At 37.9% G+C, this 144,179-nt stretch overlaps 8 protein-coding genes and 1 non-coding gene across 10 annotated transcripts; 6 read left to right on the top strand and 3 right to left on the bottom strand.

The window, feature by feature from the left end:
- The first annotated feature begins 31,695 nt into the window (after window positions 1-31,695).
- On the top strand, window positions 31,696-45,782 carry LOC121990858 (protein MLP1-like). Its single transcript, XM_042544919.1, has 9 exons — window positions 31,696-31,699; window positions 31,900-32,994; window positions 33,109-33,268; window positions 33,396-33,513; window positions 35,201-35,398; window positions 35,848-36,064; window positions 36,208-36,735; window positions 37,795-37,881; window positions 45,724-45,782. Exons 1-9 carry the CDS (start codon window positions 31,696-31,698, stop codon window positions 45,780-45,782), a joined length of 2,466 nt encoding a protein of 821 aa, XP_042400853.1.
- A 711-nt stretch (window positions 45,783-46,493) lies between these two features.
- Window positions 46,494-46,600, top strand: LOC121993354. Its single transcript, XR_006115215.1, has one exon. It is a non-coding gene; the product is annotated as a small nucleolar RNA R71 (small nucleolar RNA).
- Window positions 46,601-51,496: 4,896 nt separating this feature from the next.
- On the top strand, window positions 51,497-94,937 carry LOC121992268. 2 transcript variants are annotated; one of them, XM_042546509.1, is made up of 10 exons: window positions 51,497-51,862; window positions 70,512-70,703; window positions 70,858-70,960; window positions 71,041-71,120; window positions 71,194-71,271; window positions 71,934-72,025; window positions 73,642-73,701; window positions 74,078-74,189; window positions 74,345-74,470; window positions 94,519-94,937. In XM_042546509.1, the coding sequence occupies exons 1-10, from the start codon at window positions 51,611-51,613 to the stop codon at window positions 94,636-94,638; spliced, it is 1,215 nt and encodes a 404-aa protein (XP_042402443.1). In that variant the 5' UTR covers window positions 51,497-51,610; the 3' UTR covers window positions 94,639-94,937. The 2 variants fall into 2 exon arrangements, with proteins under 2 accessions (XP_042402443.1, XP_042402444.1); XM_042546510.1 differs by lacking the exon at window positions 73,642-73,701.
- Window positions 94,938-95,795: 858 nt separating this feature from the next.
- Window positions 95,796-99,859, bottom strand: LOC121990857. The gene is made up of 7 exons (XM_042544918.1): window positions 99,815-99,859; window positions 98,817-99,011; window positions 98,511-98,564; window positions 98,098-98,282; window positions 97,353-97,587; window positions 96,449-97,120; window positions 95,796-96,356 (listed from the first exon to the last, which is right to left on the bottom strand). Exons 1-7 carry the CDS (start codon window positions 99,857-99,859, stop codon window positions 95,796-95,798), a joined length of 1,947 nt encoding a protein of 648 aa, XP_042400852.1.
- A 460-nt stretch (window positions 99,860-100,319) lies between these two features.
- LOC121992267 (serrate RNA effector molecule-like) lies at window positions 100,320-111,537 on the top strand. Its single transcript, XM_042546508.1, has 12 exons — window positions 100,320-100,827; window positions 100,980-101,062; window positions 103,147-103,201; window positions 107,904-107,978; window positions 108,149-108,223; window positions 108,316-108,363; window positions 108,594-108,662; window positions 108,735-109,532; window positions 109,618-109,666; window positions 110,513-110,757; window positions 110,842-111,039; window positions 111,209-111,537. The coding sequence occupies exons 1-12, from the start codon at window positions 100,397-100,399 to the stop codon at window positions 111,267-111,269; spliced, it is 2,187 nt and encodes a 728-aa protein (XP_042402442.1). The 5' UTR covers window positions 100,320-100,396; the 3' UTR covers window positions 111,270-111,537.
- Window positions 111,538-124,547: 13,010 nt separating this feature from the next.
- Window positions 124,548-125,837, top strand: LOC121992266 (probable xyloglucan endotransglucosylase/hydrolase protein 23). The gene is made up of 3 exons (XM_042546507.1): window positions 124,548-124,857; window positions 124,931-125,124; window positions 125,226-125,837. Exons 1-3 carry the CDS (start codon window positions 124,585-124,587, stop codon window positions 125,635-125,637), a joined length of 879 nt encoding a protein of 292 aa, XP_042402441.1. The 5' UTR covers window positions 124,548-124,584; the 3' UTR covers window positions 125,638-125,837.
- A 65-nt stretch (window positions 125,838-125,902) lies between these two features.
- LOC121990856 (plasma membrane ATPase-like) lies at window positions 125,903-128,172 on the bottom strand. The gene is made up of 2 exons (XM_042544917.1): window positions 127,937-128,172; window positions 125,903-125,999 (listed from the first exon to the last, which is right to left on the bottom strand). Exons 1-2 carry the CDS (start codon window positions 128,170-128,172, stop codon window positions 125,903-125,905), a joined length of 333 nt encoding a protein of 110 aa, XP_042400851.1.
- Window positions 128,173-130,637: 2,465 nt separating this feature from the next.
- On the top strand, window positions 130,638-131,805 carry LOC121992265 (probable xyloglucan endotransglucosylase/hydrolase protein 23; the record flags this gene model as incomplete). The annotated part of the gene is made up of 3 exons (XM_042546506.1): window positions 130,638-130,958; window positions 131,039-131,232; window positions 131,334-131,805. Coding segments are annotated over 3 exons (927 nt in total), but the record flags the coding sequence as incomplete, so codon positions are not given.
- LOC121992264 (plasma membrane ATPase-like) lies at window positions 131,756-137,311 on the bottom strand. The gene is made up of 16 exons (XM_042546505.1): window positions 137,116-137,311; window positions 136,492-136,611; window positions 136,194-136,430; window positions 135,316-136,077; window positions 135,102-135,224; window positions 134,916-135,020; window positions 134,689-134,833; window positions 134,446-134,610; window positions 133,972-134,210; window positions 133,859-133,891; window positions 133,672-133,753; window positions 133,433-133,593; window positions 133,151-133,324; window positions 132,838-133,020; window positions 132,540-132,721; window positions 131,756-132,107 (listed from the first exon to the last, which is right to left on the bottom strand). Exons 1-16 carry the CDS (start codon window positions 137,170-137,172, stop codon window positions 132,011-132,013), a joined length of 2,865 nt encoding a protein of 954 aa, XP_042402439.1. The 5' UTR covers window positions 137,173-137,311; the 3' UTR covers window positions 131,756-132,010.
- Between the last annotated feature and the right edge of the window lie 6,868 nt (window positions 137,312-144,179).

The following is a 144,179-nucleotide window of genomic DNA, read 5'->3' as shown; positions in this document are numbered from 1 at the left end:
TGAGGTTTTCGGTGGAAGAAAAAAGAACTCTCTATATGACATTGGCTCTAAGGCAAAAGTCATATATGATCTGTGATGGCTCCTATGCTCAACGGTCGTCCCAGTTCTTCACTACTCGAGTGGAATTGTTAATACAAGAAAATCAAGAATTGAGAGATCGGGTCATGGCATTAGAATAGTCGGTGGTTAATAAGCAGTTGATTGCAAATAGAGTCAAAATGGTAGTAGATTGACAAATGCAAAAATTCTTCTCTCGCTTTCCATTAATGAGTCCTGCTGCTTTTCCAACGCCGCATGCTTTTGACTCCCAAGAGTCTCAAGACCTAAACACTACTGATAAGTAATTTATAATAACAATAGTTCTTCTGAGGTATGTTGAACCTTCAACTTAATTTTTTTTATCATTCATAAAATATGTAAAATGGTTATGTTAATTTTGATACTATATACAGCTCTAATTGTATTACATATTTTTAAAAAATACTCTAGATAAAGATATATTTTATCACCATCAGCAGATAATATTTTATCACCAGCAGATATCTAAACTGTTATTAAGGTTTATTTTTTTAAAACATCTAAAATATATGTTTATCAATTTGTGCATTTTTCTAATAAGTAGTTTTGCCTTGGGTAAATCTATTTAAACTTTAGATTCATTTATGAATAGGATTTTTTTCATATATGAGTAGTTTTTCCTTTGTTTTTTAATAACCTATTGTATCATAATTGTTGCTAGATTATATGATGATGAATGTACTAGCTTTTGAGTAGGATGGGATGTGTTGGATTTGGATGTGTAAGTTTTGAGTAGGATGAGATGTATTTGTTTTTGTGATGGAATTATTTTAGAATAATGCATGATGCTTTAAATGAATGATGAATGTGTATGTACAATGTTTTTGAACCATGTGTAATTGAATTATTTTTGAATATATCATAGATGATTTGAATGTATGGTGGTTTGTGAATGATGATGGTTTGTGATTGTTGAATGTTGAATAATTTATAATATTGTATCATAATGTTAAATTGAAATTTAGACGTTAACTGAATTTAAATCACAAAATTAAGGGGTTACTATCAAAATTTTACCTTAATCTAGCTATGAAATTTTTTTTCCATCCCTAATCTGTCGTTGAATTAGTAATGGATTTTTTATTTCCTTTGCTAAATTAGCCTTGGATATTTTATATTTGTCACTAATTTAGCGACAGAAATAAAATTCTTGTCGTTATATTTAGTGATGAAATAAAATTTTTATTTTCTCATCGCTAGCATTAGTGATGGAAATAAAATTTCATCTCTAAATAGCGATGAAAACAAAATTCCGTCGTTAAATACAGTTAAATATGGTTAACAACCAAAAAAACTATGACTAAAATTTTTAGTCCCTAAGTCCAATTAGTGACCTTCTGTAATGTCATTTATGTTTTCTTGTGTAAATCTATTTAAACTTTAGATTCATATATGAGTAGGATTTTTCCATATATGAGTAGTTTTGCCCATGTTTTTTTAATAACCTATTGTATTGTACTTGCTATAGGATTGGATGATAATAAATGTACTAGGTTTTGAGTAGGATGAGATGTGTTGGATTTGGATGTGTTAGTTTTTAGTTGGATTTGGATGTGTTAGTTTTTGTGATGGATTTTTTTTAGAAAAATGCATGATGTTTATATAATGATGAATGTGTAATGTACAATATTTTTGAACTGTGATTGAATTATTTTTGAATGTATTGTGATTTGTGAATGATGATGGTTTGTGATTATTGAATATTGAATATGTAATGAATGGTTTGTAATGTTGTATCATAATATTAAATTGAAATTTGGATGTTAACCGGATTTAAATCATGAAATTAAGGTGTTGTTGTCAAAATTTTACCCTAATCTAACTACTGAATTTTATTTTCGTTGTCGGTGAATTAGTCATGATTTTTTTATGTCCATTGGTAAATTAGCATTGGAGATTTTATATTTGCTGCTAATTTAGCGATGGATTTTTAATTTTATCATAATTTAGCGATCGAAATAAAATTCTGTTGTTAGAGTTAGCGATGAAGCTAAAATTTCCGTTACTAAAATTGGCGATGACAATAATTTTTCCGTCAATAGCATTAACGATGGAAATAAAATTCCGTCTCTAATTAAGGACGAAAATAAAATTTCATCACTAAATGTGATCAGTGACCATAAAAAATTACGATCGAAATTTTAAGTCGATAAGTCTGATTAGCCATCGAAATTTTGATCGCTAATTGCTAGTTATCATCTGTATTTTTTTGTGTGTAAATCTATTTAAACTTTAGATTCATATATAACTAGGATTTTTTCATATATGAGCACTTTTGCCTTTGTTTTTTTTTTATTACCTATTGTATTGTACTTGTTGTAGGATTAGATGATGATGAATGTGCTATATTTAGAGTAGGATGGGATGGGTTGGATTTGGATGTATTGGTTTTGAGTAGGATGGGATGTATTTGTTTTTGTGATGGATAGTTTATAATGTATTTTGGTTTGTGAATGATGATGGTTTATGATTGTTGAATGTTGAATGTGTAATGAATGGTTTATAATGTTGTATCATAATATTAAACTGAAATTTGGATGTTAACATGATTTAAATCACGAAATTAAGGGGTTGCTATCAATATTTTACACTAATCTAGCTACTGAATTTTATTTCTGTCGCTAATCCGTATACAAACGACAAGCAAAAGATCAAGACGAGAAGTGGTTGGAGTTATTCATTTTCCTTTAGCTCGCACAGGTCCTAACATATATAATATCTTTAATTTTTTTTAAAAAATATTATTTTAATTTGAACAAAATCATCATGCATTGAGTAATGTTATATATTTAATTTTATTAAAATTTATTTAAACTTGATAAAAAAAAATCATTCTAACTTGGATAAATTGGCTTCAACATTATTGTTGCAGCTTTGATCATAATTTTCACGATATAGAGTAATTTAATCAAAATTATTTATAACTATTTTGGTTAAAATTGTAGTTTGGTCATACTTATTATTATGGTATTGGAATAAGAATATTTTTGAGTAAAATAATAAAGATGAGGTGTTTTTTTAATATTTATTTTCTAAAATGAGGTATCTTCTTAACTATAACTAAAATAATCTGAGGAGGAAGAGGAGAGGACCAATCATATGATAATCTAGATAATTTTAAATTCTTTAGTTAACTTTCAATGTATGGATATGATACATTTAACAACGTTTATAATCTAATTAGGCTGTTTGATCATTCTAATAAACAAATAATTTTGACTACAAAATCACATTCTCCTACCTCAACCTGACAAAGCACACCCAGTAATTTTCAACTCCATGACCAATGGAATCCATTGAACAATCAAAATGTGATACTGCAAACCGAATAAATGGCCATGTGGCCTCCTTCAGACAAAAAGAAAAGCAAATGAGATTTGGGTGTGAGAAATGAGGTTAGTTTTAGATGCCTTTTCCAGAAGTGCTATTAAGTTTGGATGTCACGTTTTTCTGAAGCGACATCCAATCCAACAGCAATCACAAGCTAGTATGATTCCATATAAATTTTTTATCATCCAAATAAATCAAGAAGCGCATGTGACGATTTAAAAATTTAATATCTTTTAATTATATTTTTTATTTAAAGAAAAAATTTCTATAAATATATCGTAATTGGAATTCGAACTACAGATATTTAAATATTTTTATCATAATATCATGGTCCGAGGACAATAAGATGCTCAAACAATTTTTTAATATCCTTGGTTTGAATTTTAATTATTATGTATTATTAAATATATATTTTTTTTTGTTGTGAAATAAAAATATCGTGACTGAGTGAGGAGTTACTTGTGGTTTCAGATTTACCTAATAAATTAGACCGTTGACGTTTAAGATTAATTGGACGGAAGGCTAAATATTTAAATTATTTAAAAACAAACAAACAGAAGATGGTGAGCAAGTGAAAGTATAATTATTATAGGGTAAAAATTAAAGATCGCAGCATTTTATCTAAATCATCACGAGACAGTTTTTTTTTTTTTCTAATCAAAAGGATCTACCTCACCAATCCCCTAGTAAAATAACATAATTGCCCCTCTAGTATATTATTTGATATTATTATCTTCCACCACATGTATTATTATAAATGGATTCTCGGGGTTATGACATCATGGTAAGACATCCAGATTGTTATCCAGATATTTACGATTCGAACCCCAACTACGGTGTATTTATAAGAATTTTTCCTCCAAATGGGATGCATAACCAAAGGATGTTGAGCTTCTGAGTTGGTCGTCACGTGCGCTTCCCGATTTACCCCTAATGACCGGTGGGAAACTTCCGTGGGGCCGGGCCGGTTACTCCAGAGATAGTCAATGAGGCTAACTAGAATTATCATAAACGGATCCCTTCAATCAGTTGTATGAAGAGGATAAATTCATATTGTAACAGCTATAATTCGTAGCTGTTACAATATAAATATTGTTGAACAAGACAAATATATGTTGTAACAGTTATTTATAAAATTGTAATTGCTATAACATTATAACAATTATGATTTCATAATTACTACTGATCCTACCAGAGAACGTCAATGGTCAACTAGCCAGCGAGGTGTCACTAATGTTGATTGTCTGGGTGATTACCAACCCACATAATCTTGCGAAGATTTTTCCAAGGAGCCAGAGATGAAAAACACGCTAGGAAGAATATGTTAGAATGACGACAAGGGGATTCTCCGGCGCAACTACTCCGACACTCAAATAAGTATTTGAAGAAAAAGGAGAAGTTGTAAGAGAAATTAGGGTTTGATGTGTTATATACGTGTACCTCTTCTCATACGGGTCGGTTACCTCTTATAGGGTTAGGATTGTTTGCCACGTTCTCCTTGTTTCCTGTGAACGTTACCACATTCTTGGAAATAAATGGCCATTATAACCCATTTATTTTGGAGTAATAGTTGCATTTTTCGTCATTCTCACGTGTGTTGTCCATATTCCCCATGAATAACGGTTCGTTGCTCTAACTCTTGATAGTTGAGGTTGTTTCAGTTTAGCTAGGAGTCTGAAACCTGAGTCGAGAGTCGAGAGGCAAGTGTCAAGAGTTGGGAGCCAGGAGGCAGGAGTCAAGAGCTGAGAGCCGAGGGAAAGAGTCGGGAGTTGGGAGCCGGGAGGTGAGAATCAGGAGACAAGATGTGGGAGGCGAGAGCTGAGAGTCGGGAGGTGGGAGTTAAGAACCGGGAGACAGGAGCTAGAAGCATAACTTTCTTGACTTTTGTCTACCCCCTTGGTTAGATTGTTGACCTTTTTAGCCATATAGTCATCATTGATTATCCCTGTATCACTAATCTTCCCCTTAAATATAGTTGAAAGAGGTGAAAGTCCAACTGACTGGATTGGTATGATGTGGGTATAACATCTTCTTGATTCTTCTGACATGTGGTAAAAAGCAAATCCAAGGCATATCCTTTAATAAAATATATGCTTTAATTGCCACCATGCCCATTAAATGTGGGACATGCTTTATCAGCTTCGACTTCCGAGTCTAAGGGGATGTCATTGTCTTCGAGGTTATATCACATTAATGTGAGGTGACCTTTAGCAGGGAAGACTGATTGCCTATCTCAATGTAATGATTATTAGGAATCGTTGTAATTTGTGTTTGATCGAGGGGTTGATGATCTTCTCTTGCTTTCTAGATGGTTTAGATCTAAGGGTCTTGATCAGACACCCCACTATATAAATAAGATTACGAGGGTTGTTATCACTTTGTGCAATCCTTGTTTGTGTCACGCCCCGGGGGAGTCCCTGTCCGAAGAAAATTTCGACAGCACCTCCCATGTACGGCTGACAATCTAAAACATTTCTACAGACACAATATACATCAGTCACATGCGACTGGAATATATATACAACCACGCAGTTAATAATCTCAGCCTACACGGCTAGACAAATATAACAACAACCACGCAGTTATATATATTTTTATCAGCCCACTCAGCTGAAATCAAAACCAACACAGCAGAAAAACATAAATACAAGCCCATACAAAATAAAACAAAACACTGCTAGCCGGCTAGGCTTACACCACACAACAACATAACACTCCGGAAACAAAACTGGAACACAAAGCCAAATACACACATTCATCTACCAAAATACAAATAAACAAAAACGAAGACAGGTCTTCTGATGTGACGTGGGGACCGGCAGGTAGGATACTCCAAGTGACTCCTTAAATAACCTGGTACTTGAAAAAAATAGTGTCCACGGGGGGTGAGTTCAACAACTCAGCGAATACCAATAGACATGCCTAGTAAGATATATCTAACAGCAATAAACATGGACTACAACTTCCTAATCATATATAGGAAAAATGCAAAACTGAAAGGTAACTGAGGAAGCTGTACTCACCAGGAACTCCTATCCAGAACAAGAGGTCATCAAACCGAGGGTGTCATAAATCCTGTATGCATGTCAAACAAATGCATCCAACCAAATGCAGCAAATAAATGCAGCAAGCACAAGCAATAAATGCATCAATGCGTATGATGCCAATGACATGTTCTGGTCACCCCTACTCTCCAGTCAGCCGTCTCACACATGATGGTGAGACCGAGTGGGTAGGGCTGTGACAACCGTGCACTCTTCCATCACTACTCCTGATGAGTGACTGAGTGGACGGAATACTGTCGGAGTACACCTTGTTGGTTAAACCTAGGAAAACGTATCGATTCCACTATACAAAAATTTTTGTACAAGTGTCGAACATTTCCTTAAATAACATATTATGTTCTTTAGAAGTTAAATAAGGAATCGCAGACAGAACTTAACATCATTGATTCCAAATTTGACTTATCTGTTCTTAATGGTTTAGATTTGAATCGCAAGCGGAACTTAACACTATTGATTCAAATCAACCTAGGTTATTAATTCCATAAATATTAATTTCCAAAATTGGCTTCCAGGACTACATGGCGAGGCACGTGGCCTTCTTGGATATGGGAGCAACCACCACTGCCTAGGCAAAGCCTTTTAAGGAAAGCTAATATTTATTTCCTTAAATAACTCTAGGATAACCAAAAGGAACAATCAAATCACAAGTTCGAAAAAGAAGAAAACACAAACTCGAAAAACTATTTCGAAAAACTAGATCTAATTGCCTCTTGTATTTAGAATTCTTACAAAGAGTAAAACTAGCATGATGCGGAAAACAATTGCTAATTATACCTTCTCTTTGTATGCTAATGACCTCGAGATCTTTTGTCGTATTCCTCGCCTCGCCTTGGACGTCGTGTGGGCAACGATCCTCCAAGATGAACACCACCCAAAAGCTTCCTCCTTCTTCTTCTAAAATCCGGCCACCACCACCACCAAGGAGAAGAGAGCAAAGGGAGAGGAAGAAGGGAGAGGGTCGGCCACACCAAGAGATCACCCAAGCAAAAGAATAAGAGTTGTGTCTCATGAAGCCCCCTCACCCCTTCTTTTATATTACTTGCCCAAGGCAAATAAGGAAAAACCTTTTACAAAAAATAAAATCATCCAAGAGTTTTTCCTTTTTCCTTTTTATTTTTCCTTTTCTTTCCTCTTGATTGAATCAATCACCAATCAATGGTTATGATCAATCCTATTTGGTTTAGGATTGAATTTGGTTTAATCCTATTGGCCGGCCCTTGCTTGGCCACCAAGCAAGGTGGCCGGCCACAATTAAAAGGAAAGGAAAAATAATTTTTTAAAAATTTTACAAGAAAAAATCCTCTTATAAAATTTACAAGCTCTCTTTCCTAAAGTATGAGTTAAAAAAGAAAAGTTTCTAAAAATTAAAACCATGTTTTAAAATTTAAAAACTCTCTTATAAAATTTATTTTTTTAACATGGTGATAGAAAATTTAAATTTTAAAACTTCTTTTCTTTTTTTTTCCTTAAACCATAAGGATGGTTAAAAAAGAAAAGTTTTAAAATCTTTTAAACTCTCTATTTAAACATGTGGCTTAATTCAAATAAGAAAAGTTTTAAAAAATTAAAATCTCTCTTTTAAAACTTATAGTTTTCTACAAAGAGAAGATTTTTAAAATTCAAAGCAACCCTCCCTTTTTGAATTATTATGCCGGCCCCTACAAGCTTAGTCACCAAGCTATAGGGCCGGCCCCTTTCAAGAGGATGTGGCCGACCATTGCTTGGTCACCAAGCAATGGTCCGACCCCCTTCTTGGACACCAAGAAAAGCCTTACATTTGGATGGACTTGAGGCTATAATGAGGCTACGACAGGGACCTAGAGGAGAAATTGGTTTTGGCCTTCCGATGAGCTTGAGTATCCCGTGCTCGCCCCGAACACACAACTCAAGATCATCGATAACAACTCATTCCACTAAAGAGTTATTACCGCACTACCGCACCAATCCCAAATTACATTATGGGCTCCTTCTTATCATGAGTGTGTTAGTCTCCCTGTGTTTAAGATTACGAATATCCACTAATTAAGTAAGTTACTGACAACTCAATTAATATCTAGCACAAAGAGTAGTACCACTCAACTTCATTGTCATATCGGACTAGGTCCACCTGCAGGGTTTAACATGACAATCCTTATGAGCTCCTCTTGGGGACATTCTCAACCTAGATAAGTAGGACACAGATTCCTTCTATAATAACAACACACACTATAAGTAATATCATTTCCAAACTTATCGGGCATATTGATTTATCGAGATAAACCTCACCCTTTGATAAATCAAAGAAATAAATATTAAATATATGTGCTTGTTATTATATTAGAATTAAGAGCACACACTTCCATAATAACTAAGGTTTAATTCTTTTACTAAGTCAGTACAAAAAGAACATACCTAAATGATCCTACTCAATACACTTAAAGTATATCAGTGTAATTTATTAGTCAAGATAAACTAATACTTAATTACATTATGACTATACTGATAGTTTGTTCCTTTCTATCTTAGTCGCGAGCAACTGTTTATAATTTATAGAGAACCGACAACATGATCTTCTGAGTGTGACACCACACTCCATGTTGTCTACTATATAAATTAATTGAACAATTGCATTTAACAAATAAATGCAGATATTGACCAATGTGATTCTTTTATTTTAACAAATAAATGTTTACAAAAGCTAGGTTTTTAGTATACACTCTAACAATCTCCCACTTATACTAAAAGACTAAGCTGTCATATATGTTGCCTTACATCTGATTCTCATCCCCTCCACATGCCGATCAAAAGCTTTCGCCGGAAGGGCCTTTGTGAAAGGATCTGCTAGGTTATCTTCTGATGCAATCTTGGTGACGACAACTTCTCCTCGCTTGATGATGTCTCGTATCAGGTGGTACTTGCACTCTATATGTTTATTTGTCTTATGAGCTCGTGGTTCCTTCGAGTTTGCAACTGCACCGCTATTATCACAATAAATTGTGATGATCTTTGGGCAAACCAAGAATCACATCTAAGTCCATTAGAAAGTTACTGAGTCATACAGCTTCTTTTGCTGCCTCAGAGGCTGCAACATACTCAGCTTCCATGGTTGAGTCCGAGACGCATTTCTGCTTAACACTCCTCCATGCAATGGCTCCACCTCCTAGAGTAAACACATAGCCTGATGTTGACTTACTATTGTCCCTATCTGATTGAAAGTTTGAATCCGTGTAACCCACAGGGAGTAACTCGTCTGCTTGGTACACTAGCATATAATCTCTAGTCCTTCTCAGATACTTCAATATATGCTTTACCGCAGTCCAATGTCCTTGTCCAGGGTTACTCTGATATCTGCTGACCATGCCCACGACAAAACAGATATCAGGTCTCGTACACAGCATTGCATACATAAGACTTCCTACAGCTGAAGCATAAGGAACTGTCTTCATGTCCTCAATCTCCTTTGATGTCTTCGGAGACATCTCTTTAGATAAGGCTACTCCATGCCTAAAAGGTAAGAAACCTTTCTTGGAGTTCTGCATGCTAAAATGAGCAAGGACTGTATCTATATATGAAGCTTGGGATAGACATAACATTCTTTTCTTGCGATCCCTTATAACTTTGATCCCAAGAATGTGTGCACATTCTCCTAAGTCCTTCATATCAAATTGTTTGGACAACTATACCCTTACGTCCGATAATACCTTGACATTGTTGCCAATTAACAAAATATCATCTACGTATAGTACAAGAAATACCACCACGTTTCTGTTACACTTTTTGTATACACAAGACTCATCCGGACACTGAATAAATCCATATGACTGGATTACTTCGTTAAACCGGATGTTCCAAGATCTTGAAGCTTGCTTCAATCCGTAAATGGACCGATTAAGCTTGCACACTAGATGCTCTTTGCCTTTTTCAATGAACCCTTCTGATTGCTTCATATGGATGTTTTTTTCAAGACTTCCGTTAAGGAAAGCTGTCTTGATATCCATTTACCAAATCTCATAATCCATATGAGCAGCAATGGATAAGAGTATCCGGATAGACTTAAGCATGGCTAACGGTGAAAAAGTCTCCTCATAGTCGATTCCCTCTTTCTGAGTATACCCTTTCGCAACAAGCCTTTCTTTGAAGGTTTTTACCTTCCCATCTGTCCCTCTTTTCCTTTTGTAGATCCACTTGCATCCAACGGTTTTTACACCATCAGGTGGTTCTACAAGCTCCCAGACCTTATTAGAGTACATAGACTCTATTTCAGAATTCATTGCCTTTTGCCAAGATACTGCATCTATATCTTGGAGTGCTTCATCATATGTCCGGGGATCAGGTTCATGTTCACCCAGGATCAAGTCCGAAGACTCTCCCAAAAACATGAATCTCTCAGGCTGCCTTACAACCCTCCCACTACGACGAGGCACTGTCTGTGGTTGTGTATCATGTGCAACACGTGTTGCAGTCTCTTGTGGTACTTCATCTTGTACTGTTGGTACTGAAGTAGACGTGTCCTCTCTAATTTCTTCTAGAACTATTTCACTCATGGGCTTATGGTTCATTACATAATCCTCTTCTAAAAATCGAGCATTGCTGCTAACAATGATCTTCTGATTTTTAGGATTATAAAACAAACCACCTTTCGTTCCCTTAGGATATCCAACAAACAGACAAACTTCTGTACGTGATTCCAACTTGTCAGTATCTCCCTTTAGCACATGTGCTGGACTACCCCATATCCGGATATGATTTAAACTAGGCTTACGCCTATTCCATAATTCCATGGGAGTAGAAGGAACTGTTTTAGAAGGTACCATATTCAGAATGTACACTACTGTTTCTAAGGCATATCCCCAAAACGAATTTGGTAATTCTGAATAATTCATCATCGATCTAACCATTTCCATAAGAGTCATATTCCTTCGTTCTATCACACCATTCTGCTGGGGTGTACCAGGTGCAGTCAATTGGGATTGAATCCCGACTTCTGATAAGTAATTCCTAAACTCTCCAAAGAGGTATTCGCCACCACGGTCAGACCGTAGTGTCTTGATACTTTTATCAAGACGTTTCTCCACATCAGCCCTATATTCTTTGAACTTGTCAAAGCATTCAGACTTGCGGCGCATCAGGTAAATGTATCCGTATCTTGAATAATCATCTATAAAGGAGACGAAGTATTCATAACCACCTCTTGCCTGGATAGACATAGGACCACATAAATCAAAATGGACCAATTCTAACGCATCTTTGGCTCTATACCCCTTGGCCTTGAAAGGTCTCTTGATCATTTTACCTTCCAAGCAGGATTCACATGTTGGAAAATTTTCCAACTCTAATGAACCTAATAGTCCATCGGCTACAAGCCTTTGAATCCTACTTAAGTTAATATGTCCAAGCCTTAAATGCCAAAGATATGTTTGGTTCATTTCCGAAGGTTCTTTTCTCTTATTAGAGTTAGAAGATGTGTTATTAATTTTCATATTTTGCTTTGTGGGAGAAATTGAATTTAAAGTGTATAAATTGCCAACCAATGCACCAGAACAGATAATCACCTTATTTCTCTTTATAATGACATTGTTACTAAAGGAAACTGAATATCCATCCATATACAGTTTAGAAAGTGAAATTAAATTCTTTCTAAAACTAGGTACATAAAGACAATTTCTTAAAATCAAATTTCTATTCCTATCAAAAGATAAGTAGACGTCTCCTACTACGACAACCGCCACCTTAGTAGCATTGCCCATGTAGACGGTTATTTCTCCATCAAATAGTCGCCGGGTTTCCTGGAACCCCTGCAAAGAATTGCAGACATGATCAGTGGCTCCCGTATCTACACACCAGATGTTGGTAGATAACACCGCTAAACATGTTTCAACTACTAGAGTATGAGATATACCTCTATTGTTCTGGTTCCTACGAAGACAGCCCGTTTTCCAATGTCCAGACTGCTTGCAGATGAAGCACTTGCCCTTCGGCTTCTTCATTCCATCTTTCTGTCCTATACTCTGAGGTTTATTCACCTTCTTTGCTGAAAAGACTTGTTTCCTCTTCTTCTTGCCTTTCGACTTAGAAGTAGAACCATTTTCAGCATAGTGAATCTGAGAACTGTGACGAAATATTCCTTCTGCTGCCTGTAGTTCTGTCAGAAGTTCCGCCAACGTATACTTTCTTTTGTTCATGTTATAGTTCAGGCGGAACTGCTCAAAACTTCTGGGTAGCGTTTGGAGAATTATATCGACCTGGGTTTCCTCATCGATTTCTCCTCCAAGGACTTGTATTTCATTCAGATAAGCCATCATTTTGAGGATATGATCCCTTACGAGTGTCCCCTCAGACATGGTGGCTGTCATTAACTTCCTCATTGCCTCTTGCCTAGCAGTCCGACTCTGGTGCCCAAAGAGTTCTTTGAGATTGTTCATTATATCATAAGTTGTTGGTAAATCTTGATGCTGATGTTGCAATACATTTGACATTGATGCCAAAATGTAACACCGCACCATTTCATCACCTTTTACCCATTTCTTATGATACTCAATCTCCTCTGGGGTAGAGTCATCGTCAGGTGCATCAGGGCAAGCATCAGTCAGTACAAACTTATAGCTTTCAGCAGTAAGAACTATGTCCAGGTTTCTTTTCCAATCAATATAGTTGGGACTAGTAAGTTTGTTCTCTTTCAGTATAATGGCTAGTGGGTTGAAAGTCATCCTAAGAATCACAAAAGTAAACTTTGGTCAAGACTCTAAATTTAGAATAATATTGATTCCTCAAACAATACTATTTTAAATTAACCAACACCTCAAATCACCGTGAATATTGCATGTCACGTTAGTGTGGACGTATACAAATTCATCATTTGTAAGAGGAGGGTGTGACCCATTAATTTTATTATCTTGTCATCCTAACTTTATGACAAATAAAATTAATAGTTGGTTTCACTTTGGTCACACAAGACAATAGCAGTGACTCCGTTGGGGAGGATACTATTGAATGCGTCTAAGTGTATACCATTACTTGATACTAAGTCCATTAAATAGGATTGTGCTCCTTCAGTTAGAGAAGATCACACGCTCCTAAATAATTTTCTTTAACCATCCATAAAAGGAAGTTTGATCTAATGATCCGCAACAAACCTATCCATTGTGGAGGGAGGCACTCAGAGCCAACACGCAAGCTTGTTGCATCACTTACAAACCAGTAATGGAGACCATGGGATTTATTAAAATCCCTCTCCCACTTAGTTATTTAGAAATGAGGATTTTAACCTATGCTAGCATACATCACATGCATATAAACATCACAGTAAATGAAAGCAATAAATTTGGAAATTAATTTTCCAACTATTATGGTCTTTTCCATCACTGTCTTCAGTATGCTCCAACCCTAGCTACTGCCATCTTTAGCCACCGCCATCGGGTCGAGTTGTCGCATCCTTCTTGCTTCTTATTCCGCTGCGCCTCTGGTGCTCCGAAAGTACCTCGCCTCGTAAGAATCCGATCCGCGACAAAAATAGAATTTTACATAAGTCGATCCTATATTCCACGAGGGAATGTACATGTATTCTAGATCGAATAAAAATAAAATTCTAAAAATAATACAGCTCCTGCTGTATTTTATACATACAATCATGCACACAAATAATGCCCTTAACATATCCAAGGGTCCAATCACACACAATATCAATAAGCCATAATAGTTGGAGCATGCAACCAAAGAGTTAGCACATCCTACTATTTTCCTGCCTAAATTATGCATGATATGTGCATAACCTATTTGAATTCTAAAAATACACGGAGGCAAATCCTAGCTCTGATACCAATTGTTGGTTAAACCTAGGAAAACGTACCGGTTCCACTGTACAAAAAATTTTGTACAAGTGTCAAACCTTTCCTTAAATAACCTATTGTGTTCTTTAGAAGTTAAATAAGGAATCGCAGACGGAACTTAACATCATTGATTCTAAATTTAACTTATTTGTTCTTAATAGTTTAGATTTGAATCGCAAGCGGAACTTAACACTATTGATTCAAATCTACCTAGGTTATTAATTTCATAAATATTAATTTCTAAAATTAGTTTCCAGGACTGCATAGCGAGGCACATGGCCTTCTTGGATATGGGAGCAACCACCACCGCCTAGGCAAAGCCTTTTAAGGAAAGCTAATATTTATTTCCTTAAATAACACTAGGTTAACCAAAAGGAACAATCGAATCACAAGTTCGAAAAAGAAGAAAACACAAACTCGAAAAACTATTTCTAAAAACTAGATCTAATTACCTCTTGTATTTAGAATTCTTACAAAGAGTAAAACTAGCATGATGCGGAAAACAATTGCTAATTATACCTTCTCTTTGTATGCTAATGACCTCGAGATCTTCTGCCGTATTCCTCGCCTCGCCTTGGACGTCGTGTGAGCGATGATCCTCCAAGATGAACACCACCCAAAAGCTTCCTCCTTCTTCTTCTAAAATCCGGCCACCACCACCACCAAGGAGAAGAGAGCAAAGGGAGAGGAAGAAGGGAGAGGGCCGACCACACCAAGAGATCACCCAAGCAAAAGAATAAGAGTTGTGTCTCATGAAGCCCCCTCACCCCTTCTTTTATATTACTTGCCCAAGGCAAATAAGGAAAAACCTTTTACAAAAAATAAAATCATCCAAGAGTTTTTCTTTTTCCCTTTTTATTTTTCCTTTTCTTTCCTCTTGATTGAATCAATCACCAATCAATGGTTATGATCAATCATATTTGGTTTAGGATTGAATTTGGTTTAATCCTATTGGCCGGCCCTTGCTTGGCCACCAAGCAAGGTGGCCGGCCACAATTAAAATGAAAGGAAAAATAATTTTTTAAAAATTTTACAAGAAAAAATCCTCTTATAAAATTTACAAGCTCTCTTTCCTAAAGTATGAGTTAAAAAAGAAAAGTTTCTAAAAATTAAAACCATGTTTTAAAATTTAAAAACTCTCTTATAAAATTTCCTTTTTTAACATGGTGATAGAAAATTTAAATTTTAAAACTTCTTTTCCTTTTTTTTCTTAAACCATAAGGATGGTTAAAAAAGGAAAGTTTTAAAATCTTTTAAACTCTCTATTTAAACATATGGCTTAATTCAAATAAGGAAAGTTTTAAAAAATTAAAATCTCTCTTTTAAAACTTATAGTTTTCTACAAAGAGAAGATTTTAAAAATTCAAAACAACCCGCCCTTTTTGAATTATTATGGCCGACCCCTACAAGCTTGGTCACCAAGCTATAGGGCCGGCCCCTTTCAAGAGGATGTGGCCGGCCATTGCTTGGTCACCAAGTAATGGTCCGTCCCCCTTCTTAGACACTAAGAAGAGCCTTACATTTGGATAGACTTGAGCCTATAATGAGGCTACGACAGGGACCTAGAGGAGAAATTGGTTTTGGCCTTCCGATGAGCTTGAGTATCCCGTGCTTGCCCCGAACACACAACTCAAGATCATCGATAACAACTCATTCCACTAGAGAGTTATTACCGCACTACCGCACCAATCCCAAATTACATTATGGGCTCCTTCTTATCATGAATGTGTTAGTCTCCCTGTGTTTAAGATTACGAATGTCCACTAATTAAGTAAATTACTTACAACTCACTTAATTAATATCTAGCACCAAGAGTAGTACCACTCAACTTCATTGTCATGTCGGACTAGGTCCACCTGCAGGGTTTAACATGGCAATCCTTATGAGCTCCTCTTGGGGACATTCTCAACCTAACTAACTAGGACACAGATTCCTTCTATAATCAACAACACACACTATAAGTAATATCATTTCCAAACTTATCGGGCATATTGATTTATCGAGCTAAACCTCACCCTTTGATAAATCAAAGAAATAAATATTAAATATATGTGATTGTTATTATATTAGGATTAAGAGCACACACTTCCATAATAACTAAGGTTTAGTTCTTTTACTAAGTCAGTACAAAAAGAACATACCTAAATGATCCTACTCAATACACTTAAAGTATATCAGTGTAATTTATTAGTCAAGATAAACTAATACTTAATTACACTACGACTATACTGATAGTTTGTTCCTTTCTATCTTAGTCGCGAGCAACTGTTTGTAATTTATAGAGAACCGACAACATGATCTTCTGAGTGTGACACCACACTCCATGTTGTCTACTATATAAATTAATTGAACAATTGTATTTAACAAATAAATGCAGATATTGACCAATGTGATTCTTTTATTTTAACAAATAAATGTTTACAAAAGCTAGGCTTTTAGTATACACTCTAACACACATATCCTCCTTACCCCAAATCATAAATAGGGGAGCTCAATGCTCTCATCTCCCGGTACACGATGACGAGGAGGGATCCCTGTCCTGCTACAACGCTGCGTCACACTAACCCATGAGTGGACCAACGGAGCCCTTGACAGAGCACCTGCTGCAACACACCCTGCCTGAATATACCACTAACCCATGAGTGGTCGTGTGTGCAGATACATGTAACTGGCGAAGTGCTTAACAATAATGGAGCCGACAATCGCACAGCATGCAATCATGCGAATGGTGCATGACACTAAGCATGGCAATATCCTGTAGCAATCCATATATATAAAATGTGTACCCTAGAATAAATTGACCTAATCAATGGTCTAGGTACACAGGTCAGATAAGGAATCAAAAACCCTAGGTCCTGAACATATCCACCTCCATAAAATATGTACCAATGGATCAAAGCAAAAGGGTCTAGGTACATAGATCAGATATGATATAAGAATATAGGTACACATGCCAGATAATAAAAATCAAGAATCTAGTCCTAAACTCAGTAAAGCATGGTATGTCACTTACTCTAGGAACTAAGGTACTCATGGCAATAATCACGAGGTATAAACATGGATACATAACAAGCGACAAAATAGAACATGCTATGGTTATCAAACCGTGACATACCAAAGGCAAACATGATCATTGCTTGTAGCTATAAAATACTATGCATATCCAATTGACAATATCATAAAAGATAAGTCAAGAGGTACCCGCCTCAAAAATGGGGATCGTATCCGAAAGATCCCACGTCGAGACACTCGTCTCGAATCCAAGTCCTGCAAATCATATATTATACAATTTAGCTAACAGATAAGCAACAAGTGGCTAGTGTTAGGACCGATGATCGCGGCTAGAGAGGGGGGGTGTGAATAGCCGCCCCAAATCTTCGCGTTTCTTCCTACGATTAGGGTTAGTGCAGCGGAAATAAACAAAAGAAACGACAACGGAGAATAGCAAACCTCAAACTCGTCGATGTAACGAGGTTCGGAGATGATACTCCTACTCCTCGGCGTGTCCGTAAGGTGGACGAAGCCTATCAATCCGTCGGTGGATGAGACCCCGGAAAACCGGCTAATAACAACTCCTTCTGGGTGGAGAAACCTCGCCACAATAACTTGCAACAACAAGATAGAAATACAGCAAGAAATACAAACAATATGAATGTAAAACACCTTGCTTGCCTTCGACTGGTTTCCGTTGTCGAAGCAACAACTTCACGGAAGAACAGCAGCAACTGACCAGCCGGGGAAGCTCACACGAAGCTTCACGAATCAGAGAGCTCAGCAAAGCTCAAGTGCAGCAAGAAGCAGGGGCAAGAAGGAAGAAGTAACCTCTGGAACAGTAGCTCCTCAACCCTTTTTATAACCTGCGAAGAAGACACAGAAGAAACGGCTAGGACGTGGACCGATCAGGCTTCATCCTGATCGGTCCACAAGGGTCCTGATCGGTCACAAGACCGATCAGGCCCTTCCCTGATCGGTCATGAGGACCGATCAGGTCCTTCCCTGATCGGTCCCATGACCGATCAGGACCTTTCCCTCCCGAAGGTGATCTCCTTCTGATCAATCACTGATCGGTCTGCTGATCGTTCAGACAAGCAACAGAATGCTTCTGTTTGGTTACTGATCGGTCACCAGACCGATCAGATAACCCAGCGTATCACTGGATCGGTCAGCAGACCGATCCAAGTTTAGAGCTCCCAGCCCTAAACCCTACTTGGTCCTGAGAACGAGCTACCGAGCCCTCTCCGACTTCGTCCGGTCCAGAGAACGAGCTACCGAGCCCTCTCTGACCTAGTCCGGAGAACGAGCTGCCGAGCCCTCTCCGACTTCGTCCGGTCCAGAGAACGAGCTACCGAGCCCTCTCTGACCTAGTCCGGAGAACGAGCTACCGAGCTCTCTCCGACTCCATCCGGTCCAGAGAACGAGCTACCGAGCCCTCTCTGACCTAGTCCGGAGAACGAGCTACCGAGCCCTCTCCGACTTCACATGCCAAGCTTCCATACTTGGACTTTTCCCGTGCCAAGCTCCCTGCTTGGACTTTTCCCGTGCCAAGCTCCCTGCTTGGACTTTTCCGTGCCAAGTCTCCATACTTGGACTTTACCCGTGCCAAGTCTCCATACTTGGACTTTTCACCAGATGTCTAGTCAACCTTGACCCATCTGGATTCCCCTTGCCTGGCTTCACTTACCAGGACTTCCGAACTGCCTAGCTTCACTCACTAGGTCTTTCCCCTGCCTGGCTTCACTCACCAGGACTTTCTCCAACTGTCTGGCTTCACTCACCAGGACTTCCCGACTGCCTGGCTTCACTCACCAGGACTTTCCGAACTGCCTAACATCCCAGTTAGGACTTCCCAGTCAAGTATTCGGTCAACCTTGACCTACTTGACTCTTCTTCATCCAACCTGATCAGACCCTGATCAGTATCTCTCCGCATGGACAACTGCACCTGCATTGTCCATGTCTACATATCTTTATGTATTGTCAAACATCGAAACCATGACCAAGGTTTACGCTTGGTCAACTAGGTCAACCTTGACCTACTGAAAATTGCACCAACAATCTCCCCCTTTTTGATGTTTGACAATACCTTTAAGTTAGGCTAATCCAATAGCCTCAACTTTCCTCATGCCACTTGTTAATGAAACATAAGTTACAACCTTACATTCTCCTTCTAAGAAGGCAACCTCCTTCTTAGATAAAGAAGACCTAACTTAAACCCTTCATTCTCCCCCTATTGGCACACATCAACAAACTCTCCCCCTGAAGAGTAAGTTATCGTTGTTCACAACTTCACTCGTCGTGATCAACAAACTCTCCCACTAACTCCAATGTTCTTCCTTGAACATTTTCTAGACATTCTTCCCCTTTTTGACACACATCAAAAAGAGTGAATATCAAGGTCAAGAGTTTCTTCCTAATGAAAGTCTCATACCTTTCATTGAAACCCTTAATTTCCCCCTTGATACTAATGTCAATAGTCAATTTAGTGATAATCCCATATCACTCATGACAACTCCCCCTAAAGGTCAACTCCCCTTGACCAATAGGTAAAACTCCCCCTAAAGATCAACTCCCCCTTGACCATTGCGACAACAATATCTTGGAGAGTTCCAAACCTTTAGAAACCTAAAACACCACTTCCCGAGCTGAAATTTCAGACAACCAGTCGAATTTCAGCAAGTTGGCACGCCCTGATCGGTCACCGGACCGATCAGGCTTCCTCTGGATCGGTCCAATGACCGATCCACACAGACCTGGACCGATCAGAATCCTCTCTGATCGGTCCACAAGTCTGATATCAGAATTTCTGATTTTCCTCCCGAAATTTAGAAACTCCTAGAAAATTTCAGAAAATTCCAAAAATTGTAAAACTTTGATGATACATTCCTCATAACATATATTATCAAGGAAAAATAGTTTTCTATGAAAATAGCTTCCATTTTTCAATCTTGATACAAAGTTCACAAGTCTTTGAAATAGCTCAACGTTAACTCATCTTTGTATCACTTTGCTCAATGATGAATGCTATTACTAGAAAAGCTTCATCAAGGTTTTTCAAACCAATTTTGAAATGATTTTAAACCATTTAATTTAGGACCACAATCTTAGGGCTAAATGTACATGACTTGTACATAAGCTTTCCCTATGATCCCCAATTTCGAATTAGGCTCATCTAGGTACAAGAACTATGCACCTTGATCCTAACTCATAATCCTAATATCTCACACACATCTAAGGTGTATCAAACACATTCAAGTCAATTTTGATGTGAGATATGGGTTTAGGTTATCTTAGGCTAAGGTCTCATGCATTTTTCTAAACAACAATTTGATCTCCATATCAAATTGTGTTTCTTATCCTTAAATCAAGTTAATTGATCATTAATGCACAAGATGATGACATGACATAAAGTAAGAAACTTAAATAAATCATGAAATTTAACTAACCTAAGCATTATCATGACATTTCAAATGATCATAAATTAAATATGATGTCATGACATGGCATATGGCAAACAATACATGGCAAATAGCATATAGAGGTATAGAAAATACCTAATTCTAGCCTTAGTTGCCATTTTTGATAATTTTGATCATTTTGCCATAAATTTTATATTCCTAAGTGCAATAGACCTAACATCATATCCTCAAGACTTGTAGATCACTATGTGCCAACTAGATTGACTCTAGAAAACTCCTCAAATGAGATTGGCACATCCTAATCACCTTAGGAATAATTTTCCATTTCATTTTCAAGGCTTGATTACACCTTGAAAATTCCTAAAGTGCCACCTTTTGCCATGATTAGGTTAACTACCTATTCAAGTAAGGTTGGCACACCCTAACTCATCTAGCGTGATGAAATCACGCTTCTAGGAACCCAATACCTATTTGAGCTCATTGGGTTCACTAAGTATTCACTAGGGATGACTTCCCTAGCAACCCTTCTAATGACCCTCCTAGGCTTTGAAGCCTTGGTCATTTGGGACTCATCAAGATCAACTCTAGGGGTAACTCCCCTTGTGACCTTGGTGATGGTCTTCCTAGCCCTAGATTTTGTTCCATAATCGAATGGAACATTGTGATAAGTGGGCTTGACCATTTGGGACTTAGGTTTGTGACCCAAACCTTTCTTGTCCTTGGACATTGGTTTTTGACCCTTAAACCCTAGAGATAACTTCTCCAAGTTCTTAAGAGTCTTTTCCAAAGTATCAAGTCTTGACCTCAAGACTTGATTCTCCTTCTCTAATACCTCAATTTTTAATTTTTCATTTTTCTTTGAGGTATTCCTAGGCATATGTCTAGTAGTTTTGGGATTTCTACCTAGGTTCTCCCTAACCTTAGATGAACTAATCCTAGAGTTGGTATTTCTAGTGTTATCCTTATCTAGGCTCACATATTTGGCACCTAAGCATGTGTATCGATTTCTATAATTATCATGCTTACCATTGTTATCAATTGCAATCAAACTACTAGCATGCATCTTATTAGAATTGCGATAATGAGCCTTAAAGGTACCTTAGGGTTTGCCTTATCTCCCCCTATCGATGTGCTTGGTTTCTTGTCCTTGTGAGGTTGCGTCCCCCTCGGACATTGGCTCCGATAATGTCCCCTTCGCTTGCATTGGAAGCACACCACGTGCTCCTTGCTCTTGCGTATTGGGACTCCGGCTTCCTTGATCTTTGGCGCCGGTGGAGTCTTCCTAACCCTCTTTGGACATTTACTCTTGTAGTGTCCAAATTCCCTACACTCAAAGCACATTATGTGTAATTTATTTGAAATTGAAATGCTTGAGTTACCTAGGTTTGAGAGTGGATGAGAGCTCTCTTCTTCATCCCTTCCGGAGGTAGACGCTTCTTCTTCTTGCTCCGAACTTGAAGAAGAACTCTCCTCCTCTTCTTCTTTAAATGTTGGGTGACCCTCAACTTCTAAATCCATTCCTCCATGAAATGAGCTCCTTGGCTCACTTGACTCCTCTTCATGACTTGAAGTGGAGTTCTCCTCATGGAGCTTTGCCAAGTTATTCCACAACTCCTTGGCATCGTTATATCCACCTATCCTACACAAAACATCATTAGGTAAAGAAAATTCAATGATTTTCATTACCTCATCGTTGATGGTTGATTGGTGGATTTGCTCCTTCGTCCACCCCTTCTTCTTGAGAGGTTTTCCTTCTTCATCCTTCGGAGGAGTGAAACCTACTTGCACACACCTCCAATTCTCAAGATTAGTCATAAGAAAATATTTCATTCTTACCTTCCAAAACGCGAAGTCGTCGCGATCGTAGAAGGGTGGAATCGTGATGTCCTCTCCGAGTTGATCCATCTCTAGCTTGTGCTCCCTCGGGTGTTAATCCGGCGAAGAGCGACCTTGCTCTGATACCACTTGTTAGGACCGATGATCGCGGCTAGAGAGGGGGGGTGTGAATAGCCGCCCCAAATCTTCGCGTTTCTTCCTACGATTAGGGTTAGCGCAGCGGAAATAAACAAAAGAAACGACAACGGAGAATAGCAAACCTCAAACTCGTCGATGTAACGAGGTTTGGAGATGATACTCCTACTCCTCGGCGTGTCCGTAAGGTGGACGAAGCCTATCAATCCGTCGATGGATGAGACCCCGGAAAACCGGCTAATAACAACTCCTTCTGGGTGGAGAAACCTTGCCACAATAACTTGTAACAACAAGATAGAAATACAGCAAGAAATACAAACAATATGAATGTAAAACACCTTGCTTGCCTTCGACTGGTTTCCGTTGTCGAAGCAGCAACTTCACGGAAGAACAGCAGCAGCTGACCAGCCGGGGAAGCTCACACGAAGCTTCACGAATCAGAGAGCTCAGCAAAGCTCAAGTGCAGCAAGAAGCAGGGGCAAAAAGGAAGAAGTAACACTTGGAACAGTAGCTCCTCAACCCCTTTTATAACCTGCGAAAAAGACACAGAAGAGACTAGCCGTTGCTACGCAACGGCTAGGACGTGGACCGATCAGGCTTCATCCTGATCGGTCCACAAGGGTCCTGATCGGTCACAGGACCGATCAGGCCCTTCCCTGATCGGTCATGAGGACCGATCAGGTCCTTCCCTGATCGGTCCCATGACCGATCATGACCTTTCCCTCCCGAAGGTGATCTCCTTCTGATCAATCACTGATCGGTCTGCTGACCGTTCAGACAAGCAACAGAATGCTTCTGTTTGGTTACTGATCAGTCACCAGACCGATCAGATAACTCAGCGTATCACTGGATCGGTCACCAGACCGATCCAGGTTTAGAGCTCCCACTATACTTTCCAACACGAGCCCTCTCCGACTTCGTCCGGTCCAGAGAACGAGCTACCGAGCCCTCTCTGACCTAGTCCGGAGAACGAGCTGCCGAGCCCTCTCCGACTTCGTCCGATCCAGAGAACGAGCTACCGAGCCCTCTCTGACCTAGTCCGGAGAACGAGCTACCGAGCTCTCTCCGACTCCATCCGGTCCAGAGAACGAGCTACCGAGCCCTCTCCGACTTCGCATGCCAAGCTTCCATACTTGGACTTTTCCCGTGCCAAGCTCCCTGCTTAGACTTTTCCCGTGCCAAGCTCCCTGCTTGGACTTTTCCGTGCCAAGTCTCCATACTTGGACTTTACCCGTGCCAAGTCTCCATACTTGGACTTTTCACCAGATGTCTGGTCAACCTTGACCCATCTGGATTCCCCTTGCCTGGCTTCACTTACCAGGACTTCCGAACTGCCTAGCTTCACTCACTAGGTCTTTCCCCTGCATGGCTTCACTCACCAGGACTTTCTCCAACTGTCTGGCTTCACTCACCAGGACTTCCCGACTGCCTGGCTTCACTCACCAGGACTTTCCGAACTGCCTAACATCCCAGTTAGGACTTCCCAGTCAAGTATCCGGTCAACCTTGACCTACTTGACTCTTCTTCATCCAACCTGATCAGACCCTGATCAGTATCTCTCCGCATGGACAACTGCACCTGTATTGTCCATGTCTACATATCTTTCTGTATTGTCAAACATCGAAACCATGACCAAGGTTTACGCTTGGTCAACTAGGTCAACCTTGACCTACTGAAAATTGCACCAACAGCTAGACCTAAAGATCCAAACCCTCAAGAAAAATAATCCTACTCAAACCGATCATTATTATCCTCAATAAATGATTAGTTTCCACAACTCTTACCTATGAATCCTTAATTACAATCTTTTCAATTCTGCCAACAAGGAACTGTATGAATCCAACCCATGACTATTAATCACAATTATTAATCTAATGTTTTCGATACAACCATGTATTCCTCTAAATCAACCAATCACTAGTGAACCAAACCTCAACAGGAAATAAAATCAAATCTCATTTCATATCAACTAATTAATCAAATTCCAAATTGACACCAATCCAAATCAAAATAAGTATGACTTAATCAACTCAAATTCTCATTCCAGACCCATATCTTCTCATCAACTAGTTAATCAATCCAACACAAAAATGAATCAAATTCAAAACTTACCCAAATTGGGATAAACCACCACTGATCCAAGGTCGGAGTTACCTTGATCAAACAACCTCCAATAATCAGTCCTAATCCATATATTCCCTCGTATGAACTCCAACAGCTGCTGTCCACCAAATCAATATCCCTAAATTAGCAACAATCTTAGACGAATCACAGCTAGAGCACGGTAACAACAAGGATAGAACCACAGTGAAGAACCAACTAGAGCACTGACCTTTGCCCCTAGTTGAAACCCAACTCGTGTAGAGGTGGCACCTCGGATCGAGATGACCAGCACTCGTCGGCAGTGGACCGAGAGCTAGGGTAGAGGGAAATTCTGGCCAAGACAAAGGAGAGAAATCCAAGGAAAAAGGGGAAAGCTCCGGCGTCCAATGGCTAGTGATCGGCGGCCGGCTGGCTAGCTAGGGAATGAGCACAGAGGAGGCGGCTAGTGGCAAACATCTAGGGCATGGTTCCGGATTGGAAGAGGAGCAGTGGATCCACGCTAGGGCACGACTTGGAGGAGGCCGACGACACTACGGGTGGCGACGCCATCGGGTGGAGAAGGTGCGGCCGAGAAGAGAACTGAACTGCCGGCGCTAGGGCACGAGCACAAAGAGTGGAGAATCGACAGAGGCTCGGACTCCTTAGCCGATCACCTTGTACACGAGGGAGAAGGCGGTGTTGCGGCGCCGGTTGGGAAGGGCGGTTAGGGCACGGCGTCGGGGGAAATCGGGAGAGGAGGCGCGGGTTTGGGGAAGAAACAGCGATGGAGAAGAAATAAGAATAAAAGAAAAAAGAAAATAAAAAGGAAAAAAATAACTTTTCCTCGCTTAAATGGGGTAGCCTAAACAGGCTTTCCCGGACTTTGTTTTTACCTCCGTTAACTCGTCCATACGAGCTCTGAAAAATTCCCAAAAAATTTCTAAAAATTCTGAAAAATTTCCTTATTATTATTCGCCATTTTTCGGTATTTTACAGTTTGTGTGTACGCCAATCCTCTTTATCTTCGCTTCAAGTTTTTTACATTTTCGTCCTTGAGTAAGTCCCTCATCTCCCCACTATTGAATGTTCACCAGCCTATCTTTGGCCTCCCCCCTCCTTACCAGCCCCTATACCTTCTTACTATTGGTCTTGTGATGGTTGTGGGGTCTTCGTCTACTCCTTGGTACCAATCTGTAGAATCTAGTTTAAGTAATGTCTCATTAGTTTGAATAAGGGCCATGTAGGGATCTAATGCGCTAAACACGTGAAAAGCGCAACAAAAAATTTACTAGATCTTCTCCAGAAGATCCATGTGAAGGTAAAAACTATCAATACTGAGTTTTACATGAGAGGAATACCTTTGTTGTGTGCCCTTCGTAATCCGACAGTAACTTTTCTTTGGATGTAGATCTCAGCGCGATCAAGCGGTCGCGCCTCTATGGTACCTACATGAACACATCCTTCATTCGTCACACGAACTAAGCCTTCGGAGAAGAACCACACAAGGTGATTCGGCCAAAAATGGGATTTGACCAAGAAGGAAGAAGAGGAGAAAGAAGGAGAGGAAGATCAAGAGTCTCATATTTCATTTCATACGAAAAATCTACTCAAAACCAATTTATATTCATCCAATGAATATCAACGATTTTTGTCTCTTTGTATTCCTCTTATTGGATTGGATTATTAAATTTGATTAACTATTAATCCAATAACTCAATGAGTCTAACTCATTAATCCAATAATCTAATGAGTCTAACCCATTAATCCAATGTGTCTAATTCAGATTGAACTCAATCCAATGAGTGGATTCATTTGAGTCTAACTCATGAGTAACCCAAAAAGCATAATCATCTCATAATTGGCTCTTAGGCCTAATACCAACAATCTCCCACTAGCACTAGTGTCAATCACCATAAAGATGACACCAATACTTTGGATTAACCTATTATTCTTAAGATCCTTAGTATTTTAGTCATATTAAAATATCCATCTCGAAACCAACATGTTCTTTGTATGTGACCCAATAGGCTCTCATAATGTTGGCAATGTATTCAAATCAACATTTTAGATACATAAGCAATGAGTGACATCTAGCAATGCATCATTGCTACCCAAGTGGCGAGAATGTCGAGATCCGACTTAACCTTTCCATGGCTATTATCTTGTATGACTCAGTCCTTTTATTCTTGATATCTAGATTGATCAATGAGGCATAGACCGTGTCATCCTCTTATCAATCTTTGTGTTTCTTGATCTTTAAGTGGATACACTCAAAACAAATAAGCTCAATATCTTATATTGACTCATTTGAGCATGGTTATACATTTTTGTATCCTACTAATCAAGAGGTCCACAGATATCACTTCTGTCATATGAAAGAGATAAATCTCATCTACATCACTCACATCCCTCCGCATAATTCATTGCATACCCAGTGATCGATTTTATAGTCCACCTTGTTACAGGTGACGTTTAACGATACCAAAGTACCCAACTCCTTATGTAGGGAACAATAGTGACTTCAGGTCTACGGACTATTCATACTAATAGTCACATGAGAATGTTTATAACACTCATATAATGATCCATGAAGCATTCTCATGGCAGGTCAATTCGGTACATATTCTTTAATAAATACTCATGTGCCAACTTGATATCTCATATCTATGACTTGTAAGATTAAGTCATCCGTTGACCTACATGTTAGTCTCAGCGCATTAATATTGTCCTTGTATATTAATACTTGACTAGGAATAATTAAAAGTAGAGTTCTATATAAATCTACAATTCCCATAATTAATTCAACTAATTGATATGTTGTACATAAGAACCTACTACCCTAGGACATCATTATACATATTCATTCGACACTGAAGTGAAATAAATATAATAACCAATTTTACCTTTTATTAATAAAAATAAAATATGATACAATATGTCCTAAGTCAATCAACTCTTGATTGGCTCTTAGGGCTTACACTAACAATCTTCTTATGTCACTAGTGTCAATCATTGAAATATCTAATATCCATTGACCTAGTGTAACCATCATGCTTTCTCTATGCCAAAGCATTAGTTGAAGGACCCACAATGTTAGCATCAGTCGATATTCTGCATAGTCTCACATCTCCTCTATCGATGATCACTCGAATGAGATGGAAGCGTCGGAATATCTAATACCCAGCATCACCATTTAAGTAAAATACATACCCTGACTACGATTTGGAATCATTCTTATCAATTTGGAAGCTAGCATCGATGTAATCCTTTACAGTAAGCTCTTCATTGCCTCCAAAGATCAAGAAATAATTTTGAGTTCTTCTCAAGTACTTAAGAATATTCTTGACTACTATCCACTGACCTTCACTTGGATCTAACTAGTATCTGCTCATCATGCTTAACGCATACGAGACATCTAGACGACTACAAAGCATGGCGTACATGATAGACCCTATAGCAGATGCATAAGGAATATGATCCATGTGATCTATTTCTTCCTTATAAGAGGGGAATTGAGTCTTCGAAAGACTCACACCATGTGACATCGGCAACAATCCCTTCTCGGAATTTTGTATGGCAAAATGTTTAAGCACCTTGTCGATATATGTACTTTGACTTAGACTAAGCGATCTCTGAGATCTATCTCTATTGATCTTGATGCCTAAAATGTAGGCTGCTTCACTTAAGTCCTTCATTGAGAAATAATTCCTAAGCCAATTCTTCACTAACTGAAGAGTAGAGATATCATTTTCAATGAGAAGTATGTCATCTACATACAATATGAGAAAGATGGCTATGCTCCCACTAACCCTCTTATAGACACAAAATTCATCTTCATTCTTGATGAAACCAAACACTTTGATTGCATCACCAAATCAAATATTCCAGCTTCTAGAAGTTTGTTTCAATCCATAAATGGATTGTTATAACTTACACACCTTTCCAACATGTTTTGGATTGATAAATCTCTCAGGTTGTGTCATATACACATCCTCTAGTAGATTTCCAGTAAGAAATGAAGTTTTGACATCTATCTGCTAGATCTCATAATCATAGTAAGATACAATAGCAAGCATGATTCGAATAGACTTTAGCATCGCAACTGATGAAAAGGTTTCATCATAGTCTATACTATGAATCTACTTGAATCATTTAGCCACCAATCTACCTGTATAGGTATGCATATAATCATCTATGTCAGTCTTCACTTTGAAGACCCACTTACACCTAATGGGTTTGATCCCTTCAGATGGATCAACCAAAGTCTATACTTGGTTAGTGTACATGGGTTCCATTTTCGATCTCATGGCTTCTAGTCATTTCTCAGAATCTAGGCCCTGTACAACTTCTTGATAAGATATAGGCTCATTGAGACCAACAAATACTACATCACCATTGTCAAACAAGAGAAAAGAATATCTCTCAAGTTGACGATGGGTCCTATCAGATCTGTGTAGAGCTTGTGCTACTTAAACAGGTTGTTGCTCCATAAAGTGTGTGATGGAAGTCAAAAGTTGGCTTTCATCGCAATTTGACATAATAGATATAGGAGAAACAGAGTACATCTTAGGAGTGAAGATCATTAGAGACCGATCAAAAAAGCTTTTAGGTTTGTCTCAAGAAGCTTATATCACTAAGATGCTACAACACTTCAATATGTTAGATTGCAACATTGAAAAGACACCTATAACGAGAGGTACTGTCTTGAGCAAAAGCATGTATCCCAAGACTCCTGAGGAAATAGTCGAAATGAAGAAAAAATCATATGTCAGTGCTATTGGTAGTTTGATGTACACTATATTGTGTACTCGTCCTGATATAAGCTATGTTGTTGGCTTAGTTAGTCGTTTTCGGTTAATCCCAGGATCGAGACACTGGAAAATGGTGAAGAAGATATTTAAATTTCTCAAAGGAACAACTAATTATTGCCTCTGTTTCCAAGGATCAGAAATGAGCTTAAGTGGCTACACAGATGCAGATTGGGCAAGGGACCTTGATGATAGAAAATCCACATCTGGTTATGTCTTCTTGCTGAATGGTGGCGCCATCTCATGGAACAGCAAGAAACATGCTTGTGCAGCCTTATCGACAATGGAAACTGAGTATGTGGCTTGTGCAACGGCTGTGTAAGAGGTTGTCTGGCTAAGAAGGTTCCTGAAGCATCTGAAGATTGCTGAGGATAGTGGGAGTCCTGTTACAGTGTACTGTGACAGTCAAGCTGCAATAGCAAATATCACGGCAAAGGCAAGCATATAGAAATTAAGTATAATTTTGTAAGGGATATTGTTGACAAGAAAAAGCTAATTCTTGAGTACATCCCTACACGAAATATGTTTGCTGATCCTTTTACTAAGCCATTGACTGAAAAGTCATTTCATGGACATGTGAAGTCTTTGGGACTTCGAAGAATATAACTTATTATAAAGACATTTTGATAAATGAAAAATGTCATGATCTATTCAGTGTATATGTCTTTGTTACATTCGAATAAAAGTCTCGATAAGCATGTTGGCAGGTTGAGATTGGTCCACTCACATGGACAATCATCTCTATTTGTTGAGTATAAATAGAGGTAAGACCGTTACTTATAGGATAGCTTATGTAGCTGTGAATAGAGGCATGCCTATAAGTTAAGGTTGCCTTGATAATTGTGTCAAGATGAGATTATTTATGTAATGATCGAAGTAAATTAACCTACCATTTACTAAACCTGTTGAAAGCCAGATTGGAATTCATATGTTGTATTCAGGATTAGACATTAGGTATGTCTAGATCGAAATATGTATGATGTTAAAATTTGGAAAAAACATGCGCTCTTTTTAGTAAAGAGAATAGCATCGTAGCATGTAATTCATACCACATGTGCTATGGCGACAAGAAGGGTAGTAGGAGAATGGATCTCTGCTTCTCTACTATGTGAGATCCTTGAGATTATAAGTTAATCTCAATCTTACCCTAAGTGACTATTTAGCTCTTTACTTGAAGTTCTGATCAGTGTCTGCTACTTTAGTGTGTTTCCTATTGGCCACGGATGATTCGGTCTATGGAGCATAACTAGAAAAGCGACTGATTAGAATGAATAGATTCTAGCTAAAAGGGAAGATTAAGATTGATTTACATCTATGACATTTATTCATTGGTACCAGTTATATTTTTAGTTTAGTACATAAAATGTAATTGTAAATAATTTGTTTGATTGGAGATGTTGAATATGCTCTTGACATATAGTCAATATGAGGGATTAGAGATGTTCATATTGATGTAAATAATTTAATCTGGGGTAAAGGCAAGTCATTGATGTCTCTGATTCGTTCAATAGAGCAGCTAAGTAAGGTGTGACAATCTTCTTAGTAATTGAATGCTCACTGTGCTTGTTGTCGCACGAATCATTTTCCCTAATGTATGGAATGGATGTTTTTATATTGGTCTTTGTGACTAATTAATTTTGCTTTGGTCTTCGTGACATGATCACCTGAAGTCTATGTGACTGACATGGTCTATGTGACCATATGGATTGACTTGGACGAGTGGAGGATGCTAGACATTGAGAAAATGAAGGGGTGTCGTTTCCCCTTCATCTCCCTCCTTGCTGCATAACGCTAAGGAGACGAAGGGGTGTCTTTTTCTCTGTCTTCCTTAACCTTCTTATAAAAAGTGTGTCCAAGCCATGAGAAGGGAATGAATCAGAGAGAACGCAGCAGAAGGTTTGGTGGTGATCAGAGAAGCAAAACAGAACATCTGGGATTTGGCTCGTGAATTTTGAAGGACTTTCCGGTTACCCGTGATTGTCCTTCCGATAACGGCAGCATCTTCGTCGACTGGCGTCTCCTTCTACGATTTCTTCCGGAGATCACTGTGAGTGATTATAGTTTATTTCGTTTCTGTTTCATGCTCTCAAATATGCAATACTATTATCATCTATGGGTTGATAATAGACGTGCACTATATAATGGGTTGGTCCCCAAAAAATTAGGGTAATCTTGAGACGTCTCTTTATTCCCTATTGACGAAGAGAATTCGGCGCCGTCAACCATAACTCCTCCGGAAGGTCAACCTTCTTCTCCTTCTTCTTCTTCCACAGGATTATTGGATCGACAAGCTCTACACGAAGAACAATGACAATTCCGCTGTATTTAGAATTCATGCGGCTTAGATTTTACAAGAATCATTGAAAACATAATTGCTGAGTTACAGCAGGAAAGCAATGCATTGAGATCGAAGATCAAGGATCTTGAAGCTTCTTCAAACACTCTCACTATCAATCTAGAAGAGTCATACAAAAAGTTATCAGAAGTCACTGCAGAGATTGTAATTATTAAATCTGAAAAAGATATTCTTTCTGGAAAACTGAACAGGCTAAACTTTGAATATCATGAGCTTTCAGAGAAAATTGCTCAACAAGATGTTAACAGAGATAATTTTCAAAGAGAAATAAATAACCTTCAGGAAAAGTTGACTGAGAATGTGCAAGAGAACCTGCAATTCCAAGATATGGAAAATGAAATTGGGAGACTGCTTGATTTGGTAAATAATGCGATCCAGGAATCTGATCATCCTGCAGTTCCTTCTGATGGTAGTGCAATCAAGAGCTTGGAACTACTACTGAAAATACTTGTTGATAGATACATAAACCTTGTTGCAGAGAAGTCTATGCCTGAAGATTCTACGGGATCTGTGCCTAAAGATGCTATGGAGCTTGTTTGTGCTGCAAACCAAATTTCCACGAGTAACAGTGAATTAGGAGATGTTCCACATAACATAGCACAGGAGTTAAGCAGCATGAGAGTAGAACTTGACAATGCCATCTCTAATCTGAATTTGTTGACAGATGAAAAAAATGAATTTATGGAGAGGTGCCTATTTTTGAGTGGGGAAATAGAGGCGATAAGTAGACAGCAGGAATCATTGAAGGAAGAGATGGCCACTGAAATTGAAAAGAACAAGTTGTTGTCATCACAGTTAGATGTGATTTGCAACGAAAAGAATGCGATGAGGGAGCACCTTACTCAGGAGGAGGAAAAGTCTGCTTCTATCAGAGAGAAACTAAATATTGCTGTCAGGAAAGGAAAAGGACTTGTGCAGCAAAGAGATGGCCTGAAGGAAGAAATTGAGAAAATGAATATTATGATAACACATTTGAATTCTGAGAGAAACCGGCAAGTAGAAGCATTAGAATCAGAAAAAGAAATATTAGAAAATCAGTTTAAAGAGACTGTACAGCATTTGGCTAACACTAACCAGACATTAAGTAAATTATCGAAGGCTTTGGATGGCATTGATATTGGGAAAGAAAATGCTAGCATTGATGCTGCTCAGGAGTTGGAAGAAATTGGAAAACTGAATCTTTAATTGAATTCTGCAGTAGTTTCTGCAGAACAGGAAGCAAAGAAATCCAAACGAACAGCTGAGCTGCTACTAGCTGAGTTGAATGAAGTTCAAGAAAGGACTGATATCCTGCAGGAGGAAATTGGGAAAGCAGAAGCTGCACTTTTTGAAGCATATAAACGGAAAGATGCTACTGAGTTTGCTAGAGCATATGCTTTTCGCCATCTTGAGGAAATTAATTTAGATTGAAAATCTTGCTGAATTAAGGTCTGGCATTGGCCAGGTGATGAATAACTGTTCTGAATTTTCTGGTCTTCTTACTAGTTGGTTTATGAGGGATTTTGACCTCCTAAGTCATGTTGAGGCTTTTATGGAATTTATTGAAACAGGGAAAGATTTCAAATCCCCTGTTAATTTTCCAGCTGATAATCCACTTCATGAGGTAATTAAAATAAAATATTTTTGACGCAACTTTGTGATATCTTACTTTGTTTTATGTTTCTTCGTGATTCCCAGGTTTGTTTGTTGCCACATGAAACTTGTCATTTTCTGAAAAGTAGGTTGAGCCTATTTTTTCTCTGTTGTTACCGCAAGTAGGCTTGGTGAAAACGTGGATGATTTTAATATATATATAATGCTACACATGAACCCACTTCTCTTAAGATTGATGGTGAACTAAGGTTCGGGTTTTTGAGTTTCTTGAGTTCATTTCCATTTTTTCCTTGTTATTTGTTTATTAGAATAAACATTGCTTTATTCATATCTTTGTTTGTAAAACTGTTAACAAGATGCCTAATATGAATAAACATGACATGTAAGGAAGCTCTTCAATATAGGAAATGGTCATCTTTGGAAATGTTCATCTTTCTTTGAGCTTACAATACTTGCAAATCTAAGGCATCATTATACCAACAGTGATTTTGGAACTTAATTATTTTCTTATTTTGTTTCCTTTCTTAGGAAAAGTATTTTCCAGAAGAATAAAATTATAGTTTAAAATTTTGTTGCGTGCCACGCGAAATGGACGAAATTTACCGTTCTGTCAACCTCCCGGCACCACTGGCGTCGTGGGTTACAGTGAGGCTGTTGCGACCTCTGCGAGTCACGGCGGGGAACGCGCATGGGCCTAGGGTGAAAAACTTAGGTTAATAATTTTAATCAACTCTTAGCTATAATAGGATAATCTAAACTTAATCCAAGCCTAATAAAATTATGTTATTAATTTGATATATATTTTTTATTTATTTTAATTTCAAAAATATATAATAAAATATTTATTTATTTATTACCATATAGAGGAATTGTATTCCGCATTTTTTTCCTTTTTTTTAACAAAAAAATATTTTTTTGTATTTTAAATATTTAGATTAAAGTTTTATTTTTAATTAATATATTTTATATTTAAAACATACTGAAATTATATCAGTATGACACGATACGGTATCAAAATCGTATTGTTCTGGTTATAAATTGAAACTCCAATATGACTCAAACATTTTAAACCATGAATAAAATATTGACGTTGAGTCTAAACATTACAGTAATATGCCATCTAGCTTGTCATGAATTTGTTGTGTTTTTCTGTTTATGATGATTACAGATTCCCTGGGAAGTTATCCATTCTTTTCCTATACCATGTATGCCAATTAGTTGGGATGGGATACATGGATATTATTCTGTTATGTAGTTTCATGTCAGGGATATATTTTCTAATACACAAGGTTATTTAGTACTTTTGTTTGATCTTGCTATACCTCCCAAATTGAACTCTAATTGATTTGACTTATCTACCTGTAGACTATGTTGATTGTCTTGGAACCTACTTGGTTCCCTTTGAATATCTTACAAATATATAATCAGCACAAAGTATGATGTTGATTAAGTTTTTAGATTAATATAAGAATGATACTACAAAAAACCTCAAGGAAGATGTCTCAATTATGCTTGTTTTGCACTAAGTGTTTGAGTTGATTCTTGTTGGTTTGAGTCTTTGAGCAGGAAATTCCTTTCATTATTTTCCTTTCTATGGCTCACATCAGTTGCCTATTGAAATATTGCCTTTTATTGTTTTTCTTTCTAATTTTATTTATCATCTTTCATGGGTACTAATAAGTGAAGATCTATTTCAGGTGAATTTTGTTTATGATCTTTCAAATTTCAAGTCACATGGACCTACTGAGGGATGCAATTTAACTTATAATCTTGCTTTTGGTGTTGAATGCGTGCTTGACTGTTTGAGTGAGTTCAATGACCTAAAGATAAAACTGCAGAAACAATCCTTCTCATTGGCTGAACAAACCAGCCACCTTGTGAAAAACATAGATTCTGTGGGTAGGAAGTTTTTGTCTTAAAGGGAAGAATTAGAGTTTCTAAAAGGAGTAGTAGCTAAACTTGAGTCAACCATTATGGTCAAAGAGACTGAAGTTGGTGCAGTAAATAGAAATTTGTCCTTTATATACCAAGTATGCAATGAATTAATCAATGATATAGAGCATGGACACTCTGGAGCAGCTGAAAATGAACTGATCTTTAGAGGAAAATCTGTGTGTAAATCTGGGAAATTACCAAGCGAATACTACTGGCAAGTGTCAACTGAAGGAAATACTCCACTCACTGATGAAGCTATCAGATCCTTGGCTGACAGATTATTCTTCATCATTAAAAGCTTTAGAAGCAATGGAGCTTCAGAATTGAAAGCTACAATCGTCGACTTGCAAAGAGAACTGCAAGAAAAGATGTCCATGCAAATAGAATTACTGTGGAACTTGTTTCTCAGATAAGAGATGCTGAAGCTGTTGTCAGGAGCTCCACTACAGAGTTAGAGTCTGCCAAGGCCGCTATTTGTAGTTTAGAAAAGCAGGTCGAGGCAATGATTAATGACAAGAAATCATTAGAGTTAAGAGTATCTGAGTTAAGCAGTTTGGAGGTGTCATTGGATGAACTAAACAGAAGGGTTAAACCTTTGAATGATGCATTAACTGCCAAAGACCAAGGTGAGCATTGAACTGCAATTTATGTGTCTTTACTGCATCTAATTTCTTTCGCTATTAATTATTTATTTGTGCTCAATTGATGTATACTGAATTACATTTGTGCTTTTAACTTAAGATTTATCTTTTTCCTTTTGTTTTCTCAGAGATAGAAACACTCAAGGAAGCACTTGATGAAGAAGAGATGTTGGTGGAAAGACTAGAGAACAGGAACAAGGAGCTACGAAGTACAATAGAAGAAAAGACTAATACCTTGGAGAATCTCGAAGCTTCACATGAAAAGACCCTAGCAAAGCTTTCAACAACGGTCAACAAGTTTGATCAATTGTATAACTTGTCAGAAAGCCTTGTTGCTGAGGTGGAAAACCTTCAGTCACAATTACAAAGTCGAGAATCAGACATCTCTTTCTTGCGTCAGGAGGTAACTAGGTGCACCAATGAACTTCTGGCATCACAAGGGAGCAACAAGAGGCATTTATCTGGAGCAAAGGAGTTTCTGAAGTGGTTAAACATGACTATTTCTCGTTTGGGATTGATTGATATTCACATGAATGGTGATGAAAATCAGATTCATGCATTCACCAACATTCTGGACAAGTCAATAACATCCATTATGGCTGAATTAGAAGATCTGCGTGCTAAAGTTAGTCAACAAATGAAAATGGCCTTGCCAGGTCCTTCAGAAGTTGAACCAATGGTATGCCTCTAAACATGAAAATTCACGTTGTATGCCGACACTTGCTATGTTATTAATTTGGCTTCAATAGAACATCTTGATAATTCACCTACCATCTATGTTGATTGTACTAAAGAAGATTTCATCACGTATTCATTTTTTCTCATTAATCATGATTTTGTTGAATTCATTATTTCTTGATCTTCTTCTGTCATCTTACCTTTCAGCATCTTTGAAACTTATCTATAAGCTTAAGCAATATGAAACATTTGATGTTTCTTCTATCTTCGTATATTACATGTAAAAATAGTATTTTGCTGGCTTATGGATATCTGAAATAAAAAGATGATTTTATGATTCAAAATAATAACTCTAGATTAAAATATTAGAAAGTGTTGCAATGAAAACCCAATTATTTTCCTAGAATAGGGTGTCTCAATGGGCTTGAATTCGCTAGGAAAAGTCTTTACCTTTATTTAGATAGGTTTGATATTTTGTAAGTTGTAACAAAGGATGTCAACTTTGAAGTTTGAACCCTTTTCAATGAGTTCCGTGTCCATCTCTCGCAAGGATTCCCATTAAGTTTTGAAGGGGATGTAGTTTCATGCTTGATGGCAATATTTCCCATAGCTTGACCTTCCTAAAGATAGTTCCTTTTACACTATTATACAAAGTTAGTGAAATCTTTGGTTTCTTTTTATTAGTAGTCACTATCAAATTTATATTGCGGTTCTGAACTTTTTAGGAAAGCTCTTGTCAATCTATGGAAGTTATTTAATTTTAGAACACTGTTGTCTACACCATAGTTGTAAACTTGTCATAAGGAAGAGTTGGTGTTGGAAATTACTCTTCCTTCTATGCTAGACTAGGCTTTTACTTCAGCAGAAAAATTAGGAGAGGAAAGGGGAGGGGTACTTTTTTCTCTCCCCCTTCTATCTTTCACTTAGAGCATTGAAGCTTTGTATGTAGTTTTTTAGTTATTTAATCTTCTCCTATTTCCTAAAGCTAAATGTTTTTTATAATGAGATTCTGCTTATTGTCTCAAGTTATTTTACAGGGCGGAAATTCAACAATGATCAAATTGCTATTTCCATAGATGTAGAGAAAGGCAAAAATATTATAGATGATGATGATGATGACAAAGGTGAGTTTTTCTTTGGCCTTCTCATTAAATGCTTTGATATCCAGTTATTTGTTTTTTTGTAAATTTCTCAAATACTAAATTTCATTTTATTTTTCTTCAAGCACATGGCTTCAAATCACTAACAATGTCAAGTTTAGTACCAAGAGTTTCTAGGCCTATAGCAGATAAGATTGAAGGGATGTGGTGAGGCATAATTTTGATATGTGTAATATCTCAACTCCTTTCGGCAATAACCATCATTCTTTCAAATTCACCAGGGTGTCAGGAGACAGGCTACTAATGCGGCAACCTACATTACGAATCGGAGTTCTATTATATTGGGTTGTGCTTCATGCATTGCTTGCTAGTCTCATTTAAAGAAAGAACCGAATGTAAGTATTGAATTTCTTTTTATCATTCGTGTGGTGGCTATTTTATTTATTATTAGTTGTCTCTATAATTAAAGTTCTGGTAGGATGAATTGTTTTGCTTTTATGCACATTTGGGTCTTGGGTTTTAGCAGAAGATGTTAACATAGTGATCAAATGTGTGTCTTATCGTAGGGATCGACACACTGAGAGAAGCCTTGACTTTTCCCTGGGACAATCATAGGTAGCTATTCCTGATTGTTAATTGATTGACAATCCTAGTTTTTATTTGATGTTTATATTTACTCAACCTAACAACCTCCTTCCCAAAGCCAATACGAGTCTACTTGTTGCAACACTGCTAAACAATTTTTAGCGATTGTTCCTTTTGGTTCTATAAGCCCTGAAGCTTACTCGCTAAAACCTGTCCCTCTGCCATGCTTTTCCCTTTTGCATTTCTTTTTCTCTGCATATACTTTATATCCTGAAGCTGGAGGTGCTTCTTATTGGGTTCGGAGCGCAGCGGAAGATATATATTAAATCATGATTTTTCATGATACATATAGTTTTACACAAAATAATATAAAAATATGCCTCGAGTTCTCGATAGATGTGAATAATATCACAGACAGATAAGACAGATAAGAGTCCCACGTATGACTCCTCTAGCGGCATCCACGTGCACTAGATCACGAACTTGACACGATCCATTAGGTGCTAGCCTTTTGGATCGACAAAACCTTGGAAGCACTATTGATCTCTTCCGGTGGAAGAAAACGAAGAAGAAGTTGACGAGAGAGAAATCGAGTAAAGGAATTTCACATTTGAATCTTTCCGAGGATGGCTACTTATAGTCTCCAAGGAATACGAAGAGTTAAGTTCTCAATAAATTCATCATGTACGATCTTCATTAATTAGAAAGATGAAGAGTTATAGACTCCATTAATTCTTCATTTATGACCTTCATTATGATAACTCTTCAACTTCTCCATTAATTATCATTATGATAACTATTCGAATTCTCCATTAATCATCATGATTATGACTATTCGAATTCTCTTTTCTTTGTATCAAATAAATCTATATTTGATCTTGATCTCGACTAGCTTCTGATACCACTGTTCATGTCTAAGTGTTATGCGTGTAACCCTCTAACAACAGTTTTTAGTCACCCAACGTGATAAAATTAATATCAGTCCTAAGCTGTAAACCACCATGAACCGATTAATGTGTAATTCAATCTCTTCATCTAAGCCTACATCTCAATTAATTCGGTACATTATTCATCATTATCAAATTAATTGTTTTACTTGATTTCCAAGATATAATAGACTCCTCTTGAATGATAAATCATTCCTCCCATGGTCATGGATTTTGAGTCACTAATATCTCTATCAAGCGGCTAGGATGTTAACTCCTAATTCAAGAGAGCAATGTTAACTCCTAATCCTTTAGATTGGATCTCCCCAAAGGGAGAGCCTCACCCTTTCAAAGAGGAGGAAACCCTTTAAATAGAGCAAGGGGTTTGAGCGCCACACGACCCGTGTCACGACCATATGAACCTCACACGGCCTCGCCTGCTTTGTCCTCGACCAGAGTCACACGACCGTGTGAGATTCACACGGTCGTGCCATGCTCCACCTCTGGACGGCTCACACGGCCGCGTGGTACACACGTCCGTGCCAATCTTGGTCTCTAGAAAAGTTGCACAGTCATGTGGCACACACGGCCTGACAATGCTTGCCTTCTGGAAGAGTTGTATAGTCGTGTAGATCTACACAGCCATGTTCTCATTTTGCTTCAAAAGTGACACGGTCATGTGATACCACACGACTATGTCAGCCCCCTCTTCTGCTGATGCTGCACACCCAGTATGCTCCACACAACCAAAATCATTTTCCTTCCTGTTCTTTTGACATGGTCGTGTGGCACACATGGTTGACGCTGACTCCCTTCGTTTATTGATCAAATTCGCCACGAACATCATTTCCTCTTCAAATTTGACTCCTGTAGACAGAAAATGTACAAGAACATATCTCCGAATAAAGAAGAGTAAATATACTAAAAGTAAAACAAGGAGTATGAAAATGCATAGATAAAGCATGCATAAAATATAGGAATGTGTGTCAAAACATGTTAAACAAGTGTATAAAATCTACACACATCACACCTCCAGACTTAAACTTTTGCTTATCCGTAAGCAAAATGCCACAATCAAAACTCACATACTCAATAATGTGTCATAATCCCTGATGCACTTTCCTTACTCTATCTACAAGTTTCATTGATAAGCATGATCATAAAAATAACTCAAGTATGGCTTAAGCATAAGTCTCTTTGTGCACAGTGCAAATAAGTGACCTAAACTCTTCAAGTTTCAATCTTCGTCCTAGTCAAGTCGTCATCCAATTGATTTCCTAATGTTGCCGGTGATAGACACTTACATGTCACACACTTGGTTCATATTTCTCAATCAACCCAGGGTCTCAAAGGCATGCTCGATATCAAGACAAGCATAGCAGTCATTTCCCCAGTAATATAACTCGGTCTCAAAGGGGTAACTTGCTAGTTTTGACTCACGACAACTGTTTTTTATATCCCTTTTTCATCATCATCATTTTTTTTCATTCATTCTTTTTTTCCATTTCATTTTTTTTCTAAGTGATTGCAAGGTGCAACACTTAAACACAAATATACATAAATACAAATGTTGGGATGTTTTGATTTTTCCAAATGAGTTTACATGATTTGAACCTCATCTAGTAACCAAAATGAAGTTTGAGAAATCACCATGAAAATCAAGTACTAAACAAATAGGATGAATCATGACTATTTCAATTATATCAACTATTCAAGCTCAAGTAAAGTGTAAGTAAAATCCTTAAGGTTAAGCCAAAACTCAAACTTATTTCCATAGAATGCTTAGCTCACATCATGCAACTTAAGATAGATATAAATGTGATAACCATTTTACTTTTAGCCAAACAAGCATATAAGTGAGGATTGATGTTCTCAATATGAATGTCATAAAACACTTCAAAAGACAGTCAAAAAATACAAACCAAACAAGTATAACAAAAGCAAGACAAAATCAAACAAAATGCATAAAACTGAAAATGCAAAAATTTCAGGTTGTAAACTGCCCCTCTAGACTTAAACTTTTCATCATCCCGATGAAATCAATATGGTGGTGGAGGAGGAGGTGGAGGTCTACGTGGACGACCGATAGGAAAACTTGGAGTCTCACTTAGGAACTTATGATATTCATAGAGGGCATTAACTTGTTGACTAGTAATACTCATACCCTGCATGAATTCTCTCATCCTAGCTTGATCAATATCATAGTCTTAAACAAACTCGACCACTTGACCTTGAAAATTTCTCGTAACTGGAAATGATCTTGCACCTCTCTAAATTGATCATCTGATAAAGAAAAATGATCCTCCAACATCACACATTGGGCCTCTTGCTTCTCATAAAGCGAGTCTAGAGATGCACGAAAATCGGAAAAATTAAATCTGGAATGACCTGTACCATAGGCGAAAGAATACCTAGCAGGTTCCGGATGTCCGGAGGACTGCGGGTGTCTAGATGACGAGGGCTCAAGGTGAAACTCAGTGTCTTCGAATAAAGAAGGGACATTCTCAGAATCTACATCAGTGATCACCCAATTAGCAGGGTTGCGAACAGAAGTCCGCTCGGGATAAGGAAGGGGTAGTGGAAAACCATTCCTCATAGAAAAAGAAAAACTATTCTCATCCCGGCAAATCATTTTCATAGCAAAACATACATCAATATCGATCATATTATTGCCATGAAGGATCTCTAGCTCATCTATATCACAACCCAAATTTATAGTTACTTGAGTAATCAAACCACCAAAAATAATCGATCCTGAGGATGCCTTCCCAGCTCTCACCAAGGTTTGCAAAAAATGGAAACCAGAATCAAAATCAACCTTATGTAACATAGCCCACAAAGCATAAAGTTCCATTTTCCTAACAACTCCATCGCTTTCCCCTTTACCAAAAATAGTTTTACTCATAACTCGATGTAAATACCTAAAAATGAGGTTTTGCATATGGGAAGCTTTAGCTTTAGAGGGCTCATAAGATTGATCAAAACTAGTAATCAAATTCTAAAAATTATTCCAATAGAATCTAGAGTCAAACCTGCGAAAGCTACCGGTAGAAAATCCAAAACAATTATTGAAATCCCTAAACGCCCACTGAAATTCTTGATTCATTAATCTAAAAGTTATTTTACCAATGTAATTATCTTCGTTTGCAAAGTGAACATCTAATGAACTCAAAAACTCAAGTATAATGCGAGGATATGTAGGTAAATGTATGTACATGATATCATTCCAATCTAGGAAACCAATCATTCAATTAACATCATCTCTAATCCCTAAAATATTTAGAACGGTTGGATCTATGTACCGTCTGCACATAATCTTTCTATTGATAAGAATATCAAATCTAGATTTATGATCTTCATTTCTAAAAATGATATTGAATTCATTGTCATTACCTTCGTCGCGTGAAATCCTCTTTCTCTTGCCCTTTGTGGCCTTTTCCTTTCCCTTTTCCTTTGTTGGCTCCCTTCCTCCGCTTAATCCACCGCTTCCCTTGCAAAGTTTCTTCAAAAGATTAGACATATTATCAAATTCAAATAGGGAAATGTGTTGTTTTGTTGGAAAAGCGTGATCTTGCAAAAATAGATCTTGAAAAGTAAGATATTTGGGAAAAGAAGTTATAGATCTTGAAAATAGGAGAGGAGAATTATTGTTAAGATCTAGATCTTGATGAAGTTTATGGAGAAAAATGAGTTTAAGATTCAGATATGAGAGGTTGAGAAGAAGGGTTGAAGATGAGAAGAGTTTGGGAGAAAGAAGCAGCTAGGGATGTAGCCGACACGGCCTAGGCACGGTCGTGTCTTATAAGCACGACCAAGGTTGAGTTGCTCCGCACGACCGCATAGATCTACACGACCCAAGGTTTCTCCCTCTCGGGTATGCCCACACGGTCGTGTTAATTAACACAGCCTTTGCTTTCTCCTTCTCGGCTTGATTCACACAGTTGTGCATGGTACATGGCCAGATCCTTCTCCTTCTCGGGAATTTCTACGCGGCTGTGTCAATTGGCACGGGTAGTGCAATTTTCCTCTCTAGTAAACTCACACGGCCGTGTGTGGTACACGACCAAGATATTTTTCTTCTCTGGAATCTTCACACGACCGTGTCTGGTACACGGTCGAGCACATCTCCTCCTCGGGTAAGTTCACACGGCCAGTGTGTGTCACACGATCGAATATTCCTCCTCTTCTATAGACTTAACACGGTCGTGTCTAGTACACGACCGAGCTCTGTTCATCTCGTCATTGATGATCTTCCTCCTTTCCGACTTCTCCAACGCTTCCATGCCCATGAAGAAATCATGGCTAGCTCATGGAAGCAAAACACAACCTGAAAACAAAAATTAACAACAAATTTAAAAGCACTAATTAATGAAAAGACAATTACAAATTGAATCCAATCTAAAAGAACCCTTGGGTTGCCTCCCAAGAAATGCTTGTTTAAGGTCATTAGTGTTGGAACCCCAAAGTGTTTTAATGTGATCAAACAAGTTAAGTTAGATCCTGTTTGTTTTAACCCTTGTGTCTAAGTGTGCAGGAGCTTAGGAACACAGGAAGTCGAGCGGAAGACGCGGCTAACGAGAAGGACGGCACAGGAGAGAGCCGACGGGCTCGGTGCGTCTGAGGGACGAGGTGACTATGGAAGTGTACACCAGTGGACGAGAAGAACGTACGCGACGTTCGAGGGATGAGAAATCAGGGAGGAAGGCTGCTCGAGGAGAAGGCCGGAACTTGGGTTCGGGTAAGCCCTATTCCGGATGGTCGAGATCACCCAAACTAGTGGAGCCGGAGCGAAAGACCCAAACCGAGACGAGCTGAACTAGAGCAGAGGTCCCGGACCCAGAAAAGTAAACCGTGTTGACTTTCTTGGTCCAGGCGCCCATACCCGACTTTTTGACCAAATCGAGTTTTGACTCGATCTGAACGTTAGGGGATAAAATTTATCCCCCCAGGGCGCTCGGACCCTTCAGGGCGCCCCAAATAGTGCTATAAATATAGCACTGATCTGCACAGTTTATTCAATTCACTTGTAATCCATTTCTCTGTGCTTTACTTTTCTGTCTGTGCTGTTAACGCTGTAAGAGGCTACTCCGCCCGAAGGAGACATCAGATAGTGCGCCATATTTTCCTTAAATTAGCAATCTCCTTATTGCAAACCAAGTAACTTCCTTGTGTCTGTTTGCTTTTTATTAGTCTCTTTATTTTAATTACAAGTGCTTTTATTTAGTTGAAAATATGAGAAAGTGTTGTTTTATTTTGTAGGACAATTCACCCCTCCCCTCTTGCCGGCCTTCAGAGGGACCAACAATTAGCTTGACCGGTCTTCTTAATTTTCTTCTCATTTTCTTGTCCTCGGAGGGCAGATATACTTTTCATTTTTGATGGGAGGCCTTCTCCCAATGCTTGCCGGATCGTGTTCCTCATCCGGTGACCTCCCATGAGGATGGAAATTCCAATCCTCTAATTTGTAAGTGTCCACCCCACTGTAGACACTCACTAAAAGAGAAGAGACATGGTTAGAAGAATTTAATAAATCATATTCCAACATTTCCTTACCAATTACCAATGCAAGTTTATAATTTTTAACATCAATTATAGCTCCAGCTGTAGCAAGGAAGGGTTTTCCTAATATGATCAAAATTTTTAAGTCTTCTTCCATGTCAAGTACCACAAAATCTGTGGGAATAATGATCCCGCCAACTTCTACCGGCACATCCTCTATAATACCCATAGGGTACCTGCAAGAATGATCAGCTAATTGCAGTGTCATGGTAGTAAGTTTAAAGGTTTTGAGACCTAACTTATTACAAATTGAATATGGAATGAAACTAACACTCGTCCTTAAATCACAAAAACTTTTTCTATGAATTCAGCTCCTATAGTGCAAGGTATGTAAAAACTTCCTGGATCTTTGAACTTCGGAGAAGTGTTCTTTTCGAATAAAACGCTACATTCCTCGGTAAGTGCTATGGTCTAGATGTCTCCTTTCCTCCTCTTGTTGGACATGATGTCCTTCAGGAATTTGACAAACTTTGGCATTTGCTGAATAGCATCAATTAGAGGAACTTCCACACAAATATCTTAACTTTGTCTAGAAATCTGTCAAACTCTTCATCCTTTTTTAGCATAACTAATCTTTGAAGAAAAGAGGCTACTTGACTTTGTGGGTTAAGTGGAAGAGTCTCTTCAACCTTATTGATACTCTCCTCTTCATCTTGAATCTGAATTGGTTCAAGTGTTGGAGGAGAGATCTCTTCTTTAATTTTCATCCCTTTTAGAGCAGTCACTTGAGGATCATTTAAGATCCGTCCGCTCCTAGATTTTATTCAGTTACAGTGTTCCATGGTGTTAACATCAGGTTTTCTTGGAAATTGTCCTGAAGCTCTTGAAGATGATGAAGCTACTTGGGCAATTTGACTATCTTGAATTTTCTGGTGCTTTTCTGAATTATCAATTTTTTAAGTTAGCACCTTTAATTCTTACTTCATTTCGTTTTGACTCAAGATAAGCTCTTCAATCATTTTCTCCAATCTTGAAATTTGATTGTTCTAAGAAGGTTGTTGAAAATTTTGTTGCCCAGGTTGGAAACTTGGTCTAGCCCCCATAGATGATCCTTGTTCTTGATTATTTTTATAAGAGAAATTTGGATGATTCTTCCACCCAGGGTTGTATGTGTTTGAATATGAATTGTTCTGTCTTTGATTGTAACTAACAATGGCATCACACTGCTCAAGTTGATTAATTTGTACAGAAATAGCTTCTAAAGGACATGAGTCTTGAGCATGATCAGAACCTCCACATGTTTCACAACAACATACTATGACATTGACCGTGCTAGTATTTGCTCTCATATTTTCCAACTTCTTTCTAAGAGCATCCAATTTTACAGACATCATAGTAATTGCATCCACATCAAATTTTCCTGATGCTTTAGTTGGATTTGAAAATTAATAACCTCCATTTTTTTCTATGACCCATTGATGATGGTTTTGTGCTACACTTTCAATGATATCTTCGACTTTATCCAAACTTTTATTCATAAGTGCCCCTCCAACAGTGGAATCTAAGGACACCTTAGTATGATAATTGATGTCATTATAAAATGTATGCAACACTAACCATTTCTCCAATCCATGATGTGGGCATTGTTTGAGCATATTATTGTATCTATCCCATACTTCAAATAAAGATTCTGAGTCTGATTGTCCGAAGCTTGTAATAAGATTTCTTATATGAGCAGTCTTGCTTGGAGGATAGAATTTATCAAGGAATTGTTGCTCACATTGTTCCCAAGTGGTAATATTATTTGCTGGTAGTGAATTTAGTCATTGCTTGACTCTATCTCTTAAAGAAAACCCAAACAATAATAATCTCACGGTTTCAGATGGAACACCATTCATCTTCATAGTTCCGCAGATTTCATAAAAAACTTCCAAGTGTTTATTAGAATCTTTATGTGGTCCACTCCCAAATTGATTCTGTTGGACCATACTGATTATCGCAGGCTTGATCTCAAAATTATTAGTTTCAGCAGATGGTCTTGTGATGCTAGAATGAAATCCTATGGCATAAGGTGTTGCGTAATCTTTAAGCGGTTTGTTTGTCATATTTGAATGTACTTGTTCTTCTGAATGTCTTTGTGAGGTTCTCCTTTTATGAAAGGTTCTATCAATTTCAGGATCAAAAGGTAATAGATCACCTACAAAGTTAGATCTTCGTATACAAGAACAAGATTATAGAATTTGATTCACAGACAAAAAGAATAAAAGAATGAAATAAAAAAATGAAAAGAAAATTAAAGAACAGAATTGCAAAACTAGTTACAAGTTAGATGTGAGAAAGCAAAGAAAAGTTTAGTCTAACTCAGATGATAATCTCTAATATTATAGACGCAGTTCTCCGGCAACGACGCTAAAAACTTGTTACGTCACCGTAAGTGCACGGTTACGTCGTCAGTAATATAAAAGATATCATATCCATAGGGACTGGTTATAACCACTAAAGATATCTCAAAGCGAATTAGCTAAACAGTCAACTAAGAATTACATGTACTAAAAGCAACTAGAAAATGGAAATAGAAAAGTAATGCAGGAACTAGGTTTTATGAAAGTTCTAGGATATTCGGTTTTTTTGTGATACTTATCAATGTAATACGATTGTATCAATTATATCCTCAATTGTCATGCATTTGTATGAAGTCGTTGGTTATCTCCTGCAGAAAACATCTGCAAAAGACTTATATCTACACCTTAAGCAACTAAATAGTCATGATCCCTATGAAGTCCGTTAGCGGGGCGGTCTTGTCACGACGCCCCTCAACCATACAACATAGAAACACATCACTAATCAATTCACATCAAGATATAGGGATCAGTTCATCTATCTATCTCACTTTTTTGTAGATTCTTGCTTCACCCTTCAAGGTGATCCCCAAGATGTCCGTTAACGAGGCAACCCTATCACGACGTCCCTCGGTCATACAATCTAGGGAATTCCTCTACAAGATCCACAAGAATTACAAACATCCAATCAAGAATGGTAATTAGATTCAAACACAACAATCCACACAAGATTGAATTGATATAAAACATAATAACACCATTGAAACAAGAAGTTGGCAAATCCTTGAATTCATACATCAATTCACATCACAAATACTCCCTCTATCCTAGAATAAGAAGATCTACTCCATGAAACAAGGGGAAAGATCCAAAGACAAGAAGATCATAAATATTTCGATCCAAATCAAGAAGATAGAAAAGAAATGCTTATCTAGAGATGATGTGTAATCTTCGGAACCAATCCTTGCTACTAGAGTCGAATTGGCAATGAAGACGTCCTTAGATCACTGGATCAACACCTAAAAGATGAAGGAAAACCTTTAGATTGGATCTCCCCAAAGGGAGAGCCTCCCCCTTTCAAAGAGGAAGAAATCTTTAAATAGAGCATGGGGTTTGGGCGCCACACGGCCCGTGTCAAGGCCATGTGGACCTCACACGACCTTGCCTGTTTTGTTCTCGGCCAGAGTCACACGGTCGTATGAGATTCACATAGCCATGCCATGCTCCACCTCTGGACGCCTCACACGGCCATGTGGCACACACGGCCGTGCCAATCTTGGTCTCTAGAAAAGTTGCACGCCCGTGTGGCACACACAGCCTGGCAATGCTTGGCCTTTGGAAGAGTTGCACGACCGTGTAGATCTACACGACCATGTTCTCATTCTACTTTAAAAGTGGCACGACTGTGTGATACAACATGGCTATGTCAGCCCCCTCTTCTGCTGTGCTGCACACCCGGTCTACTCCACACGACCAAAACCATTTTCCTTTCTGTTCTTTTGACATGACCACGTGGCACACATGGCTGGCACTGACTTCCTTCATTCATTGATTAAATTCGCCACAAACATCATTTCCTCTCCAAATTTGACTCCTGTAGATAGAAAATGCACAAGAACAGATCTCTGAACAAAGAAGAGTAAATATGCTAAAAGTAAAACAAGGAGTATGAAAATGCATAGATAAAGCATGCATAAAATATAGGAATGTGCGTCAAAACATGCTAAACAAATATATAAAACCTACGCATATCAGTGATACTGTGTTAACACAAACGCCGATAGATACGAGTTAACATCCATCGAAAAATCGAGGTGAAAGTATATTTCAGATTGAGTACTTTCGAGTGATTGAAAGTCTGATGTACTTGATGAGTTATGCACGACCAGACTTGGCCTACGCAGTAAGTAAACTGAGTAGATACACGAGTAATCCTAGTGTTAAGCACTGAAAAGGGATAACAAGAGTACTGAGTTACTTAAGGTATACTCGTGAATATGGATTGTACTATACAAGATATCCTGCTATCATCGAAGGATACAACGATGTAAGTTGGATATCTGATATAAAAGACTATAATTATATGAGTGGATATGTCTTCACTCTAGTAGGTGCAGTCATTTCCTGGAAATCTTCTAAAAAAATCATAATAACCAGATCCATAATGGCACCTGAGTTTGCAGTTCTTGACAAATGTGGTGAAGAGACTGAATGACTACGACAATTCTTAGATGGCCGAAACCTGTGCCGACAATTTGTATACATTGCGATTGTCAATCAACAATTGGTCGGGCATGGAGCCATCTGTATAATGGTAAGTCTAGACATATACGTCGTGGACATAATACCATTAGACAACTACTCTCAATGTGAGTTATCACTGTTGACTATGTGAAGTCAAAGGATAACCTAGCGGATCCACTAACCAAAGGGTTAAATCAAGAGTTAGTTGCAAGCTCATCACAAGGAATGAGTTTGATGTCGTTGTCAGTGATCAGTGCAGAGGACACCCAACCTATGCTGACTGGAGATTCCAAGAACTAGGTTCAAAGGGACAACTAATCTGCATTGACTAGACACACTGTGGGGGATAGCCTAATGAAACAGTGACTATACCAAGATAAGTCGATGACATTTTAATGATCAAGAAGAGTATATGACAACTCTTGAGGGATCACTTATGTGAGAAAGAAGTGAGGCCGCTTCGAAGAGAATTGGAGATACAATTCTTAGAGCTTCTCACAGAACTAGGTGTGTTCATGGCCAAGAACGAACACACTAATGAGAACTGAGTTGTATCATGGAGAGTCTTGGGTGAGATTTGCCACTGCTTACATAGACGACAGTATAATTCAAGGACATCGTGTCTACTATCAGCCAGTAAGCAACCAGATCTTCACAAGGGAAGGTTTAAAGGGTCAAACCTACATATCTTATACTTGACTCAACTGCTGAATGCTATCACATATCCTATCTCCATTCATGTGGGGGATTGTTGAATAGGTGTGAATGGAGAAGAGGTGGAAGATGATAGAAGCTCCATTGTGAACGAGATTTTAGTCTCACATTGGGAGTTTCATGACATATTGGTTTATATGGATTCACATGCATTGAGGATGTGAATAAATGTATGGGAAGAGGCTCTCTCTCACGTGTGAGTGCGCAGGGGGGGTGCAAATCCAAGGCTCGGATTGTACTGAACCATGTTCACTCATGCGCGGGTACGACCTGCACGCGTTGAATGCCGGACCGGTCGGGGTAAGTGCGCCGGTACGACCTGCACGCGTCGAATGCTGGACCGGTCGGGGCAAAATTTGCCCAAGTGGAACAACCAACATTTTGCCACGTAAACCTTTTGCTGCTGTGTAACTGATGCATTAAAGTCGATATTAATGCAGAATCAAAACGGTCGAGCTATAATGAATGAAACAGTGGGTGTTTCACTGCTCAACAATTAATGGTCATTAATCAACCATTAACACTGTCGTTGATCTGAGCTCCTATATAAGGAGGCTGTGATCATAGGCAGAAGACACACAGTAACATAAGCTGAAGCCCTCCACCTTCGTTCCCTCATCCTCTGTCGTGCAACTCCTGCTCGGCAGAGTGCCCATGATAGCATTCGAGTGTCACTCAGTTCATTGTGACCACTAGTGCTTGGTGGAATCACGGTTAACCGTTGTATACTGGGAAACATACGCCTTGAGTAAGCCTCGAAGCGCAACCGGAGGTGGGGTGAATCTGTTTCAAGGAAACTGTGTTAGTCGCAAGCCTCGATCAATTCTCCCGGTTGGTCTCTTCATCCGCCCGATATGCCTCTCGTTAGACCTGTCTGTCCGCCCAATCTGCGTCTCGCTCGGCCTGTCTGCTTCACCCGACTTGCCTGTCTGTCCACCCGACCGGCCTGTTGCTAGGACGACTACTTTGGCCGGTCGGTCTCTTTCTGCCTCTCGATCGTGCTGCTCGATTGACCTTTTTGATCCGCTGCGCCCCGCTCGGAATCTTCGCCCGACCAGTCTCTCCTATCTGCCCGATCTGTCTGCCCAATCAGCCTATTTGCTTCGCTCGACCTGTCTCTCAATCCGGTCGACCTCTCGCTCAGCCTGCTCGATCGTAAATTAGTTCATAAAAATAACGTTACAGGTTAGTTTTTTTTTTCTAACCGTAAATTATTTCATTTTCTTTCCTACTTCCTCTCAAGTAAACAACACAAAAAAGAGAGAGGATAAGGACAAAAAAAATAGAAAAAGGTTAAATAAGGAATATATAATCTGAATTAGGAATATATATAACCTTCTTCTCGCACTCCTGCCCTTTTCCGCTCTCCACCTCCTGCCGCCGATCATCTTCATAACTTTTCTCCCGCCGGCGCATCTTGTCACCTCCTCCTCCTCTTCCTCTTCCATGGAATCCATCTTTCCCTCAGGAATCGTTGATATCCTCCCCCCGCGACACTCCCCTCCCCCTTGCTCGTGCACTTTTCTGGCCTTCCGCTCTGCGTGCTCCGTGAGGCTCTCTTCTCGTCAACATGACGCCCGTTTCTTCTCCCTGAGGCTTCGATCCGTGTCCCGTGATGTTTCCGGGAGTGATGCGGGAGGAGATGAGGCGAACGGCTCTGTGATCCTCCCTGCTGCTGGAAGCTTGTCATCAAGCGAGGTACTGCATACATCATGCTCTGATTTATGACGTTGTATTATGGTTTTATTTTGTAGCTTTGACTCAGTTGTGAAATAAAAATCAATTCTTGGCTGCAACACAGATGTCGATGCCTTTTCTTTCTTTCTCAAAATATATTAACTTTGTCTTATGTTTGTCGTGCCACACGCTGACCATTCCTCTTGCCTGAGCTTAATATGATCTTTTAAGCATTCAAAATATTTAATTTCATTCACTGTATACGACTTGTGGCTGGAAATGGTGCTTCTCAAGTCAAGTTCGACTCCAATCTAACTAGGCCCAACCTCTTTTCTAAATCCATTTTACGGCAGTGGACAGATTTATTTCCCCCTTCTTTGTAAAAGCTTCCCATATTCCTATTATGGCAGAAACTTGGGTTGAGTCAAGGCTTGATTTTTATTTCTAAACTATCTCCAAGAAAGATTACGATGGTTATCTTTGGCAAATTCTTGTTGGTATAGTCTATCAAAAAGCTTTTTAATTGAGATTTGTTAATTCTATATGAGATAATTCCTGACTTCATATCATTATTTATGAAAATCTGAATTACATTGATAGTCCAAGGGCAAGGCCAGATTCTTCAACACTCCTTCTGTTATAAAATAAAGGAGTTAAATGAGCATGACAAACTACTTAAGCAAATGGTACTGAGGGTCCATATATTGGAAGTTCGTCAACAAATAATTGAAAGATCAATACCTTTAGAATTTCAATTATATATCTTAAACATATAGTATAGTTGCAAACTCTTGCTACATGTAGCTTGTTGTTTTCACATAAGGCATTCATTTTCCTGGGTGTAAACGCTTATGGTTGGTTTATTTCAAGATCAATTAGTTATTTTCTGTCAGTAATCTCATCTACTATCTTGCTTGGTACAACAACTTTTTATATCACTTGGTAAATTTTAAGACAATTTCACTGTTGATTGATGTATTTGCAAAAAAGATCAAAGCTATGAGTACATTAACAGCCCCATAAGATCAATCATGCATCTTCTGACTTGTAGAAGTGAAATTAAACCAACTAGGAACTGAGTAATGGAATTAAAGATAATGGAGAATGGATGACAGTTACTAGTTGCCACTTATTTCTGTAATGGTTATGTCTTGGTAAGCAACATATGGGTTAGTACTGCTATCTGTCCATGCCAAATGCTTTGAATTTAAGACCCCACCCTTCGACCGCCTTAACCACCAGTAGAAGAGACCCTGTCTCAAGTTTGACAGGCATGTGTTCACTGCAAATATAGTAGGAGCAAGACAAAAATTAGTAAGAACTAGTTAACATGAAAGCGCACATTTTTAATGTCAGTCGAATTACTCATTAGGAATTCCTAACTACTAGTACTTGTAGGATCGAGGCACGTAGGGAGGTGGTAAATCACGTGTATTTAAAAACTTATCTTTTTTGAACTTTAAAAAGAAGTGTGAGTGCGCAGCGGAAGAAAACAGAATAAGAAAAAAAACAACACATGTTCGATTTTACTTGGTTCGGAGCCTTTGGCGACTCCTATTCTAAGACCCATGTTTTTTGGACCTTTCCAATGGGTAATTCACTATCAAATCACTTCTTTACGAAAAATAGGTTGGTAACAAGACTACCAACCTTAGAATATAATATGCAGAAAGAAAGCTAGAGTAATATAAAACAATAACTACACGTTACCCAAGTCTACGCTTGTTTGAGCACGTAGCAGCATCATGTCGTTCTTGCGTCGTTGAGGCTTGAATGTAGCAGAGTATCTTCGTTTCGGAGCTTGAAGCGTAGTAGAAAATGTTGTTCTGTGAAGGCTAGTCATACCCTTCTTTTAAGCCGTGTTGGAGGCACCTCCAAGGGTCTAGGGCGCCTCCAGTAATGCTTATCCGATCTGTAACCTTTGATCTTTATCCGTGCAAGGGTGTCTCCATCAGCTCCGAGGCACCTCTAATGCGCTCTAGGGCGCCTCCAATACGCTTCGAGGTGCCTCCTCACAGCGAAACTCTATCTTCAAACTTTATCCGCGCCAGGGCGCCTCCATTCAACTCCAAGGCGCCTCCCTGTAGCTCTAAGGCGCCTCAAGCACTATTCATTTAAGGCTAACTTTTGCACTTTAGCTCTTGCAAAATATGTTAGATCAAATAACAAAGATACCATGTAAAACAGAGTTAGTGTTGTTGGTTGTTACTCGGAAAACCCAATGGCTCTACTGTACAAAAATTTTGTACGTGATCTGACCCTTTCCTAGCTACCATGTGTTCTTTTAAGTTAAACTTGTATTTCCTGCGGAACTTAACACGTTTGATCCAAATCACCTAGGTTATAAATTCAATTAAATATTAGTTTCCAAAATTGGCTTCCAGTACTGCATGGCGAGGCACTTGGCCTTCTTGGATATGGGAGCAACCACCACCGACTAGACAAAGTCTTTTAAGGAAAGTTAATATTTAATTTCCTTATATAACTCTAGGCTAACCAAAAGGAACAATCAAATCATAAGGAAAAAAGAAAAAAGAACACAACATCGAAATTAAATTCGAAAAACAAGAATCGAATGCCTCTTGTATTTGGTATTTATACAAAGAGAAATTAACTAGTATGATGCGGAAATTAAATACTAGTTATACCTCTTCCTTGTATGCTAAAAACCTCGAGATCTTCTGCCGTATCCCTCGCCTCCTCTTGGACGTCGTGTGGGCGACGATCCTCCAAGACGAACACCACCCGGAGAGCTTCTCCTCCTTCTCTAGAATTCGGCCACCACCACCACAAAGGAGCAAAAGAGAGCAAAGGGAAGAGGAGGGAGAGGGGTCGACCACTTGACGATCTCCAACAACACAATATCAATTGTTATGTTTTTCAAGGCCTCCTCTTCCCCCCTTTTTATATTAGTTTCCCAACGGAAAATTATGGAAAGAGTTTTATAAAAAATTAGACTCATTCCTATTTCCCTTTTTTTTCTTTTTTCTTTCCTTTTAATTAATCAATCCTAGATTGATTTATTAATTAAACAACTATTTGTTGATGTTTAATTATTTGACCGGCCCCTTGCTTGGGCACCAAACAAGGTGGCCGACCACTTATTAAAAGGGAAAGAAAGAAAGAAATTTTTTTTATAAAATTTTAAAAGAAGAAAACTTCTAATAAAATTTTACAAACTCTTTTTTTTTTTTTCTAATGTGGATATTAAAAGGAAAGTTTTAAAATTTAAAACCAAGTTTTAAAATTTAAAACCAAGTTTTAAAATTTAAAACATCTCTAATAATATTTCTTTTTAAAAGAAAGTTTTATAAATTTTACAACTCTCTTTTAAAACCTTGTGGCCTAATTTAAATTAGGAAAATTTTATAAATTTTTAAAATCTCTCTTTTTACAAATTGTAAATATCTGAGGAAATTTAAAAATTCAAAAACAACCTTCCTAATTTAAATATTGCGGCCGGCCCCCTTGCCCAAGGCAAGGGCCGACCATTTCTAGAGAATATGTGGCCGGCCAATGAACCGGCCCCTTCTTGGACACCAAGATAGACTTTTCTTTGGATGGACTTGAGGCTTTATTGAGGCTACAACAAGGACCTAGAGGAGAAATTGGTTTTGGCCTTCCGATGAGCTTGAGTATCCCGTGCTCGCCCCGAACACACAACTCAAGTTCATCGATAATAACTCATTCCACTAGAGAGTAATTACCGTACTACCGCACCAATCCCAAATTACATTATGGGCTCCTTCTTATCATGAGTGTGTTAGTCTCCCAACTCATTTAATTAATATCTAGCTCCAAGAGTAGTACCACTCAACTTTATTGTCATGTTGGACTAGGTCCACCTGTAGGGTTTAACATGACAATCCTTATGAGCTCCTCTTGGGGACATTCTCAACCTAGATAACTAGGACATAGATTCCTTCTATAATCAACAACACATACAATAAGTAATATCATTTCCCAACTTATCGGGCATATTGATTTATCGAGCTAAACCTCACCCTTTGATAAGTCAAAGAGATAAATATTAAATATACATGCTTGTTATTATATTAGGATTAAGAGCACACACTTCCACAATAACTAAGGTCTAGTTCTTTTACTAAGTCAGTACAAAAAGAACTTACCTAAATGATCCTACTCAATACACTTAAAGTGTATCAGTGTAATTTATTAGTCAAGATAAATTAATACTTAATTACACTACGTCTATTCTGATGGTTTGTTCCTTTCCATCTTAATCGTGAGCAACTGTTTATAATTTATAGAGAATCGACAACATGATCTTCTAAGTGTGACTCCACACTCCATGTTATCTACTATATAAATTAATCGAACAATTACATTTAACAAATAAATGTAAACATTTGACCAATGTGATTCTTTATTTCAAAATAAATGTGTACAAAAGCTAAACTTTTAAGTATACACTCCAACAATCTCCCACTTATACTAAAAGTCTAAGCTGCCATATCTGTTGCCATACATCTGATTCCCATCCCTCCATATGAGTCAAGCTTTAAGGGCCTTAGTGAAAGGATCCGCCAGGTTATCTGATAGCTATCTTGGCGACGACAACTTCTCCTCGATTGACGATGTCTCGTATTAGGTGGTATTTATACTTGCCTTACGGGCTCGTGGTTCCTTCGAGTCTGCAACTGCACCGCTTATTATCACAATAAATTGTGATGATTGGGCAAACCAGAATCACATCTAAGTCCATTAGAAAGTTCCCGAGCCATATCGCTTCTTTAGCCGCCTCGAGGTCGCTACATACTCCCCACGGTCGAGTCCAAACGATTGCTTAACACCTCCACGAACGGCTCCACCTCCTAAAGTAAACACATAGATGTAGACTTCTGTCATTCCTATCTCGATTGAAATCAATCTGTAACCCATGTGGAGCAAATCGTCGCTGTAAACTAGCGTATAATCTCTAGTCTTTCACGTTTTTAATATACGCCATCATGTCCCTCGTCAGGTTACTCGATATCCGCTAACCACGCCCACAACAAAATGATATCGTGTCTCGTACATAAGATCGATACATTGACTTCCTACACCAAGCATAAGGAACTGCTTCACGTCCTCTATCTCCTTTGATGCTTTGAGACATCTCTTTAGACAGAGCTACCCACGCCTAAAAGGTAAGAAACCTTTCTTGAATCCTGCATGCTAAAACGAGCAAGGATTATATATAAATTGGACAGACACAACATTCTTTTCTCGCGATCTCTTATAACTTTGATCCCAAGGATGTCGACATTCTCCTAAGTCCTTCATATCAAATTGTTTAGACAACCATACCTTTACGTCCGATAATACCTTGACATTGTTGCCAATTAACAAAATATCATCTACGATAGTACAAGAAATACCACCACGCTTCCGTTACACTTTTTATATACAAGACTCATCCGGACACCGAATAAATCCATACGATCGATTACTTCATTAAACCGGATGTTCCAAGACTGAAGTTGCTTCACCATAAACGACCGATTGAGCTTGCAGATACTAGACGCCTTTTTCAACGAACCTTCCGTCGCTTTCATATGGATGTTCTCTTCAAGACTTCCATTAAGGAAAGTCTTGACATCCATTCGCCAAATCTCATAATCCATATGAGCGAAAGAATGGATAAGAGTATCCTGATAGACTTAAGCACGGCTACCGTGAAAAGGTCTCCTCATAATCGATTCCCTCTTCTCGAGGTACTTTCGAACAAGCCTAGCTTTGAAGGTTTCTACCTTCCCATCCGTCTCTTTTCCTTTTGTAGATCCACTGCATCCAACGACTTTTACACCATCGGGTGGTTCTAAGCTCCTAGACCTTATTAGAGTGCATATACTCTATTTCGTTCATTACCTTTCGCCAAGACGTCAGATCTATATCTGGAGTGCTTCATTATATGTTCGGGGAAGGTTCATGTTTACCCGGATCAAGTCCAAGACTCTCCCAAAACACGAATCTATCAGTCGCTTTACAACCCTCCACTACGACGAGGCATCGTCTGGTCAGATCATGCCTCGTGGTACTTCATCTCAGATCGCATCAAGTAGACGTGTCTCTCTAAGTTCTTCCGCAATTTTACTCGGGCTTGTGATTCATTATATAGTCTTCTTCAAAAAACTGGGCAATGACCTTCCGGTCTTTAGACTATAAAATAAACCACCTTTCGCTCTTCGGGATACCCCATAAACACGCGAACTTCCGAGATTCTAACTTATCAAGATCTGGTTTCAAAGACGGACTACCCCAACCGAAAATGTCTTAGACTGGCTACCATTCCACAATTCCGGGAGTAAGAAACCGATTTAAGGTACTAAGTTCAGAATGTCCACTGTCGTATCCCCAAAACGAATTCAATAACTCATCATCGATCTAACCATCTCCATAAGAGTTCTATTCCTTCGTTCTGCCACACCATTCTGTTGTACAATTGGGATTGAATCCCGCCTTCGATAAGTAATTCCTAAACTCTCCTAAGAGGTATTCGCCACCACGATCGCATAGTGTCTCGATATTTCGACCTGACGCTTCTCCACATCGTTCAGACTATTCAACTTATCAAAGCACTCGGACTTGCAGCGCATTAGGTAAATGTATCCATATAATCGTCTATAAAAGAGACAATATATTCAAAACCACCTCTTGCATATACATAGAATCACACAAATCAGAACGAACCAATTCTAACACTTCTTCGGCTCTATACCCCTCTTAAAAGGCCTCTTGGTCATTTTACCTTCCAAGCAAGATTCACAAGTTGGAAAATTTTCTAACTCTAACGAACCCAGAGTCCATCGCTATAAGCCTCTAAATCCTACTTAGTTAATATGACCAAGCCTTAGATGCCAAAGATACGCTTGGTTCAAGGTTCTTTTCTCTTATTCGAGTTAGAAGACGTGTTATTAATTTCCATATTACGCTTTGTGGAGAAATCGATTTAAAGTATACAATGCCAACTAATGCACTGCAAGTATAATCACTTTATTTCTCTTAATAACTACATCGTTACTAAAGGAAATCAATATCCATCCAAAACTTAAACCTAAATTAAATTCTTTCTAGGTACATAAAGACAATTTCTTAAACCAAATTTCTATTCCTATTAAAAGATAAGTAGACATCTCCCATCGCAACAGCCGCCACCTATGTAGACTGTAATCTCTCCTTCGGATAGTGTCGGGTTTCCTGAACCCTGCAGGAATCAGAGACGATCGATGGCTCAGATTCACACACAGTCTTGTAGATAACACCGCTAAACATGTTTCAACAACTAGAGCATGAGATATACCTTTATCATTTCCTACGAGGATGCCTTCCAACGTCTTGAATAAAGCACTCCCTTCTGCTTTATTCTAGCTTTTGTCTCGCCTCGAGATTTATTCACCTTCTTCAGTCGTTTTTTCTTCTTCTTCTTGCCTTCGACTGTAAGTAGAACCATTTTCAAGATAATTTGAGAATGTTGAAAACAACCCTTCTGAAGTTACAAGTTCATGATGAATACATCCTTTTATTCATATTATAGTTCGGCGAAAATGCTACTTCTAAGCAGCGTTTGGAGGATGATATCGACCTAGTTTCCTATCAATTTCCCCTCCAAGAATTTGATTTTGTTTAAGTAAGTCATCGTCTTGAGAATATGATCCTCACGGAGTCCCTCACCACGGTGTGGCCATCGCTTTTCATCGCTTCGCCTCTTGCTCGATTCTGATGTCCGAAGAGTTCCTTGAGATTGTTCATTATATCATAGGCTGTTGGTAAGTCCTGATGCTGATGTTACAATCTATTTGACATCGAAGCCAAGGTGTAACACCTCGCCATTTCATCAGCTTTTACCCATTTACTATGATACTGAATCTCCTCTGGGGTAGAATCATTGCTAGGTGTTTCTGGGCATTCCTCTGACAGTACAAACTTATAACCCTCAATAAGAACAATGTCCAGGTTCCTTTTCCAATCTATGTAGTTAGGACCAGTAAGTCTGTTCTCTTTTAGTATGATGGCCAGTGGGTTGAAAGTCATCCTAAGAATCACAAATAACTTTTGGTCAGAACTCTAAATTTAGAATAATATTGATTCCTTAAACAATACTATTTTAAATTAACCAACACCTCAAAACACCGTGAATTTTGTATGCCACGATAGTGTGGACGTATATAAATTCAACATTTGTAAAAGGAGGATTTTACCCATTAATTTTATTATCTTGTCAACCTAACTTTTCGACAAATAAAATTAATAGTTGGTTTACTTTGGTCACACGAATAATAGCAGTGACTCCGATGGGGAGGATACTATTAGACGTGCCTAAGTGTGTACCATTACTTGACACTAAGTCCATTAATAAGATTGTGCCCTATCCGATGGGGAAGATCACACGCTCTTAATTAACTTCCTATAGTCATCCTAAGAATGGAAGTTTAATCTAGTGATCCGCAAACAAGCTCATCCGATATGGAGGAAGGCACTCAGAGCCAACGCGCAAGCTTGTTACATCACTTATAAACTAGTAATGGAGACCATGGAATTTATTTAAAAATAAATCCCTCTCCCACTTAGTTATTTAAAGTGAGGAATTTTGACTATGCTAGCCTACTAAACATACATACTAACAAGCACACACAGTCACAGCATAAAAAGCAATAAATAGAAAAACTAATTTTCAACTATTATGGCTTTTATCTATTGTTGTCCTCCGTGTGTCGCCAACCCTAGCTGCTGCCATCTTTGGCACCGGGTCTAGTTGTCGCATCCATCTTGCTCCTCGATCCGCTGCGTCTCGGTCCTCAAAAGGTTCCACGCCTTGCAAGATTTGATCCGCGACATAAATAGAATTTTACATTTTTCGATCCTATATTCCTCGAAGGAATGTACATGTAAACTAGATCGAACATAAAATAAAATTTACATCCATCGATCCTATATTCCATAAACGGAATGTACATGTAACTAGATCAAAAATAAAATAAAATCCTAATAAAACTAAATACAGCTCCTGCTGTATTTTATAATACAATCATGCACACATAATAAATGCCCTTGACATGTCCAAGGGTCCAATCACACACATAATAACTATAAGCCATAATAGTTGGATCCTGCATCCACAAAGTTAGCACATCCTACTATTAATCTGCCTAAATTATGTATGCATGCGTAATTAAACTAATACCAAATACATGAGACAAAACCTCGCCTCGATACCACTCATTGGTTCATACTTGGAAAACCCAACGGCTCCAATCGCACAAAAATTTTGTACGTGATCTGACCCTTTCCTAGCTACCATGTGTTCTTTTAAGTTAAACTTGTATTTCCTGCGGAACTTAACACGTTTGATTCCAAGTTTAACTTATATGTTCTTTTAGGTTTAGATTTGGATCTCCTGCGGAACTTAACACGTTTGATCCAAATCACCTAGGTTATAAATTCAATTAAATATTAGTTTCCAAAATTGGCTTCCAGTACTGCATGGCGAGGCACTTGACCTTCTTGGATATGGGAGCAACCACCACCGACTAGACAAAGCCTTTTAAGGAAAGTTAATATTTAATTTCCTTATATAACTCTAGGCTAACTAAAAGGAACAATCAATTCATAAGGAAAAAAGGAAAAAGAACACAACATCGAAATTAAATTCGAAAAACAAGAATCGAATGCCTCTTGTATTTGGTATTTATACAAAGAGAAATTAACTAGTATGATGCGGAAATTAAATACTAGTTATACCTTTTCCTTGTATGCTAAAAACCTCGAGATCTTCTGCCGTATCCCTCGCCTCCTCTTGGACGTCGTGTGGGCGACGATCCTCCAAGACGAACACCACCCGGAGAGCTTCTCCTCCTTCTCTAGAATTCGGCCACCACCACCACAAAGGAGCAAAAGAGAGCAAAGGGAAGAGGAGGGAGAGGGGCCGGCCACTTGACGATCTCCAACAACACACTATCAATTGTTATGTTTTTCAAGGCCTCCTCTTCCTCCCTTTTTATATTAGTTTCCCAACGGAAAATTATGGAAAGAGTTTTATAAAAAATTAGACTCATTCCTATTTCCCTTTTTTTTCTTTTTTCTTTCCTTTTAATTAATCAATCCTAGATTGATTTATTAATTAAACAACTATTTGTTGATGTTTAATTATTTGACCGGCCCCTTGCTTGGCACCAAGCAAGGTGGTCACGAAAGAAAGAAATTTATAAAATTTTAAAGAAGAAAACTTCTAATAAAATTTTACAAACTCTTTTTTTTTTCTAATGTGGGTATTAAAAGGAAAGTTTTAAAATTTAAAACATCTCTAATAATATTTCATTTTAAAAAGTTTTATAAATTTTACAACTCTTTTAAAACCTGGTTTAATTTAAATTAGGAAAATTTTATATATTTTAAAATCTCTCTTTACAAATTGTAAATATACGAGGAAATTTAAAAATTCAAAACAACCTTCCTAATTTAAATATCATGGCCGACCCCTTGGCAAGGGCGGGCCATTTCTAGAGAATATGTGGTCGACCATCGTCACCAAGCAATGAACCGCCCTCTTCGACACCAAGATAGGCTTTTCTTTGGATGGACTTGAGGCTTTATCGAGGCTACAACAGCCTAGAGGAGAAATTGGTTTTGGCCTTCGATGAGCTTGAGTATCCGTGCTCGCCCCGAACACACAACTCAAGTTCATCGATAATAACTCATTCCACTGAGAGTAATACCGCACTACCGCACCAATCCCAAATTACATTACGGGCTCCTTCTTATCATGTGTTAGTCTCCTGTGTTTAAGATTACGAATGTCCACAATTAAGTGAGTTATCGACAACTCATTTAATTAATATCTAGCTCCAAGAGTAAGACCACTCAACTTTATCATTGCGACTAGGTTCACTGTAGGGTTTAACGTACAATCCTATGAGCTCCTCTTGGGGACATTCTCAACCTAGATAACTAGGACACAGATTCCTTCTATAATCAACAACACATACTATAAGTAATATCATTTCCCAACTTATCGGGCATATTGATTTATCGAGTTAAACCTCACCCTTTGATAAGTCAAAGAAATAAATATTAAATATACATGCTTGTTATTATATTAGGATTAAAAGCACACACTTCCACAATAACTAAGGTCTAGTTCTTTTACTAAGTCAGTACAAAAAGAACTTACCTAAATGATCCTACTCAATACACTTAAAGTGTATCAGTGTAATTTATTAGTCAAGATAAACTAATATTTAATTACACTACGTCTATTCTGATGGTTTGTTCCTTTCCATCTTAGTCGTGAGCAACTGTTTGTAATTTATAGAGAACCAACAACATGATCTTCTAAGTGTGACTCCACACTCCATGTTATCTACTATATAAATTAATTGAACAATTACATTTAACAAATAAATGTAAACATTTGACCAATGTGATTCTTTATTTCAAAATAAATGTGTACAAAAGCTAAACTTTTAAGTATACACTCCAACAAGTGTATGGATCTTATGCGAAAAATAACACATAAACGCAGCGGAAAGATAGATCCCTCCAGAGATCCATGTGAATACAGTATATATGTTTTTCTACTATACCAAATATAATAGCTACTTTTGTTGCGTGAACGGTACAATCCGGACAGCAACTTTGATTCGATAGATCTTAGCGCGATCAGAACGTCTGCGCTTATATAGTATCCACACGAACACGTCCTTTGTTCGTCTCACAAACTTAGCCTTCAAAGAAGAACCACCTTCGTGATACTATCCACTTAGATGATTCAGCCAAGAGAAGAAGAAGATCAAGAGTCTAATGAAAATTTCACTCAAAAGGGGTCTTTTATATTCATCTAATGAATACCAAGGGTTGTCTTTTGATCTTCTTCCATTAATGATGAATTAATATCCATTAATCTTCATTAATCTTCTTAATAGGTTGGATTTAGTATATTGGATTAACCATTAATCTAATAACCCAATAAGTCAATGAGTCTAATCCATTAATCTAATGAGTCTAATTCGAATTTATTTGAATCTAACACAATGAGTCAAATTCGGATTAGACTTAACTGTGTAATCTTAGGGCTCATCATATTTTAGTCAAACTAAAATATATCTTTCTCTAAATTAACATATTTTTTGTGTGTGTGGCCCAATAGGTTCTCATAATGTTGACAATGTATCTAAAATAACATTTTAGATACATAAACAATGAGTGACATCTAATAATGCATCATTGCTACCCAAGTGATGAGAATGTCGAGATTCAACCTAACCTTTCTGTGTCTATTATCTTGTATAACTTGGTCCTTCTATAGATCTTTGATATCTAGATTGATCCATGAGGCATAGATCTCATTCTCTTATCAATCTTTGTGTTTCTTGATCTCCAAGTAGACTCACTTAACCAAATGAGCTCAATATCTTATATTGACTTATTTGAACATAACTATACATTTTAGTAGTCCTACTTAATCAAGGGGCGCACAGATATCACTTCTGTCATATGGAAGAGATAGATCCCATTTACATCACTCACATCCTTCACATAACTTATTCCATACCCAATGATTAACTTTATAGCCCACCTTATTATAGGTGATGTTTGCCGTTACCAAAGTATATAACTTCTTACGTAGGAAACTATAGTGATTTCAGGCTTAAGGACTATTCATACCAATAGTCACTATAAGAATGTTTATACACTCATATAACGATCCATGAAACATTTTCATGGCGGATAAATTCTACATATTCTTTAATATATACTCATATGTCAACTTGATATCTTATATCCATGATTTGTGAGATTAAGTCATCAATTGACTTACATACTAGTCTCAATGCATTAATAATGCCTTTGTAATGCTTGATAATTATAGTTAAAAGTAGTATTTTATATATATCTATAGTCTTCCACTATTAATTCAACCAATTGATATGCTGTAGACTAGAATCTACTACCCTAGGACCAGTGTTATTAGAGGCGCGAGGCGCACCGAGATGCAAAGGGCTCCTAGAGCTTGGACATGAGGTTGATTACTACTAAACTACTAACACACTATGTCAAATATGATAACTATTAATATTTCACACACAAATATCAAATATGGCAAGCAAAACAACACCATGATAAATTTAATAAAAGTTTCAAACTTTCAAGTTTCAAGTTTCTAATCTAAATTAACAAAGTTCATCAAAACACGCGTAATAAGTCAAATTAATCATCAAGCTCAAGATCATCATCATTGTATTCTTCTTCTTCTTTATCTTCATCTTCTTCAAATTCAATTTCTTTTTCTTCTTCTTCTCTAAGTCTTAGAGATGAGTGTCTCATAGAGGAAGATGCATTTCCCTTATTGACCTGTTTAGGCCTAGCATATGAACTAGAGGCAATGGATGCAATGTTTTTACCTCTAGTACAATATTCAGGCTCTTCAACTGCACTAGCCCTAGAAACGACATCCCATGTTAAGTCATCACCTTCAAAAATTAACTCATCTTCTTCATTATCACTTTCTCCATCCATTCTACCCATCAACCATTTATTACTGTCATCAATATCTGTCAAAGAGATGGGGTCAATTTTATCACGTGCATCATACCGAAGTTTTAAGGCACGATTGTATTTCACAAATACCAAATCATTTAAGCGCTGCTAAGCTAGCTTATTCCTTTTTTTGCTGTGAATTTATAAAATGTCAAAAATCACAGTAAGTATAATAAAATAGCAAAGAATATTTTTTACTTATAAAAGTAACATACTAATAGTATTATACATTTATATTTATTACATACCTGTTCAAATACACTCCAATTGCGCTCACAGTCAGAAGCACCACAAGTGAGGCTAAGCACTTTAATTGCAAACTTTTGTAATTCTAGGGTATTTGCTCCATAGCATTCCCACCATTCTGCTGGAGATAATGCTCTTCTCTAATTGCCATATTCCTCCCAAATAACCCTTCTGCCTTTCGATATATAGAGAGCTGGGTAGTGATTTTATCTTGCTCAGTAGTGTTTAGAACCAATCTCTCTATAGTTTCAAACAAACCATTCACCACTTCTCCACAGATATTTGAACTTGTGTATGAATAAAAATATTTTGAATTCAAATAATGTCTTGCAGCATGCAGGGGTCGATGAAGTTGGCATTCCCATCTCGTATCAATGATCTCAAACACTTCTTTGTATTTCTCTTCTTTCTCCTTAAAGGCCTTCATAATTGTTTCTTTTGCCCTATCCATAGCCTCGTAAATATAGCCCATTGCAATTTTCTTTCGCCATCAACCAATCTCAGAACATGGACTAAAGGGTCATATATCTTTAAAATATACACAATACTACTCCAAAATCTAAGTGTCATGATGATTTTAGCTACCTTTTTCCTTGTCACTTCTTTTGCCCATTGACTCTCTGTCCAATCCTTTGAAATGAACATTTTTCTTAAATTTTGCTTCTGTAGGTGCATCCTTTCAAGAGTGTGAAAAGCAGTAGCAAATCTTGTGACACCCGCTCGACAAAGCTCTTTTTGTCTTGTGAATTGCCTCAACATATTTACCATGTCGGGGCGAACATAAATGTAAGCATTCACAATGTTGCTTTAAAATCAGGCAATTTCCCAATATCTTCTAAGATTAAGTCGACACAGTGAGCAACACATGGAGTCCAATACAAGTGTGGTCTTTTTGCTTCTAATAATTTTTCTACAAAAGAAGTTAGAAAACTAGATAAGTTTAACATATATAAGAAAAAATATATTGATAAGAAAGAATTAAATAGATTCTAACCAGCAAGCACATTGTTACTTGCATTATCCGTAACAACTTGAATAACATTTGCTTCTTCTACACGCTCCACAAATTAATCAAGCAACTGAAATATTTTCTCTCCAGTCTTTGCATAATCAGAAGCATCAACTGATTTGATGAAAATTGAACCTTTAGGAGAATTCACTAAAAAAATTAATCAATGTCCTCTGCCTTTTGTCTGTCCACCCATTTGCCATCAAACTACAACTATATTTGGCCCATTCTGTTTGACACGACTTAATGTAATCATTTGTCACACTATCAATAACCTTTTTTTAGAAAAGGAACTCGCACCTCATAATAACTAGGTCCATTTAGACCTATACCATATTGGGCAACCAAGTCCAACATCTTTTTGAAGTTTGAATAGTTAACGACATTAAAAGGAATTGCTGCATCATATATCTACTCAGTTATAACCGTACAAGTTTTTTCTCTCAATTCTTTCTTATATGTTTCATTTATCGTAGTTTGCCTCTCTTTACCCTTTCTACTTTCAACATTTTTTTTTTTGCACATTAGGAGCAAAATACGTATCCATTGGACCTATTTATCTTGACCTTTTTTGCATAGTCACTTATGTAGAACTTGCACTTGTACTTATAGGCGGTACAACTTTAGCTTCAATATCATCAATATCAATATCATCACCAAGAGGGTCTACATCCTCAAAGTCCAATGTCGCAAGTTTAGAAAGATTACTTTTCTCCGCCTTTTTCTCCATGAAAATTTTAATTTGTTCACATACATGAGGCGGACATTTTTTGCAAATCGTAGTATTTCGAAACTCCCTTGTATTTCGAAATTCCTCAACAAGATGTTTCACATGATAGATACTCCCTTTTGTAACTTTTTGACAAAAGTTACAAATCAAATCATTTTTATTATTCGGATTAACTCTTTGAAAATAATTCCATGCCGGATCTTTTGATATGTATATTGGAATATCACTACTCCCATGATAATTGAACAAGAAAATAATCTGAAAAATTAAAAACAAAATAAAATAATACTATACCAGTAATAGAAAAGTACTGTATCAGTAATAGAAAAATAGGAAAAAAGAAAAAGAAAAATAGAATTTTAAAAATGAAAAAACAGGAAAAAAACAAAGCAGCACGAACGGACAACACAGCATGAGGTAGCACAGCAAAAAAATAAAAAAAAAGAAAAAAAAGCAAAGCAGCATGAACGAACATCACACAACATGAGGCAGTACAAACGGACAACACAGCAAAAAAAAAAACAGGAGAAAAAAATAAAGCAGCACGAACGGATAGCACAGCACGTAACACAACCAAAAAAATGAAAAAATAGGATAAAAAATACAGTAAAAACGGACAGCACATCAAGAACAAAATCTGCGAAAATGAAAAATAGGGGAAAAAAATCGGACAACGTGTTCTACACGAACCAACAACTCAACGTTGAGAAGAAAAAAAGAAAAACGAAGAAGAAAAGAAGATACCAGAAAAGAAAAGAACAAGAAACGACAAAGAAAAATTGAAAAGTTAAAACGAAGAAGAGAAAAAAAAAAGAAAATAAATAATCGAAGAAGAAGAAGAAGAAGATAATAGAAGAAAAAAGAAGAAGAGAAGAAGAAGAAGTGAAGAACATTAAAACAAAAAAAAAAGGAAACAAACACACACTTGGGCGATGGCGCGACTCAGCAACGGCGGCGGCGGACGGAATTGGCTTGGGTTCAGGTTTCTTCTTGTTCTTGCGTTCTTTTCTTTCTTCCCTTTTATCCTTTTCTTCGTCTTCTTCTTGCGTTCTCTTCTTCCCTTCTTGTGTTCTTTTCTTCTCCGTGCCCTAATTCCAAACCAATTTGGTTTGAAATGGTTTTTTTGGGTTAAAAATCCAGAAATTATTCACGATCATGTTCGCGATCGTGCCTCAGTTGAGGTGCAAAAGCGCCCTAGGTGCGCCTGACGAACAGCGCTCGCCTCGCGTAGGAAAAGGCGTTTTTTCCAGCGCCTTGTGTGCCTAACGCCTCAGGCGCACCTCATGCGCGCCTTTAATAGCACTGCCTAGGACATTATTATACTTATTCATTTGACATAAATCTAAAGTAAATATAATAACCATTGTCTTTTTTATTAATGAAATATGATACAAAAGTTCCATTGTCAATCATCTCATAATTGGCTCTAAGGGTTAATACTAATAGTTAGCTCATGAATAAAATAAATAAATTTATAACTTAGCTCCTGTCTTTCCACGATCAAGATCTAGTCAAGGTCTCAATTTAGACTTCCAAAATAGATTTAAGTTGGACTAGTATCTGCAGCCCCATTAGGCTCGTCGTTATTGGATTTCTCTCCTCTGGTGCTTATCTCCACTTACCCGTAAACATCGGGCTCTCTAGACTTGTTTGGGCTTTCTTTGGTCATGCTTAATGTCTAATCAATCTGATATTCTGCTGCAACACTGAGTTAACACAATAGATATAAAATAGCAGCAGTAACTATATTAAGAATTCGCTGGTCTGGTCGATCGGAAACTAGTCGGTCAGACATGTTCAAAGTTTACTCTTCCAAGACTTCTCATTACCTAGGGTTACCTTCTCATTACCTAGGGTTACCTCCCCCTAGGGCTACTTAGCTTCACTCAGACTTCCATTGCTTGGCTTCACTCATCAAGACTTCCACCATCAAGCTTCACTTATTAAGGCCTGACTTCACTCACTAGGATTTTCACTTGTCTAACCTCTAGTTAGAACTAATCACTCAGTAGACTTCTCACCTGCCTAACCTCTAGTTAGTAGACTTTTCACCCACCTAACTTTTGGTTAGGACTTATCCTTGCTAGTTATCTAGTCTTGACTAGACTTCTTTATTCTAAACATCAAGTCCTTTGGATTAACCCTTAGTCAACTTGATCCGACATTGGTATATTGTCAAACATCGAAACCTTATAGGTCAATTGCACCAAGAGTACTTACATCATGTCCTATATCATATGCAAGATGGTCTTCTTGCTGGAAATAATGAAGAGCAATGCCATTCTTAATTTGTCTTAAAATTCTCCCATGACATTTGATGTTGATAGATCATGGGCTAAAATTTGGCACACCCCTCGTAAAGTGGAACTACTTTAGATTGGCTATACTATGGTCAGCGCTGAGGCATTTTGTGATTGGATTTGTACATGAAACTGTATCCAGTCAACATGGTGTTGTTATCTCAGGATGATTACAATGTTCATCAATCTTTTTGTGTCAAGATTAAGTTTCTAACATCTTTTATCTATATTCCATCATTTGTAATTGAATGTCTGACTTGCCTGTATCATCCAAGCCACTCAGTTAAAAGATTGTGTACCACAGGTAAGAAACTCCCAGCTAGCCAACCACACAGCTTTGAGTTGGATGCCATAGTGAGAGGACAGCAATATTTTCTTAACTCCACTGCTGGATTGTAGTCACTCATCCCTGTTTGGTGTCTTTTCTGTTGAATAGTGGTATAAGAAATATATGATGTCATAACATATCAATCTTTTTTCTTCTTCCTTGCACGAGTGCAAATGTTGTGTAAATTTTACTGTTTGAGAAACCAACCTTTATTGGCTAATGATGGATCCTTTTTTTCTTGCCTAGTCATACAAAATCATAAACATGAGGAACATGAGATCCTCATCCTATAATTAGGAAACAGTAGATCTAATTCCAGGTGGATGTGCCCCATACTGTATATTAAAGTATGCTTTATAAAATGGAATATTTCAGATAAAAAAAATTAAAAGAACTAACATATTTTGAAGATCTTTTGATATATTGGCAATCTCAAAATTTTGACTTATTTTCTTAATGAACATCCAAGTTTTTTTTTTCAAAAAAAAAATCATTCTGATCTTTATTATTAACAATTGAAGATTGATTCACATCTTGGTGGTGGTCTGGAGATGGATGTTTCAAAAAACCCAGAGCCAGTAAGACCTGTCACTGGAGGAAGTGGATCCAGAGCTGGATTATTCAGAACACCAATATCAGGTGGTGTACAAAGTGCAACATCTGCTCATGATCTACCTTCCCCAGCCTTAGCCGTCCGCAATCTTATGGAACAGGTGAGTCTTTCGGCAAATGCATGGAAAAGTAATGATGATCTTTTACAACCTATCTTCATAGCTGATAGTCTGACATGAATTTTTGCATTTAGTAGGTGGACCATCTATAGGATATATATATATTTTTTCATTTCTGAATTTCCTTAAATGTCAGGCCAGATTTGCTCATTTGTGCACTGTCATGTCACGAATGCATCATCGTCGAGCAGGATATCCTTTTGGTTCATTAGTTGACTTTGCAGCAGACTCAATGGGCCGTAAGTTATTGACTTCTCTTAAACAATATGATTTGGCCTCAAATGGATTCAGATGTACCATTGATTATTAATTCCTGCAGATCCAATCTTTTCACTTTCACCGCTCGCTATTCATACAAGGAATCTTTTGGCAGATCCAAGATGTACTCTTGTAGTCCAAGTATGATAATATTGTTTAAAAAAGTTTGGCAGAGAAAGTCTTTAATTGGTGATATTCCTTGCCTAAATTACAGATTCCTGGTTGGAGTAGCTTATCAAATGCACGAGTGACAATTTTTGGTGATGTCACACCCCTTCCATCCAATCAGCAGGTTCTTTTCATCCCTCTTCCCTTGATCTTCACGCTGTTACATACTTGACCAAGTCTTATTGTAACAAAATATGTTTGTTCTTGTAGAGGACTATCTTCTTTCTGTTTTATGTTTGTTAATGAGCTGTCCAGAATATTTTTAGTTTAACTGCAAAAAATAACTGCTAATATTATACAAGTTTGATAGCTCAAGTATTTATTCTGTGTTTCTTCAACCAACATAAGGTAGATATATTTTAGATACATTTGCCAACTTTAGTGATAAATATGTTTGATGCTAAACCATTGAGATTTATGTGGGTTTTTGACTATCTTGGTTTTTTTTTTAACTTGTTAAATCCACGTTCCAGTCTTTACTTTTAATTTTGAAAGGGTTTTGTCCCTGTAGTAGTCATATAATGTTTTGTATCAAAACCGAGTTCAATTTTCATACTTTGTAGCCGACTGGATATCCAATTCTCTACTCTGTGATATCATTATTATATCTGCAGTATTTACTGAATTATACCTTAATGCAGCTTGTTGCTAACTTTGTGATCTTTTGCTTTTTTTTTGGAATATCAAATAACTGCTCAGTTTACTTAGGTATCTTGTTTGTGTTAACTGTATATATACTTTAGCATGAATTTGATGTTACCATTACAGAAATTTCTTCTTCTGTAGGAATGGGCTCGTAAGCAATACATGGCAAAGCACCAGCAATGGGCATCCCATCAGTGGGGAAATTTCTACTACTATAGAATGCAGAATATAAGGTTTGAGTTTGATGACCTTGTTACTTGTACATCAGCTTACGTCAGCTTCTGTTTCACGAGTTTGGTTTTGCATCATGTCATTCATGTATGCTATGTTATGCTAAAATGATAGAAATTAGATATTTTGGCATTTTAAGCTAGACTGTTGGTGAAAAATCATTGAGAAACAAATTTCAACTCTTATTTGTTGTTTCAAATTTCTTTCACTATAGTTGAAAGCAAGGTATAATATTTTATTATAATTTGATTCTTAAGTTATTTTAGTTGCAGCCAATACTTTTCTGTGATCAACAAGAATTGTAGGAAAAAGACAGGTAGAAGCATAAACTGATTAGACAGATTATTTATTGCATTGTTTTAAATACCATTGTGTGCATACACAAAACATCTTGTTTTGCCCATTGCCCTTCGTGATTCTTTCGCCTTCATCATTGAGCTTTGTCTAAGCTTCCTTCTTTCTCATGAGCTACACTTTTTTTTTTGTACTGAGCTTTGCCTGAGCTTTCTCCTTCACATGAGCTCCACTCGAGCTTCCTTCTTTGTCACGAGCTCCGCTCGAGCATCTTTTGTCTTTGTCGTGAGATTGGATGAGCCGTGAGCTAGCTTTTGAGGCTCTTTACTCTAGCCCAAGCATCTTGGTGATCCATTTCTGAGCTGAGGTTACTGCAAAGGTGAGAGCTGTGAGTTCGCTGCAAAGCCAAGAGCTTCGCTCAAGCGTCTTTTTCCTTCCTTGTAAGAACCAATGAATTGTGAGTTATTTCTGCGACTCGCCATCTGAGTCCAAGCATTTCAGTGTACCCGCTTTTGAGTCATGAGTTCACCTTGAAGGAGCAAACTGCTTTTGCGATCTGAAACCTTGAGTTAGTTTCCTCCTGTTCTTTTATCTCTTTCCTCTTCTTCTTTCCCTCATCTTCCTCATGAGAGCAACCAACACCCAAACGAAATTGAATATAATACCAAAACCTTTTATTGTTCCAGTTTATATCCGATACTTCAGAACATATGGTGCCTTTATAGTTTATACCATGATTTAGGTTGCCAAGTAGACGTTTGAGATTGAATGGACCAATGATTCCTGTAGACTTTGTATATAACAAAAGGTTGGTAGAAGTTTATACTGTGTTGATGGAATCCTACTGTTGCATGTGTTGATAGAACAAAATATCATAATGGTATTGTCATTCAATTGCTTCTTTGATGTAATACATTGATGAATTGCAAATGGAAACCTGCAAAATTAATTAACGAAAAATGATATGCACAAGGAAAAAAACTCAATGAAAACCTCAAGGATAGACACATAAAATGATGGGGCCCACAAAAAGTGAAATGGTGGGCCATGACTTTATGTGTCTATCCTTGAGGTTTTCATTGAGTTTTTTTCCTTGTGCATATCATTGCTCTTAATTAACAGAACATACATTTTCATTGTTACAAATAGGATGCATCAATAGGCTGTCAAATCTTAATTACAATAGAAAAACTTAGTTCCATCTAGAAATGCTTCAAAATAGTCATCCTACAAGACAAAATGCAGAAATTTTATGAAGTTGACCATTTTAGGTTGATGACTTCTGATCCAAGATGGATAACTTTGGATGAATATGTTTTTGTAGGTTCAAAACCAAGAAAATGATTGTTCACTATAGCTGTAAAGCACCAGCTCTAGATAAAAGGTAAAAAAAAAATTCCGAATCCTCTCTGGAAGATCTTTTAATGTTTCCTTTACACTAAAGAATAGTTTTGATAGAGAGGTAATTCAGAGCACACCAAGCATAAACCTGATATTTGGTTCACACAAATTCCCAAGTTACCAATCCTACTACTCCCTTGGCAAGAGTTTTGGTTATTACATTTTTTTTGGTTAACTAATGCTCTATAAAGTGAACGAATGAGATAGAGCTGCTTATATATATATATGTGTGTGTGTGTGTGTGTGTGTGTTCTTTTTTTGCTTCAGCATATTTTTATGTATTGATTTCCTATAAAATTTGTTTTCTCAAATCATATATTCCTGCTCATGATTCTAATTACCACAATCCGGATTTCCAGTGATATTTATTTTATCGGAGGATTTGGGACGGTGGCATGGATTGATGTGAACGAATATGAGGCCACCCAACCAGACAAGATTGCAGCTGATGGTGGAGAACAAAGTCTGAAGGTAGTCAACTGTACGATGTAAACTTCAATGGAACTGCTAGTAACTTGTCTATGCTGTGTAAATTTCCTTTCAATGGTTTCATGCAAGCATTGACATATTTTTATCATGCTGCTGTGCTGTCTTTGTTTCCTTATTTTGTTTGCCCTTTACCACAGGAACTAAATGGTATCTTCTCAAAGCCACTTAAAGAACTCTTGTCTACAGAAACAGAGATAGATGATGCGGCTCTCATATCCATAGACAGCAAAGGCACTGATATAAGAGTTCGACAGGGTGCCCAGGTACATCACATGAAACCAGAGCTGGTCCTTATTGTTTAAAGGCCTTGGGTGAAATTATAAATTATGCCCCAATTTTATCTTTTGAGCATTGCTTCTTTCGAGTTTGCATTCACCGAATTTGTGATAGATTTCATATTATTCTTTATCAATAATTAAAAGAAAGTATATATAAAAATTTAAATGCATGTTTGGTTTGCAGGTATAATTGGATTCCTAATGAATTTTCATAATAGTATTATTAACTTCACTTCAAATAATTGACTAGAATACAAATTTTGACAAAATAGTGGTTCCCTTTTACTTCAGCTTAGTTATTCCTTCCATCAACTTAAGTAATACTTATTTTAATCAATAAAATTTCGTTTCCAGAAATGAGATAAGGAAACTTGTTAGTTGTAAGAAGATTTTTTATTTTATGATGGTTGTTCCTTTTTTATTTATATATAAATTTCTGCAGTTCTAACATAAAAAATACGAATGAAGCATCAATTCTAAAACTATGGATATAAATTCTTTTTCCATTTCTGCACTATTAAATTATTCATGAATAACAATTCTATTTGTAATTAATTTCATTCAGAATGCAAGAGGTGTTTACAAAGAACAATCAATTGAATTCTTAGTAAAAGAACACTGACTACGAAGAAAAATTTAACTTACGAATGCAAAGAGATAAGCAAAGTAATGTAACACAAAATATTGACACTAAACTGGGAAATAATAAAAAAAGGTACAGCCTAGCAGCTTACCTTCATAATCCTTATTTTCAAGGTCAACATAGGAATTTGAAAGAACAAGAAGACCTGTCACAAATATATTCACTTTGAGTCTGAACAATTTAAACAATGTATTTAACAGAGTGTTTAAGGATTAAAATTTTTTTATCCAAAAAAAAATTATACTTCACTTGATAAGAAAAATGAAAACTTAGTATAAATGAATTATAACTTAAAGTAAACAGTTCGTAATCATGGGATCTCAACTGAGCACCACTATCAATCTGCCTCTTTAAAACAACAATAACAACAAGGTGGATGGATTAGTTCAAGTAGAAACAATAGCCATGGCCGTTAAAGTGCAGAAATAATTACCATGCACTTCTGTTACCATGAGCTTCTGTTTTGGGTCAAAGTCATTATATGTATATGAAAAATACAGTGTGCAGAAAAAAAAAGAAGCATGATTAGCAAGAAAATGAAAAGCATGAGCGTTTACCGACAAGGGAGTTTTGTCGCGGCGAGGGAGGACACAGCGGGGAAAATCAACGGCCCCATTTGGAATCTCGCTAGAAAGTGAGGGAGGCAGGATTTCACCAAAGAAATCGTTCACCAACGGGTCCGACGTTCTAAGGACTGGGAAGATCAGCGGCCCCACTTGGAATCTCGCCTGAAAGGTGGTTATTGCTGAGGTCGAGCCTTACTGCCTGACCAACCTTTTCAACTCCACAATAGAGCTCGTGACAGAGGCACAGAGCCGGAGAGTCGATTCTCGGCTTGTAGTCGCTGCGGTGAGGGAGGTCTTGGTGAGGAGAACCGCGGGGTGAGTCGGTGAGAAAGCTAGGGCTTCGGTGTCTTGGCAAAGGATTCGGCGAGGAAGGAAATTTTTTTTAATTTTAAAAAGAACATATATATATATATATATATATATATATATATATATATATATATATATATATATATATATATATATATAAAAGAATGGGCATTTTATTTTTGGGCCCTGGGCAGGGGCTGACTCTGCATGAAACTCAGATAGTGTTCCAATTTGGATCGTCCACCTTATCCTCAGAGTCAGTCAACATACATAAGAAATTTGTTGGTGGTGACTCTTCATCCAGTTTTTGTTGTAATTGCCTTCGGTATTCTCTCGAATCCTGTAACATTCGTGCTATTTGAGCTAAGGATGAAGCCATTGTTGGTGGTCCTTCAATAAGGTTTAGATACGCTTCTTCCTTATAGATACGGCTTGTTCTTCTATGTGTTTAGGCCGTTCTGTTATCTTAATGATAACTTCTTTTAGTTGCTTTTCAGTTAAAGGCTTGCTTTCTAGCACTTCTTGAGTCAGATTTTCTAGGCTTTACTGATCTTGTGATTTTCAAATTTCAAAGCCTCTATTTGCTCTTGGACTTGTTTAAAGTTCTTTAAATGAACTCTACAAGACAAACAAATTCTATCGTAGATTACTGATATATTGTGAGCTAACTCTCTTTTTGTAGGCTGGGCTTGTTTTTGAGCAAGGTCAAGGTATTCTAGGTTCGAAGTATGTGATTTAGTGTACCATTCCTGTATTTGTTCTTCCCACCTTCTGGACATTTACAACTAATTTTTATCTTAACTTTAGATGGCTTACAGCTTAGAGGGTTCTAAGAGTTTTCTTGCTCACACAGGTGTGCCCTTGGACTTACTTTTGGCTTCCAGCCGTTACTGCCAAGTTAGGACCTGTTCTTTTGCAATCCACCCGTCGTTCCCCGGTCGCCTTATTACCATTAAAAAGTTTTGGATAAAAACAAGTTGATTAGATACTATATCAGTTCATGTGTTTGCTATAACTGATCAACAGTTGTAATTCGCTAGACATGCCCATAGACTTAACTATAACTGATCAACAGTTGTAATTTATTAACTCTAGGTTTTAAAGAAAGATATCTGTTAATGCCTGTGGGAATTATAGTGTGGAACAAAATCTTAACAACTTCTCCCCTGAACACCTTGAACCAAAGGTTTACTTAGCCATGAGCTAAGCTCTGATACCAAAATAGCGTGGTAATTTGGAATAATTTCAAAACAACTTCAGATAATGTATTAAAAGAGAGATTAAAAACTTACAAGACTGAAAATGCTTTGAAAAGAAATTACAAGCTTACAAACTTACAAGCTTCTCAGAGTTGGACTTGTACCGAGATGCGGTGTGTGTCCAGCAATGAGCTAAGGAAGAGTTTATATAGAAAATTAAGGAGAGTTGGATAAGTGAATCGGGTACTCAAGGGGGCCCCATCGTCATTCATGAGTATCCTTATCTCTTTCTTTTCGTACCCTTTACAACTAAGGTTAGTCTTTTTACAGTTCAGGCTAGTCCAATTATTAAGATAAAGCTAAAGTCATTCTTATCTCTTAGGATAGATGGACGGCTCCCCGAGGCTCAATCCAAAATATCTTTAAAGAGTAAGATTTGGATGTCTGGGTTTTTGGATTTTCTGGGTCCACCATGCTTCTTTACGGTGGTGTGTCTCTTACACGTTTCAAAATGTTCTGAGCTTTAATAAAGAGATCCAATAATTCATCTTTGACTTTTATCACTTCCGCAAGGGAATCTTTAAAGTAGAGGCCACCTCTGAGTTGTCCCCGATATTCAAAATCTGCTTTCTTGGCATCATTGATGAGCTTGAGTTCCCATATACTGTTGAGGACGTAGCGTGATGCTGTCCACTCGATGTCTTCAAAATGGGCTCTGAGATCTTTTTCTTGTGACCCAAAGATCCTTGTGCTTGGGATTCTGCCTCTGCTGAGTTCCTCATATTGGTCCTGCAATTGATAAGGTCCTTCAGGTGTTGGGATGCCTTGGTATCGGGCCTCTCCTTCAGCTGTACTAATGCTGCCTCCACTTGTGCTAAGACTGAACAGTCTTTTTCTTGAGGAGTCTATGATCCTGTAATAGAGCAAACAAGTCGAGATAGGGCGTCAGCAAGGGTATTATCTTTACCTTCAATATGCTGAAATTGAACATCAATTCCCAGCCCGGTAATGAAGTCAGTGAAGGCTACCTGTCACGCCCCGGAGGAGTCCCTGTCCGAAGAAATTTCGACAACATCTCCCCTGTACGACGGACAATCTGAAGCATTACTACATCACCATATACCTCAACCACATGCGGCTGGAATAGATAACAATATAGAAATAACACAAACACGCAATTAATATACACAGCCTACCTGACTGGACATAAATGAATAAAAACAACCACACAGTTAACAACAACCCACACGGCTGGAAACATGGACAGCGGAAGACACAAAATAATACGAACGTAAAACTAACAATGGCACTAACAAAAATACCTACAACCACCAGACTAGACTCCAAAATCCATATCGACGCATACAATACCAAGTTCACAAAACCAAAACATAAATTGCGTCAGCAACCAAAACCAGAAAAAAGAAGCTATCCTCGAGTGTGTCGTGGGACTGGCGGACTCTCCAAGCATCCATGACTCATCTACCTGTTACCTGGCGAAAGAAAACCATTTTGCGGGGTGGTGAGTATTGGAACTCAGCGGGTAAGGAAAGAGATAGTGCATGAACATAACATATAACTAGAAAGTGAGCCAAGAGTATACAGTCTCATACAGAAATAGCAGATACTACAAAAGAACCAAAACAAATACTCATACCTGAAACCATATCCTAGGCTAGATATAGTAGGTCAGAACTGGTACTAATCTGCTACATTACTGTTCATAACTACAGAGGTAATAAGCAAGGTTTATACCAATTTTCAATGACTAGACATCTATAACGAGAACATATCTCAACACAAGTAAGCATATCAGCATATGTGAACAACGACAGTAAGTAAGCAATAACAGCATATATAGACAACAGCAGCCAAAACAAATATAATAACAACAGGTATGACGGATGGTCACTCCCGCCCACCTCTCTGCATATGGTCGAGAGGTCGGGTCATGACAGACTGTACACCACTCCAGCTACCACTCACTCAAGTGGCCGAGGGGACAGTTGCATAGTAGCTAACTAGCTACATCTGCGACGGGGTCCCTGCGCTCGTACTCCACTACCACTCACACGAGTGGCCGAGTGCGGCAGACAGGACAAGCGGCATCAACTCCAGCTACCACTCTCTCGAGTGGCCGTCATCATATATATATATATATATATATAAGCAGAAACAGGTATGCTACATGAAGCCAATATGCTCAATATCGTACATAAATAAGCAACAGTCAAAGCAAACAAACATGGTAACTAGTATCTGCTACTGATCATGGACAATAACAAGAGACTGTATAGATATGGTATGAATTTCTCAAAAATTGCGTGGAAGTATCAAGCGCAGGAAAAATAAGAGTGGAGTCAAGGTAAACCGTCCTTATCCAAAATAATTCATGCACTAAGGTCAAAGTACTAAAAGAAAACAAAGCAAGAAGTACCCGCCTTTACTTGTCGATCTTATCGGAATAAAACCCACGTTGTGCTGCTCGCCCTAAATCAGCACCCTGCATCAATCGATATTATTTAGTTACTCTCATATGAATCAAATAACTAAATCAATCTCTAAACCAAATAGGCTAGCCCTATTCGGAACACGACCCTTGTCTAGCCATAATACAATCGATCTTTTTATTAAGCCCACAATATTGTAGCTAGCTTGGAGAGACCTAAATCTCAACAGATCCCAACCAAAAGCACAATGAAAAACCATTTTAAACACAACTTTAACTTCGTCCAGATCCAAACCCATTACAATAAGCATGAATACGTAAACAAAGGTTCCCCATCTTCAATCTATTCAAACCAACCAAAGTCATCACATAAAGCAAACCCACATTGGATTCTTGCTACCTACTTACTAAATCTATCCAAACAAATCCCAAGCGACCACAAAGAATCAAGAACAACATCCAAATAAGTTCATCACCTCCAATTCAGACATACAAAAATAAACCAAATCAATTGCCAACCATCCTACCCATATGATAACCCAACTAACACACTAATTCGTCACCAATAAATCTCCCATCCATAAAGAATCATAACCAACTCATATTAGGTTAAGCTAATTTGCATCACTTTCAACTCACCTGAATCTTAGATGTTTCCCGATTGATTCACTGGACCTTGCTGCCAGAAGGGATGGCCTGATGGAGCCCTGATCTCCAGTGGTGGTAGCTCTTCGGCGATGGTAGAAGGCTTAGCAGTAATCGGTGACTTGATAGCCGAGAGGAGCTCGCTAGAGTTGGCTGTTCGCAAGGGCCACCGATCCAAGTGGCGGCTTCAGGCGGAGATGCTCGGAGAAGGCTCAATGCTAGGGCACGCGTGGCGGCGAGCTTCTGGTGTCCGTTAGGAAAAGGAAGAAGAAGCTCGACCGGCGACGGCTCAGGTGTCGTCGGCGTCCGGATGCTCACATGAGGGGGAAGAGCCGAGAGAGGTTGAGGGCTCGGGAAGAGAGGAGATCGCTGGAGGATTTAGGGGAAAAAGCTCGGCGAGGGAGAAGAGGCCGACACCGGGCATCGTCGCGTGAGCTCGGGGATGAGGATTCGGCGCGAGAGGGATGACGTGAGGAGGGATCGGGAATTAGGGGGTTAAGGGTTAGGTTTAATATTTATAACTTAGGCTTTGATTAATTAAACTATACGTTAATCAAATTAATCAACTCCCACCTTTAGGTATTCCAAACAAACTTTATCTAGCTTAACCGATCCGTCCCTCTTAACCTCGTTATATGGGCTCCGATTAAATCCAAAAAAAATCTAAAAATTCCAGAAAATTCCTAAAAAATTCCGTTAAGTCTATTAGCCCATTAAACCTTATTATTTAATTACTATTTTATTATTATTAGTTCGGTATTTTACACTACCCATCGGACCCTAGAAGGTTTATTCTGGGCTGATTTATTGAAGAAACTAATAATCGCTTGACAATCAGTTCTTATTAAAACCTCCTCTTTGTCAAGATAATATATTTTGAAATTGTTGAGGCTATTCATTACTGCATGTATCTCCGCATCAATGGTTGATTTTGGAGGAGAGAATTTGCCACTAGCATAAGCACTAATCAGCTCAGATGTTTTGGGATCAAATTTGTGAGGTTTCCATTTAAGAATTCCTCCCTACCCTTCCATACATCCATCTGCTTCAATAATAACGTAGCATGATACTGGGGGAACGTTAAGTTCTGGGAGGTTTTGGACTATCTTCTTTATTTGCCTCACCAATGACCAGTCCTGGGAATTCATTCGTCTTTCCCCCATTGGTGATGTTTTTGAGTACAAAGGGCCCAGCATTTTCCCCAGATTAGGGATATAGGCACGAGCATAATTAAGAAGACCCAACCATGACCTTAGTCCCTTTGTTGTCTTTAATTCTTCTTCTTTGAAGTCCGCAACTTTTGAAATAATATGAGGTTGGAGCTTTATTTTAGATTGCCCAATTGTTGCTCCCAAGAATTCCACTGTAGGACTTCCAATCTTCATTTTCGTAGGACTAAGTATAAGCCCATTTTTCTTGCAAATATTCAAAAGTAGCTTGAGATGATCTTGATGTTCCTCTTCATTTTCTGAGAAGACTAAAATATCATCAATATAGACTGCTATAAATTTTTCAGTACCTTTAAAACAGAAGTCGATTTTTTGTTGGAAGACTGCAGGGGCATTTTTCAAACCAAACGGCATAACCAGCCATTCATATAGTCCATCTGGTACCCAGAAAGCTGTCCATGGAATAGATTCTGGGCTCATTGCAATTTGATGGAAGCCACTTTTTAAGTCAAATTTGAAATAAATTTTGCTTCTTCCAATCCTCTGGATAATTGTATTTATGCCAGACAAACTATACTGATCTTTATGGGTATTATCGTTAAGCCTCTTGTAATTGAATATCATTCGTTCCTTACCCTTCTTTTCTTATGTTTGCTATAACTGATCAACAGTTGTAATTTATTAACTCTAGGTTTTAAAGAAAGATATCTATTAATGCCTGTGGGAATTATAGGGTGGAACAAAATGTTAACAACTTCTCCCCTGAACACCTTGAACCAAAGGTTTACTCAGCCATGAGCTAAGCTCGGATACCAAAATAGCGTGGTAATTTGGAATAATTTCAAAACAACTTCAGATAATGTATTAAAAGAGAGATTAAAAACTTACAAGACTGAAATTACTTTGAAAAGAAATTACAAGCTAACAAACTTACAAGCTTCTCAGAGTTGGACTTGTACCGAGATGCGGTGTGTGTCCAGCAATGAGCTAAGGAAGGGTTTATATAGAAAAGAAAGGAGAGTTGGATAAGTGAATCGGGTACTCAAGGGGGCCCCATCGTCATTCACGGGTATCCTTATCTCTTTCTATTCGTACCTTTTACAACTAAGGCTAGTCTTTTTACAGCTCAGGCTAGTCCAATTATTAAGATAAAGCTAAAGTCATTCTTATCTCTTAGGATAGATGGACGGCTCCCCGAGGCTCAGTCCAAAATATCTTTAAAGAGTAAGATTTGGATGTCTGGGTTTTTGGATTTTCTGGGTCCACCATGCTTCTTTACGGTGGTGTGTCTCTTACACGTTTCAAAATGTTCTGAGCTTTAATAAAGAGATCCAATAATTCATCTTTGGCTTTTATCACTTCCGCAAGGGAATCTTTAAAGTAGAGGCCACCTCTGAGTTGTCCCCGATATTCAAAATCTGCTTTCTTGGCATCATTGATGAGCTTGAGTTCCCATATACTGTTGAGGACGTAGCGTGATGCTGTCCACTCGATGTCTTCAAAATGGTCTCTGAGATCTTTTTCTTGTGTCCCAAAGATCCTTGGGCTTGAGCTTCTGCCTCTGCTGAGTTCCTCATATTGGTCCAGCAGTTGATAAGGTCCTTCAGGTGTTGGGATGCCTTAGTATCGGGCCTCTCCTTCAGCTGTACTAATGCTGCCTCCACTTGTGCTAAGATTGAACAGTCTTTTTCTTGAGGAGTCCATGATTCTGTAATAGAGCAAACAAGTCGAGATAGGACGTCAGCAAGGGTATTATCTTTACCTTCAATATGCTGAAATTGAACATCAATTCCCAGCCCGGTAATGAAGTCAGTGAAGGCTACCCATCGGACCCTAGAAGGTTTATTCTGGGCTGATTTATTGAAGAAACTGATAATCGCTTGACAATCAGTTCTTATTAAAACCTCCTCTTTGTCAAGATAATATATTTTGAAATTGTTGAGGCTATTCATTACTGCATGTATCTCCGCATCAATGGTTGATTTTGGAGGAGAGAATTTGCCACTAGCATAAGCACTAATCAGCTCAGATGTTTTGGGATCAAATTTGTGAGGTTTCCATTTAAGAATTCCTCCCCACCCTTCCATACATCCATCTGCTTCAATAATAACGTAGCATACGTTGAGTTTTGGGAGGTTTTGGACTATCTTCTTTATTTGCCTCACCAAGGACCAGTCCTGGGAATTCATTCGTCTTTCCCCCGTTGGTGATGTTTTTGAGTACAAAGGGCCCAGCATTTTCCCCAGATTAGGGATGTAGGCACGAGCATAATTAAGAAGACTCAACCATGACCTTAGTCCCTTTGTTGTCTTTAATTCTTCTTCTTTGAAGTCCGTAACTTTTGAAATAATATGAGGTTGGAGCTTTATTTTAGATTGCCCAATTGTTGCTCCCAAGAATTCCACTGTAGGACTTCCAATCTTCATTTTCGTAGGACTAAGTATAAGCCCATTTTTCTTGCAAATATTCAAAAGTAGCCTGAGATGATCTTGATGTTCCTCTTCATTTTCTGAGAAGACTAAAATATCATCAATATAGACTGCTATAAATTTTTCAGTACCTTTAAAACAGAAGTCGATTTTTTGTTGGAAGACTGCAGGGGCATTTTTCAAACCAAACGGCATAACCAGCCATTCATATAGTCCATCTTGTACCCAGAAAGCTGTCCATGGAATAGATTCTGGGCTCATTGCTACTTGATGGAAGTCACTTTTTAAGTCAAATTTGGAATAAATTTTGCTTCTTCTAACCCTCTGGATAATTATATTTATGCCAGGCAAACTATACTGATCTTTATGGGTATTATCGTTATGCCTCTTGTAATTGAATATCATTCGTTCCTTACCCGTTGTTAAGATTTTGTTCCACCCTATAATTCCCACAAGCATTAATAGATATCTTTCTTTAAAACCTAGAGTTAATAAATTACAACTGTTGATCAGTTATAGTTAAGTTTAGGGGCATGTCTAGCGAATTGCAACTGTTGATCAGTTATAGCAAACACATGAACTGATATAGTATCTAATCAACTTGTTTTTATCCAAAACTTTTTAATGGTAATAAGGCGACCAGGGAACGACGGGTGGATTGCAAAAGAACAGGTCCTAACTTGACAGTAACGGCTGGAAGCCAAAGGTTCAAGGTGTTCAGGGGAGAAGTTGTTAAGATTTTGTTCCACCCTATAATTCCCACAGGCATTAACAGATATCTTTCTTTAAAACCTAGAGTTAATAAATTACAACTGTTGATCAGTTATAGTTAAGTCTAGGGGCATGTCTAGCGAATTGCAACTGTTGATCAGTTATAGCAAACACAAGAACTGATATAGTATCTAATCAACTTGTTTTTATCCAAAACTTTTTAATGGTAATAAGGCGACCGGGGAACGACGGGTGGATTGTAAAAGAACAGGTCCTAACTTGGCAGTAACGGCTGGAAGCCAAAGGTTCAAGGTGTTCAGGGGAGAAGTTGTTAAGATTTTGTTCCACCCTATAATTCCCACAGGCATTAACAGATATCTTTCTTTAAAGCCTAGAGTTAATAAATTACTACTGTTGATCAGTTATAGTTAAGTCTATGGGCATGTCTAGCGAATTGCAACTGTTGATCAGTTATAGCAAACACATGAACTGATATAGTATCTAATCAACTTGTTTTTATCCAAAACTTTTTAATGGTAATAAGGCGACCGGGGAACGACGGGTGGATTGCAAAAGAACAGGTCCTCACTTGGCAGTAACGGCTGGAAGCCAAAAGTAAGTCCAAGAGCACACCTGTGTGAGCAAGAAAACTCTTAGAACCCTCTAAGCTGTAAGCCATCTAAAGTTAAGATAAAAATTAGTTGTAAATGTCCAGAAGGTGGGAAGAACAAATACAGGAATGATACACTAAATCACATACTTCGAACCTAGAATACCTTGACCTTGCTCAAAAACAAGCCCAGCCTACAAAAAGAGAGTTAGCTCACAATATATCAGTAATCTACGATAGAATTTGTTTGTCTTGTAGAGTTCATTTAAAGAACTTTAAACAAGTCCAAGAGCAAATAGAGGCTTTGAAATTTGAAAATCACAAGATTAGTAAAGCCCTAGAAAATCTGACTCAGGAAGTGCTAGAAAGCAAGCCTTTAACTGAAAAGCAACTAAAAGAAGTTATCATTATGATAACAGAACGGCCTAAACACATAGAAGAACAAGCCATACGTCTTTCTGAGGAGTTAAAAGAAAAACTAAGCAAGGTGGAAAAGTTACTACATAAGGTAGAAGCTTGGGTTTCTGCATGAGCCATATAAACACTCAAGCTACAAACTCCTATAAAGAAGCCTTGCAAGCAACAGAAGGAATAGAATCTCCAGCCCTTGGTTTTTGTAGACCATCTGATTTTAAAGGAGGAATTAGCAGCAATATTTGTACTATTAAACAGGCCAATACGCAGATACAACTTCTAGTTACTATACTAGAAAAACTTGAGAGCTTGGAAGATAGAATAAAGAAGATTGAAGGACAAACAATTCCTCAACAACAACCTTTGCCTGAAGCAATAATACAGAGTCTGACCGAGAAATAAAAGTTCTATTTATACAAGAAAAGCCTAAAGAAGAAAAAGGGAAGTTAAGGGTTTTCACAGATCCCTTTACAATTCTCAAAGAAGAAAAAGCTAAGCTGAAGAAATGACTTCACGGACATCAAATCCTCCTGTTACAACTCTTACAAGGACAAGAACTAAGGAGGCACCATTATTTGAAGATCAAGTCAGAGAATACCGTCAGACGCAAAGACGTCGGTATAATACACAAAGAAGTCTTCAGAGAATAACCCGAAGAATTACTGGTGGGGTATTTAACAATTCTCTTGAACAACAGATGGACCCGCAGGTGCAATTAAGACTTTCAATGCAGGAAAGAGCATCCATAGTCCCTGCAGAAGTACTTTATCATTCCAGAAGAGATGATGCACATCACAGGGTATATATGCATAGATCAGAAGAAGCCATGCTTGTTACAAGTAATCAAGTTGATAGAGCCTTCATCCAACCAGAAAGCTTTAATCAATTACAAAGAAGCGGAATGCGATTCCTTCATATGGGAGTTATTCAGGTACGAATTCAAATTCTTCACAGACAAGAAGAAGGAACATTAGCTCTTATCGTCTTCCACGACAATCGATGGCAAGGTGATCAAGCTATATTTGCTACTATGGAAGTGGATCTTACTTATGGAAGCCAACTGGTATATGTTATACCTGACACTATGTTAACTATTGCTGATTTTTATCAAAATATTCAAGTGTCTATTCTAACAAGAGGATATGAAAATTGGAGGAATGGGGAAGCCAATTTACTAATCACTAGAGGATTAGTAGGAAGATTATCAAATACTCCTAATGTTGATTTTGCATATAATGTCCAAAATGTAGTTGACTATCTTGCAAGTCATGGAGTTAGAGCTCTTCCTGGCAGAAGATACAATACCAGAGATGTCCAAGGACATAACTGGATCATACGACAGTCAACTGTAAGTATGCCTATGCAGTCTACGGAGATAAATACCCGAAATCTTCTAGATGGAAGTGTTTCATTGCAATTTGATACTTATCAAGCAGCAACCTCATCATCTCAAATAAAATATAATGTTAAAGATGAAGAAGTTCCATCTGATGAGGAAGAAATTACTAATCATATAATTGCAGTACTCACTGAAACAAGGATAGAGAATGAAGAATTACTGGTAAGAAGGATATCGGCTTCAGCCGTATTACTAGTAAGAAGAAGTCATGGGGCAGCAGGATATGACCTGGCAATAGATTATGCAAAGAATATAACCCCTAATGAAAGAAGATTACTAACAACAGGGATATGCATTCAAGTCCCGGATGGTCTATATGCACGCATAGCTCCCCGATCCAGTGCAGCATTAAGAGGCATTATTATTATGGGAGGTGTTATTGATACTGATTACAGAGTGGAAATCAAAATACTGACATACAATACCACTAATGAAGATATCTATCTGGAAGAACAGGAATGTATAGAACAACTTATTCTGGAGTATATTGCCACACCTCAAGTAAGGGAAGTCCAGATATTACAACCAACAGCTAGAGAAGGTCAAGGCTTTGGGTCAACAACTATACAGGTTTGCTCTAAATACAAAGCAAATCCTCAATGCATTGGTTGGTTTTATTGCTGCAGTGATGAAGAAAATGCACAAGAATATGACTTTTATGTTGCCAAAGAAAAAACTTTGAAGCTAAAAGGTAAATCTATTCAGACAACAAGTGAAGAAAGGCTAGATACCTTAAGCAGAAAGGCAAGGGATTATCGTGTTACCCATCATAAATTCTATGAGGAAGAAGCGTATCTATATCTTATTGAAGGACTACCAACAATGGCTTCATCCTTAGCTCGAACAGCACGAATGTTACAGGATTCGAGAGAATACCGAAGGCAATTACAACAAAAACTGGATGAAGAGTCACCACCAACAAATTTCTTATGTATGTTGATTGACTCTGATGATGATAATCTCAATTATCTACAATATTTGGCTCTACAGGATACAGCCACATCCAGCTCCATTATGCCTACAGAGGAATTTACCAATCCCTTCACGGAAGGTGGTGGAGAAACTGGAGGAGATGACCATATTATTGCTACAACTACAAACGATGAATGGATCTCGGATTATCCACAGTTACAGCAACTTCAAGAGACTATTTATTCACAGGAAGCAGCTTCAAATTATCAACCTCCTGCTGATACCACTATGAACCTTGTCGGGTACCCACCAAATAGATAAGCCAAGGAGGAGCCTGTAAGCCTAACACAACCACCAAGAGAATCCAGAGGAACCTTTAAAAGAAAAGAAACCTTGTACCGATCAACAGTTGTAATTTATTAACTCTAGGTTTTAAAGAAAGATATCTGTTAATGCCTGTGGGAATTATAGGGTGGAACAAAATCTTAACAACTTCTCCCCTGAACACCTTGAACCAAAGGTTTACTCAGCCATGAGCTAAGCTCTGATACCAAAATAGCGTGGTAATTTGGAATAATTTCAAAACAACTTTAGATAATGTATTAAAAGAGAGATTAAAAACTTACAATACTGAAATTGCTTTGAAAAGAAATTACAAGCTTACAAACTTACAAGCTTCTCAGAGTTGGACTTGTACCGAGATGCGGTGTGTGTCCAGCAATGAGCTAAGGAAGAGTTTATATAGAAAAGTAAGGAGAGTTGGATAAGTGAATCGGGTACTCAAGGGGGCCCCATCGTCATTCACGAGTATCCTTATCTCTTTCTTTTCGTACCCTTTACAACTAAGGCTAGTCTTTTTACAGCTCAGGCTAGTCCAATTATTAAGATAAAGCTAAAGTCATTCTTATCTCTTAGGATAGATGGACGGCTCCCCGAGGCTCAGTCCAAAATATCTTTAAAGAGTAAGATTTGGATGTCTGGGTTTTTGGATTTTCTGGGTCCACCATGCTTCTTTACGGTGGTGTGTCTCTTAAACGTTGCAAAATGTTCTGAGCTTTAATAAAGAGATCCAATAATTCATCTTTGACTTTTATCACTTCCGCAAGGGAATCTTTAAAGTAGAGGCCACCTCTGAGTTTTCCCTGATATTCAAAATCTGCTTTCTTGGCATCATTGATGAGCTTGAGTTCTCATATACTGTTGAGGACGTAGCGTGATGCTGTCCACTCGATGTCTTCAAGATGGGCTCTGAGATCTTTTTCTTGTGTCCCAAAGATCCTTGGGCTTGGGCTTCTGCCTCTGCTGAGTTCCTCATATTGGTCTAGCAGTTGATAAGGTCCTTCAGGTGTTGGGATGCCTTGGTATCGGGCCTCTCCTTCAGCTGTACTAATGCTGCCTCCACTTGTGCTAAGACTGAACATTCTTTTTCTTGAGGAGTCCATGATCCTGTAATAGAGCAAACAAGTCGAGATAGGGCGTCAGCAAGGGTATTATCTTTACCTTCAATATGCTGAAATTGAACATCAATTCCCAGCCCGATAATGAAGTCAGTGAAGGCTACCCATCGGACCCTAGAAGGTTTATTCTGGGTTGATTTATTGAAGAAACTGATAATCGCTTGACAATCAGTTCTTATTAAAACCTCCTCTTTGTCAAGATAATATATTTTGAAATTGTTGAGGCTATTCATTACTGCATGTATCTCCGCATCAATGGTTGATTTTGGAGGAGAGAATTTGCCACTAGCATAAGCACTAATCAGCTCAGATGTTTTGGGATCAAATTTGTGAGGTTTCCATTTAAGAATTCCTCCCCACCCTTCCATACATCCATCTGCTTCACTAATAACGTAGCATGATACTGGGGGAACGTTAAGTTCTGGGAGGTTTTGGACTATCTTCTTTATTTGCCTCACCAAGGACCAGTCCTGGGAATTCATTCGTCTTTCCCCCGTTGGTGATGTTTTTGAGTACAAAGGGCCCAACATTTTCCCCAGATTAGGGATATAAGCACGAGCATAATTAAGAAGACCCAACCATGACCTTAGTCCCTTTGTTGTCTTTAATTCTTTTTCTTTGAAGTCCGCAACTTTTGAAATAATATGAGGTTGGAGCTTTATTTTAGATTGCCCAGTTGTTGCTCCCAAGAATTCCACTGTAGGACTTCCAATCTTCATTTTCGTAGGACTAAGTATAAGCCCATTTTTCTTGCAAATATTCAAAAGTAGCTTGAGATGATCTTGATGTTCCTCTTCATTTTCTGAGAAGACTAAAATATTATCAATATAGATTGCTATAAATTTTTCATAACCTTTAAAACAGAAGTCCATTTTTCGTTGGAAGACTGCAGGGGCATTTTTCAAACCAAACGGCATAACCAGCCATTCATATAGTCCATCTGGTACCCAGAAAGTTGTCCATGGAATAGATTCTGGGCTCATTGCAACTTGATTGAAGCCACTTTTCAAGTCAAATTTGGAATAAATTTTGCTTCTTCCAACCTTCTGGATAATTGTATTTATGCCAGGTAAACTATACTGATCTTTATGGGTATTATCGTTAAGCCTCTTGTAATTGAATACCATTCGTTCCTTACCCTTCTTTTCTTGTCTTGTCTTCGGATCAACAGTAGTGCCAGAGTATACTATGATTGCAGTTGTTCTGTGCTTGCTACTACTGGCTTTATAACCTCCAGTTTTAGTAATGCACTTACATGCCTTTGAAAAGAATCTTGCATTTTAGGTGTCACATGCTTGAGGGGTCTGTCTTCTACAACAAGATCAGGATTCTTTAAGTCTAATCTGCAAAGTATCTTGTTAGAAGCCCAATATTTCATAGGATCCTCCCCAATATATTCTATGTCAGTTAGTTCTTTGATAAAATTCTTCAAACCTTGACTAGGATTCCATGTGCATACCTGTTCCTGAATTTGATTATACTCCTCTTCTTCTTGCTCTAATTCTTCAATTGAAGAAGCTATAGGAACGGCTGCTGAGTTTTGATTGTAGTCACATTCTTGTAGAATGTTACTTCATCTCCTTCAATTCTTACTCCACCGTACATTGCCCTGATAAGGTTACATCCCAAAATCATTGTTATGTTACCTCCAAGAGTAAGAGGGAATGCATATGTGTACGGTATTCGGAAGCAGTGTTTCCCTATTCGCATGGCTCCATACTTCAGCTTCTTATTGGCTGTAGTCTTTGAATTAATTCCATTGAAATTCACAATAAAAGTGTTATCTTCAATAGCTGAGGGAGGTATGGATACCTGATCGATGCAACAAGTTGTTGCCCCCGTATCTAGAATTGCATTGACTTTGAATTTGTCAACTCCAGGGATGTCCAGCTCAACTGTGAGATTAAATAATCCATTACTCTTTATTCTGGGTTGTTGTACTTCTTCTACTGAGAATACCTTTTCTCTTCCAGAGTCAATAAAAACATTTATTTCCTCATTTTCTTCTTCAAATACCTCTTCATTAATTTCTTGAAGTCTTCTTTTAAGGTCTGAATTCTCCAGTTCTAAGGCATCGTTTTTCAAACGGAGTTCTTCATTTTCCGTATCAACCTCCAGCTTATCAGCACTGGCTATTCTGATGATCTTTTCCTTTTCTTCATTAAATTCTTGCTTGAGGATATTTTGCTGATGTTCGGCAAGAGATTCTATTCTCAATATTTCTTGCTTCAATCTTTCTATCTCTGCTTTAGCCCATGCTATATAGCTTTGCTGCTCCTGTATTAAATTACTTGGAATAAAAGGTATAGGAACAGACCTTTCAACAGGGATTGTCATATCAAAGTAGTTCCTGGTGCACATCCCACAAGATGTGATATGGCATAAACTGCAATGCATTCTGTGTTTCTTCATAGTATCCCTTTTGCAACAAGTACATCTTATATATGGAGCATTTATTTCTCCATTGATTTCCCAAACATGATTGCAATCATGCTGAGCTTTCGGTATTTTTACCATTGGTTGCCATCCCCCAGATTTTCCTATCATATATGAATTGGTACTTTCGATAAAAACACAAAGGAATTTTGAGTTAAGGATAGAATTAATCTGATGGTCCTCGCCTTCTGAGATACTGTATATAGCGTCTGATTGATCTTCACCTTCATTAACAGAAAGGATTTCATAGTCATCTGGTAATTCCAGTCCTTCAAATAAGGCTACTCTTTTTACATTTTTGTATTCCTTTGGGCAGTCTCGTGCAAGATGTCCTTCTTCTCCACAAAGGAAGCATTTGCACTTCTTGTTCCTTATCAGTTGTTTCTTCTTTTCAATACGTGCATGAGATTGATGAGGTTTGCCTTTATATGTGGTTGATTTTCTGATCCCATACTTTCTCTTTGGATCTCTGTAATAACTTGGAATAGGGATTTGACTGCAGAAGGTTAAATCTTTAAGAGATCTACTGAAAGCTGTCTTTTTGCATTTTTCCTCCAAATATTTATAGGTAAATACCACTCGAGGATGAACTCCCATAATATTCCCTTGATATTTATCTTCAAATGGCGGCTTTATTCTTCTACCAAGATCTCCAGGTAGCTTTAACCAGAATTTCTCCGATAGTTCTGGTCCAGTAAATAATCTTCCTGTTTTTGCAGCAAGATTCATGTATTCATTCATAAATGGAATTAAATCTTTTACCTGCGAACAGGAGAGTCGCTCCAAATCTCTATATGCTCTGTCTTGCATATCTAATTCTTCATTCTCTATCCTTGTTTCAGTGAGTACTGCAATTATATGATTAGTAATTTCTTCCTCATCAGATGGAACTTCTTCATCTTTAGCATTATATTTTATTTGAGATGATGAGGTTGCTACTTGATAAGTATCAAATTGCAATGAAACACTTCCATCTAGAAGATTCCGGGTATTTACCTCCGTAGGCTGCATAGGTATACTTACAGTTGACTGTCGTATGATCCAGTTATGTCCTTGGATATCTCTGGTATTGTATCTTCTTCCAGGAAGAGCTCTAACTCTATGACTTGCAAGATAGTCAACTACATTTTGGACATTATATGCAAAACCAACATTAGGAGTATTTGATAATCTTCCTACTAATCCTCTAGTGATTAGTAAATTGGCTTCCCCATTCCTCCAGTTTTCATATCCTCTTGTTAGAATAGACACTTGAATATTTTGATAAAAATCAGCAATAGTTAACATAGTGTCAGGTATAACATATACCAGTTGGCTTCCATAAGTAAGATCCACTTCCATAGTAGCAAATATAGCTTGATCACCTTGCCATCGATTGTCGCGGAAGACGATAAGAGCTAATGTTCCTTCTTCTTGTCTGTGAAGAATTTGAATTCGTACCTGAATAACTCCCATATGAAGGAATCGCATTCCGCTTCTTTGTAATTGATTAAAGCTTTCTGGTTGGATGAAGGCTCTATCAACTTGATTACTTGTAACAAGCATGGCTTCTTCTGATCTATGCATATATACCCTGTGATGTGCATCATCTCTTCTGGAATGATAAAGTACTTCTGCAGGGACTATGGATGCTCTTTCCTGCATTGAAAGTCTTAATTGCACCTGCGGGTCCATCTGTTGTTCAAGAGAATTGTTAAATACCCCTCCAGTAATTCTTCGGGTTATTCTCTGAAGGCTTCTTTGTGTATTATACCGACGTCTTTGAGTCTGGCGGTATTCTCTAACTTGATCTTCAAATAATGGTGCCTCCTCAGTTCTTGTCCTTGTAAGAGTTGTAACAGGAGGATTTGATGTCCGTGAAGTCATTTCTTTAGCTTAGCTTTTTCTTCTTTGAGAATTGTAAAGGGATCTGTGAAAACCCTTAACTTCCCTTTTTCTTCTTTAGGCTTTTCTTGTATAGATAGAACCTTTATTTTCTCAGTCAGATTCTGTATTATTGCTTCAGGCAAAGGTTGTTGTTGAGGAATTGTTTGTCCTTCAATCTTCTTTATTCTATCTTCCAGGCTCTCAAGTTTTTCTAGTATAGTAACTAGAAGTTGTATCTGTGTATTAGCTTGTTTAATAGTACAAATATTGCTGCTAATACCTTCTTTAAAATCAGATGGTCTACAAAAACCAAGGGCTGGAGATTCTACCTTCTGTTGCTTGCAAGGCTTCTTTATAGGAGTTTGTAGCTTGAGTGCTTATATGACTCATACAGAAACCCAAACTTCTACCTTATGTAGTAACTTTTCCACCTTGCTTAGTTTTTCTTTTAACTCCTTATAATGACGTACACGATTAGTTCAATAAATATCCTTTGCTCATCGTTGACTCCTCAAAAATCCTATCATCAAGTGAACTTGTAGTTACGAACCTCGCCAAAATTCATTTAGATTTTAATAATATAATGGTCAAGTAATCCCTTCAAGTGTTGCAAGAAAGCACTTCAAAGGGAAAAATTGGTGTTGCCGCTTAACAGTGACTATCCATTCGGTAATCGTAGAGGAAGATTTCTATTTTAAGTAAACTAGTTTATCGAGTAAGCTTGTTTGGCTGCAATGCATGATTCTTACTGTGCCATCAGACATATTTGTCGATTTGTTATGCATCTTCACCTTCTTAGACTCTCTCTCAATCTTGCAGTTCAACATTCAAAGGCTGTCATTTGAGGTGGAGCACTCGGTGGAGACTCTTGATGAAGCAAAGAAAGCACTGCAGAAGATCATCAAGAACAAGAGCTTCAAATTGGAAAGATCGTCTTAACGAACGTTCAAGGTTTTGCTGAGTCCCATTGTCAAGGATGTCGTAAACCCAGGATAGAGCCAGTAAATAAGGATGCTTGTTCTTGCCTAGTGAGGGGTAGGGACCTTGCAAAATGTATAAAAAGAGGGTGGGTGTGCTTCGGTTGTGATATGCTAATAATCATGTGGTGAATGAGATACATTTTGAACGGGCGGGTTGGGCTTTGCGTCAGATGGGAATTAAAATCCTATTTATTGTTGTTTGGCATTTAATTTATTGTTGTCTGGTATGTCATAATAATGTAAATGTTTTTTTTTTCACACCACTGTGTCAATTCGGACGGATCGAGTTTGGGTCGGACCATAATTTATTTTAAATCTAATTTGAATTTCGAATTTAACTCTAATATGATCAACCCGAATCTGATTAAATAATTTAAAAATCTGATTCAAAATAAATTTTTTTATCTATTTTTTAATTATTTTTATTTTTATCTTAATATTTCATTGTTATCATATTAATATTTATATTAATATATATAAAAATATATTAATTTTTAAAATTTAATTTAATTTAACACTAAAAATTAATATTAATATATATAAAAATATTTTAATTTTTAAAATTTAATTTAATTTAAAATTAAAATTTAATATTAATATATATAAAAATATCTTATTTTTTAAAATTAAATTTGATTTAACATTAATAAATTTAATTTTAAAAATTAAGATTATATATATATATATATATATATATATATATATATATATATCTTAATTTTTAAAATTAATTTTGATTTAACATTAAAAATTAAATGAATCTTAAATTTGGGTCAACTTGATTGATCCGAATCCGAAAATTTTTAACCCAAAAATGTTTCAATTCATATTCGATCCAAATTTGAAAATATCAAATTCCAACTTAGATATTTTTTAGACCAACTTAGATTAGGTCGTCGAATCGGATTTATTTTTAACACCTTTATACACCTCTACTGTCAGGGGCGGATCCAGAGAGAAATTTTAACGAGGGCTAACAGAATATCTTTTGTAACATTAAAAATATATTTAATAACAAAAAGTTCAATTTGACATCACAAAAAGATAAAATACTAAATTAATAAATTGCAATTAGACTATTGCTTATTGAAGTATTGGTTAACACTTTGTGACATATTAGGTGATCGTTGGATAAGAAAGAGGAGGTAACTGCATCCTGCGGCTTTTCATCTTTTGAAAACGTTGCAATATTTGCTCATTTTCAATTGTTGAAAAGATATCTTTCTCGATGTATACGACTAGACTGTCATTCATCCACTCGTCTCCCATTCTGTTACGTAAATCAGTCTTTATCGTCTTCATCGCAGAAAATACTCTTTCAACAGAAGCGGTCGCAACTGGTAAAACTAATGTCATCTCAATCAGACGATAAACCAATGGATAAGCTTGATTTTTTTGAGTTTCAACAATTTTCTGAGCAAAACTTCCCAAATCTTCAATTCCAAAAAAATTTGGATCCTGTCGTATATTATGAATGAAATTCTGAAGTTGTTGTTCAATAACTATACAATCATTTGTTGAGAAGTCCTCAGGATATAAATCACAAAGTCGAACGAGTTTCTGAACATTGAATTCAGAAAAAAAATTCCTTGGATAAAGACATGCTATACAACTAAGCAATTCTGTGCCAACTTCTGAAAAACGAGTATTCATCTCTTGTATAACTGAATCAACAACCTAACATTATAATTCACAAAAAAAATTATTAATAAGTAAAAAAACTAGGATCGATGAATATAATAATAATAATTTTTTTTAAAAAATAATACCTGATAGAAAATCTCCACACGATAATAATGCAAATTGGTGATGACTTGCCTTCTACGTCTACTACGACCACCAATCATACAATTGTCTTTCATCTCCGGCACTGGGATCTCATTCAACTCACAAAATGTGTTGACTTTATCTATAATTGTATGCCATCCGTCTTCCCTAAATATTTGAAATTGATCTTTCACACTCTCAATCAAACTTATGGCTTGGACAATATTTTGATCCTTTTGTTGTAACACAAGTGACAACTCATTTGTCATTCCCAATATCATCTTCATCAAGTGCAACATGAAAACAAACTCATAATTCTCCATTTTCTGAATCAAACTTTTGGCAACCCCTCTACTATCAAAAGAACTAGAATCATCACAAATATTCTCCAACACTTGAATCACTGAAGGCCACATAGATAATAGACGACTCAATGTCAAGTAGTGTGATCCCCAACGAGTGTCTCCTGGCCTTACTAAATTAGTTTCTTGATTTTTGCCACTGCCTGTACTAATGTCTCCACCCTCCAACATTACAACAATCCTATCATGTTCAATTTGCCTAAGTTGATCCCTCCTTTTACATGATGCTCCCATTGTGTTAACAATCATAGTGACATAGTTAAAAAAATAACTCGCATTGAGATTACTCTTGGCAACAGCAATAATAACTAACTGCAATTGGTGAGAAAAACAATGAATATAACTTGCATATGGATTTTTCTTGTAAAATGAGAGATTTCAATCCATTGAATTCACCCCGCATATTTGAAGCTCCATCATATCCTTGACCTCTCAGTCTAGATAATGATAATCCATGTTTCGCAAATAAAGCATCGATAGCATCCTTCAAAGAACGAGAGCTAGTGTCAGATACATGTACAATTGCAAGGAATCTTTCAATCACCTGTCCTCTTTTGTTCACATATCTCAAAACAACTCTCATTTGCTCCTTCACTGAAATGTCTCGAGATTCATCAACCATTAAGGAGAAAACATTGTTTCCAATATCTTCGATTATGGAAAGTGTGATCTCAGAGGCACAAGCACGCGTAAGGTCTTTTTGAATTGCTGGAGAAATCATTTGATTGTTTCCGGGAGCATTTTGATTAACAACCTTTGAAACTTCCTCATTTCGTTGACTGTACCATTGAAGCAATTCAAGAAAGTTTTCTCTATTTAAAGAATTACTTGACTCATCATGTCCACGGAAAGACAGTCCTTGCTTTAAAAGAAATCGCGTAACATCCAACATTGCTGTTAAACGGATGCGATAAGAAACCTCTATATCTCACCCATGTGCTCGTAATATATTTGAAACACTATGTCTTTGATCTTGAAAAGATTCAACCTGTACTCTAGCATGATTGTGACAACTATCTACGGCACCATTATGCAAATTAAATCTTTCTAAAGCATTTTTCCAATTAATAAATCCATTTTTTACAAAGGCATCCTCTTTATATCGACCTCCTTTATTTGATGGTTTAAAAAGATAACACCATAAGCAAAACACCGCATCTTTTGATATGCTATATTCTAACCATGTATATATTTTATACCAACTATCTTGGAAACTCCTTTCTTGATTACCAAAAGATCTTTTTGGATACATATGCCCAATTGGTTGGCAGGGCCCCCTAGTCAAGTACTCTCTTCGGACTTGATCTCGAATAGAAATATCAAACTCTTCAATTGATTTTCGTAATCCAGGATCACTAACAATATCATTTAAATCTAATTCCACATGAGATTGAATTTCCACAACTTCATTAATATTAGGATCATTGGAAGAACCCTCACGAAAACGTTTAGGTTTAAAAAACCTCTCCATAATCTACATAAATAAATAATTAAAAATAAAGTCATGTATATGATGTAACTAAATTAATATTCACAAATCACAACTAATTTAAACCCTAAACTTCTTAATTTAAATTGAAATAAAAAAGTAAAAAAAATAATAAGAAAGGTAAAAAAAATAACCTTGAATTCACAAATTATGTGAATGACGTGAGCCCACCTATGTTGTAAATCAAGAGTAAGACAGATCCTTTACTTGTACTTGCTGGAAGAGCCAAATAATAGCCTTCTGATCCCGGACAAAATGCACAAAGTCCTGCAATGAAATTAACAAGTTTTAATCTTAATCTAAATAATTGTTAGGATCAAATCACAATAGTACTCACTTTCAACAGACAACAGGGTAGTATTTTTTGAATTTCAGTAAGTTAAGAAAAACATTGATCAAATCAACAGCGGGGGCCGCGGGCGGCCGGCAGACTGGTCGGCGACGCCACGATGGACCGGCAGACGACGGAATCAACATTCAACACTACACAAGAAAACAAAATAAAAGTAGAGAAAAAACCTTAGAGGGAGCTGCTGCAGTCAGCGGGCGCCGCCGGGCGGAGCAGTGGGCGGCGGACCGGCGGGTGTCGGACTGGTGGGCGGTGGACCGGCGAACATAGGACGACAGAACGAAGCGTCGAAGCGTCGAGTCACCGACTGCTGAGGCGGAGTCGAGATTCGCGATCGCGAAGAGGGAGAAATTGCAATTGACGAACTGACGGCAAAAAAAAAAAACATAACCTATTGGGCATTTGGGCTTGGGCTTGGGCTGCAAAGGCCTATAAATTTTATTAAAAAAAAAAAAAACAAGATGAAAATGTCGCTGCTTCATTTTTTGTCCAGTGGTTGTCGGCTTCTCACGCCGCCGCCGGACACAGAACAAGTGTGACTCCTCTTTAGCTCTTTCTCCGGCAAATCTTGGCGAGGGCTTCAGCCCCCTCCAGCCCTCACCTAGATCCGCCCCTGTCTACTGTATCAATAGAATGAAAAATTATTTATATGTTTTCTCCAATATTTGTTTTTTTTTGGGTAAATCCGGAGATAATCGGTTAAGATGAATCATACATAATGTTTTTTTTTTTTTTTGAAATATCAAACATAATGCTTTTAAATAGTAATGAATCTATTTTTTTTAGTAAATCTAATTTATATATATTTTGAAAGAATTAAAATACATTAATCTTTTATTTTTTATTTTTTTTACTGATTGATTTATTATTTTAAAAATAAAAAAGGGTGAATTACATTTTACCCCCTGAGGTTTGGTTAAAGTACAAAACAATCCTCGTGGTTTCAAAAGTAACAAAAAAGTCCCTTGACTGGTCGGCAATAGTAGTCAATCGGTAAAGATAAGAAAAAGACATATATACCATTGTGTTTCAACGGGGAAAAAAATAAAAAATTAACTGAAGTAGTTGAATTATTTTTTGACATATATACTAAATGCAATATATGTCTGTTGATGTTGAATTAAGTGAAGAGGATGATATATTTGTGATAAGTGATGATGAAAATAACCATGATTCTGTTGATGACAGTTGGTTTAACAAATATTGTATCCATGAAACCAAAAAAAATTTAATGTCTTTACTTAATGTCGATGGAGACATATATACTGTCTTCTTGTACAACTGAAAATTTAAGTACTCATTTTGGTGGAATAAAAGCATCTATGAGTTTTTAATGTCTTTGTATGAGTTGTTGTTTAAATCATCAGGTTGTTTTGCAATTATTTTTTTTTGTTTAAGGATAGTATTGTCTCGGATTTAAATTCACAGCATAATAAGGGTATTATTGTCCAACAAAAAGGAATTTACGATGACATCAGTATTTTAGTGTGTATTCCCAGCGTCAAAGGGTTATAATGTTACAATGTTACCAGTTAGGAGATTTTTTTATTACTTTTGAAATCATGAGGATCGTTTCGTACATTAGTCAAACCCCAAGGGATAAAATGTAATTCATTCTAAAAAAAAAACTCAGTTATCATATTAATTAATGCATTTACATCCTTCCTCTTGTCCGTTTTCTTCACTCATTTCGACTTGGCTGCTCTTTCTTTTCCATTTTAGGGTTTCTAGGACCCTCGCTTTCATCTCCATGGCCGACGTCACCGACATGCCGTCCGAAGCTCCAGATCGTCGCCGGAGCCTTCAGCCGGACCAGCGGGAGAGCCCCGCCGCAGGTTCTCTCTCTCCACCTCCGCCTCCTCCGAGGAAGAGGGACAGGGATTCAAAGGGGGAGAGGGATGACAGGCCTTCTGGCATGAGGGACGACCACCGTGATTCCAGAGACCGCTCCCCGATACCGCCGCTTCCCCCACCTCCGCTCATCCCGCTTCCGAAGGACGACAAGAATCAGGAGTATCGTAGGCGGAACAGCCCTAGCTCTCCTCCGTATCGTGACCGTAGACACTCACCTCCCCGACGGTCTCCGCCTCCCGGAACCTTTAAACGAGCCAGGAGGGATGACGGCGGATACGACCGACGACGAGGGAGTCCAAGAGGGGGTTACGGACCAGATGAAAGACGGTGCTGAGATTTTATTTATTTATTTATTGTCAAATTACGGGATTTATTGAATCAAAAACATACTTTGTTATTGAATCTTCCTGTCTAGGCTGTATGGAGTTTATATATTCTGTTTCTAATTTGATTTATGATTATGATTATGATTATGATAGGGGGTACGATCGTGGGGGCCCAGGAGGCAGAGGATGGTATGGGGATGAGAGGCTACATGCTCGTCATGGTAATCGTCCATCAGGTAATTGTGAACGAACCTTCAATTTCTTGTCCCTTATGTCCTTGAATTAATTAGAAACCAAGTCTATGCTTCTAGAACATCCTACACACTGAGCTAGAACTTCTGACTCAGTTTTAGATCTCTAACGTAGGTCCTAGTTCCATGTAAATTTTCATTCGATGATATGTATGTAAATTTTCATTCGATGATATGTATTTGTTTTCTTAGAAGACTTCTTACTTTGATTGAAGGAATGACACATGCATCTATAGTTTATGCAATTTAAACCCTATTCAGGAGGCATTTATGCAATTTCAAGAAATTTCTAGCTGTGTGTTTGAATAACACAAACAACAAGAGTCCCAACTAACTATAAATTCCCAGTCAGTAATCCACCCTTCCTTTGATGATTGAACCTACATCCCTTCTCTCCTCTGGACTGTTTGATTTAGTTTCCACGACCTCAAGTGATTATGGAAAACATTCATCCTGCCTTCCTAGTGGGATTCCCCCTGAACCTCTTCTTCATCTCCATCTATCAGCAAGACACATCTGCCCAATCTTAAACCTTAAGTGATTCATGATTAAGAATCAGATAACAACATCAAAATTAAGGAAAAATGGATATTTCTCATATGTTTACTGGAAGGTGAATGGTGCTTCTGTGAAATCGGCCTCCACATTGCAGAATGTTTCTGAGTTATTCTATTCACTAAAATTCTAGAAGAAAAACTTGACTTGCAGCCTAATTATATTGTCTCCCACTGTTTACAGTGTCTATATCTAGTTAATTTACCTTACTTTAAACATTTTGCGATCTTGTGCAACTCAGATCAGAAGTTGTAGAGTAAGTTTGATCTATGGAGCTGTCTGATTTTTGAACTGAGCTAAGAGAACTGGTTTTCTGGAAAGGCTAGGTGATCATAGAATATGCTTAGAATTTTGTATGAGATAAGATTGGTTATTTGTAAGCCTTTTATACCTTTTATAACTAATAGTAGTTTCATATTTCAGATACATGCATGGCATGTATCCAAACTGATATATTAATTCTGACTGGTTTTTGTTCTTTAAATATAGGCTCAATGTTAGATGTATAAAAGAGTAAACTTTTTTTTATTAATGTTACCAAATTTGAAAAAGATGCAAGCAGTTAAGCTCAGTGGTTAATCAGTTTGAAAAGATTTGTTAAGCCTATAAAAGATCTATTTTTTATTTGATGTTTTTCATCATCTAAGTTGTTAGCACAACCAGGGGATCCCTCTCAAAAAACCATGTTTCAGGGATCTCCTGGTTAGTCAAGTTAGAGGTGGCTCAGTGGAAAATTTTTACAAGAGAATGAAAATCTATTGCAGAGACAAGAAGGCATGGATCTGATAGGAGAGCATGGCTTATCAACTGTTAGATATTGGATGATGAGTGGCTTCATAGGTGAATCCCAACTCAAAGATTGGTACACTTTGTTTCCTCTGGGCAGAGGAAAAACACTGACCTAATTCATGCTACTGGCTAATGTGACACCATATGGAAGAACATTGGGAGTCTGGGAATTCCTTCCCCCGTGGAGATATTAGTTGGAAGCATATGTAATCAGTTGGAAACCTACTATACAATGATATACTTTTACCTATGCCCACCAGTACTTGCCTTCACCATTGGCCCGAGGGAATAAATAATGTAATTGGTAATAGATACACTGTTGTTGCAAAAAGGATGCATGCACTTTGAGGGCGCCTCTCACTCAGTCTATATTATTTTGATAATTTCCTTGTAGATACACTGGCATGGGTTTGATACATGCTAGTGTTTGTAAGGGGATGCTATATTGAAGGTTATTTAAATGTTGACATTCTTACATATGGCCTGTTGAAACTAATTCTCTGATGTTGCTAAGTTCTTATTTTATCGATTTATCCTCAGATTTGCCACATTCATACATATACCCTGTTGAAGGCACCTGAGCATGTTTAGTAGTCACTAATTAAAGTTAAGTCAACAGAGAACAAAATAATCATATATATATAGTAATTGAGAATAACATATTCAATTTCTCCGATGTTGCTAAATTCTTGTTTAATAATATTTTTTTCTTGATTGATCATCAGATTGGCCTGATTCAAGGCATGTCAATTATGGTAGTGACTCTGCGAATATTCAAAGGTTTGTTATTTCTCATATGCCATATTTTAAGTAGTTAATGTTGTTTAGTTATGGCCCTATTGTTGATCTGAAGTTTTACTGTCACTGTCATGTTTTTTATTAGTGTTTTTTTTCCAGTTTGTGTTGGTTGGTGTGTCATTTAAGGATTTTGTTTTGGTGTAGACAGATTAACTCTCTCATACAAACAACCATCATGTATGACATTGGAATTTTGAAATACATAGAAACTAGATACTCATTTTTTGACTTCTTGTTTTGGCATTATATATTCTTGTCTTTACCTTTGTTTCCTTGTTCATGTTTCTTTAGGTGGCTTATTTTGAGACTACTGTATAGTTTGCTTCTGATACATCTACAACTAGGTGCCGGAGGAAGCAAGATATGAGAGAAGGATTAGCAGAGAAAGAAGTTACCTGTTTGTTCCTCTTTGCTCCCTATTGCTATTTCCACCATATCCATACACCTTTGATGTGATGCATAGGAGAAGACTGTCCATTCATTTCAAATCGAAATAAACCAAACTGAACAACTAAAATTGTTCACTAAAACTTCTAATCAAAACAAACCTAACTTGGGTTGAAATTAGTCTATATTTGCTAAAAATCTTACCAAACTGAAATTTTATTTGATTTATCATAACTGATTGGAAATTTTATTTTGGTTTGAATTAAATAATGCATAATCCTAGTAGAGTCCTTGTTTGATTACATGTAAGAATATCCTGGAATAGAACCAATTGATATGCTAAGACAAGGTGATAAAGGATGGTCGAAGAGCCTCTTTTTTTCTTCATGATGCATGGACTACAAGTTTAGAGAGCAATTTATAAACATCTCTCTCTTGTTCGCTCTACCTTTTTTTCCTCTCAATTTCATGCCTTTTTGTAATACTTCGTAGTAACTAATGATATTTTATATGGTTTGTGCCTTTGATTTTCATGTTAGTGGAAGTCTCTAGCATGCCATATTGCTTTCTTAATAGTAAAATTTAATTAACTTGCTAAAATTAATGTTATCCAAACAACAATAATGACGAGCAAGCCTTTATGCCACTTAGTGGGGTTGACTATATGGTACCTTCTATACTATTAGGCTCGATCTTATACGATATCTTTATCTATATTTAAATAAATTTTATCTTGTTCTATTATTGCTAACTAAATCTTCTTTGGTCTTTTTTCCTTGATTAATGTACATATTTATCATGGTTTCGTATTGTCTAATTGAGCTATTTATTGGTTGCTTAAATACATGTGCATATCATCGTAAACGTGTATCATGGAGTTTTTCCTTAGTAGATGCAACTCTAACTTTCTCTCTAATGTTCTATTTCTTATCTATTCATCCTCATATCTTTGTATATTTATCTTAATATCCTCATCTCTATGACTGAAGGGGACCCTTGGCGTAACGGTAAAGTTGTTGCTCTGTGACCAAAAGGTCACGGGTTCGAATCCTGGAAATAGCCTATTGCAAAAAGCAGGGTAAGGTTGCCTACAATGGATCTTTCTCCGGGACCCCGCATAACGGGAGTTTCGTGCATCGAGCTGCCTTTTTTTTTTCATCCTCATCTCTATGACTCATCTTTTGTTTATGTGCTCAATTCATAATCCAATATTCAACTTTATATAACATAACATAACAGGTCTAACATCATTTTTGTAAAACTTCCTTTTAAGTTTTAAAGGTACCTTATAATCATAAAGAACACTTAACATCTTTCTCCATTTCAACCATCCTGCATATATATTAACCATCCATCCTTTTACAAAAATGATCATGTATACTTAAAACTCGTAGTTATAGGATAGCTTGCTATATCTTATCTTGACAATTGCCTTGCTACATCTAATACTGTTAAATTTAAATTTCATTTATTATTTTGTCTTTATTCTATTAAGTCTAAAACTTTTTACTTCCAATGCTCCTTGTCAAGATTCGAGTTTTTCATTTTCTCTATCACATATCTCATCGACTAAAACAATGTCATTTTTTAAAAAAATACACCATAGTAATGTGTCTTAGATGTGTCCAATAAGTTTATCCATGACTAATGTTATCAAGATATTAATTTTTAGTTAATCTTGAATTAACTCTATTTTTATAAAAAATATTTTGTTGATCAATCTGAAATCTTCACTCTTGTTAGTATATTCTTATACGTATTTTAAATTATTTCAATATACGCTATGACAATACTTTTCTTTTTTAAATTCTCCATACAAATCCCCTCGGGATTGTAAGCCAATGAATACATTGGGTAAGTCTTGCTTTTTTTTTTTCTTTCAATCTATTAATTGAGGAGATGTATAGCTTCTATCGTCGAGTTTTCAAGCATGAAGTTGAATTATTTTTTCTCCTTCATGTTTTTTAATCACTCTTTCCTAAAGTTTTATAGCATAACTCATTATCTTAATACCGTAAAATTCACATAATTTTGTATATGCCTTTTATTTTTGCATAAGGGGGCGAGGGTACTAATCCTCCATTCTGGTTGAATAACTTCATAAGGCATTCAATATACTGCTTCTCTAGGCACTTCTATACATCTAGTGGAATATTATATGATCCTGTCATTTTTTCATTCTGCATTCCATTTAACACCTATTCTACATTTGAAAATTGAATTCTCTAATAAAAATTTAATTTTTTTATACTCCTTTAATCTATTTAAATTTTTTAAGCTAAGTTAGTCACTTAAATTTTCACTAAAAAGTTGATAAAAATATCGTTCTCTATTGAATCCAATTTTAATGCATCTTTCTTTAGTAATATCCCTTGTCTTTCTCTCACTTTAGCTATTGTATAAGTGTCCTTTTGTGCTTCTTTTGTATTAAATCGTGGATACAAGCATTCAAAAGCTTCATTTTTGGCTTCATTCACTATTTTCTTTCTTGGCTATTACATACTTTTTCACTCTTACAAGTGATTTTTTTTTGTCCTTTCTTATTTCACCACTTATATTCTCTATTTAATGGTGCTCAAACTTTTGACACACGTATGCTCTTGGTTATCGTTTTCAAATTTGATACTATTTTATTATACGTCGTATTCAAGTCGTTATATATTTCTCCTAATACTTGTGCTCCTATCCTCTCCTTAAAGTTACTTTATTTCACATCTTTTAATTTCCACCGCTTGATCTTTTTAGTCATGTACCTTTTCCTTCTACTATACTATGCATGTTTGTGGCACATATCTAACACCATTAATCTATGATGGGTTGTTTTCTCTTAAATTGACCTTGCAATCCTTATAAATTTTTACTATAAGAAAATTAATTTGTGATTTATTATTCCCATTTTTGAACATAATCAAGTGTTCTTCTCTCTTTTTGAAAACTTAATAAGTTCATATATGTTATCACAAAATTTGATATAACTTTTCCTTAATTTCATAGTTAAAATCCTGACTCACATGCACTCTATTATATTTCTCATTTCTTACTGTTACATGCTTATTTAGATCTCCTCATATCAAAATTATCTCGTTTATTGAAATTTGTATACTACCTCATTTAAGTCTTCCCAAAATTATATTTAGTGGCTTCATCTAATTCTACTTGAGGTGTATATATACTACTTACTAATAGATTCTTTTGTTACTACTATTTTGAGAGATTATCCTATCTTCCTTTCTAATTATTCCTACTACTTCATCCCTTAAGGGGCACATTAATATGTTAACCAAACATTGAAGTAAAATTCTTCAGACAATTAAATAATGTGAATAAAAATTCTGATCATAAAAGTTCTTGTATTATAAAAGAATAAAGCGAATAGGGTAAACGTGATGTTTATATCTTAAATTTATCTGCCTCCTTTCAATGGAAAGAGAGAAGGGGATGAGAATAATCACTATAAATTAAAAAAGGTGTCAATTTGAAATCACTATTTAAAAAAGGTTTATATAGATAGTCATGATGAGGAGTTCTAAGTTTTCTTTTCTTTTCTTTGCTTTTTTATCTTAAAAAATGGAAAAGTTATGTAAAATTTTAAAAGACAAATAAACATATTTAATTGATCGAGTCATAAATCCTTTAATGACCAAGTTGATAGAACAGTTAATTTTCTTTTGAAAAATTAATTATGTTTGATTAAATCATTTAAAAACCCCATTCAAAACTGATTTTGAAAATTTAAATTTACAATTTGAAAAAAAATCAAATGAGAACATAAAAAATGATTAAATGCTCCCTCCAACAGGCCCAAACTAAAGCCTCAATACCAAACTGAATGGATTTGGTTCTTTGGATCCCAGCCCCATAATCCAAACACTCAAAATCCACTTACCTACTGAATTTTGGTTCAATCCCTATTAAATTCCAATCCACATCCTAAATTCCAATCAGATAAACTGTTAAGCCCATAACTCTATGTGATCACCCAAAATGGCCCATAAATCTCGTAACTCCCTGTTTGTCCATAATATCTCATATATAACTTGTTAAGAACATTAACAGATTATCTTGTTTATACCTCATACCTCTTCACAAAAAATCTTTCGCATTTGTTTATCATATTTTTTGGGGGGGTTTTTTACTTTTTTTTTTTTTTTATATTCTTACCGTGGGCATGCATGATAGCTTGGTTGAGACTAGAAAGAAACTTGTGTGGTCTTTTAGTTATCTTGGTTTATTCTTTTGAGATGTCATATAAATTTTAATTTCTTGTTGTAGTAGTTTCATTGGGATATTCTTGCAGGGTAGGTTTGATGTCATACAAGCAGTTCATTCTAGAACTTGAAGATGACGTTTTACCTGCTGAAGCAGAACGCAGGTAAATATCTTACAGCAAAATGATTGAAATGGAAAATGGGTTTTAATGATCATCTATTATTTTCTCTCTTGCTTGTGATTTTTAACTATTTTGCTATTCAAATTTATTTCCTATTGGATCCTTGTTTAGCTTGTATGAATGCCCCAGTGAAATTCTGATAATCTATGTAGGTATGAAGAATATAGATTCGAATACATATCCACTCAGAAGCGAGCATATTTTCAAGCACACAAAGAAGAACAATGGTAAGTGAGGAACATTTTTTTCTGAATTTTCTTATGTTTTAGACGATGTTGCCAAGTACTTTAATCCTTTTCTGATTTTCTTTTTGATATAGGTTGAAAGACAAATATCATCCGACTAATTTAGTGGCAGTGATTGAGAGGTGAGTTTGTATATATCGTTTTAGAAAACTAAACTGTATTCTGCAGTTTTCTTAAAAAAGTCTTTTAAGAGTTTTCCCCTAATTTTCTCATTCTTCAAATAGATGAAGTTTTGTAAACTTCTGTATTCTTTTGAAAGCTCAGTTTCAATGTTTTTGGTCTTCGTACATTAATTGTAACCTCCATTCTTGCATTGTTACCATGTATCAACTTCTGTTGCTTGCTATTGCAGGAGAAAAGAACTGGCGAAATCTATTGCGAAGGATTTCCTGCTTGATTTGCAGAGTGGAACACTTGACCTGTAAGAGTTTCTTTGTCGTACTAATTTGTGTTTTTTAACATGTAGTGATTTTTTTACTGCTTATTTCATCAGTGGCCCAGGATTAACAGCCTCATCCACTGGAAATTCTGGGAATGATAGTGAACCAAACTCTGAAGAAGAGATAGATCTTAGTGAGAAAAGGAGAAGGCATGGTAGGGGACCTGCTAAAGGAAACCTGCTTTCTTCTGCTCCCATGGCTCACCCAGTCAGCTCCGAGCTTCGTCGAATTCAAACTGACATCGGACAAGCACAGGCCTTAGTGTGCAAGCTTGACATGGAGAAGGGTATACAGGATAATGTCCTCTCTAGTAGTGGTCAAGATGATGCAGACAAGACGCATGGGGGATCTTTGGGGCCGATTATAATTATACGTGGGCTTACCACTGTCAAGGGCCTTGAAGGTGTTGAATTATTAGACACATTGATCACTTATCTATGGCGTGTTCATGGCTTAGACTATTATGGAATGTATGAAACATCGGAGGCAAAAGGGCTTCGACATGTTAGAGTTGACAATAAGACAAATGATGGATCTAATTCTAGTGGTTCTGAGTGGGAGAAGAAGCTTGATTCATTCTGGCAAGCAAGACTAGAAGGTCAGGATCCCTTGGAAATATTAACAGCTAAAGATAAGATTGATGCTGCAGCTACAGAGGCCCTAGATCCTGTTGTGAGAAAAATAAGAGATGAAAAATATGGTTGGAAGTATGGATGTGGAGCCAAAGGTTGCACAAAGCTTTTCCATGCTCCTGAGTTTGTCCATAAACATCTCAAGCTGAAACACCCAGATCTTGTTATTGAGCTGACGTCAAAAGTTAGAGAAGACCTTTATATTCAAAATTACATGGAGTAAGCTTTCATCTTATCTTGTGGCTGTGAATTTGTTCATAGTAGTTGAATTGCTAAATCAGTTTTGTTTCTTACTCTAATGCAGTGATCCCAATGCACCTGGTGGAACTCCTATCATGCAACAGTCTGCACCAGTAAGATCTCTGTCTTTATTTTAAAGCATGTTTTCTCTAATCGATTATCTACAATTTTTTTTTTTTTTTTTGTTTTAAGAAACTTAATGACAAGGTAGCTGATTTTATTTTATTGTTATACTAGTCAACTAATCTGCTAGAATTTTAGAAATTATCAAATAAATTTGTAAAAGGAAAATGGACTAAGATTTATACATGTTCCTGCATATCTAATCATTTAAGAATGCAATCTGATAAGATGTATTAATGACTAAGAATTGCAATGCATTGCTGCTGCTATAATAAGTTAATATCTTTTACAACCACAAGCTCTGATCATGAATACTAACAAGTTAAAAAAAAAAAAGGCAACTCGGTGTACGAAGCTCCTGCTATGCGGGGTCCCGGGGAAGGATTCATTGTACGCAGTCTTACCCTGCTTTTTTTTGCAAGAGGCTGTTTCCAAGATTCGAACCCGTGACCTTTTGGTCACAAAGCAACAACTTTACCGTTGTGCCAAGGATCCCCTTCATGAACACTAACAAGTTAAAGACTAAAAATGATTATCAGCCTATGTTAACTTTCATCGAGATGATTAGGAGCTTATAATTTACATGTTCAATCTTCAATTTGCATTCTTTCTTGGATTTGAAAAATATAATAAAATCTTGTTGAGAATAGATTTTGTATGAATCATTTCATGAGTTGGACGTGCAGAAATTGGGTTATATCAAAAGAGAACATTTTCTGTGCATAGGTTGCCTAACAAACGAAAAAGATTTTCCAGGTTTTTGCATATGCATGAACTTTCAAATTTGTCAGTGTTATTCCAATTATCATCTTGTCTTCTTTTGCACTCATCTGCAGAAGGCAAAGATTCAAAGAAGAAGGCTGTTAGACAATCGCTTGACAGATGCACATGGCAACCGCATAGAGCTCGACAAGAACAGAGATGATGACAGAGGTGACAACTCACCTCGTGATACCCATGGTGGCTTGGATGGAGAAACTCATGATAAGCCTCCGTTTGAAGCTTACAGTGGACAAGGTTTGCACAGTGCTTTTCCTTCAGAGATTCCTCCGCCGGTCTTGATGCCTGTTCCTGGTGCTGGGTGAGTTGATTATTACAGTATTATTATTGTTCAATTTTGTCCATTACTTAATTTTCATGTCTAATCATCTAGTAAATCTTCTAGCCCACTCGGACCTTTTGTGCCTGCCCCACCCGAGGTGGCTATGCGCATGCTTACCGATCCTGGTGGACCATCATCCTTTGATTCTATCGGAGGTCCTCGTGGTAGAAAAGGACGGCTTGGCCCACAACTGGGTGGTCCAGCAGCCCCAATTCTTACTATGCCTCCACTTTTTAGACATGATCCACGGCGAATGAGGAGGTTTGTTACCTAATTGATTTTCTAGAATGCTTGGTTCTTTCCCCTTGTGAGCTAACAATTGACGGGCTAGAATCATTTTCTTCTATTCTTCCCGTGTTTGTTTAGACTACAGGAATTTGATCTTTGGCTTAACTACTAGCAACTTATACTTGATTTTTTCTTCTTCCAGTTATAGAGATCTCGATGCACCAGATGATGAAGTCACTGTTCTAGACTACAGGAGTTTGTAGTCTTCGTTTTTTTTCTTTTTTTCTGTTTGTGCTTGAAGCCAGACATATTTTCCAATGGCAAATCAGTTACATCTTCAAAGCAGCGTGTGCGCCCCATTATGTAAAAATAGACAGGTTCAAATTCAGTTGAATTCGTGATTGCAGTCTGAATGGATGATCCTAACAAAAGATATATTATGGCTATTCAAATAATCTCTGTTTGTATCGCTAAATCTATTCCTGTGTAACAACATTTATGCCCATCAGTATACTTGGTTGTCATTATTTAGTTGGCCGTTCTCATTGAAAGATAACATTTTATTTTCTGAATATTTTGCATGATTCAAATGCTTGTGTTATCGATTCCCTTGTGATCGACTGTGGCAGCATAAACTATGCTTTTGAAGTTGTCCAGAAATGAATGCGCTTGAAGGATTCTCGAACCTTCTTCATCAGCTCGCACCTCTACTTACATAACTGAGGCCCGAGCGTGCTGATACAGAAACGATGCACTGCTTCAGTATCAAAAGGAACTTCTGCACGGTGGTTTCATTCTACCTTCAATCAATTAATTCATTTGTAATTTGCAGGTGATTCTTAGTTTTTTGGCTCTCTGCTTTACGGCGTGTTTTTTCAAGTATCTTACGGTGCACTTGGTGCGGAATAGTTTTCTATTTCTTATAAAATGTCTAAACATTGACTTGGAAGCTGTACTATTTCTCATGCTTTTGTTATTCCTTGGTTATATATCTTCTTTTTTAAAAGCTATATATATATATATATATATATATATATATATATATATATATATATATATATATAAACTTCCCATGTGCGATACATAGAAATTCAGGTGCCCGAAAGGCACCCTGCACGCACATTGGGCATGGAAGTTGGACACGGAGATCAGACAATATATGATTTCCTTATATAGTATATAATAAAGCAAATCGATTGGTTGTACAAACCTAATAGATTGAAAGAGGCAAGCATGATAGGCAAATCAGATTGGTTGAGCATGACAAATGGACTGGATGGATGGATGAGCAGGTAGTACGCTACCAAGTGGAATATGCATGCTGCGACCTGCGAGTTGTGGTTGGGGTTGAAAAGGTTGATAAATTACACGGAAGTAGATAGATCGAGCAAATTGAGTGAGTCATATGGATGAGTTACAATAAGTGAGTTGAGTAAAGACAAATTGAGCATGTCGATTGAGGCAAACAGATTGAGTGAGACTCTAAACCATACTCCATTCTCACAGTTTTAAGTACCCTAGGCCTACTCATTGCATCTGGATACATAATTCAATATGCATGCAAGTCAGACTATGATTCAGGTGATAGCTTGGGCAGTGGAGGGGCATGATGTTGGATATACATGAATGGAAAAAACGGTGAAAGAGAAATTTTTTTTTTATTGTGAATAAGACTTTAGTATCATATTAGGAGTTTTAAGGTATATTATTTGATTTATATGGATTCACATGCATTAATTTTGTGAATAAATGTATGGAGAGAGTCTCTCTCTCACGTGTGGGTACGCAGGGGTGTAAATGTAGGATCCGAATTGCACTGAATCATATTGACTCATGTGTGAGCATGACCTGTGCGTGTTGAATGTCGGATCGGTCGACCATTACTCGACATTCAATGTAGGTGAGGGATACTGCTCGCTTCTATATAAAGAGAGACAATGGTCTTGAAGAGAACAAACAAAAAGTTAAGCTCTTCAGTCTAGGTTTTCTCTATCGTGCATTTCTTACTCGGTAGAGTACCCATGATAGCAGTTGGAAGTGGGGTGAATTTGTTTCAAAGAAACTGCGACCATTGCAGGCCCGATCAACCCCTTTCATGACTCGACCGATCTGCTGCTCGGTTGATTTGCTACTCGACCGCACTACTTGATCGTTCGATCATCTTGATTGCACTGAACCATGTTGACTCCTGTGCAAGCACGATCTGCGCACGCCTAGTGTCGGATCGGTCGGCCATTACTCGACATTCAACGCAGGTGAGGGATGATGCTCCTATATAAAGGAAGACCATGGTCTTGAACAGAATAGCCAAAAAGCTGAAGCTATCCACCTATGTTCCCCTTTCTCCTCAATCATGCATCTCTTGCTTAGCAAAGTATCCGTGATAGCAGTCGAGTACATCTTAGTTCGTTGTGACCATCAGTGCTTGGTGCGCATTACAGTTAATCGTTGTATCCTGGGAAACAGACGACCCGAGAAAATCTTGAAACACAGTCGGAGGTGGGGCAAATTTGTTTCAAAGAAACTACGACCATCACAAGCTCAGTCAGCCCCTTCTGTGAGTCGGCCGATCTGCCACTCGGTTGATCTCCTACTCGATTGCATTACCCGATCGGTCGCTCGTCCTGATTAGCTGCTATGTTGCTCGGGCTACTCTGCCTTTAGGCAGCCCTGCCTTTCTCGGCTCAACCACTATACTCGGTTGGCTACTCTGCCCGATCGATCACTCAGACTGATTTACTGCTCGACCGCACTACTCGCAGCTACTTTACTCTTCTTGGTCGAGTACTCGTATGCCCAGCCATTCAGCTACTCTGCTTTCTCATAACTTTTTTTACTGATTATTAAAACTGAAGGAGAGTAGTGGGCTATACTAACCTCGATCCTCTTTTAAGAAAATTGATAGACAATAAACAAACTATTTCCATTACTTAGGTCCTTGCATAATTTCACAAGAATATTAATTCTTCTTCACCACTTTTACCTATTTTTGACGGTTAAAACTAAAAATAAAACTTGTTGATAAGTTTAGCAGAATAAGATTGATTCTTCAATCTCTATGCTGCTGTGTCAGTTTCAGAATTCAATCATCGATTTAAATCTCTTGCACAAACAAACACAGCAGTACTTTATTTATTTATTTTCCATATTTTGCATGACAAGAACTGATAACCATTTCCCACTCTGTTCCTGAACTGAATCCTTGTCACATTGCCAGTCCTCCAGAGGAGCTTTCAATACACAGTGAGAAATTAGAAAGCAGAGCATTTAAACAGCCTCACGGTGGCCTTAAAGCAAACCCACCGCATCAGTCCAAACGCAGCTCGATGATAAATTATTTTTCCTCCAAAAATAACCAGAGAAAAGGTTCCCTGAGTCATTCATTAATGATGAGGGAATCATTCAGTTCACTGTGCACGGGAATCCATTCACCCAAGCAGTAAAAATGCAGTTTTAGGAAGGCGAACTGTTCGAGTCCCTAAACTTAAACCTCTGCTCATCTCTCCATTGAGGCTGGTGGATGCATGCAGTAGAGGCCCGAGTACTTGACTGTTCTCTCCAAAGAGTATGCATGCGTCTACGTTTCATAATTGGTTTTGAATAAAGTGAAATTGTTTGTCATTAACTTGTTGAGTTCATCATTTATCATAAATCTCATAGTATTTTCTTCTCAGATCATCTGCCACCGAGTCAAAGGCATCGGTGGTCCTGGAGTGGACGTAGCATTAAACTCCAGCACGGTGCAGTGCCATGCACTGCTGCTGCCTACTGAGCTATCTATGCAATCGCATTGCGCCATTGCCAGCGGAAGAGAAAAGAAAAGAGGTAAAAAAGTTTGCTGCAGTGGCTTTGTTTCTTGCTCTCCTCCCTGCTCATTAATGCTGCCTTACCACGTTTATGATACTACAGCTTTAATTTCTAGATTTTTTTTATTATTATTTGGATCTCTGAAACTCAAATTTCCCTAGTTATAAACTATGTTGTGTCCTTGGTAAATTACTGCAGAAACTTCAAGTAAAAGATGAGGAAGGATGGAAACAAAATAGAAGAGGCAGAAACAGTGAAAGAGACGAGGCCCCTCGTCTCTGCTCTCTGAGCCCCATTCCTAATTGTGTCTTCAGAGGTGAGCAGAGAACTTCATGGCACTGGATTTGTTTCATGGCGACTTCCTCTCTCGTGTCTCTGTCAAATACGAACAAATCCATATCTCTCTTCTCTATGATCTACAGCCCATTTCTAGCGTCTCCATCTATTATTTCACAACTACTGAATCACACAGCCATTTTGATCATAATTATGCGTTAATAGATTTTAAGCAAGATACATGTCTCACAACAGTATCAACATGCATACACTGTTATAAATTACATGGATTCTCATCAGAAATTACTGTCATTATAGTTAAAAGTAGAGCATAAATCTCTCTTCCCCTGTTTTAATATCCTCCTTTCCCTTCACTTGTTGTGCAGGGGATTGGAGCCGGTGGGCACAATGTGCTTGTCGTCCTCCACGATGCTACTGTTGGCCTCCGGACAGCTTCCGGCCTTCTCCGTCTTGCACCGGCCGATGCCGACGACTGCACTAAAGGCGGTCCTCTTTCGGGCCTCCTCCCGCGCAAAGCCGTGGGAGGCGGCAGCGGCTAGAATTAAGCAGCACAGGAGGAGGGAAGCATACGTTCGACGTCTCCACCTCATCGCGAGAAGAGAAGAGGTAGGAGGAAGAGGAGAAGAGAAAATGGCACTAACTTGTCTTTCGATCGGTGACGACACCGAAACGCATTAATCAATGGTGCTTCAATTCGCTCGCAGGCAAACCGGCCAGTGTGCCGAAACAAAGAACGTAAAGAGAGAAGGAGATGGAGATGGGGATGAGGAGGAGAAGAGACAAACACTGCATGTTTGAAGAAAACAAGGAATCCAGTGAGCAGTTACGTCACTTGGACCTCCGTGCAGTTAAGGAGCAAAACAGTATTCATCAAACAAATCTACAAAGAAATGGAAAAAAAAAAAAAAAAAAAAACAGAAAGTATGATACTTGGTATAGTTTCTGTGAAAAGGTTTTTGACGTTGATGTACCAACGCGGGTAGATAAACGGTTAGCTGCTTTTTAATTTATTTTAGTGTCGATGAAAATTTTTTATAAAACTTGAGCGTAAGCTAAAGACAATGTTAACTGAAAAATGAAAATTTTTTAAACCAGGTATAAATAACATGGCACTGAGGTTCTAGTAAAAAAATTCATCGTTAAATTTAAACTATTAGGATAATTAGACTATTGTGCCACTAAATTACTTGCGCTTTCAGATTTACTAAATCGATGAGTAAAGAAGACGTAACGATAGGCCCATGGTAGATCTTCCATGAACGAGGATTTCAATCTCATGATTTGATCCGGTAAAGAGATATGAGGAGAGGGCAGTTTTGTCATTTGAGGGGGAAGGGTTTCTTGCTCTTTAAGGGCACAATACAGAAAAGAGCGGGAGGGGGGTTTTTCCGCCGCCAGAGAGAGAGAAACGGAGGGGGAGCTTTCCTCTCCATCTTGCACTGTTTGCCGGGGTCATCACCGGCCTTCTCCGGCCTTCGCCGGCAACTTCTTCCGTTGCTCTCCTCCTCCTCGCGACGTAGGCGCTGTGCCGTCGCCATCATTCCCCAGCAGCTCCCTCGCCGGCAGCCTCCGTGAGCACAGCAGCTCCCGGCAGCCTCCGCGCGCACAGCAGCTCCCTCGCCGGCAGCCTCCGTGCGCACAGCAGCTCCCGGCAGCCTTCACGCGCACAGCAGCTCCCTCGCCGGCAGCCTCCACGCGCACAGCGGCTCCCTCGTCGGCAGCCTTCACGCGCACAGCAGCTCCCTCGCCGGCAGCCTCCGCGCGCACAGCAGCTCCCTCCTCCGGCACTTACCGGCAGTCCTGGTGCCGACTTTGCCTAGTGTTCCGGTCTACGCGCCGTTGTCACATTCCGGCCTGCGAGCCGATGTCGTACGCCGGTCGTGTCGCCGTTGTATTCCGATTGTGTGTCACCTTTCAGATTCATGCCACATTCGGCTCCGCGTTGTCACCTCCGGACCCAGCTCCTCTTCGGTCGGTTCAGAGGCATCCACCCTTCCGGGTCACGACGACTCGGTCAGTTTCACGACCAACTCACTCATCCATCCGAGGGCGCCCCCCTGGGCCAGGGTACGTTCTCGTACCTTTTTTGCATTTATTTCAATATTCTATTATTATCTGGATACTCATACATTTGTGGGATTCGCCTCGAGCACCGAGGTACCAGAGACCGGGGGAACCCGGTCGATGGATACATGTACAGTTGACCGGAGGAGGACTCCAGACGACTCGGTCAACGTAACGGACAGATCATCCACCGGGTCATGGGGATGCGGTCAACCTTCCAGACACGTCACACCGGCAGGTTCGTTTTCTCAGCTTCCAGACAGGATCATAAATAACAAGGCACTGAGGTTCTAGTAAAAAAATTCATCGTTAAATTTAAACTATTAGGATAATTAGACTATTGTGCCACTAAATTACTTGCGCTTTCAGATTTACTAAATCGATGAGTAAAGAAGACGTAACGATAGGCCCATGGTAGATCTTCCATGAACGAGGATTTCAATCTCATGATTGATAATGAATTCACCATTGAGTTCTAATTATTGAGACAGTTGAGTTATTGGGTCACCGGGTCATTGGGCCGCTCGAACTTTTAGATATATTTGATAGACGAACAAGGGGAAGATTGTCCATCTCTAAAATTAGTCATAATACACGGATATTTAAATATCTGGATTATAAAAAAAATATTTTTATTTTCAAATAATATTAAAAAGTATCATGTCAAAGATGGACCGCCGCTGTCGAGAAGGGATCCTTTGATCCGTAAATATTGGATCATCCCTTGATCTAACATTTATATTGATGGAAGGCAATGACATGTAAGCGTCATTACCTCCCACCAATTCACTTTTTTGATTAAGAACGGATCAAAAAAGGTGGTCCATGGATCCTATTCTGCCGCCGTCCCCCTAGCTCTGTGCCGGCTTGGAGCTCTGTTTATCTCTATCTTACGAAGTTGGTCAAACAATACCTGTCGAGAAAGCAAATTGGACTATAAATAAGTAAATAAATTACTTGTATTATATTCACACTACAAAGACACTACAACACTTTTAAGGATCACTCACAATTTTAGAGAGGAAAAGAAAATGAAGATGAAGAACAACTTTCAACTTGAAGACTCTATACTTTTATTTTTCGTTGGATGATAAAACAAGAATGCAGGGGGAGTATTTATAGTACTCACCATACAAGATACATAGTTGATCAGAAAACTAAATTCTATCTACCAAGAAATTCTATCTCTATCCATTGGATGAGATAAATACTCTCAACCATACATTTTAATTCTTATCAATTAAATTCTATCTATTGAATGAGAGAAATACTCTCAACCACACATTCTAATTTCTATTTGTTAAATCTTATCCATTGAATGAGAAAGAATACTCCCATCTATATTTTTATTTTTATCCGTTAACAAGTTAGTATTGATCTTCAACACTCCCCCTCAATACCAACTCTTTGTACTGTGCTGAGTTGATAACGGAACATCTTAAATTTGTTGGCGTTTAATCCTTTTGTAAGCACGTCCGCAACTTGATTATCTGTACTGATTTGTCTCATCTCAATTTCTCCTTGCAGAACTTTTTCTCTGATAAAATGATAATGAACTTCAACATGCTTAGTTCTTGCATGAAAGATTGGATTTTCTGCCAAACGAATTGCTGATTGATTGTCATAATATACTGGAACTGCATAATCTATTGGTTGATCTAGATTATTCATTAGTTGTATTATCCATGTGCTCTCTTGAGCTACCATTGCTGCTGCTCGATACTCAGCTTCAGTAGTTGACAATGATACAGTTGGTTGTCTCTGCTGCACCACGAGATTGTTCCAGAACCAAGCTTGAATACATAATCAGTTGTTGATCTTCTTGTGTCACAATCTCCTGCATAGTCAGCATCGCAGTAGCCAACTAACTTGCAGTCTTCATTTCTTTTGTACAAAAGGCCATAATCAGTTGTGCTCTTTACATATCTTAATATTCGTCGACCTGCTTCCAAATGAGGCTTCTTTGGATTTTGCATATACCGACTTATCGCACTGATTGCATAAGAAATATCAGGTCGAGTTAAGGTTAAGTAGATGAGACTGCCTACCAATTGTTGATACATAGTTGCATCTTCTAAACTTTTCCCTTCATGTGCACATATTCTGATATTTGGCTCCATGGGTGTCGAAATCGGCTTGCATTCGAGCATTCCAAACTTTTTCAACAAGTCTTTGGAATATTTTTGTTGACAAAGAAATATTCCATTTTGTGTGCGATCAATCTCTAAACCAAGAAAGTACTTAAGTTGCCCAAGTTCCTTCATTTGAAAGCAAACTGATAAATTCTCCTTTGTTTGAAGAATTTCTTCTTTGTCATCGCCTGTTATGACTAGGTCATCCACATATACTAACACGATAACTAATTTTCCTTTATTTATTTTGATAAATAAGCTGGAATCTGCAGATGTTACTAAATAACCACTTTGAGTTAGAAATTCAGCAATTTTACCATACCACGCCCTAGGTGCTTGTTTCAATCCGTAAAGTGCTTTCTGTAGCTTGCACACATATTCAGGATGATGTTGGTTCTGAAAACCTATTGGTTGGATCATATAAATTTCCCGATCCAATTCTCCATGAAGAAAAATATTCTTCACATCCATCTGCCATAGATTCCAGTCTTTGTTGGCTGCAAGTGCAAGAAGGATTCGTACAGTTGTAAGTTTTGCCACTGGACTAAATGTTTCATCATAGTCTAGTCCATACTGTTGAGAGAAACCATGAGCTACCACTCGTGCCTTGTACCTCTCGATTGACCCATCTGGACGACACTTTATTTTGAAAACCCACTTGCAAGAAATGGGTTTCACATCTCTTGGTTTTGGTATGAGATCCCAGGTTTGATTTTGCTGTAGTGCATCAATCTCTTCTTTCATAGCTATCACCCACTCAGGACTTTGCGACGCTTCTTCAAATGTCTCAGGTTCTGTTGCTTCTTCAACTATGGCTGCATTGACATATTTTGGATTTGGCCTTCGTGTTCTATTTGACCTTCGAAGTTGAGATTGTGGAGTTGATTCTTCCATTTCACTAGGTCTCTCTTCTTCATTTGGTTGTTGATATATGCCGGTTTGCCAAGGACTTTGAGCCACTCGTTGTTCAATATCATTGTCATTTGGATCTCCTGATTCATCTGAACTTGGTTGAAGTTGAACAATATGCTCTCCCATCTTTTGTTGCAATTTGTCTTCGAGGTCTTTAGAATCTGACAACACCTCCTTAACGGGATTCCACCAAGAAGATGCTTCATCAAGCACTACATTTCGTGAAGTGTAACATCTTCCACTTGTTGGATCGCAACATTTCCACCCCTTTCTTTGGCTATCATATCCCACAAAGATACATCTAATAGCTTTCTTGTCGAACTTGGTTCGTAAGTGATCAGAAACAAATACATAACATATGCAACCAAATACTCGAAGGTAGCTAACTGTAGGTTTTATGTTCCATAATTTCTCAAAAGGTGAAATGAATTCTAACCTTGGTTGAGGAAGTTTGTTAATGACAAAAGCTGCAGTCCTCATTGCTTCAGCCCAAAATCGTCTAGGTATATTCTTGTCGTGCAACATACTCCGACAAACTTCTGCAAGATGTCGATTCTTTCTTTCTGCTACACCATTCTGCTGTGGTGTGTTGGCACATGCGTACTGATGGTATATTCGACTTTCTCTTAAGTATTGGGAGAACTCTCTTGAGCTATATTCTCCCCCGTTGTCTATGCGTAGACAACAGATCTTTGTTCTCAATTCTCCTTCGACTGACTGTTTGAACTCTTTAAACTTGGAAAATGTATCAGGTTTTTCTTTCATAAATAAGATCCAGACATACCTTGAGAAGTCATCAATGAATGTCACCATGTACCGCATACCGCCGATTGATGGTTGCTTAACGGGTCCGAATACATCAGAGTGGACTAACTCTAATGGTTCCTTCGCTTTAAACTTTGACTCTTGATATGGTAATTGGTGTGCTTTACCATATTGACATCCCACACATACCGTGTCTGTTCGTATGTCTAGTTGAGGAAGCCCCTTAAGCATTGACTTCTTCATCATCATGTTTAACTTGTAATAGTTAACATGACCTAATCTCATATGCCATATGTCTGATGTTTCACTTTTCCTTGTCTTGTCTATATATGCAGACTCTGCTGACATCACGTAGACCGACTCCAGTCGTTGCCCCTCCATTATCGGTGTTTCTGATATTTTGAGATTTTGATATACCTTTACATCTTCAGAACCAAATAGAACATAGTGACCTGATGATGTTAGTTGAGACACAGATAATAAATTTTTCTTCATTCCTGGGACATGATAGACATCTTGAAGTGACACCTAATTAGAGTTATATCAGGGCGTAATTATTGTCTTACCAATGTGAGCTATTGGTAACCTTGAGTTGTTGGCTGTCACCACCATACGAGCTCCCTTATATTCAGACAAGTTTTGTAGCTTTTCTTTATCACCTGTCATGTGATTTGAGCAGCCTGAGTCTACGATCCAATCATTTTTGTAGTTAATCTTGTCTGACATTGTTGTAAAAGCTACTTCATTTTCCTCTGCAGCGAACAAGGCTTCAGAATCCCAGTCATCTTCGCTATTCTCCTTAGGATTGGAGGTAGCAGTATTACTCTGAACAAACTTTTTCTTGGCCCAACAATCTTTTGCCATGTGGCCCACCTTCCCACAATTGTAACACTTGCCAATAAATTTTCTATTATTGGCATGATTCTGTGGGGCTCTTCTTGGATGATGACCTTCATTGCCTTGATAATTCTTTACTCTGTCACCATCCTTTTTAGATCCATCACCAACATGTCGTTTGAAGCTGCCCTTACTTTTATTGGTGTAGAGCGCTTCCTCCTCACCCTTTAGCGAGACTTCTCCCATTTGCTTAGCCATAGCTTCTTAGCCTGCAAGTAAATTTTCAAACTCAAGAAGTGATGGTTGTGTTGGCCATCCTTGTATAGCAGCAACAAATCCTCGATATTCTGGTTTCAAACCATGGATAATTATTCTCTTTATCCTGGTTTCCCCAATAGGAGCTTCTGGATCTAATTCTGAAATTTCGCGACATATCGACTTTACCTTGTGAAAGTATTGGGCAATCGTTTTGTCACGTTGCCCTATTGCTAGTAGCTCATTCTCCAGGAGTTGCAATCTTGCATCATTCTTCTTTGAAAAGAGTGTAGGAAAGATATTTCATACTTCCTTTGGTGTTTTGGCATCTCGGATGTGCTCCAACATTTCTTCTTCAATTGTGATTTTTAAAGCAAACATTGCTTTACCTGCTTTGATCCTCCATTTTCGCAAGATGCCATTAGCATCTTCTGCTGGTTGCATGACTTCACTACCACCAACAACCTCCCAAAGATCCTGACCTTGTAGGTAGGACTCCATACATGTTGTCCACGTGTTGTAGTTTTTGTTGTTGAGTTTCTTGACTCCTCCTACTATTTGAAGGTCGCCCATCGTGTCGGAAAGATTTTGATTATACCGAACAAGTTTGATGAACAACCTTGTACAATATAAACCTCCTTATGATTCAAGATAACTCCACCAAGAACAATCCCTGATCGTTCAGCTCTGATACCAATTGTCGAGAAAATAAATTGGACTATAAACAAGTAAATAAATTACTTGTATTATATTCACACTACAAAGACACTACAACACTTTTGAGGATTACTCACAATTTTAGAGAGGAAAAGAAAAGGAAGATGAAGAACAACTTTCAACTTGAAGATTCTATACTTTTATTTTTCATTGGATGATAAAATAAGAATGCAGGGGGAGTATTTATAGTACTCACCATACAAGATACATAGTTGATCAGAAAACTAAATTCTATCTATCAAGAAATTCTATCTCTATCCATTGGATGAGATAAATACTCTCAACCATACATTTTAATTCTTATAAATTAAATTATATCTATTGAATGAGAGAAATACTCTCAACCACACATTCTAATTTCTATTTGTTAAATCTTGTCCATTGAATGAGAAAGAATACTCTCATCTATATTTTTATTTTTATCCGTTAACGATAACGAGTTGGTATTGATCTTCAACAATACCTACTATGTTTCTTTTGGACAATTCAACAGAGTTTGGATGTCAACTCTGTTTAAGCATCAACAGATTCAAACGATGAATCCTACAAATAAATATATCTATTTAGATTGTCATCAAAAGCACACCTAGTCATCTTTATTCTGATTTATCATTTTTAGTTTGATTTATCAAAACAACAAACTGGCACAATCAAAATTTTAGGGTCACTTTTATTATTTACTAATTTGAAATTAAATGGTAATTACAGTTTGTGTAAATTTTAGGTCTAACACAAGAGAATATCTACACTTTAGTTTATGAAAAATAATTGTAATGGTCAAGGCACTAGCTTCCCTGGCTTCAAGGCAGGGCAGGGCAGCCATTCAGACTGTGGCAAAGAACTAATTATCTCATGCAACCTAAGCTAAGCTCTCTTCTCTTCACAAGTCAATATTCAGAAAATACAATTTCTTTTTTTTTATTTAATTAATCTTATGCGTATTAAAAATCTATCAAATAGAACAACAAACTTATTTATAAATATTTAATTCATTTACGACTCTAACTCTATTCTTTATCCATAGTCTAACATTGCTGCTTGTGATCTGTAATTCCAATTCCAATCCATTATCATTACATTTTACACAATCTTCCAGTTTTGTTTTCATCCCAATTTGCACCCTCCACTCATCAATAGAGATGTGACTCCACATTCTGTCAACCCACCCGATCCTCCTCAGCAAAAATGTCTATTTCCCAGGGAACCTCCACTGCTCGCTTCTATCAATTCATCTATTGCTAGCTTTAACACAACGGTCGATAATGATATACATCACAAATCACAACTCAAAAGAGTATGATTTATTTAACTGTGATATATTATTAAGAATTTTCAGATGACTTATGAAAAATTTTGATGGAACCAAATGGATCCTTCCAAATTTGATATTTTACTGGAGCAAACCCCAAATGCCATGGCCATGCACAGCGACAGCCCAATCTTTACAGTAGTGGAGTCCGGTTGGTGGGGCGATCCAAAACAAATACAAACAAAATCTCCTCCGCTAATGCTCCTCTTAGTTAATCCACGCGTGCTTTGTGCCGTCTCCTCTAAATTAGTCGACGCATGCATCGTGGACGTCGGTGCTCTTGGCCGGCGACCGCACTCGATCCGGCACCGCCCTCTCTCAAATCGAATCCACGTTGACTTTTTTATTGACTTCCTTCCTTGTCGTATCCAGTCTTAGGTTCTGCCCACAATCTTTGCTTTATGTTGGCGCTGAACGATTCACTTCACTATAAATACGACTCCCAGTGAGCGCAATAGTTCGCAAACAGAGAAAACAGTTGCCATGGCCACATTCCGTCTCTTTCTTGCTGCGCTGCTTCTCTTCTTATCGTGCTCTGTTTTTTCTGTGTTCGCTGCTAATTTCTACGAAGACGTGGACATCACTTGGGGCGACGGCCGTGCCAAAATCCTAGACAACGGCCAGCTCCTCACCCTCTCCCTCGACCGCTACTCCGGCTCCGGCTTCCAGTCCAGGAACCAGTACCTCTTCGGCCGCTTCGACGTGCAGATGAAGCTCGTCGCCGGCGACTCTGCCGGAACCGTAGCCACCTTCTATGTGAGCGCTCACTGTGTATATATATAGCATCGATTCTGTATCGATTGATCGTGAAGTGGATGCGAAATTGCAGCTTTCTTCGCTAGGAAACACGCACGATGAGATCGACTTCGAGTTCTTGGGGAACCTTAGCGGGGACCCTTACGTTCTGCACACCAATTTGTACTCGCAGGGGAAGGGCGACAGGGAGCAGCAGTTCTATCTGTGGTTCGATCCCACGAAGGACTTCCACACCTACTCTGTTCTCTGGAATCCTTCCCATATCGTGTAATTAGTTAAACCAGTTCCATCTCATTCTTAAAAATCCAACGCTGCTTAATTTCCGATTCTCGTTCTACGATTCTGTGTAATTTTTAACTATGTTTCAGGTTCTACGTGGACGGGACGCCGATCAGGGAGTTCAAGAACAGGGAGACCTCTACCGGCGTGGCCTACCCGAAGAGCCAGACAATGAGGGCGTACGGCAGCTTGTGGGACGCCGACGACTGGGCGACGAGGGGTGGGCTGGTGAAGACCGACTGGTCCAAGGCGCCGTTCACAGCGGCCTACAGGAACTTCACCGCCGATGGGTGCGTGAGCTGGGGCGGCAACGGCGGCACGTCGGCTACGTCATGTGCGAACGCAGCGGCTGGCAGTAATGCGTGGATGAGACAGGAGCTGGATTCGAATGGCACGGAGAGGTTGAAGTGGGTGCGGACGAACTATATGATTTATGACTACTGCACTGATTGGAGAAGGTTCCCTCGTGGGGTGCCGCCGGAGTGCAATGCGAGCGATTGATTAGAACAAATTGGGTTTTGTGTTCATGATAATGATCGATTTGGGAATATGATTAACAAAGGTACTTAAGGATCAAGATACACCAAAGGCAATTAGCTTATTTCCAACAAACTTTAAACAGCAAGATGCAGATTTTAAACACCACTTACCTCTCCCCGTTGTACATAGATAGTATTACTTCATCACGCAATAATTATCCATTTGATGCTTTGTCGCCATTTCCGACGACACCACTGAGCTTCTTGGCAGAAACGTTTGGGTGTTCCTAAACTGTGTAATGTTGCTGAATGGTGTCGATGTCAAGCCCTTTCAGCTTGACCACTGATTCCACATGACCCTTTAGTGTGTGCAGCTCTCTTAGCCTGGAAATTAACCAAGATTTAGGAAGATTAATATGTCAAGCCTGCCCTTACAAATATCTTAAACTGTTTATCTAACCATATTTGAGAATGAGTTATTCTGCCAAAATATAGTCATCCTGCCCCACAAATGATAATTCAGAATAACTTCTCGATTTCATTTAAAAGCAGGAGCAGTTTTAGGAAGGCGAACTGTTCGAGTCCCTAAACTTAAACCTCTGCTCATCTCTCCATTGAGGCTGGTGGATGCATGCAGTAGAGGCCCGACAGTTCAGATCTTCTGTCTCCATTTTTCTCTAGTTTAGATTCTCTATCCCTCTCATTATTGATCGGACGGATCAGATTAAATCTTAAGATATCATGACATTTTTAAAATATGTACAGTATTCTCGTGATGTGCAAAGCATCCTTGAGATTTAATCTGATCCATCCGATCGGCAATGGGACACGGGGACAGAGAGAAATCAGTTCAGATCCTCTGTCTCCATTTCTCTTTGTCCCCATTTCCCATTGTCAATCGGACGAATTAAATTAAATTTCAAGTATTTCACTGTTCTCTCCAAAGAGTATGCATGCGTCCACGCAGGGGGTGCAAATCCCCGGCTCGTGGGCCTTGCGCTTGCATGACGCGGTTCTGTCCACGTGAGGAAGATAAGCGACGTACTCTTTGGTGCGTGCGCTGCTTCTTGGTGTATAAATACACTTCCTCTGTTCCTTCTCAACTCACTCCGAAAAAAAGCAAAGCATTCCTCTGCTTTCTTTTTCTTCTTCTTATTTCCAAGTTCTGAGGCTTGGTTCTGCGATCTGAGGTTGAGTCCGAGTGCGACGTTCGTCTTGGAATACACCTACGAATGGCGCGAGCGGTTGTCGGATTTTGCCGGAGAGCCTCTGCACCATGAGCGACAATAAATTCTCTAAAGACAGTCGGTAAGACCGACGTTTCAACCGGAGATACATAAATTTTTAATCTTACTCTTATTATCATTTATTGGTGTAATTATAAATTACTGTGTTAGCGTAATCATATCTCTCCAAAGAGTATGCATGCGTCTACGTTTCATAATTGGTTTTGAATAAAGTGAAATTGTTTGTCATTAACTTCTTGTGTTCATCATTTATCATAAATCTCATAGTATTTTCTTCTCAGATCATCTGCCACCGAGTCAAAGGCATCGGTGGTCCTGGAGTGGACGTAGCATTAAACTCCAGCACGGTGCAGTGCCATGCACTGCTGCTGCCTACTGAGCTATCTATGCAATCGCATTGCGCCATTGCCAGCGGAAGAGAAAAGAAAAGAGGTAAAAAAGTTTGCTGCAGTGGCTTTGTTTCTTGCTCTCCTCCCTGCTCATTAATGCTGCCTTACCACGTTTATGATACTACAGCTTTAATTTCTAGATTTTCTTCTTTTTTTTTTTTAAGATTTGGATCTCTGAAACTCAATTTTCCCTAGTTATAAACTATGTTGTGTCCTTGGTAAATTACTGCAGAAACTTCAAGTAAAAGATGAGGAAGGATGGAAACAAAATAGAAGAGGCAGAAACAGTGAAAGGGACGAGGCCCCTCGTCTCTGCTCTCTGAGCCCCATTCCTAATTGTGTCTTCAGAGGTGAGCAGAGAACTTCATGGCACTGGATTTGTTTCATGGCGACTTCCTCTCTCGTGTCTCTGTCAAATACGAACAAATCCATATCTCTCTTCTCTATGATCTACAGCCCATTTCTAGCGTCTCCATCTATTATTTCACAACTACTGAATCACACAGCCATTTTGATCATAATTATGCGTTAATAGATTTTAAGCAAGATACATGTCTCACAACACTATCAACATGCATACACTGTTATAAATTACATGGATTCTCATCAGAAATTACTGTCATTATAGTTAAAAGTAGAGCATAAATCTCTCTTCCCCTGTTTTAGTATCCTCCTTTCCCTTCACTTGTTGTGCAGGGGATTGGAGCCGGTGGGCACAATGTGCTTGTCGTCCTCCACGATGCTACTGTTGGCCTCCGGACAGCTTCCGGCCTTCTCCGTCTTGCACCGGCCGATGCCGACGACTGTACTAACGGCGGTCCTCTTTCGGGCCTCCTCCCGCGCAAAGCCGTGGGAGGTGGCAGCGGCTAGAATTAAGCAGCACAGGAACAGGGAAGCGTACGTTCGACGTCTCCACCTCATCGCGAGAAGAGAAGAGGTAGGAGGAAGAGGAGAAGAGAAAATGGCACTAACTTGTCTTTCGATCGGTGACGACACCGAACCGCATTAATTAATGGCGCTTCAATTCGCTCGCAGGCAAACCGGCCAGTGTGCCGAAACAAAGAACGTAAACAGAGAAGGAGATGGAGATGGAGATGAGGAGGAGGAGAAGAGACAAACACTGCATGTTTGAAGAAAACAAGGAATCCAGTGAGCAGTTACGTCACTTGGACCTCCGTGCAGTTAAGGAGCAAAACAGTATTCATCAAACAAATCTACAGATATATGGAAAATAAAAAAAAAAAACAGAAAGTATGATACTTGGTATAGTTTCTGTGAAAAGGTTTTTGACGTTGATGTACCAACGTGGGTAGATAAACGGTTAGCTGCTTTTTAATTTATTTTAGTGTAAAATTTTTTATAAAACCTGATCAGTGACCGTAGAATTAGTCAGTACGCTAAAGACACGATGCAACTAAACAATAAAAAAGTTTAAAACCAGGCATAAATGACTAGGCACTGAGGTTCTAAGTAAAGAATTCATATTTAAATTCGAACAATTAGGATAATTAGACTATTGTGCCACTAAATTACTTGCGCTTTCAGATTTACTAAATCGATGAGTAAAGAAGACGTAACGATAGGCCCATGGTAGATCTTCCATGAACGAGGATTTCAATCTCATGATTGATAATGAATTCACCATTGAGTTCCAACTATTGAGACAGTTGAGCTATTGGGTCACCAGATCATTGGGTCGTTCGAACTTCTAGATTTATCTTATAGGTGAACCAAGGGGGAGATTGACTATCTCCAAAATTTATCATACTGCATGGATATTCGAATATCTGAATTATAAAAAAATTATTTTTATTTTCAAATAATATTAAAAAGTATCATCTCAAAGATAGACCTTCGCTATCGGAAAAAGATCCTCTGGTCCGTAAATATTGGATCATCTCCTGATCCAACATTTATATTGGTGGGAGGCAATGACTCCCACCTGTTTAACATGTGAGGGTCATTGCCTCCCACCAATCCACTTTTTTTGGTCCAAAAACAGACCAAGAAATGGTACATGGATCCGATTACGCCGTCGCCCCTTAGCTCTGTGCCGGCGTGGAGCTCTGTTTATCTCTATCTTATAAAGTTGATCAAACACTAACTAATATGTTTATTTTGGACAATTCAACAGAGTTTGGATGTCAACTCTGTTTAAGCATCAGCAGATTCGAACGATGAATCCTACAAATAAATATTTCTATTTAGATTGTCATCAAAAGCACACCTAATCATCTTTATTCTGATTTATCATTTTTAGTTTGATTTATCAAAACAACAAACAGGCACAATCCAAATTTTCACTTTTATTATTTACTAATTTGAAATTAAATGGTAATTACAGTTTGTGTAAATTTTAGGTCTAACACAAGAGAATATCTACACTTTAGTTTAAGAAAAATAATTGTAATGGTCAAGGCACTAGCTTCCCTGGCTTCAAAGCAGGGCAGCCATTTAGACTGTGGCAAAGAACTAATTATCTCATGCAACCTAAGCTAAGCTCTCTTCTCTTCACAAGTCAATATTCAGAAAATTCAATTTCATTTTTTTATTTAATTAATCTTATGCGTATTAAAAATCTATCAAATAGAACATCAAACTTATTTATAAATATTTAATTCATTTACGACTCTAACTCTAACTCTGGCAAGTTATTCTTTATCCATAGTCTAACATTTCTGCTTGTGATCTGTAATTCCAATTCCAATCCATTATCATTACATTTTACACAATCTTCCAGTTTTGTTTTCATCCAATTTGCACCCTCCACTCATCAATAGAGATGTGACTCCACATTCTGTCAACCCACCCAATCCTCCTCAGCAAAAATGTCTATTTCCCAGGGAACCTCCACTGCTAGCTTCTATCAATTCATCTATTGCTAGCTTTAACACAACGATCGATAATGATATACATCACAAATCACAACTCAAAAGAGTATGATTTATTTAACTGTGATATATTATTAAGAATTTTCAGATGACTTATGAAAAGTTTTTATGGAACCAAATGGATCCTTCCAAATTTGATATTTTACTGGAGCAAACCCCAAATGCCATGGCCATGCACAGCGACAGCCCAATCTTTACAGTAGTGGAGTCCGGTTGGTGAAGCGATCCAAAACAAATACAAACAAAATCTCCTCCGCTAATGCTCCTCTTAGTTAATCCACGCGTGCTGTGTGCCGTCTCCTCTAAATTAGTCGACGCATGCATCGTGGACGTCGGTGCTCTTGGCCGGCGACCGCACTCGATCCGGCACCGCCCTCTCTCAAATCGAATTCACGTTGACTTTTATATGACTTCCTTCCTTGTCGTATCCAGTCTTAGGTTCTGCCCACAATCTTTGCTTTATGTTGCTGCTGAACGATTCACTTTACTATAAATACGACTCCCAGTGAGCGCAATAGTTCGCAAACAGAGAAAACAGTTGCCATGGCCACATTCCGTCTCTTTCTTGCTGCGCTGCTTCTCTTCTTATCGTGCTCTGTTTTTTCTGTGTTGACTGCTAATTTCTACCAAGACGTGGACATCACTTGGGGTGACGGCCGTGCCAAAATCCTAGACAACGGCCAGCTCCTCACCCTCTCCCTCGACCGCTACTCCGGCTCCGGCTTCCAGTCCAGGAACCAGCACCTCTTCGGCCGCTTCGACGTGCAGATGAAGCTCGTCGCCGGCGACTCTGCCGGAACCGTAGCCACCTTCTATGTGAGCGCTCACTGTGTATATATCATATATATAGCATCGATTCTGTATCGATTGATCATGAAGTGGATGCGAAATTGCAGCTTTCTTCGCAAGGAAACACGCACGATGAGATCGACTTCGAGTTCTTGGGGAACCTTAGCGGGGACCCTTACGTTCTGCACACCAATTTGTACTCGCAGGGGAAGGGCGACAGGGAGCAGCAGTTCTATCTGTGGTTCGATCCCACGAAGGACTTCCACACCTACTCTGTTCTCTGGAATCCTTCCCATATCGTGTAATTAGTTAAACCAGTTCCATCTCATTCTTAAAATTCCAACGCTGTTTAATTTCCGATTCTCGTTCTATGATTCTGTATAATTTTTAACTATGTTTCAGGTTCTACGTGGACGGGACGCCGATCAGGGAGTTCAAGAACAGGGAGACCTCTACCGGCGTGGCCTACCCGAAGAGCCAGACAATGAGGGCGTACGGCAGCTTGTGGGACGCCGACGACTGGGCGACTAGGGGTGGGCTGGTGAAGACCGACTGGTCCAAGGCGCCGTTCACAGCGGCCTACAGGAACTTCACCGCCGACGGGTGCGTGAGCTGGGGCGGCAACGGCGGCACCTCGGCTACGTCATGTGCGAACGCGGCGGCTGGCAGTAATGCGTGGATGAGACAGGAGCTGGATTCGAATGGCACGGAGAGGTTGAAGTGGGTGCGGACGAACTACATGATTTATGACTACTGCACTGATTGGAGAAGGTTCCCTCGTGGGGTGCCGCCGGAGTGCAACGCGAGCGATTGATTAGAACAAATTGGGTTTTGTGTTCATGATAATGATCGATTTGGGAATATGATTAACAAAGGTACTTAAGGATCAAGATACACCAAAGGCAATTAGCTTATTTCCAACAAACTTTAAACAGCAAGATGCAGATTTTAAACACCACTTACCTCTCCCCGTTGTACATAGATAGTATTACTTCATCACGCAATAATTATCCATTTGATGCTTTGTCGCCATTTCCGACGACACCACTGAGCTTCTTGGCAGAAACGTTTGGGTGTTCCTAAACTGTGTAATGTTGCTGAATGGTGTCGATGTCAAGCCCTTTCAGCTTGACCACTGATTCCACATGACCCTTTAGTGTGTGCAGCTCTCTTAGCCTGGAAATTAACCAAGATTTAGGAAGATTAATATGTCAAGCCTGCCCTTACAAATATCTTAAACTGTTTATCTAACCATATTTGAGAATGAGTTATTCTGCCAAAATATAGTCATCCTGCCCCACAAATGATAATTCAGAATAACTTCTCGATTTCATTTAAAAGCAGGATGACTTTATTTATTGCGATTTTGGGCAGTCTCGAAAGTTTAAGCTGCCATAGATTAGTCAAATTTGACATTTCCAGTTTGCTGCAACTATTGTACAAGACATCGCTCATGCTCGTGTCAAATTAAGCAACAGTTTGTCAATACTAGAAAACTGAATATTCCGTGGTGTTAATGATTTCTTAACCGAGGAGGACTAACTTGTGATTTCAAATTCAATAATTACTTTGATACCTCACTATGCTTAATAATGTAATGCACATTACCTCGCAATCTCAGCTCGTCTCTTGGCCTGCTCAGCAATTTCTGAAAGCTCGCGATAGTTGTTCTTGTCAGAGAAGAGGTTTGAAGTGTCAGGAGGTTGGAGACCATGAAGTGTTCTCTGAGCGATTGCCCATTGAGCTTCTCTTTCCTCTCTCCCATAATCTTTCTTTGTGGTGAAAGCAGTCTAATATATTCATTAACATAGAAGAGTAGATAACACAAAAGCAGTTAGTATAGATAGAGATTGTAGAAACACAAATGAAAAATAAATAGAGTTCACTTTGAGAAGCATTATGTTACCTTCCTCTCAAAGAGAGTGTCCCAAGCCTTTCCACTTAGTACATAGCGAGTAGCAAACTTAATCAAGTCAAGTGGGATGAAGGTAATTAAACTATAAAGCCATATTATTCCAGCCCAACCCCATCCGCAGCCTTTAATGTGGGCAAAGCTCCAGTTGGCATAAACAGCTACTAAAGTGGCAATCTGATGGAAGAAAATGATTGTGTTATGACTGGAATGAGGTGAAACTAATTGTCCATTGAGGCCCGTATTCTAAAACGCAAAGAGTACTTGGTGTACACATGTTTCAGAGACAGGAAACTGAAGAACTTACGAGTTGAGCAATCACAAAGGCACCACAGAGTAGAAGTCCAGGGCGTTCACTGAAGCACCAACCACGTGAACGGGTAACGAATATGAGTGCTTGGCTGATAATGCTCACTTGCAGGTATAGTGCAGCCATCATCTCATGGTCACTTTCTCTTATCCTTCTAACATCGAATTTGTTCTGCATCAATGGATTTGTTTCTAAGAAAAGTGACCATACAAAATGTATAATGACACAAATCAATGTTCATGATGACACTTGAATTGCCGAGGAAGATAGACAATTTACCGGAAAGAAATTAGTTTCTTTCATAGCCCAGAAGAAGAGGACAGTCATCAAGGCCAAGTAAGTTCCCAGCACAATGCCAGTGGCAAATATTTCTTTCAATTTCCAACTGTCTGGCATTGGAGATGGCTTCACACGATCTTTAGATATTGTCATAATTGTACCTACATTTAATATTCTCAAATAATATTAACCATAACCAGTCAGATGGTTGACAGCTTTGATTCTAAGTATGTCCTCACCATCATTTAGTATGGCAATAATCAAAACCATGAAAGGGGAGAAGTCAAATTTCCAAATCAGAGCAATAAGCATAAATCCAAGCTGCAAAGAATTGAAATAAAAATCCATCAACAAAACAAAATTGTCACATGAGATCATAGAAAAGATTAAATATAATAGGCCAGCAAATGCCAATTCAGTGCTTACCACAATACGGATGGTGATTGAAACAGCATATATCTGCCATTGAAACAGAAACCAGCAGTTCAATTAACTAAACAACCAGAGAGTAACATATGTGCATAATAAATTGATCATACTGTATAGTTTTTCATCCTCTGGAAGATGGCTCTGCTGGTAAGAACAGCACTGATGATGACACTTAAGCCAGGTTCAGTCAGGACAATGTCAGAAGCACTTCTTGCAGCATCCGTGGCATCGGAAACAGCAATGCCAATATCAGCCTTCTTCAAGGCAGGAGCATCATTTACTCCATCCCCAGTCATCCCACATATATGCTTCCTCTCTTGCAACTTCCTCACAATCTCATACTTATGCTCTGGTCCAGAGAATGCCACATTAAGCAACAATCATGGTAGAAATACAATGTTCTAATTTGATATGCTTTAAGAATGACTTGTCAAATTATTTGAAGGTTTAGCAGTTAGAAAGTAAGTCAATTTTTATCTCTGGCAAGTTTTTTTCTGAGTTTCTACGATCACAAAAGCTTAGTGTAGGAATAGATCCAGTTTTTGAATTTATGGTCTAGCAATTGACAAACAACATGAGCAAACCTGGAAATACTCCTGCAAACCCATCAGCCTTCTCGATTAATTCATCCACAGGAAGTGCACCAAGTGCCTCATCCTTGTGTTGTCCAAGGAGAGAAGAGGAAGGATACATGTTTGATCCCATTCCAAGTCTCCTACCAGTTTCCTTTGCTATCGCTAGTTGATCGCCTTAAGAACAAATCAATATGTTAGTTATAACTCATAAGAAAAATACCACGACTTCAGACTCAAAGAATTTCCAAATACCAGTGATCATCTTCACATTCACGCCAAGGTTGAGAGCCTTGCGGATGGTCTCAGCACTATCATGTCTCGGAGGGTCAAAGAGAGGCAGTAAACCAACAAACTGCCATGGTGCACCAGGACTCTCTTTGCTCCTCTCAGGAACTTCCTGCAGCACATCACATATTTTGAGTAGCCCAAGAGAAGCTGAAGTTCTAGTGAGAACATAACCAAGTGTTGCAAGCAGAAACCTGTCTTCCCACTGCCAACGATCGAAGCCCCCGTTCAGCAAACTTATCAATGACTGTGTGAACTCTCTTCCTCACATCCTCTTTGCAGTTGCATAGGTTCAATATCTGCGCGAGATGGTGATCAAACAGTTAACCATGAGTGGATGAATTTGGTTATAAATAGATACACAAGAGACAGAGCTGCACCTGTTCAGGAGCACCTTTGCTGACTCTATGCCATTTGCCCTCTTCATCGATATAAGTCAGCGCTGTTCTCTTGTCGACGGGATTGAAGGGAAAGAAATGGACTTCCCGTATTCCTGCTCTTGCCTGTGTAGTCCAAGTAATTAACAAAGCATGAGATTGTGTTCAACTATAGTTCAGTAAACAATTCCAAAACATCGCGAGGTTGATTTCTTACCTCCTTTGGGTCTGCGAGCATCCCAACCATAGCAGCATCGATGGCGTCCTGATTCTCGGTCCTGGAGGCCCTTGCAGCCAGCAGCACGACATGATCCTTGTCGACGCCTTTGGAGAACACCTCGATTAAGTTCTTATCGACGCTGAGTTTGTTTAGGGTAAGCGTGCCGGTCTTGTCGCTGCAGAGCACATCCATTCCGGCCATCTCCTCTATGGCGGTCATCCTCTTGGTGATGGCGCCCTGTTGAGAGAGCTTGTGGGATCCGATGGCCATGGTGACGGAGAGCACGGTGGGCATGGCAATGGGGATGCCTCCGATCAAGAGGACCAATAGGTTGTCGATGCCGTCTCGGTATTTGCGTTTCTGGATCGGGAACATGACGATGATCTCGATGACGATGCCGACGGCGATGGAGCAGATGCAGAAATTCCCAATGGAGGTGAGGACCTTCTGGAAGTGGCCGACCTGGTTGGTGCTGTCGACGAGGTGGGCGGCCTTTCCGAAGAAGGTGTGGACGCCGGTGGCGATGACGACGGCCTCGATCTCGCCCTGCTTGCATGTGGAGCCGGAGAAGACCTCGTCGCCGGGGTTCTTGGTGACGGGGAGAGATTCTCCGGTGAGGGCGGACTGGTCAATCTTCAAGGGGTCTCCCTCCAGCAGCCGGGCGTCGGCGGGTATGATGTCGCCGAGCTTGATGCTGATGATGTCGCCGGGCACCAGGATCGCCGCGTCCTGCTCGCCCCATGTGCCGTCTCTCAGTACCTTAACAATGACAAAAATAAAATAAAATAAAATAAAATAAAATAAAATAAATAATGAATATTTAAGTTAAAATTATTTTCAAATAAAGCCACAAGTGGGCATTAAATTAGAATTACCTTAGCTTTGGGAGCGAGACGAGCCATGAGAGCGGCCGCGGCATTGCCGGCGTTGTTCTCTTCGATAAACGAGATGGTGGAGTTGATAACCAGCAGGATGATGATTCCGACGAAGTCCTCCCAATCCGGAGGCTTCCCTCCGCCGTTCGCCAGCGCAATTGCCATGATCGCCGCCATCTCCATCACCCACGACAGCGGATTCCACATGAACCCGAGAAACTTGAGGAATTTGCTCTCCTGGAAACACAAAACAAGTCAGTCATCGGAAAAACTGATCCGGATTGCTGAAATAACCGACCTTTTTCTCCTCGAGCTTGTTCGGCCCGAAGAGTTGAATCCGATTTGCTCCCTCCTCTGAGCTCAGACCCTCTTTGGTACATTTCAGCTGCTCGAAGACTTCTTCTATGGGAATCTTTTCCTGCGGATTCAAGTAACCTTCATTCAGCTTGAAACAACTTTGTTGCCGGATTTTGTAAACAGAAATCGAAGAAAGAGACCAGAAGAAGATGAAACAGTGCAGGACAAACTCGAGCACAGATCTCAGGGCATAAAAAACTCACATCCAAAATTAGAATCTTTCGAGGAATCTACAACTTTTTAAGGCTGTCATCCACGTCGTGTGCAATCTTGCCGAAAGCACATTAACCAGGACAAGGCAAATGAGTTCTCAACATAAAAAAAAAAAAAGAGAGAGAGAGAGAAGAAACAGAATCGCGTGATCAGATTCAGTTCTTGTTATAGTTTTCCTATGGACTCAGCTATGCTTTCAATTTTCTGCTTTACGGAAAAAAATCTGTGTTTGCTAACTGTCCTTACTATATACTGTTTAATCAATGAAACCCGGAGTCAACTCTCTGCTTACTGAATCGCCAAAACAAAGAAGCTAGAAACAGACAGATCAAAACAAGGAGGTTTGAATTACCAGATCAACAGTCTCGTTTTTGAGATCCTCCAAGCTCGCGGCTTTATCTCTCGCCATTTCCTCACCTTGAATCGAGAGAGAGAGCCGGTAAGGCAGCAGTACTTTGCACAGAGACTAAAACTTAAGCTGCCATGGGCGTTCAATAGATTCAAGCGCGAAGAAACAGAGCAACGAACAGAGAGCGCACGAAAGAAGAACGGCACGCTTGTTGCCTCCTCTCCTCAGTTACCGCCTTTTATACCCGCCCGTCTCCGCGACTTAGAAAGGTGGGGCCAGATTCCTTGGGTAAAGTCATCCTGGTTTTCGCTTACCCAAGATGCGTAACCAAATCGAACAGTTAATAATTTCTCGGCTTCCGCTTTCGTATACCCACGGATCGCACGCGACGACGCTTACGCGTATACCTATATGTCGATTAACTGTGCGGGTCCCGATATCTTATCAATAATAAGAAAGGTAAGTCTGTGTTAAATTTATGGGACATAACTTTCGATTCTCCATGTGGATTTTAATTTAATGCGATGGCAATAAAAAACTAATTAATAGATAAATAATTATTAATCCAAATTTGACTTTCTAAAAATGGTCCCTGTCTGCGCCTCCATCTTTATTTCTTTAAACTATTTTTGTATTGTTGTTACAACTAGTTCTTATTAGATTGATAGAATTAGTATGCATATTTATCTCATAATTTTATAATTTCCTCTTGTTTAGAGTTTTAAAGTGAATATCACATGGTCCCATGGTAAAAGAGGATGGATTCGTTAGGCAAAGAAAGAGGATTCAAATTTCACTAAAGACTTATGTACAATTAGCGAGTATTGCCGTCTCTAAGTATCGCTTGTCTTGGCCTTCTAACTTTCAATAGTTTTTTTTTTTTTTTATCAAACTCAATAAATAAATATTTAAAATATCTAAATCACTGTACCATAATTTTAAAATTATCAAATCTCGTAACCACTTTCCATTTTAATCTTATCCTCAAATCAATTCCATTGAAAAAAATCAATATTTTTTTCCAATCGAATTGATTTCTTTACGTGTGTTCAAAAAATTCATCAATCGATTTCGATCAAAATTGGTTGATGAACCTAAAGATCTTGGAATGAAATGAAATCAGTTCCTATGTGTTCATCTAGTTTTCCTGATTATAAAAATACTATTAACATTATTTTAACACAATATATTGAGAGCGTTGATCTTTTTAAATATGAATGTGTTTGAAAAACTAATTAATGTTAAAAAAATTATTACTTTCAATATATTGAGTCAAATTGATATTTGATAGTATTTTTACAATTAGGAGAACTAGATAAATATATAAGAACTTGTTTCTTATTATTTTGATATATCTAGATTCATCATTCGATTTTGGTTGAATATATTGAGAGTAATAATTTTTTAAATATAATTTAATTTTTTGGCCATATTCATATTTAAAAAATTACCGCTCTCAATATATTGAGTCAAATTAATATTTAAGAGCATAAATATAATCATAAGAACTAGAAAAATTCATAGAATCTGGTTTTATTTTCATTCCAAACTCTCTAGGTTCATATTTTGGTTGAATGAACCTAAATTGATTTTATTTAGGTTCATTCGGCCATAGTTTCAAAAAAATCATTGCGCTTAATATATTCCATCAAATTGATGTTTGATATTGTTTTGACAATCAGGAGAATTAGATAAATACATAAAAACTGGTTTTATATCATTCCGAGCTCTTTAGGTCCATCAACCCGTTTTGGTCGAAATTGGTTGATGGACATAGAGATCTCGAAATGATATGGAACACGTTCTTATATGTACGTCTAGTTCTTCTGATTATAAAAATACTATCAAATATCAATTTGATCTAATATATTAAGAGCAGTAATTTTTTGAATACAACTATGTCTGAAAAATTAATTCGTACTTAAAAAATCACTACTTTCAATATATTTGATCAAATTTATGGTTAATAGTATTTTTATAATCAGTAGAACTAGAAAAATATATATAGAAATTGATTTCATGTCATTCTGATATCTATAGGTCCATCATCCGATGAATTTTTCGAACAAAAAAAAATCCATTCGATTGTAAAAAAAATCAGTTGATTAATTTTTTTTTCAATCCAATTGATTTAAGAATGAGGATAAAATGAAAAATAAATATAGGATTTAGTAATTTTAAAACTATGATAATTTAGATATTTGGAAAAACTATCTAGTCGGTAAAAAGCTGAACTTTCAAACACTATAGAAATTTAATTATTTGTGATAACATTTAATTAAAAAAATGATGATGTGTGTGCTCTGTCTAATTACATACGCAAATTGCACGCGAACTCCTTTTATAATTTTATTCTGTTTTTTTTTTACAAATGGTCAACGAGGAAATAGGTCATAATAAATAAAAATATAATTCAGTGATTTAAATTTTAAGAAAATATTAAATAGGGTTGATCTCCTGATGCGACCAAGATTAATTATAGCCAGCACTACAAGGGTTATGAAGTATGAAAATAATTAAATGAAGAGATTAAGTCAACGCTAGGGTTTGAGTTGCCATCTAGGGTATAAATGTGACCTTCACTAGAAATTGATGATAATTTAGTAGCAATTATTATATCTAAAATGGATTGATTATGATATCTAGAGCCTCAAAGTTGCTTGGCTGGTGAGAATGTCAAATGGTGGGAGTCATGTTTAGCTTTTGGAAATATGAATAGATGGGAAGCTAAATTATGTGGTGTATTTAATTGTGTATTTAAATAAGTGGTAAATATCGATCGTTACTTGGTTTAGGAGTTAACAAGTTAGATCCGAAGGGTTTGATCAAAGGTATTGATCCAACATCCTACCTAAAAAAGTGTTCGAGAATAATAAAAAATTCTTACCACGCTTTGAAAGCTCTATTGTTTCCATGTTATTCTTCTCTTGATCAACAATCACTAACACCCTTCTACAGTGGTGGATCGAGACAAAAAAGGAAGAGGATATTCATAAAAGGGAGTTGGAGTTTGTTTTCCTTCTCGCTGTCCTTGTGACTACAGCATACTGGTGGAATTTTTCGAGAGCAAAGGGGTGCTCAAGCACACCCCTGCTTCCTCTAGATCCGCCACTGCCCTTCTAGTTACTTAAAAGATCTTGGTTCTCTAGATTGCTAGTGGGACACTCTCTTGTTGTTGTGCTCCATTTTTAACAATTGCTTAATTTCTTTACTTATTTCCCTCTACATGTTTGATAGTCATCTCTCTTCTTTCTTTCTTTTTTTTTTTCATATTTTTTTTAATTGATAATGATCATTAATGTGTTTTGTCCGAATCATTTTTATTGATAAAATTATTCCTCTCTTATGGATAGGTTTAATCATGATATTTTGATAGTTTGACAATAATGACATAGATATGTGATCCATATTAATTCATTAAGCGTACTGATGTAACACCAAATTTGAATTATCGAACCACGCAGGAACTATGAATGAAATTGATAGAGCAAATAAGAAAATAACCTCCCAAAGAGAAAAAAAAATCTCATACTAGAGATGTCAAATTGAAAATTATATTAATTAAAAAATAATTAAAATACAGGAATCTAACTAGATTCAATAGTTAATATGGAAATACATATTTTAAATAAAAAATAAGTTAATCTAATAGAGATTATAATTATTCTCTATTTATTACCAAAATAGAGAATATTAATTACCAAGTAAATCTCTTCCAAGATAATTTTATTTATTATAGGCGTGTCAATCTTCGAGTGTTCTCTTTGGATCAAGAATTTTTTTATTTCGAATCAATCTATAATTTATTTCGAGATAAAAAAAAAAATGAAATCGCCACATTAGCGACCCCTAGAGCCGGTCCTACGGATATGAAGAGAGATAAATGTAAATATACAGCTAAAAGTATATGGCCAGGATGCTAACCTCAAGTAATGACACCCCGAGGATCGACCTCTCGGCGACAAAATCATGCGCCCTAACTGTGCTACGCCCTGGGGAAACAATTTATTTCAAGATCAAGCTTGTACAACAGATGGCATAAGCTAGTGAGAAGCCAATGTTGGGTTAAGGACTTGTGCATGGTCATTAAGCTTGGAGAAGGACCAAAAACATGTGAATGAATTGTGTTTATGGTATGTAGGATTAAGTCCATATGGGTGGACTAAATCTAATTAAGTTTATATGGGTAGATTTAATCTTTATAAGGTGAGTTTATACTTGATTAATATACACACAACTAATTATCATTAAAGAAAATAAATCATAATTAAGTGATTTAATGCTTGATTGCATATAAAAAGAGTTGAATTAAATATATGTGGATTCAATATGTAGATCCATTAACCCAATTCGTTAACATTGATAGACTGTTAATGATGGATGAGCTTTGTGGTGGGTAGTCCCCATAGGTTTGGTCAGGTATATAAAGGAAGAGATTTGTTCAATTAGGACATGTTGAATCTTGCTCTCTTCCCCTTGCCTCTTCTTCCCCATTGAGAAGGACCTTGAGTTGTCGGCTCGATCTTGTGGAAGGCATCTGCTATACTTGCAAGATCTCCAATGACAAGTAAGAAGCAATAGCCTTGCGATGGATTCAGGTCAGCTCTTCATTAGTTATTTTTTCGATTCCAATATTGCTTTAGAAATTGATGATAGTTATATTCTATTGTAGATGTATCATTTAGTTCATTATTGATGTATCACAATTCTTACAATTAGTATCAAAACGAGATTTAGCTAAGGCATAAGGATTATTTTTCAACAATTTGATATATATATATATATATATATATACACACACACACACATTTGATTCCATATGGATGAGCAAAATTAACATATATCCATTGAATGTAACATGGATAGGTTAGGATTTAACCTATGAAATGAGGTTTTCTCATTATCCATAAAGAACACGATTAACGGTGTGATTTTAGGGTTCTTTGGGCTGAAAAATCGTGATAAGAAATCAGGTTTTTCAGTCACCAATCGATTAGGTAATCGATTGGTGTTCACTAATCAATTACCATACGGGTTCAATTGATTAAGATGCCCAAAATCGTGAATAGAGAGTTCTCAAATCGACTGGTACTTACCAATTGATTAGCATGAACACCAATCAATTGGGATTGTCAAATCACAATGAAGGTTCCCAAATCGATTGAGCTAATTGATTGATGTTTACCAATCGATTAGCATGAAGGCCAATCAATTGGGATTGCCATATCACGACAGGATTCCAAATTGATTGAGCTGATTGATTGGTGTTCACTAATGATTGAGCCAATCAATTATGTGAGCCTGATTTATTAATAGAGAGTTTTCAAATCGATTGGGTGGTCGACTGATGTTCATCAATTGATTACTATAAGGAACCAATCGATTATAGAATTTGAGGAAGCCTACAGAGAGTTTTTGAATCGATTGGCTGATAGATTGATTTTCACCAATCCATTAGGCAATAGATTATAGTTATTTACGTTGTTCACAGAGAGTTTCTAAATCAATCGGCAGATCGATTGGTGCTATCAATCGATCGGGCAATTGATTACAATTCATGAAGTTGTCCATAGAGAGTTTCTGAATCGATCAGTGAATTGATTGACATTCACCAATTGATTATGCCAATCGATTAAAGTGGATGAGTTCGCGAACATTGACCTTTGGAATCGATCTGGGGATCAATTGTTGCGTACTAATCAATTGGTAATGTTGGGCAATCGATTATCGCGAGTGTGAATTGATTCCCATCTATTCTTAATTGATTAAGAAGGGTGTCAATCGATTGGTATCTGACACCAATCGATTGATAACTGAATTTAGCTTAGTTTTCAACTACTTTTCCGGGATGCTTCTTCGTTTTTGCTGCTTAGTCAAACATATACTATCGCCAAAGCAAGAACTTTTGGGGAAGCTAGGAGTATTAGTGTAGAGGGATGTGTGTCCATGCTAAGGGTGATTGGCACAAAGAAAAGTCATTCTTATGTCAGATGTATATTTACGGAAGCTTATGAATTAAGTTAAACTTCTAACTCATGCGCATAGTGTGTCAGCTCAAAGGAAGGGATACTATGTGATCAATTAGAAGCATTGTGAGTGATGGTTGAAAACATAAGCTAGATAAGGAAACTCATAAATAAAGTATCATGTGCATAATGCATCAACCTAAAGGAAGGTGAATTATGTAACAGTTGAAGGTAATTATGAGTTCTTTGGAGAGTACCAATAGCAAGTTACAATTTAGTCCGAAGACTTAATGTAATGTTACACTAGGTATCTCTATTAATATCCATATAGTTGCATGTTTTATTTGTTGTATTTTATTATTTCACAACTATAAAGATACATGCCTTGTTTATTAAATTGAGCTATGTTTTTTTGTTTTTGTTTATTCAAAACTCTCAATGTTTGCTAATCTAAACAACATCCTTGTGTTTACTAGCATAAACTTTGGACAATGGAAAGAGCATATTAGAGTTTTATTAGTTGCATGGATCTAGACTTTGCATTTAGGCATGATCACCCTGCACCTTTAACTAATAATTTCACTGTGGATCAAAAGGTGATCTTTGACAAGTGGGAGAGATCAAATCGCATAAGTCTGGTGATCATGAGGATGTCTATTTTAGAATCACTTAGGGATTCAATAATTGAGAATGAGGATACTAAAGCCTTTCTTAAGGAATTAGCAGACCAATTCGCCTCAAAAGAAAAGGTCAAGACTACTACAATTCTTACGAAGTTAGTGTTCATGCGGTACAATGGGAAGGCTAACATAGGGATACATCATGGAGATGTCCAACTTGGTTACAAGGGTTAAGACAAAGATATATCTAAAAGTGTCCTTGTGAACCTTATCCTAATCTCTATGCCTACACAATTTACTTCTTTTTAGATTAGTTATAATATACTCAAAAGGAGAAATGAACACTAAATGATCTCATAGCTCAGTGTGTACAGGAAGAAGTGAGATTGAGGGGTGACATATCTCATAGTGCTCACTATGCATCCTCATTTCAATATTTGAACAAGAAGAAGAAAAAGGGTAATGATAAGAGTAAAGGTAA

The sequence above is a fragment of the Zingiber officinale genome, chromosome 6B (assembly GCF_018446385.1).
Source record: "Zingiber officinale cultivar Zhangliang chromosome 6B, Zo_v1.1, whole genome shotgun sequence".
Classification (NCBI taxonomy): Eukaryota; Viridiplantae; Streptophyta; class Magnoliopsida; order Zingiberales; family Zingiberaceae; genus Zingiber; species Zingiber officinale.
This window is presented reverse-complemented; position numbering and strand designations above follow the sequence as displayed.

Coding starts and splice junctions, on each gene's coding strand:
- LOC121990858 (XM_042544919.1), top strand. Junction 36,736..37,794: donor AATGAAAATGGCCTTGCCAG/GTCCTTCAGAAG, acceptor GTTATTTTACAG/GGCGGAAATTCAACAATGAT. Junction 37,882..45,723: donor TGATGATGATGATGACAAAG/GTGAGTTTTTCT, acceptor TGTTAACATCAG/GTTTTCTTGGAAATTGTCCT.
- LOC121992268 (XM_042546509.1), top strand. CDS start 51,611: ATGGAATCCATCTTTCCCTCAGGAATCGTTGATATCCTCCCCCCGCGA. Junction 70,704..70,857: donor TCCGCAATCTTATGGAACAG/GTGAGTCTTTCG, acceptor CTTAAATGTCAG/GCCAGATTTGCTCATTTGTG. Junction 70,961..71,040: donor TGCAGCAGACTCAATGGGCC/GTAAGTTATTGA, acceptor TAATTCCTGCAG/ATCCAATCTTTTCACTTTCA.
- LOC121990857 (XM_042544918.1), bottom strand. CDS start 99,859: ATGGATACAATATTTGTTAAACCAACTGTCATCAACAGAATCATG. Junction 98,283..98,510: donor TTATTTGGCTCTTCCAGCAA/GTACAAGTAAAG, acceptor TTATTTATGTAG/ATTATGGAGAGGTTTTTTAA. Junction 97,121..97,352: donor ATGTGAACAAAAGAGGACAG/GTGATTGAAAGA, acceptor CACCAATTGCAG/TTAGTTATTATTGCTGTTGC.
- LOC121992267 (XM_042546508.1), top strand. CDS start 100,397: ATGGCCGACGTCACCGACATGCCGTCCGAAGCTCCAGATCGTCGCCGG. Junction 108,224..108,315: donor GCACACAAAGAAGAACAATG/GTAAGTGAGGAA, acceptor TTTTTGATATAG/GTTGAAAGACAAATATCATC. Junction 111,040..111,208: donor GATCCACGGCGAATGAGGAG/GTTTGTTACCTA, acceptor TTCTTCTTCCAG/TTATAGAGATCTCGATGCAC.
- LOC121992266 (XM_042546507.1), top strand. CDS start 124,585: ATGGCCACATTCCGTCTCTTTCTTGCTGCGCTGCTTCTCTTCTTATCG. Junction 124,858..124,930: donor GAACCGTAGCCACCTTCTAT/GTGAGCGCTCAC, acceptor GCGAAATTGCAG/CTTTCTTCGCTAGGAAACAC. Junction 125,125..125,225: donor TGGAATCCTTCCCATATCGT/GTAATTAGTTAA, acceptor ACTATGTTTCAG/GTTCTACGTGGACGGGACGC.
- LOC121990856 (XM_042544917.1), bottom strand. CDS start 128,172: ATGAGGTGGAGACGTCGAACGTACGCTTCCCTGTTCCTGTGCTGCTTA. Junction 126,000..127,936: donor TCCAATCCCCTGCACAACAA/GTGAAGGGAAAG, acceptor GTTAATTTCCAG/GCTAAGAGAGCTGCACACAC.
- LOC121992264 (XM_042546505.1), bottom strand. CDS start 137,172: ATGGCGAGAGATAAAGCCGCGAGCTTGGAGGATCTCAAAAACGAGACT. Junction 136,612..137,115: donor AAAACGAGACTGTTGATCTG/GTAATTCAAACC, acceptor TTGAATCCGCAG/GAAAAGATTCCCATAGAAGA. Junction 134,611..134,688: donor GAATGTGAAGATGATCACTG/GTATTTGGAAAT, acceptor TTTGTTCTTAAG/GCGATCAACTAGCGATAGCA.